The 144,179-nt window shown below is 37.9% G+C and overlaps 3 protein-coding genes and 1 pseudogene across 5 annotated transcripts; 3 read left to right on the top strand and 1 right to left on the bottom strand.

Moving 5' to 3' along the window:
- The first annotated feature begins 23,576 nt into the window (after nucleotides 1-23,576).
- C16H4orf17 (chromosome 16 C4orf17 homolog) lies at nucleotides 23,577-42,396 on the top strand. The gene is made up of 8 exons (XM_065907322.1): nucleotides 23,577-23,703; nucleotides 25,141-25,350; nucleotides 27,980-28,044; nucleotides 33,345-33,488; nucleotides 36,052-36,133; nucleotides 37,452-37,641; nucleotides 38,657-38,700; nucleotides 41,054-42,396. Exons 1-8 carry the CDS (start codon nucleotides 23,577-23,579, stop codon nucleotides 41,248-41,250), a joined length of 1,059 nt encoding a protein of 352 aa, XP_065763394.1. The 3' UTR covers nucleotides 41,251-42,396.
- Nucleotides 42,397-51,863: 9,467 nt separating this feature from the next.
- Nucleotides 51,864-75,201, bottom strand: TRMT10A (tRNA methyltransferase 10A). Its single transcript, XM_065907321.1, has 8 exons — nucleotides 75,035-75,201; nucleotides 69,348-69,544; nucleotides 64,970-65,132; nucleotides 60,518-60,589; nucleotides 59,353-59,427; nucleotides 56,956-57,105; nucleotides 54,742-54,847; nucleotides 51,864-53,573 (listed from the first exon to the last, which is right to left on the bottom strand). Exons 2-8 carry the CDS (start codon nucleotides 69,530-69,532, stop codon nucleotides 53,368-53,370), a joined length of 957 nt encoding a protein of 318 aa, XP_065763393.1. The 5' UTR covers nucleotides 69,533-69,544; nucleotides 75,035-75,201; the 3' UTR covers nucleotides 51,864-53,367.
- LOC136148172 (U4 spliceosomal RNA) lies at nucleotides 62,974-63,095 on the top strand (annotated as a pseudogene).
- A 169-nt stretch (nucleotides 75,202-75,370) lies between the features above and the next one.
- On the top strand, nucleotides 75,371-143,882 carry MTTP (microsomal triglyceride transfer protein). 3 transcript variants are annotated; one of them, XM_065907294.1, is made up of 19 exons: nucleotides 75,371-75,765; nucleotides 76,715-76,802; nucleotides 95,342-95,529; nucleotides 96,892-97,035; nucleotides 106,294-106,401; nucleotides 108,794-108,910; nucleotides 109,199-109,338; nucleotides 111,451-111,601; nucleotides 113,951-114,108; nucleotides 118,276-118,444; nucleotides 119,425-119,532; nucleotides 122,553-122,765; nucleotides 124,522-124,733; nucleotides 126,446-126,543; nucleotides 126,645-126,766; nucleotides 128,103-128,330; nucleotides 137,016-137,140; nucleotides 140,727-140,897; nucleotides 142,437-143,882. In XM_065907294.1, exons 2-19 carry the CDS (start codon nucleotides 76,763-76,765, stop codon nucleotides 142,606-142,608), a joined length of 2,664 nt encoding a protein of 887 aa, XP_065763366.1. In that variant the 5' UTR covers nucleotides 75,371-75,765; nucleotides 76,715-76,762; the 3' UTR covers nucleotides 142,609-143,882. The 3 variants fall into 3 exon arrangements, with proteins under 3 accessions (XP_065763366.1, XP_065763363.1, XP_065763364.1); XM_065907291.1 differs by having other exon boundaries at nucleotides 75,371-76,802; XM_065907292.1 differs by lacking the exons at nucleotides 75,371-75,765; nucleotides 76,715-76,802 and adding an exon at nucleotides 89,343-89,438.
- Nucleotides 143,883-144,179: the final 297 nt, after the last annotated feature.

The raw sequence follows: 144,179 nt of genomic DNA, 5'->3' as shown, positions 1-144,179 counted from the left end.
GGTTCTTCCATGAGGCTTTCTATCATAGCTAACAGAAACATGTGTATGAAGGAGGTTTGGCTGGACAGAAGCTTTGGTTTTAAACAACTGGGTTCTGGTCATGATTCTGTATTTCTGAGCTCTGTAGTGTATCCCAGACTTCTGTCTAAGCCTCAGTTCTTTGATCTGTGAAATAGGGATAATAGTTCCTATCTCATGGGATGGTTAGAATACATGTAGCTATTTGATTAATGTCAAGTGTTATATTACTATTATTATGCCAAAAATAAGAAAAGAATATCCAGCTGATCATGAATGAGCAGCTGAGCTGTCAAGTCTGCCTTTAATACTGTAACATTTCAGGCCAAGGTGGAGGTACTTAAAATCAGGACTTGTGTGAACCCAGTGTGAACGGGAAACAAGGTGGGTAGGTGCTGGAAGAACAGTCAGCATCCTCTGACTACAGAACAAGTCTTGCAGGAAGCCTGGCTCCACTTCTATTTTTTTTCTCCAACCCTGACTGTGCATCAACCTGCCAGGAAAGGTTTTTTAAAATAAACTGTAGGCCGTATTACAGAGTTTAGAATTTTCACAAAGCTACTCAAGTGCTTCTGATATTCAGCCTGGGCTATCAGCCTTAACCTAAGGGGCAAGGTATTACCCTGGGTAGAGGTCACCCTCTGCTGTACCCTTTGAACCTCCTCTGCTCCATAGCTACACAGGGACCAGTTGTATCAGTCTTCAAAGAAAGCAAACACTTAGACAATTTTAGGGCTAGGATGCTAGCATTTACCCTAGGATTACCAGCCATAGATTATAAGTGGGAGTTGTTTCTTCAACTCAGATATAGAATCCTAGTGCCAGATAATAATAAACTCAGTATTCTCTGGTGGGGGAGAGGGGAACCTCAGCCTACTGACTTCTTCTTTTGAATATGTTTTTTCAGTTAGGCCAAGATGTAGAAGGTCAGTTTAGCTAGTGGAAGCAATCTATTGCAGATGTTCCGATTTATCACGAGTATCTTATCAAAAGGACTATACGTAAGTCTTCACTGAGTTTTACCCTTCTAAAGGGTTTATTAGTTTGGGAAACAGAATGGCCACAGCAGTTGCTGCTTGTGAAGGCTTTCATTCGAGCTCTTCCTGCCCTAGCTGACCCGGGCATGGGCAGGTCTGTGGATAGCATGTTACCGCCACCTCGTGGCGAATGTGGCACTTTAATCTTGTGATGGGAATAAAAATCTCTTCAGAAGAGAATTGGGCTTCCCTGGTGGCTCAGCTGGTAAAGAATCCCCCTGCAATGTGGGAGACCTGGGTTTGATCCCTGGGTTGGGAAGATCCCCTGGAGCAGGGAAACGCTACCCACTCCAGTATTCCGGCCTGGAGAATTCCATGGACTGTATGGGGTCGCAAAGAGTTGGACACGACTGAATGACTTTCACTTCATTTCACTTCACTTTTTAGGAGAGAATTGGGAGAGCTGGATTAGCAACATCATTTCAAAAACAATGTTGAATCCCCTATTACCTTCCAATAAATAAATAAATAAAACCCACCCAATATATCCCTTTGACAAATTTGGATATTCTATAACTAGCTGTTTGTTTTTTTTTAAACAGCTATAATTATTTCCCCTCTTTTCTCTATTCATACACTATAGTAATTTTTCCTTAATGAAAAAAAATCAGAAATTAACTATCACCCTAACTTCTTAATATTTGTGAGATATCTAATGTGGATATACCAATGACAGACAATGCTCTTTCAACCTTTTTAATGAACCCTTAAATATCAAATGCATAGCACTTCTGATGAATGAAATGTCTCTTCTCAGAGCCAGGAAAGCAGTTGAGAAGCACTTGGTTTTGAGCCCTAACAGAGATGAATCTCACCTTTAGAGAGATCACTTGACAGGAATCGATAGTAATTAGATTTACAAGCTGGAAAAAGTCAATGTATCACCTCCTCTTTTCTGTTTTGTTGGTTGGTGATCTGATGTAAGCTCGTCCATCCTGAATTTCCCCAAGGAACTCAGAAAACATTTCTCATTTTGTATCTCTCTTACTCAGATGAGGGACTAAAAGTGTGAGAAAGAAATCGCTCATGCATTCAAGTCTGAGTTTTGTGATGCTGTCAGCATCCTCAGGCTGATGATGCCACTCTTCTCTCAGTTCTTCTCAACATGGTACCATTGTGCCCCCGGCTCTCTGTGTGATCCTGGGGAACTTTGCATGTCAGCTGCATTTCAGTGGACACCCTAGAAGAATTTTTTCCAGGTAATTATATTGGGGGTGAGATGGGAAGTCTGGAATCCAGAACAGACTCACTGTGAGATCCTTGGGCTGATTTTTTATTTTATTACTTATTTAAAAATTCATTTGCTTGCTTTATCTTCTAAATTCCACATATAAGTGCTAACATACAGTACTTTTCTTTCTCTGCCTATTTCACTTGGCATAATACCCTCCAGGTCCACCATGTCACTGCAGTATCTTTTGGCTGTTTGAAATGGATGGGCCCTAGGGGCAGGCTAGGGAACTGGATTGCAGGACTGGCGCTCAGCTCTCCTCTCCTAGCAGCGACCAGCACGTCCAGAGCCTGTGCAGGGTACTTTGCGCTTTGAGCAAAGTACTCTTCCGGGTTTACCAAAACAACAACAACAATTTTAGCATGTTCACCATGTTCCAGATGTTGTGCATGATCACATTCCATCCTAAAGATTTCTGAGGCTGAGCGTTTTATTGTGTACAATGAACAGATAACAAGACTGAAGCCTCGGCAGGGAAGTAAACTGACCCGGAATCACACAGGGAGTGTTGAAGCTGAAACATAAGCCTGTCTGCCTGACTCCAAAACTAGGCTCAAAATCATTTGGGTTTACAATCTCTCTGCTGCATAAATTAGCACCTAAGAAATCTTTTATAGAAAGCCACTTGCTTTTAAACCAAGAATGTGCTGTCCCTGTGTGCTATCTTATAAGAAACAAGTAACTTGGTGCAGAGGAGGTACGGTACACACCCAATAAATGTTTGTTGAGTTAATGAATAATTAGTTTATAATTGCATATCTTGCAGTGTGATATAGCTGAGAACTTCAGCTGCATATTAATAATTTTACATCTCCAGATTTTAGAATTCTTCCTTAATGACTATAAAGAACTCTACTCTTAAGACAGAGATCAGAAGCCATGTAGGAAATAAATTATAGACAGCCAAAGTGAATATGCTTAATCTGTGAGATACATTTCTTTTTTCCATCTTTCCTCTCTTCACAAATTTTCACTTTCATTGTCATTTTCTGAATGCTGAAAAGAAATGTGTAATGTCATTACAATTACAGATATTAATAGCATGATATAATTCAACAAATCATTTTATTTAGTGAATTAAATTAACATGTATTATTTTTCAGAGGCCAATACTAGCTAGAGATGTCATGCTGAGAAACAAATCTAGGGGTGACCAAGTTTGGAGAAATACTGCAGTCTGAAGCTACCAGCGATTGGAGAGAATTTCAGCACGCGGTAAACATGGCATGGAGGGATGTGGCTACACATGGGCTCAGATTAAGTAGAAAGTTTGTAAGGTCAGGATGCAGCTAGCAATCTAGGGGTGAGAGGTTGAGTTGTCTTGACTCCTACTGAGAATAGTTCAGATTTGGTTAAGTAGAGGAATAGGAAAGAAAATAATTGTAATTGGAAAACAAAGCCACAATGATTCAAAAATTCCAGATTTTTCCTTTTGCAAAAATTTTGATGATTTCATCTCACCACATGCTTTCTTTTCCCCAGAAAGGAACTCATGACATAATGGGACCATTATGGGCCTCCATTCGGGAAATTTAATGACATAGCAGGCATAAAGTTTATTATTTTTGGAACACTTTCTGTGTATACCACAATGAAAGCATTGTCTAGTCATTATTGTAAAACATCTTTTGATTGTGATAAAATACATATAACAAAATTTACTACCTTAACCACTTTGAAGTATTCAATTTAGTGGCATTAAGTAGTTCACATCATGCAACCATCACCATGATAGCTTATGGTGAAGGGTGTTGGATTCGTGATCTCCAAGAAAGAAGATTTAGCTTCAGGACCAGGGACCAGACTTGATCACTCAAGAGCTTTTGTGTAGCAGACTTTTATTAAAGTGAAAAAGGGACAGAGAAAGATTCTGACATAGACATCAGAAGGGGGATGGAGAGTGCCCTCCTTGCTAGTCTTTAGCAAGCTGTTTTATGTCTGTTAGAACGTTATTGATCAGATAAGAGAGACACCTCAAGGCTGAGGGAGTGTGTCCAGGCCCCTCTCCCAGAAAACCCATTTTTGAGATAGGATGGCAGGAGGTGTGTCATCCCCCAGCCATAAAACAGTTGATATGAATAACTGGTTTGTTGAGCTACTATCAGTCAAAAGTTAGTCTTAGGTGGAAGCATTTTGAAGAAAGGCAAGTTCCAAAGCAAAAACATAGTTTCATTAACATAGCTTAAGAAAAATATTTCCATAAGAAAAATCAATTGGTTAGCTCAAGGTTTGAGAAAATTTAAGTTCAGGTGGAACCAGATGTTGTCATGGCAACACAGAATTTTAAGAGAAAAAAATCTTACACTTGTAATTTGCTTCCTCCTGCTGCTTAGTTCAGTTCAGTAGTTCAGTCGTGTCTGACTCTTTGTGACCCCATGGACCGCAGCATGCCAGGCTTCCCTATCCATCACCAACTCCTGGAGTTTACTCAAACTCATGTCCATTGAGTCGGTGATGCCATCCAACCATCTCATCCTCTGTCGTCCCCTTCTCCTCCTGCCCCCAATCCCTCCCAGTAGCAGGGTCTTTCCAAATGAGTCAGTAGCCAAAGAATTGGATTTTCAACTTCAGCATCAGTCCTTCCAATGAATATTCAGTACTGATCTTTAGGATGGACTGGTTGGATCTCCTTGCAGTCCAAGGGACTCTCAAGAGTCTTCTACAACACCACAGGTCAAAAGCATCAATTCTTCAGTGCTCAGCTTTCTTTATACTCCAACTCTCATATCCATACATGACTACTAGAAAAACCATAGCCTTGACTAGACAGACCTTTGTTGGCAAAGTAATGTCTCTGTATTTAATATGCTGTCTAGATTGGTCATAGCTTTTCTTCCAAGGAGCAAGCGTCTTTTCATTTCATGGCTGCAATCACCATCTGCAGTGATTTTGGAGCCCCTCAAAATAGTCTGTCACTGTTTATACAGTTTCCCCATCTGTTTGCCATGAAGTAATGGGACCGGATGCCATGATCTTAGTTTTCTGAATGTTGAGTTTTAAGCCAACTTTTTCACTCTCCTCTTTCACTTTCATCAAGAGGCTTTTTAGTTCTTCTTCACTTTCTGCCATCAGGGTGGTGTCATCTGCATATCTGAGGTTATTGGTATTTCTCCTGGCAATCTTGATTCCAGCTTGTGCTTCATCCAGCCCAGCATTTTGCATGATGTACTCTGCATATAAGTTAAATAAACAGGGTGACAATATACAGCCTTGATGTTCTCCTTTTCCTATTTGGAACCAGTCTGTTGTTCCATGTCCAGTTCTAACTGTTGCTTCTTGACCTGCATATAGGTTTCTCAAGAGGCAGGTCAGGTGGCCTGATATTCCCATCTGTTGAAGAAGTTTCCACAGTTTATTGTGATGCACACAGTCAAAGACTTTGGCATAATCAATAAGCAGAAGTAGATGTTTTTCTGGAAATCTCTTGCTTTTTCGATGATCCAGTGGATGTTGGCAATTTGATCTCTGGTTCCTCTGCTTAAGGGAGAGATAAAAATAGCTGAGACTTGCAGCTATTTCCTCTGTTTGGAGACCCCTGGCCTTCCTGCCTGTTACCCTCTCAACACAAACCATATCCAGAACTCTTTTCAGCCAGATCTTTTTCTTGAAAGCCAGGCTTTTTGTCATCAGAGTTTTGAAAACAGAAATGCAGTTTTTACCACCATAATATAAAATTGGCGAGTTAGTACATAAGGCTTATGAAAAAATGTTTAATTAGTAGTGGCTTACAATGTGGGCGAAACAAGGTTATACTATGCTCTAAGCTTCTTTGTGGATGCTTTTAAAATAACTAGCTCCACAGCTAATCTCAGATAATGGCCTAATGCAGTAACTAGTGTTCTTCTAGTTTCACAGATGAGGACACTGAGGTTCAGGGCGATAAGAACATAACCCATAACACAGCAAATGATGAAGTTGGAATGTGAACCCAGGAGTTGAATCCAAGTTTTCTTGAACCCAGAGAGCTTCTCTTTTTCTCTGTACCATCCTATCAAGTACTTCCTTTGTTGTTGTTGTTCAGTCGCTCAGTTGTGTCTGACTTTTTGCGACCCCGTGGACTGCAGCACACCAGGATTCCTTGTCCTTCACTATCTCCCAGAGCTTGCTCAAACTCATGTCCATTGACTCAGTGATGCCATCCAACCATCATCCTCTGTCGTCCCCTTTTCCTACCTTCAATCTTTCCCAGCTTCAGGGTCTTTTCCAATGAGTTGGTGCTTCTCATCAGGTGGCCAGAGTATTGGAACTTCAGCTTCAGCATCAGTCCTTCCAATGAATATTAGGATTGATTTCCTTTAGGATGGACTGGTTGGATCTCCTTGCAGTCCAAGGGACTCTCAAGAGTCTTCTCTGACACCACAGTTCAAAAGCATCAATTCTTCACACTCAGTCTTCTTTATGATCCAGCTCTCACATCCATACAAGACTACTGGAAACATCATAACTTTGACTATACAGACCTTATTAAAATAATCTTTCAGATACTTATAAAGTCATAAGCCCCAACATTTACTGATCTTGATCACCTTATCTTTTCATAGCATTTTTAAAATTTTATATTTGTGTGTCTGTGGATCATATACACATACATATACCCATCTCCCAACACACATAATTGATCATTATTTATGCGTTGGAGCAGAACCTAAGGCAAATTCTGGCTTCTGTTATTTCCATGAGTCACTTCAATTTAGAGATGCAGTGGCCTGCTGTTTGGATGTGAGTACCTTGTAACTCTTGAGCTTTCACATTGAGAATGTATCCTGGATCTGCTTGTCTGCCTTCACTGCATGTGGACCTGTCCATGTACCTGCAGCCAGGTCAGAAAAAGCAGAAAATCTCAAGGTAGAAATAAATACGGATTTTCCATGTCTTACTTTATAATACTTTTCTTTAGCTGCTAATGGTCTACTGGTTTTCCCTACTTCTTTCAATTTCAGTCTGAATTTGGCACTAAGGAGTTCAAGATCTGAGCCACAGTCAGCTCCCAGTCTTGTTTTGCTGACTGTATAGAGCTTCTCCATCTTTGACTGCAAAGAATATAATCAACCTGATTTCTGTGTTGACCATCTGGTGATGTCCATGTGTACAGTCTTCTCTTGTGTTGTTGGAAGAGGGTGTTTTTTCTATAACCAGTGCACTCTCTTGGCAAAACTCTTATTAGCCTTTGCCCTGCTTCATTCCATACTCCAAGGCCAAATTTGCCTGTCACTCCAGGTGTTTCTTGACTTCGTACTTTTGCATTCCAGTCCCCTCTAATGAAAAGGATATCTTTTTTGGGTGTTAGTTCTAAAAGGTCTTGTGGGTCTTCATAGAACCGTTCAACTTCAGCTTCTTCATCATTACTGGTTGGGGCATAGGCTTGGATTGCCATGATTATTGAATGGTTTGCCTTGGAAACAAACAAGATCATTCTGTCGTTTTTGAGATTGCATCCAAGTACTGCATTTTGGACTCTTGTTGACCATGATGGCTACTCCATTTCTTCTAATGGATTCCTGCCCATGGTAGTAGATATAATGATCATCTGAGTTAAATTCACCCATTCCAGTCCATTTTAGTTCACTGATTCCTAGAATGTCGACGTTCACTCTTGCCATCTCCTGTCTGACCACTTCCAATTTGCCTTGATTTAAGGGACTAGATCTGATAGACAGAGTGCCTGATGAACTATGGATGGAGGTTTGTGACATTGTACAGGGGACAAGGATCAAGACCATTCCCACGGAAAAGAAATGCAAAAAAGCAAAATGGCTGTCTGAGGAGGCCTTACTAATAGCTGTGAAAAGAAGAGAAGTGAAAAGCAAAGGAGAAAAGGAAAGATATTCCCATTTGAATGCAGAGTTCCAAAGAATAGCCAGGAGAGATAAGAAAGCCTTCCTCAGTGATCAATGCAAAGAAATAGAGGAAAACAACAGAAAGGGAGAGACTAGAGATCTCTTCAAAAAAATTAAAGATACCAAGGGAACATTTCATAGAAAGATGGGCTCGATAAAGGACAGAAATGGTATGGATCTCACAGAAGCAGAAGATATTAAGAGGTGGCAAGAATACGCAGAAAAACTGTATAAAAAAGATCTTCATGACCCAGATAATCACGATGGTGTGATCACTCACCTAGAGCCAGACATCCTGGAATGTGAAGTCAGGTGGGCCTTACTATGAACAAAGCTAGTGGAGGTGATGGAATTCCAGTTGGGCTCTTTAAAATCCTGAAAGATGATGCTGTGAAGGTGCCAGCAATATGGAAATTGCCAGCAATATGCCAGCAAATCTGGAAAACTCAGTAGTGGCCACAGGACTGGAAAAGGTCAGTTTTCATTCCAATCCCAAAGAAAGGCAATGCCAAAAATGCTCACACTACCGCACAATTGCACTCATCTCACACACTAGTAAAGTAATGCTCAAAATTCTCCAAGCTAGGCTTCAGCAATATGTGAACCGTGAACTTCCAGATGTTCAAGCTGCTTTTAGAAAAGGCAGAGGAACAAGAGATCAAATTGCCAACATCCACTGGATCATCGATAAAGCAAGAAAGTTCCAGAAAAACATCTATGTCTGCTTTATTGACTATGCCAAAGGCTTTGACCATGTGGATCACAATAAACTGTGGAAAATTCTGAAAGAGATGGGCATACCAGACCACCTGACCTGCCTCTTGAGAAACCTGTATGCAGGTCAGGAAGCAACAGTTAGAACTGGACATGGAACAACAGACTGGTTCCAAATAAGAAAAGGAGTATGTCAAGGCTGTATATTGTCACCCTGCTTATTTAACTTATATGCAGAGTACATCATGTGAAATGCTGGGCTGGAAGAAGCACAAACTGGAATCAAGTTTGCCAGGAGAAATATCAATAACCTCAGATATGCAGATGACACCACCCTTATGACAGAAAGTAAGAAGGAACAAAAAAGCCTTTTGATGAAAGTGAAAGAGGAGAGTGAAAAAGTTGGCTTAAAACTCAACATTCAGAAAACTAAGATCATGGCATCTGGTCCCATCACTTCATGGCAAATAGATGGGAAAACAGTGTCAAACTTTTCTGGGGGGGCTCCAAAATCACTGCAGATGGTGATTGTAGCCATGAAATTAAAAGACGTTTACTGCTTGGAAGGAAAGTTATGACCAACCTAGAGAACATATTAAGAAGCAGAGACATTACTTTGCCAACAAAGTCTGTCTAGTCAAGGCTATGGTTTTTCTAGTGGTCATGTATGGATGTGAGTGTTGGACTGCGAAGAAAGCTGAGCACTAAAAATTTGATGCTTTTGAACTGTGGTGTTGGAGAAGACTCTTGAGAGTCCCTTGGACCGCAAGGAGATCCAATCAGTCCATCCTAAAGGAAATCAGTCCTGTGTATTCATTGGAAGGACTGATGCTGAAGCTGAAACTCCAATATTTTGGCCACCTCATGCGAAGAGTTGACTCACTGGGCAAGACCCTGATGCTGGGACAGATTGGGGGCAGGAGGAGAAGGGGATGACAGAGGATGAGATGGCTGGATGGTATCAGTGACTCGATGGACATGAGTTTGAGTAAACTACACGAGTTGGTGATGGACAGGGAGGCCTGGCGTGCTGAGATTCATGGGGTCGCGAAGAGTCGGACATGACTTATCGACTGAACTGAACTGGACTTGGCTGCTAAGATTCTTTGTGACCCTTGGACTGTAACCCGCCAGGCTCCTTTGTCCATGGGATTTCTCAGGCAAGAATATTGGAGTGGGTTGTCACTTCCTTCTCCAGGGGATCTTCCTGACCCAGAGATCAAACCAGGGTCTCCAACTTTTCAGCCAGATTCTTTACTGTCTGAGGCACTAGGGAAGCCCCAAGACTGTTATAGTAATTGCAAAACTAATAGTTCCTTCATTTAATAACTGAAATGGGTACTAACTCCTCTTCTTTGAACCCCCCCCTCTCCCAGCACTCATCATTCAAAAGAGCTTTGAAGGTGTTCTTACATGTCAGATCAGCTGTGGAAATTTTCAAAATGGGTACTTTTAAGTTTAAAAGCAGACTAAGAATCTTTGGAGCTAGTTCTGAAGATTTGCCTAGAAATGAGAACTTATCTGCATTCTAATTACCTTTTTTCTCTCTAGTTAAGAGAAATATGAAGGGAACATCTGAAGGCACCAAAGAAGTGAGTGATTGGAAGAGTACAATCACTGCTTATATAATTGTATGATGCATGTGGAGAATACATATATTCACCTGAAGATTTATTAGTCTGGACCCCCTCATTTGAACATTCTGTATCAGGAATACATAAATCTATAGGAAAGAAAAATGTTTTATTCTTGTGTAAAATGGGAATAAAACAAGCTATTTTGATAATTTAGAATAGAGATCATCTAAGAAAGTAACACTGATATATATTGTTACTTCAATTTTAGTTCTAACTGAAGCCCCCCTTTCTTTGTTGATAGAGAGCATTATATTAACACACAGCTCTTTCCTGAATGATGCAAGTCAATTCCTTCCTGAATTTGTTCTCTGTGCAACACATGAGTTATTAATGATCCATATTAATCATTTTTTGGCCATAAAATCAGACACAAATTTAAAGCCACTATCTTTGCTCCTGAAACAAGCAAAATCAAAACATGTGCCACAATATGCGACTTTTTGTTGGGTTACATTTTTACGTTACCAGGAAGACTAGTTACTAGCAAGGCTATTAATAAGATGTTTTTAATTTTATAAACACTTAAGTTAGAAAAATAATTTTAATTACATTTCTGCCTTTATTTTAAAGGTTTCTAGTGGCTCTCAGTTGTCACAAGGCATTAAAATCTCTTTGGGTTGGGGATCCTGCCTAAAATTCAAATATCTAAGTTCTCTTCCCAGGAATTTTGACTCAATAAGTCTAAGGGGTGGAACACAGGAAATTACATGCTTAAAAACTTTTAAAGGATGTGTAATATTCCATCAGCAAGGTGTCCACATCATTGGTGTGGAGCTCAATGAATTCTCACAAACTGAACCCACACATGTAACCAGCACCCAGTTCCAGAAACAGAATCTCCTGGCACCAGAGCCTTCTTGTGCTCTGTCCTCTCTCCTGTTAGAAGGATGACATCACACACACTAGCACTCCAGAGGTTAGTTTTGTCTATTTCTGGATTTCATGGAAACAGAAGATTGTACAGTTTATACTCTTTGATCCTGTCTTCTCTCGTTCAACATTATGTTTATGAGGTTCGTCAGTATTGTCGTGTGTAATCAGATCATTCATTCTCACTGCCATGTGGTATTACAATGTGTGACTACACCCCAATTTATGTATTCACTTGATTTTTGTTGGGCATTTGGGTCACTTCCCATTTGGGCTATTAAATTGGTCCTGCTGTAAACACTGCTGCCTGAACAACTAGTGAAAGGGGAGCCCTATAATCTAGGTTCATGAGAGAAAGTCACAGGACCTATAAGATTAGTGCCTTAAAGCTAAAGGGGAAAATAATAATGTCAGACTTGTTTTCTTAAAAAAAAGTGCTAAGAGCAAATAATAAGGCTTTTAATGTTTTAATGCTATGTCTTAAACAAGAATAGAGGGAGAGAACAGATAAAGAAAGCAGAATTACTTGACTCTTCTTATGTCTTTTCAATAAGGAAAACACTGGCAGGTAAACAATGGATAGAGTGTACACGGTTAAGACAGAACTGAATCGCAATATAGGCTAGAAGATGGTGAGTTAGTAAGTGGCAAAGTCAAATGCTAGCAAATACATTCCTTTTTAAAAATTTTTTTAAATTTTTTAATTGAAAGATAATTGCTTTACAGAATTTTGTTGTTTTCTTCCGAACATCAACATGAATCTGCCACAGATATACATATGTCCGCTCCCTCCTGAACCTCACCTCCCATCTCCCTCCCCATCCCACCCCTCTAGGTTGTTACAGAGCCCCTATTTGAGTTCCCATTGAGTTCCCATTGGCTATCTATTTTACATATGGTAATAGACGTTTTCATGTTATTCTCTCCATACATCTTACCTTCTCCTTCCTCCCTTGCCAGTCATGTCCATAAATCTGTTCTCTATCTCTGTGTCTCCACTGCTGCCCTGAAAATTTCATCAGTATCATCTGTATAGCTTCCATATATATGTGTTAGCATACAATATTTTTCTTTCCCTTTCTGACTTACTTCACTCTGTATAATAGGTTCCAGATTCATCCACCTCATTAAAACTGACTCAAATATGTTCCTTTTTATGGCTGAGTATTCCATTGTGTATATGAACCACAGCTTCTTTATCCATTCATCTGTCGATGGATATCTAGTTTGCTTCCATGTTCTAGCTATTGTAAATAGTGCTGCAATGAACACTGAGGTACATGTGTCTTTTTCAATTTTGGTTTCCTCAGGGTATATGCCTAGGAGTGGGATTGCTGGATCATATGGTGGTTTAATCCTAGTTTTTAAGGGAATCTCCATACTGTTTTCCATTGTAGCTGTATCAATTTACATTCCCACTAACTGTGCAAGAGGATTCCCTTTTCTCCACACCCTCTCCAGCATTTACTGTTTGTAGACTTTTTGATGATAACCTTTCTGACTGGTGTGGGATTATATCTCATTGTAGTTTCAATTTGCATTTCTCTAATAGTGAGCAATGTTGAGCATCTTTTCATGTTTGTTAGCCATCTGTATATTTTCTTTGGAGAATTGTCTGTTTGGGTCTTTTTCCCACTTCTGATTACATTGATTGTTTTTCTGGTGTTGAGTCATATGAACTGCTTGTAAGTTTTTGAAATGAATCCTGTTTCAGTTGTTTCACTTGCTATTATTTTCTCCAATTTGGAGGGTTGTCTTTTCACCTTATTTATGGTTTCCTTTGCTGTGCAAAACTTTTAAATTTTATTAGGTCCCACTTGTTTATTTTTGTTTTTATTTCCATTACTCTAGAAGGTGGGTCATAGAAGATCTTGTTTTGATTTATGTCATTGAGTATTCTGCCTATGTTTTCCTGTAACAGTTTTATAGTTTTATGTCTTACATGTAGGTCTTTAATCCATTTTGAGTTAATCTTTGTATATGGTGTTAGCAAGTGTTCTGATCACATTCTTTTACATGTAGCTGTCCAGTTTTCCCAGCACCACTTATTGAAGAGGCTATCTTTGCCCTGTTGTATATTCTTACCTCATTTGTCAAAAATAAGGTATCCATAGGTGCATGGGTTTATTTCTGGGCTTTCTACCTTGTTCCATTGGTCTATATTTCTGTTTTTGTGCCAGTACCATACTGTCTTGATGACTGTAGCTTTGTAGTATAGTTTGAAGTCAGGAAGGTTGATTCCTCCAGCTCCATTCTTCTTTCTCAAGACTGCTTTTGTTATTTGGGGTCTTTTGTGTTTTAGCAAATACATTCTTATCAAAAGGACTTGTACTAGTGATTCTTACAGCCTAAGCAGAGTTCAGACCCCTGGCCTGGCAGCAACTCAGTGTCCACTAGTCATGGGTAAAAGCCCTGGATTCAGGGTCTGACAGACATTGGTTTAACACCTTTGCTGTTACCTCACAGTGGGTGGGGAGTGTGGGCATAGCTTAACTTGAGCCGGATCTCCAGCCCAGGATCTCATAAGGCTGCAACCCAGGGGCCAGCTGGGACTGGGCTTTCATCGGTAGCTTGGGGTCCTCTTCAAGCTCTTGTGGTTGCTGGCTGACTTACTTTCTGGCAGCTGTAGACCTCATGACTGCTTGCTTCTTTAAGGCCAGCAACTGAGCCGTCTGTTCTTGCGTGTGCCTGCTTAGTCACTCAGTTGTGTCCAACTCTTTTTGACCCCATGGACTGCAGCCTGCCAGGCTCCTCTGTTCACAGGGATTCTCCAGGCAAGAATACCAGAGTGGGTTGCCATGTCGTCCTCCAGGGAATCTTCCTGACCTAGGAATCGAACCAGGGTCTCCTGCATTGCAGGCAGATTCTTTATCAGCTGAGCAACCTCAACCTAAATCTCTTTTAAAGGGCTCACCTGATTAGGTCAGAACCATCCCAAACAATCTCCTTTTGGTGAACAGACTTTGATAAACTCTAAGTAATTCTGATTTTAGATCTTAATTATATCTTCTAAATCTCTCTCTCTTGCTCATAGAATATAATCACAGGGGTGACCTTCATTCTATTCACAGGTGCTCCCACAGTCAAGAAAAGGAGATTCCACAGGGTGTGGACACCAGGGAGAGAAAATTTGAGGGACAATTTATAGACATTTGCATAAGTACTATTTTCTGGGATTGCAGATACTTGATGCAAATTTAGTGCTGAATCATGTGCTTTTAAAATGGACAGAACAAAGTACCGGATGGGTAAGGCACCAGATGAAATTTTTATTTTTGTATTGTTTTAAATTAGCATTTTTATCTCTCATAAATTATTTGCATTACCTTCTTATAAGTTAATCAGACACTAATGACATTTTTATAGTAAATGCAAAATGAGGATAAAAATGAATAGGCCTAATCCACTCATAGCTCCAAGATGCAACCACTTGCAGCTTGCACATGGAGAAAATTGACCTAAGAGTTACCTACATATTCACACCTGTGTGAATCTGCTAGGGCTGCTGTAACATAATGCCACTGACATTATGTGGCTTAAAAAACAGAATTTTATTTTTTCAGAGTTGTAGTGGCCGGAAGTCTAAGATTAGCTTGCTGGCTGGGTTGGTTCCTGGTTAAACCATTCTTCCTGATGAGTATATGGATGCCTCCTTGCCGTATCCTCACATGGCCTTTCTTCTGTATGTGCAGAGAGAAAAGGAGAGCAAGCTCTGGTGTTTCTTTCTTCTCTTCTAAGGATGCCAGTCCTAGCTGTTTAGGACCCACCCTTGTGACCTCATGTAACTTTACCTCCTCCTAGGTCCTGCCTCCACACACGGTCATGCTGGGGGTGAGTGCTTCAACACAGGAATTTGGGGGACACACTTCAGTCCACAGCAATACTCAAAAGTATCTGTGGACAATGAACATGTGGAGTTTCCTGCTGTTTATTACTGGTGTTTTAAAAATTACTAATCACCATTCATAGATTCACGCATATATCTCAAGAAATCTCTCCATCTGTCTTCTACCTGTGCAGAAAATAACAGTGTCTTGGACTGGTAGTCTGTTCCCAAGACAATAAGGACACACAAGCTGCCCTGAACAGAGCCTCAGAGCCATCTCAGTCCATGGTTCTGACGGAATTACTGCAAACTGTGCCCAACCCAATGAGTTGTATCACTTTTTCTGATAAAGGGAGAAGAAAGGTCCTCATAAAGGGAATATAACAAAATTATGGTTACATGCCAGAAGTATATCTCATTTTAATGGATGATACCTGTCTCTAAGGAAAGGTGTAAACCACAAGAATATGGACACCTTTCACACATGGGTTAGGTATGTCGGGCTCTGTGGTAGAGATCACTGCTTATAAACCTAAAGTATGTTTTCTAAGCCTCTGTTTTAGAAAGGGGTGGGAATGTACCCTGTGAGGAAGCTACATTTTCTGTGCCCCCCCTTCCTCACCCCCCCCCCCCACCTTCCAGCTACAAGTGATCAGTGCATCCAGATTATCGCCTGGGATTCACAGAAAGGCTCTTACAGGAGGGGCAAATGGCTAGCTAGTGCCCTGTCTGTCCTTACCCGCCCCCTGCCTTCCCTCTTGTTTTCTTCCTGGATTATTGATGTGATGCCTGGCAACAGAGTAGCCATCTGGATGATTAGAACTTCAGGCACCATCTGGGATAAGAGTTAAGCTCCAGAAGAGAAGCCGCACCTTAAGGAAGATGGACCTAAATGTGGAACAAGCCTAGGGCCATAATGACACCATGGAACTGTTGTATCAACCACGGAACTCTTTCATGTGAGGGAGAAATAATCTCTGCTACTAGCTGCATAAAGCCAATTCCTAACTGGTAGAAAGTATAGAAAGAAAATCTCAAAATGCAAAAATTACCTTGGAAAATCCTTTAAACCCTCCATAAATAATATGTAAGTCCTGAATGGGTTACAGGTGCAGAGAGATGCTGAGTCTTTAATTCTTGGGGCCAGTCAAGAAAACAAGATTGCATTAAATTCTGTCCTTGTATTGTAAATTAAGTGTTTGCCCTTCAGGAATTAGCTACATTGCTTTCAGAGACAGTAACTCAGCTATCAAAAGTCATGTGTGGTCCGAAAAGAAAAATACTGGAGAGCACCAGTATACATACTTCTGACAGTTGACAGCAACATATTGTACCTTTGTGTGTGTACATGGTAATTCCATCTTTAATTTTCATAGAGAACTTTATGACTTTAACTGTATTACTTAATATATCTTTATGATTTTTAATTAACATTTCAGTTCTTTTTCAAGGCTGTTGAACAGTCATCAGCATGGCCGGATTATTCTAGCAGGATGACTGGGATTCTTTAAAGTCATTCACACTTTCTCCCTACGTGTTTTTGATGAGCTAAGTTTGATTACATCTGCATGGTATGTGTTCTTTAAGCAACATTTTGCAGAGAATTATCTACATGGTTGAAATTCTTCCCCCTCCTCTGTTGTTCTTTCTCTTGCATTTGATTCAGCTCTATTTTACATTCAAAGATGAGAAAAGTCACTACTGCCAAGTGGCTCAGTCAAGCTGTGGGTAGGTAGAGCTCTAAGAAGAATGACAAGTGGAGAGGTTCTGGAACTCAGATTTCCCCGAGGAATGTTACCATGTTGCTAAGCTATATAGAGTATCTTAACAACCAGGGAACCACATAGGGCTCCTTGGAGCAAGAGCGGGAGAAACCAGAGGGAGACAGTTACATTCATTTGGAAGCCTTAGACATTAGGCTGTCTCTGCCAATTAAGGATTCCCAGCTCAAGTACAAAGATTTCAGAAAATCAATACCAACTCAAGATAGACCCATTACAAGGCTTGAAGGGTATCACAAGCCTTGAGTTCCTGTCAGCCAGATCACCTTCCTTTAAAATTGACCTCAGGTATAATTTTAAATTCATTTAAATTCATTAAAATAATTTTTTAAAGTTTTAGGTTTGATTTAGTTTATGGACCACAGTTGAGCTGACCTTTTTAAGACTACATAAAAGTCAATTAAGTCTGTTTTGAGGAAATGGGGCATTACCTTCTAAAATAAACCACCTATTTCTGAGAGAGCAACAAATAAAAAATGCTGAATTTGTGGGATAAGAACAATTTATCCTTTGAAAAGCTTTACTTAATAATATTTTTTGAGCATAAATATTTATTGAGCATAAACTATGTGACAGTTGGAAAATTGGACTAGACCACTGCCTGCTTGATACATCCTATTGAGGGAAGCAAAAACTAAACACAGAAATGTAAAAAAAAAAGTCAGTGACATACATTATGAGTTATGAGGACAGTTTAAAGAGGGTTGAGGGAAAAAGAATGGGATAATGGTGGAAACGACTTTGGAGAGGGGCAGGAAGCCTTTGGAGAAGGAAATGGCAACCCACTACAATATTCTGGCTTGGAAAATTCCATGGACAAAGGAGCCTGATGGGCTACAGTCCATGGGGTTGCAAAGAGTTGAACATCACTGAGCACACACACATACACAGGAAACCTTTTGGAGAAAGTCTTACCAGACAAAGTCATGAAAAACGTGAGGGAGGAAGCGATGGGAAGATCTGGGTGGCCAGGAGCTCTGCAAATATAAAATGGTTCTGCATTCATCACATAAATAACAGTCTTCATATCTCAAGGAATTCATAGCAACTTAGCTGCTCAATGATCAGCTATTGTTGTCTCCTTTTGTAAGCATACATTTTGCATATGTGCTATTTTGGACTAAATTAAATCTGTATTTAATACACATCTGCATGGTATTTTCCAAGTAAATGGTCAGGACTAGAATGATTAATAATGTTTTTAAAACTACCTATTTTGAGGATTTTGTGTCATGTGGTCTAGATAAAATTCAATAATTTAATAATATATAGGTAGATTTTAGAGGCTTTAGAAAAGGAAATATTTTTCCCAGTACTTAAGTCATTCCGAGTGGTGAATGGTAATCTTAATTAGATTTTCCCATAGAGTTACCCGTATACAGATTTTTCTTCTGTTCTTTAGGATGAAAGCACAGTTTTAGCATCACAATTAAAACAGAATTATAAACAGAACTTGGCTTCTTTGACCCAGCAAATCCTTTGGATGTATTCTCTTAAGACATTTCAGCCTAGGTTTTATAATAAGGCAGTCAGGCTAGTGGTGATAGAATTCCAGTGGAGGTGAAGGAAGTCCAGTTGAGCTGTTTCAAATCCTAAAAGATGATGCCGTGAAAGTGTTGCACTCAATATGCCAGCAAATTTGGGAAACTCAGCAGTGGCCAAAGGACTGGGAAAGGTCAGTTTTCATTCCAATCCCAGAGAAAGGCAATGCCAAAGAATGTTCAAACTACCGCACAATTGCACTCATCTCACATGCTAGTAAAGGGATGCTCAAAATTCTCCAAGCCAGGCTTCAACAGTATGTGAGCCATGAACTTCCAGATGTTCAAGCTGGATTTAGAAAAGGTAGAGGAACCAGAGATCAAATTGCCAACATCTGTTGGATCATCAAAAGAGCAAGAGAGTTCCAGAAAAACATCTGCTTTATTGACTATGCCAAAGCCTTTGACTGTGTGGATCACAACAAACTGGGAAATTCTTAAAGAGATGGGAATACCAGACCACCTTACCTGCCTCTTGAGAAATCTGTATGTAGGTCAAGAAGCAACAGTTAGAACTGGACATGGAACAAGAGACTGGTTCCAGATAGGAAAAGGAGTATGTCAAGGCTGTATATTGTCACCCTGTTTATTTAACTTACATACAGAGTACATCATATGAAATGCTGGGCTGGATGAAGCACAAGCTGGAATCAAGATTGCTGGGAGAAATATCAATAACCTCAGATATGCAGATGAGGCCACTCTGATGGCAGAAAGTGAAGAAGAACTAAAGAGCCTCTTGATGAAAGTGAAAGAGGAGAGTGAAAAAGTTGGCTTAAAACTCAACATTCAGAAAACTAAGATCATGGCATCTGGTCCCATCACGTCATGGCAAACAGATGGGGAAACTGTGGAAACAGTGACAGACTTTATTTTTTGGGGCTCCCAAATCACTGCAGATGGTGACTGCAGCCATGAAATTAAAAGACACTTGCTCTTTGGAAGAAAAGCTATGGCCAACCTAGACAGCATATTAAAAAGCAGAGACATTACTTTGCCAACAAAGGTCTGTCTTGTCAAAGCTATGGTTTTTCCGTAGTCATGTATGGGTATGCGAGTTGGATTGTAAAGAAAGCTGAGCGCCGAATAATTTATGCTTTTGAACTGTGGTGTTGGAGAAGATTCTTGAGAGTCCCTTGGACTGCAAGAAGATCCAACCAGTTCATCCTAAAGGAAATCTGTCCTGAATATTCATTGGAAGGACTGAAGCTGAAGCTGAAACTCCAGTATTTTGGCCACCTGATGTGAAGAACTGACCCATTTGAAAAGACCCTGATGCTAGGAAAGATTGAAGATGGGAGGAGAAGGGGACGACAGAGGATGAGATGGTTGGATGGTATCACCGACTCAATGGACATGAGTTTGAGTAAACTCCAGGAGTTGGTGATGGATAGGGAGGCCTGGTGTGCTGCAGTCCATGGGGTCACAAACAGTCAGACAACACTGAGTGACTGAACTGAACTGAGTCAGGCAAGACCCAAGATATTTACTAATAATAGTTAAAATGTTCACATTTGCAAATTGTTTAGTTTTTAAAGGGAATTAATATAAAGAAGGGTAAGTTTTCTAACACTATTGCTGGCATTTAGTTGCAATGTCCTGTTCTTACCTGACTGAAAAGCTTGGAGTTCAAGTCTATTTATACAGCTCTGCTGAGCAGCAGTTACTGACACCCACAGTTAGGTGATTAAAACACATTTTTAGTACTTTGTTTCCCACAATTTTGGGACGTGGTCTTTAAAATCTGAACATGTGATGGGAATGTGTCTTCCATGTGAACATTACTGTCACATGTAGCATGGTGGGGAAAATAGGCTGACAACTCCTACTATCTACTATATAGCAAATGCCTAAGAAGCTAGACTACTAGAAGGTGTGTTTTTCCCCCTTGTGTTGTTTTTCAAACATTTTTGGCTTTTAAAATGTGTCTACTATTTATCATATGACTGTATTTGAAAGCGAAAGTCACTCAGTTGTGTCTGACTCTTTGTGACCCCATGGTTATACAGTTCATGGAATTCTCCAGGCCAGAATACTGGAGTGGGTAGCCTTTCCCTTCTCCAGGGGATCTTCTCAACTCACGGATCGAACCCAGGTTTCCTGCATTCCAGATAGATTCTTTATCAGCTGAGCCACAAGGGAAGCCCAAGAATACTGGGGTGCGTAGTCTATCCCTTCTCCAGTGTATCTTCCCAACCCAGGAGTTTGGTCCCTAGTAAATAATCCATGGCAAATTTGTAGAAGTAACTATAGCTGATTTAGTCTACTGAATCCATCCATCATATATATGTGTTTTCCATTGATTGATTTCTAGAGAAATTAGAATACTGGTTTAGGAAAACTTTTAGTCACTTCATTACAGTGAGATTTCTGTTTCTCTAATACAGATAATATTTATGAGTAAGTTATGTATTTCCTGGTATCTACTTCTATTAATTCCTTACTTTAGTAATATGTTCTCATATTTCTCTTGTTTTGGGAGGAAAAAAATCCACCCTTTATGAGAATGAATGATCATTTCATTTCTTCTGGATTTATGTCTTAAAAAGTTACAGTCCAAAATCAATGCTTGTTATAAAGAGTAATCTCTAATAGATAAATATTATTCCAAGCCAACTAATGGGCTTGAAAGCTATCCATTAAAATCACTGAGCAATGAATTATCAGTCAATTAAAAAGTACTGAAATCAATATAGGCAATAGAAGGGAGAGTAAGATGTGGGCCATTATTAATACAACAAAATGTTGCTAGTTTGAGGTGGTGGTGGTTTAGTCACTCAGTTGTGTCTGACTGTGAGCGACCCTATGGACTGTAGCCTGCCAGGCTCCTCTGTCCATGGGAATCTCCAGGCAAGCGTACGAGAGTGGGTTGCCTTTTCCTTCTTCAGGGGACCTTCCTGACTCAGTGATTGAATATGCATCTCTTGGGTCTCCTGCACTGCAGGTAGATTCTTTACCGACTGATCTACCAGGGAAACTCTATCGAGGTAGTTGTTTTTCAATTGCTAATATTTTTAGAGCGGTTTTTAAGCTTATGGAAAAACTGAGCAGAAAGTACAGAAAGTTCCATATCCCTCTGCCCAGCTTCTCCTATTATTAATCTTGCAGTAGTGTGGTACACTTGTTACAACTGATGGACCAATACTATACATTATTAACTAAAGTCTATAGTTTACATTAGAGTTCACTCTCTGTTGTATAGTTCTATGGGTTTTGACAAAATGCATACCGTCATGTATCCATTGTCATGGTATTGAACAGTACAGAAGTTTCACCGCCCCCAAGTCCCCTATGCTCTACCTATTCATTCCTCCTCCTCTTCCCCTCTGGAACCCCTGGGAACTGCCGATCTTTTTATAGTCTTTAGCTGTCCTTTTTCTGGAATGTAACATATGTAAAATTACACAGTATGCAGCATTTTCAAGTTGGCCTCACTTAGTAATACGTGCTTGCTGTGCTGCGCTTAGTAGCTCAGTCGTGTCCAACTCTCTGAGGCTCCATGGACTGTAGTCCACCAGGCTCCTCTGCCCATGGGGGTTCTCCAGGAAAGAATACTGGAGTCGGTAGGCTATCCCTTCTCCAGGGGAACTTCCCAACCCAGAAACTGAACTAGGGTCTCCTGCATTGTAGGTAGATTCTTTACCAACTGAGCTACCTGGGAAGCCTGTTTAAGTTTCCTTAAACATGTCTTTTCAGGGCTTGAAAACTCATTTCTTTTTAGCACTGAACAGTATTCCAATATATGGAGGTACCACACTTTGTTTATCCATTCCTACTGAAGGTCACCTTGATTACTTCCAATTTTCAGCAATTATGAATAAACATTATTTGTAGGTTTCTGTGTGGATGTGTTTTCAACTCTCTTTGAATAAACATGGAATTCAATTGCTGGATCCTGTGGTAAGAGTATATTTAGCTCTGTAAGAAACTTCTAAACTATTGTCTAAAGTGGCTGTATCATTTTGCATTCCCATCAATGATGACTGGGCATTCCTGTTGCTCTACATCCTCACCAGCATTTGGTGGTGTCAATGTTTTGGATTCTAGCCATTTTTAATAGGTGTAGCAGTATCATATTGTTGTTTCAATTTGCAATTCTCTAATGACAAATGATGTTGAGTATCTCTTCATACGAATACTTATTTGCCATCTGATAATCTTCTTTGATGGGCTTCCCTGGTGGCTCAGATGGTAAAGAATCTGCCTGCAATGAAGGAGACCTAGGTTTGATCTCTGGGTCGGGAAGACCCTGAAGAAAGGAATGGCAACTCACTCCGGTATCCTTGCCTGGAGAATCCCATGGACAGAATCTTCTTTGATGAGGTGTTCAGATCTTTTGCCCAGTTTTTAATTGGGCTATTTATCTTTTACCTCTTAGGCCTACGACACTGGGTCTAATAAAGAACTGTTGAGTGGTTGAAGAAAAATCATTAAATATTACTGAATACTGCAAATAACAGCAAATAACACGCCCAAAGCTCTCCAATTTATTTTCTGTAGATGTAATATCATTCTTTTGCTACTGGGTTTTTTTCTCCTTCAAGTTTTACCATCCTCTCAGAAGATAAAAATTTAAGATGCTGGTTTTCTTAAGAGTACAATATGAAAAGTCCTCATTTACAGTAAACTGAATGTAAAGCACATTTGTGGGTGTTGTATTTTAAAGCTAACATTTTATTATATCAAAATTGATTGATAACCATGTCATATATTTTATGTTGGAAATGTTTTAAGTTTCTCATAAGTGCTTTGATTTTTCCAGGGAAAAATTTTTATCTGTTCTACTTGTGTCTATCTTGATTTTAGTGTTCACAAAAACTTGGTCTTAAAGTAAAATTAGCCTCACTTTAACAAATAACATTCTAATTATTTGTTGTCTCTCTTCCGACATAAGAGACAACTCAGGGCAAGCAAAGGTGATGGTGAAATGTTTGATGTGCAAGAAAATGTCTAGAACCCCTTGTCTGAACGACTGTCATGCTGTGATTTCAGGGTCTGAGCACTTCTGGAAGTGAGGTTAACAAGGTACACTCCAAGACCTTTTGTGGCAACAGCGGAGAGGAGGAAACCAACACTCCGTGAACATGAGCCTCAAATCCCCGATGTCTGCTCCTCAGTTTGAGAGCAAAGGCAGCCATATTTCAGCTAGAAATGGAAGCTGTTTTCTAGTCAGGCACACTCCTCATCCCAGAAGGGTCTGCCACATCAAAGGTGAGGTAATTCAGAGTCCTAGAATGTCTCTCTCTCCTCTATGTTCAGACTACTTGATGATTCTAGTGGGTAAACACGGGGTGTTATTCAAAATACTGAACCACTGGTGAGGCACAGGCGCGGAGTGTTGGGACCAGCTGCCAGCGCTGGAGCGAGGGCAGAAGAGGCCTGCAGACAACGCCTGTGCGGGCACTTACCCCTGGGTGACTTGGCTGATAGGAAAGGGGCCTGGAGAGGGGCCAAAGGGGCCACTCAGGAAGCTCAGGGCAGCAACTGACCCAATGGTATGAAAGTATCTCAATTTTTATCAACCTGTACAGTCGTGCTAACGTCTACCTGTTAAATACCAGCCTGGAGAACCATGATGTCACTCACTCATTCTCTCTCAATCCTTTCTCTTTTCTTCTCTCCCTCCCTTTCCTCCTTTCCTTCCTCTCTCACCTTTCCCTCTCTTTCTTCCTTTCTCATTTGAAAATTTAGTTTCAGTCACACCATGTACTCCTAAAATTTTTCCCCTATTCCTGTAGTTTCTTTCTTTCTTTCTTTTTTTTTTAATTCTGCAGTAAAAGTTGGAATCCCTTCACAGGTAAATCCTTGGCCATTTTCTCTTTTTAGTCTGTACCATAATCCTAGTCAAAGTTACTAATTCCCACTGCAAAACATTATCCAGAAGCTTCTTGTGCAATTTCTTGGGAAACAAAGCAGTCATCTATTACTGTCTCTCACAATTCACTTATTAACAGAGCTGTGTCCTGCACACATATGCTTCCTAAGCTGCCCAGTTTTATATAACACAGCATTGATACTAAGAGGAGGGCCTGGATATAATCCAATATTTGAGCGAAAAGCAAATAGCTATTATAGGAGAATGAACGAACCCAGAAGGCTCTGAGGAAGGAGGTTCCTTTTTACTAGGTTTCCATTCCTTCCTTCCCATACAACTTACCTTGTCCTGTCCCCTGTTCCTCACTCGAATGACTCTTTCTCTTCTGCCGGCACTGAAGAGTCAATGTATGTCTTTTACGGGGCCTTGTTGCATTGAGACATTCTGGATGCTTTCAAAAATCTAAATCTGATATTCCCGAAGAGTGCTAACATAGTCCCTCTTAGTCATTATTAAGACATGGGAAATGAGAGATCTGTCTGGGATTAGCAGCAAATCTACTCCACTTAACTCCTAGACCAAAGATCAAAGATGTGGGCCTTGGTTCTCAAAGCTAACAAGATGGCAGGACATTTTAAGAAGGGATGTTTTGCAAACATAATTTGCTACACTGACTTTTAAAGACTGCCCACCCAGCACTGGTTCATAAAATCTGAAGTCTGACATCTTTACATACATTTTATAATATCTGGCTGGAAAACTGCTGAGCATTCAAAGAAAACCTGCCAAAAACCTAATCTGGTGGTTTGTTCTTCTCATCCGTACTCACCTAGGTTTGAATAACATTCCAATCTGTAATGTGAATGATGATGAGAACTCATTCAGAACATTGTGGGGTGTTGGCCAGTCCCATCACTCACAGAAAGATGAGGTACCATATGCCAGATGCAGCTACCCACCCAGTGCTGTGGCCACGGAGAGCCCCGTCAGAGGAGTCTCGCCAGCCCTTAACGGGGTCAAAGTGCCCCCACGGCCTCATTCTGGTGAGTCCCTCTCAGTTCATGAAATCTTTCCTGAGGCTTCCTGCCAACTATCAGGAAGGAAAATATCTATATAATTGCTCACATAGCTGCAGTCATTTTTAAATAGTCATGAAATTTTCCCACTGTGAAATAGTTATTCATTATAAAAATTTCCACTCACCTCCTCTCAATTCAGTTCAATACTGTTAATAAATATGATTTAAAATTTTCATTATTGTTAATTGTGCCCAAGCCAAATTTGGCATGGTTCTAGTCTCTAAGCCCTACAATAGTAGCTAAGAGAGACCAAAAATGAATGTTAGCCAACATTGGTAGAGAAACTACTCCAGACCAAAGCTGAGTCAGGGAAATGCAGTAAGGATGGAATGTCATGTTTACATTTTCCTCACTGGACAGTCACCTCCTTAAAGTCACGGCCCAGTTTTACTGTTCTCCCAGGCCCTGGGACAGGACCTGATCTTTAGAAAACATTTAATTCAATTAATTAATGTTTATTAAGTTAAATTTAAAATGATTACTCAAAAGTACAGCATGATGACTGTAGTTAGTAACACTATATCATATATTTGAAAGTTAATAGTAGATTTTAAAATTTCTCATTACAAGAAAAAATATGCAACTATTGGTGATGGATGTCAACTAAAGTGATTGATAATCATTTTACAATATACATAGATCAAATCATTATGTCATACAAGGAGTTCTAGATAGTAGAAATTATATCCAGTACTTTTCCCTCTGCCCTTTATAATTACAAACTATTACTAACACTTTCAGGGCACATGAAAATTATTTTGGTATAATGTGGTAAAACACATATACCTTCTAAAAGATAACAGTAAGAGGAATAGATTCCATCCTAGAGTCTTCACATGAGTTAACTCATTTCATCCTTTTCACCACCAATGAAGAATTAAAACCCACTTATTCCACCGTCTTTCTAGTGTCCCTTCTTGTACTGTAGAACCTAGAAACCTACAGATTACTTTTGCAAGAGTCCGTTGATGAGTATGAGGAGTTGCCATCTGGCAAGACTTATACTGCAGACATAGGGCTAAAGTCACCTTTTTGGTTGCCATCTGCTACCAAGTGTGGCTGGAGACATGGGGTTTTCCTAAGACAGCATCTCAGTGTTCAGATACTGGATTTATGGGTGTTAAAAGGCAAAATTGGCAGATGTGGTAACCTTCTGATTGCAACAGTGATCCAGTGCCTAAGATTTAGCCTCATGGATATTGTGCCAGCAATTGACATACATGGCCATGGCCTCCTGAGTCTCCTTCCTCCAATTGTGATAAAGGCTGTGCCTGCCTTGGTGGGTCAGGTGCATGGTGTTGTTCTTGAAGTGATTTGTGAAGGTCAAGACAGAGGTCACTCTCACCTTGCCCTGCTGTGTCCATAAGTCTATTCTCTCCTAGCACTGACATATATACACGCATGTGTAAAATAGACAGTGAGAAGTTGCTATATAACACAAGGAACCTGGCCTGGTGCTTTGTGATGACCTAGAGGGGTGGGGCGTGGGGAGGGGAGGGAGGCTCAACAGGAAGGGGGTATACATATATATAATAATGTATATATATAATAATGTGTATATATAAATATGACGATTCATGCTGTTGTGACTATACAGGGGATGTATGTATTTATATAAAAGGGGCTATATACAATTTTTACATATGTAATAATTTATATATATGACAATTCACATGGTTGTGCAGCAGAAACCAACACAACGTTGTAAAGCAATTTTCCACCAATTAAGAAAAAATCTATATAAAAACTGTTCACTGCTCCAACTCTTCTAATGACATTACAAACAGCTAAATTCTATGTATTATTTACATTTTTGCTTAAAATAGATGAGAGGTTTCTGTTTCCCATGAGTGGACACTAAGCAGAATCACTAACCATAACTTCCTTCTCACTACTTGGAGAAAGGTAACTTTATACTTAAAAAAAAATCTTTCCTCAACTAGAGCTAATGAATTCAGTTACTACTGTGTATATGCACAAAATCTTTTCAGCTTTTAAAAAATTGTTTTGCTAACTATGGCTTTGGTGGGGGAAAAAAAAAACCAGCAACACACAAAATGTATCTTTAAATGAATGCAAAGGGAAATTAAGCAAATATTTAAGTGTAATTAAGGGTAATTTAATTAGATGGCTATGTGAAATTGGCAGGGTTGCAAGACAGATGAAGTACTAGAATAAAGAGTGTAATTATAACTCAACACACATCTCTTTCTGTCTACAGGGCAAAGAATACACATGTGATCTCTTTAGTTAGAGAAAGTGACAGTCATATGGACAGAAAACAAAGAAACCATGTCTTATACTGAAATACATACTTTTAAAGAACCAGTTTACCCGGATCAAGGAAGTTCTTGTAGTATTTCTTTATCGCGTCTTCTTGGGCATAGAGTTAGCTTTATAAATACGCTTTTATTATGCTGTTAAAGTACAATTCTACCTGCAGGTTTTCTAGTATTTATAAACAGATCCCTGAGTTGACTTTAACTGAAATTCAAATGTACTCTCATCCATTTCAACAAGTGATGTATGTATCATGTGGTAGCAATTATTTTTCAGTTTGATCTAAATAAATATATTTTTCCTGTCATTTCAGAGCCCTGTCGAAAAGTCAAGGAGTGCTTCAAAACTTCCAGTGATAATCCCTTAGTAATTAAAAAGGTAAAGAAGCAACTATTTATAGATACCTATTTGGTTTTTTTTTTTTCCATTTATTAGTTGGAGGCTAATTACTTTACAATATTGTAGTGGTTTTTGCCCCTATTTGGTTTTGACTTCTATCATTTCCTCTCCTTTTCTTCACATTTTCCAGAAATATCTTCACAAAGATATTTCTGGAAAAGTTTTTCACAATATTTTTTTCTACAGCTTTTAAGTATAATTAACATGATATAAAATGCACATTTTTAAAGAGTTCAGTTTGATGAATTTTGACATATATATTCACAGACTGAAATCAAGAGAGTAAAAACTCCCCAAAGTTTTCTCATGACCCTGGCCCTCCCACAGGCAAACATTTATCTGCTGTCACTAAAGATTACCATGCATTTTTTAGGATTTTAGGTAAATGAAATTTACAGTGATCTTTTAAAAAATCTGGTTTAACTCAGCATGTTTAAGACCCATTCATCTTGTTATGTGTATCATTCCTTTTTTTTATTGCTGAGTAGTGTTCAATTATATTGGTATCTCACAATTTGTTTTATATGTTCACCTGTTGATGGACTTACATTGTTTCAAGTTTTTAACAAAGCGAATATGTTGCTGTCCTTTAATGGACCAGGACCTGGTGGTCAGGAGTCCACCATAAGAAAGTGAAAGAGAGAGGCGGAGAGAGGGAGAAAGAGAGAGAGAGAAAGACAGACACAGGGACCCAAGCTCTGATGGAGCAAGGGTGCTTTATTAGCAGAAATGCAGGCTTACATATCTTTAGTAAGATGATTACTCAGCTATTACACAGGATGAAATTTTATCAATAGTCACAATATGGATAGTCTAATACATACAAGGTTGCAGAAAAGAGTCACTGAAGGGAGTTACTGAAAGGAATCCAAGCAGATACCATTTCTCATGATCTCAGTCCTGGGAGCTGCATGCAGCTCTACTCATTCCCAGAATAGGAACTGATAAGGAACAGAGGATTCATGAGAAATAGAAAACAGCATGCAGGAATCCTCCTGTTAAATGTTCCCTGACACTGATATGAACGTGTGTGTAGAAATCTTTATATGGATATATATTTTCTTTTCTCTTGGGTACATAAGTAGGAGTGGAATGACTGGGTCTTACAGTAGTGTGTGTGTTAGTCACTCGGTCATGTCTGACTCTTTGCAACACTATGGACTGTAGTCCGCCAGGCTCCTCTGTCCACAGGATTCTCCAGGCAAGAATACTGGAGTGGATTGCCATTTCCTCCTCCAGGGGATCTTCCCAACCCAGGGATCAAACCTGGGTCTCCTGCATTGCAGGCAGGTTCTTTACTGTCTGAACCCACCAGGGAGGCCGGGTCTTATTGCAAATGTATGTTTAAATTTTTAAGAAACTGCCGAAGTTTCCAAAGTGGTTGTAGGATTTTATATTCTCACCAGTTATATATATGGTTTCCTTTCCTGCAAATCCTGTTAAAACTTAATATGACCAATATTTTTAATTTTGGCCAATCTAGTAGGTGTGCAATGGTATCTCACTGTGGTATTACTTAGCAATTGTCCAATGACATGTTTTCATGTTCTTACTTGCTATCCATATATTCTTTTATGTAAAGTATATGTTCAAATATTTTGTCAGTTTTTTCAATTGGGGTGTTGGTCTCTTTATCATGAAGTTTTAAACATTTGTTATATATTCTAGATACAATTCTTTTGTCACACATACATCTTGCAAATGTTTTCTTCCAATTGAGGCTTACTATTTTGGTGGGGTGGGGTTTGATAGTGTCTTTTGAAGAGTCAAAATGTACAATTTTTATAAATCCCAAATTAAAATTTTTTCTCCTATAGTTTCAAATTCACATGCTGTTTATCTCTTTCTTGTGCCTTACTGCAATGGCTAACCTCTAGTACAATGTTGAATTAAAGTGAGGACGGCAGACATTCTTGCCTTGTACCTAATCACAGGGGGAAAACATTCAGACTTTTACCATTGTGCTATTAGTTTACTTTATCCAGAGGTGCCCTTTACATGGCTGAAGAAGTTTCTATTTCTAGTGTTCTGAGAGCTTTTATCAGAAATGGGGGTAGGATTTTGCCAAATGCTTTTTTGGCATCTATTTGAAACGATCATGTGATTTTTCTTTTTTAGTCTGTTAATAATGGTGAATTGCATTGGTTAACCAAATGTCAAACTAGACTGCACTGCTGGGAGAAAACTCTACTTGATTATGATGTATTATTTTTATATATTTAATTTCATAAAGCAGTGTTTAGCATTTTTGTGTCTATGTTCATAAGGGATATTTGTAGTTTACTGGTAATGAATGTCTTTCCTGGTTTTGGTAAATGGCTTCATAAAATCAACTGGAAACTCCTTTTCAATAATCTAGGAAATTTTATGTATAATTAGTATAATTTTTTATTTAAAAGTTTAGTAGAATTCTTCAGTGAAGCCATCTGAACCTGAGGTTTTCTTTAAATCAAAGTTTTGGTTATGTTTTTCAAAAAATTTGTCCATTTCATCTAATGTTGTTGAATTTACTGATAAGAAGTCATTCATAAAACACCCTTTAAATTATTATATAACCTGCAGATGTTCTGTCTCTCATTCTTGATATCGGTACATAACTTGTGTCTTTTTTTCCCTGATGTTTCTAGTTAAAGGTTTCTTGATTCATGGACTTTGGTTCATGTCTTTATATAAGATGAAAACTTATGTGTTGAATTGAGACATTTTCCCTTTCTAATATAGGCATATATTACTATAATTTTTCTACAAACTGCTTTGGCTGCATCCTCCAAATTTTACTTGCTGAGTTTTCCTTTTCATTCTGTTCAACATACTACCTAATTTCTTTTAAACCTCTTGACTCATAGGTTACTTAAAATTACGTTAATTTCCAAATATTTGGGGATTTTAAAGTTATCTTTATGTGACTGATTTCCAATTTAACTCCATCATGGCCAGAGAACATCCTTTACTTTGAAACTTTTTATTTATTGAGATGTTATATGGTCCAGAATATGCCCAACCTTGATAAATTTTCCATACCTCTATAAAAAGAATGTTCACTCTGTTGGTTCTTGGGAGAGTGCTATATAGATATCAATTAGGTCAAGTTGGTTAATAATGTTACTCAAGTCTTCGATAACCTTACGGATTTGCTTTTTTCCATCATGTTATGGTTTTTATTTTTTAAATTTACTTTTTAATTGCAGTATAATTCCTTTAAAATGTTGTTAGTTTCTGCTGTAAAACAACATGAATCAGCTGTAAGTATAATATCCTCACCCTCTTAACCTTCCCTCCCATCGAGCCCCGCCCCCCCTCCCCCGCCCCAATCCCACCCTTCTAGGTTATCTCCTTTTTCTATCAGCTTTTTTCCCTGGATCCTGGTGCACACTAGACCTTGTATGCACCCTCCAAGAGTAGATTTTCTGTTTCCCCCAGTCCTGTCAAATTTTTGCAATCAAATACCACTGGCCTTCCAAGCCAGATTCTCTAGAACCTTCTCCTCCTGTTGCCAGATCCCCAGGCTGGGAAGCCTGACGTGGGGCTCAGGACTTTCACTCCTGTGGGAGAACTTCTGTGGTATAATTATTTTCCAGTTTGTGGATCATCCACCTTGTGGATAGGAGATTTGATTTTATCACATGTGTCTGTCTTGTTGTGGTTTCTTCTTTGTCTGCATATAGGGTATCTTTTTTGGTACACTCTACATTTTTTTGTTTTTTCTTTTTTGATGGTTGTTCAGCAGTTAGTTGTGATTCTGGTGTTTTTGTAAGAAGGAGCCATCTTGATGACAAGTCCTTTTTCTAATTCACATTATAATTTCTTCTATGACTCATGATTTAATTGCTAGACATTACGTATGAAAATTCATTTGTAGGAATCTGAAGATCATGATAACTGCACTTTCTTCCAGAGAATTGGTGTTTGCTTCTGTAGGAACCCTGGGGCCCTACCAGCCTCAACCAATTTACCCAAGTTCAAGCCTTGATCTAAGGCTATATTTCTTCAAGGACTTTGCATTTCTAGGTCACCTTGACCTAGACAATGATCTCAGGGAAAAAATGGCTACTGTACACCCTACACCTCAAGTGTCTCATTTCTATTTTATTTTTTGACCCATTAATTCCTAAGTTATTCATGCCTTGACAGTTTAAACTTAAAAAATATTTTAATCTACCATTTTAGCTGTATTCAGTGGTATGGTTGAACATAAATATATACATGCACACACACATATATATACATTATGTAAATGTGTGTGTGTATATATACATATATATATATGTTGCTACTCCCCTAAACAAGAAGTCTGCATAATAAACCTTAACAGAAGAGTGCATATACAATATGTATATACAATACAGCTTTACTTTCTCTTGTGTTGTTGTTTACTTGCTCAATCATGTCCAACTCTTTTGTGACCCCATGGACTGTAGCCCACCAGGTTCCTCTGTCCATGGGATTCTCCAGGCAAGAATACTAGAATGGGTTGCCATTTCCTTCTCCAGGGGATCTTCCCAACTTAGGGATCAAACCCATGTCTCCTGCTCTGCAGACGGATTCTTTACCAGTGAGCCACCTGGGAAGCCCTTATTTTCATTAAACATCAACAACTGAATACTGTTCTACAGATTGTAATCATTGCAGTCCCTGGCTGACACATTCAGCTACCAGCTTCTGTGTACCTTTATGTGTCGCTCACTTCTGAAGATTAAAAAGCCTTTCTTGGAATAGACAATACAGTTTAAAAAAAAACAAAACTGTAAACAGTATATTCACCTCCCAGAACAAAAAAATAGCCTTTCTATGTCCTTTTCCAACTAACCAAGGGAAGTAACTGAGTTTACTCCTCTAATTCGTTAGCTCTCAACTGTCATTTAGCAGAGCCAGGAAGCAGTGGTTCATACCATGTAGTTTCTTCACAGATAGCATAAAAACTCTTGGCTGACTCTCTCCAGTCATAAAAGAAAAATCTCAAGAGAAAATCTCATGTGTCAAGAGTTGGCTGTTACCAGAAGCAGCAAGATAAATGATGGTTTCACATTAAACATTACAGAATCATCTTTTAAACCAAAAGTTTAAAATTGTTTTATAAAAAGTAAATAACATATCACTGATTTGTCCATCTTCAAATGTAAATATTTGATAATGAGCTTTTTAAGGGAGGATTAAAACTAACCTCTTACTTTCATGTATGTGTCTCAGTTACAACATTTCTCATTCATTTTACATTCAATTTTCATAGAAAATATAAGTGGATGCAAATGCATATTGATTATATTATATCTATGATTTAGGATGAAACGAAGGTAAAAAATCCACAGTTGACTCCAAAGGCATGCTCTACTGCTAGTTGTTCTTCTTCAGAAGTGACGAATACTAAGACTGCCATCAAAGAGAACACCATCTGCATACCAAACTATCTGGATCAGGAAATCAAAGTAAGAGGCAGGTTTATTAAATCCATAACATGGGAACAGCATGAATATACAAAAAAATGACATCATTAGCATCCTTAAAACTTTAATGGTTCCCATTGACAACTGAATTGAGTTAAAACTACTCAGCCTGAAATCCAAGGCCTGCTCTTGTTTTTTACTTGCAGATTTCTTCCTGGGACACATTCCTAAATCCCAGCACAGAGAAGTGGAGGCCAAAAAGGGAGTAAGAGCTTCACTAGGTAGAGAAAAGAGAGTTTAGAGTTTGGGGATGCTGAAGTGGCTGGAATTTGCAAATTAAGATACTGAAGAAGTACTTATGCAGAGAATGAGCTTCAGAAATCTGTACAAGATTGCCTGAGTCTTTAGCCCAATACAGACTGCACCTGCATAGGATGAGAGATTGAGACCTGGCAGAAGAGAGCTAACGGGAGGGAGCATGCTGCTTAAAGTTACTGGAGTTGTGATCTGCTAGAGTGGAGAGCGGAGAAGGCACTGGCGACCCACTCCAGTACTCTCGCCTGGAAAATCCCATGGATGGAGGGGCCTGGTGGACTGCAGTCCACGGGGTCGCTAAGTCAGATACAACTGAGTGCCTTTACTTTCACTTTTCACTTTCATGCATTGGAGAAGGAAATGGCAACCCACTCCAGTGTTCTTACCTGGAGAATCCCAGGGACAGGGGAGTCTGGTGGGCTGCCGTCTATGGGGTCGCACAGAGTCGGACACGACTGATGTGACTTAGACACCTTGCTGAACACACCAAGGATACAGCTGAGACACCAGAAAGGTCACACCTTAGAAAAAGAATAGGGGGCTCTGGTCCACAGTTGCAGCTACTCTAGATCTACACTCTTAAATCCTAAAATCAAATTTCAGTAGATCAAACTTGCCCACTTTATTTATCACCACTTATTGTAACTGCTTTCCAGAATAAAAATGAAGAGAAAGCAGGGTTCAGAGGAAGACATCTTCTATTTCCTTTCACTGAAATGATTAATTACATTCTTTCAGAGCTGATCACTAAATGTCCTATAAGTTAGAAGAAGTCAGGGGTGACGTGCAATCACTATATTGATGACAAAACCGTAAGAGGCAGAGTGGCCTGGAGAATACCACAGGCCTACTCTTCTCCTTTTTCCATTTCCATTGATTTGCATGAAATTAAAAAAAATTTAACTTGTTTTCTTCTAGGATAAGGCATCAAGGACAGGAATCTTAATAAACAAAGCTGAATACAGGACAGCGGATTTTTCTGCCCTTTAAATTCTGTATCTCCAGCACCTAAATCAATGACAGACACAAATATTGATATCTGTTGAATTAATAGTATTTTAATAAAAGTTTTCAGGCAGAAAGTCTAGGAAAAAATATGCTCAAGCAAGAATTGATGATGGTTTACACTGTGTCAAGCAAGGTTATGGGGATAAAGAGAAATGGAGATTTGAGACATATTTACAAGAAAGAATTTACTGACCTTGTTTGGCAGTATGACATAGAAAAGGACAAGGGAGTCATCTAGGGTGAATCCCAGGGTCTTGCTTGGACAAACATTCAACATATGCAGGTGCTGTCCACTGAGATGGGGAACCAGAATGGACAGCAAGTTTGGAGCAGGTTTTATAAAGAAAAAGATGGGTGCAGTTTTAGGTATTTGGGTTCAAATTACCTATTGTATGTCTATGGTCACAGATGGACTAAGTTCAGGAGACAGGTTTAAATTTCAGGTATGTCTAAATTCCTAAAGCAGATACAATTTGGGGTAAATCTGGAAACATTACATGTGCTTAATATTTTGAACTTTTAATATTTATTATAGCCCATTTTTATTAATTTATTTCCTCTATCACCAACACAGCAGTTAGCTTCCAAATGAAAAAGAAGTCAATGAAGGATTCTGATTGACTAAAGAGAATCATATTCCTACCCGACTGGGCCAATTACTGTGTTCTGGGGCCTGAGGAACAATGATGAATCCAGCTAGGTTCACTCACTACAGAGAGGAGCAAAACGGATGGGACAGTTCTGTGACCAGAGAATCCCATGGTGCAGTAGGAAAGGATCAGTTCCCAAAGAGAAGTGAATTGCTCCTCCATAAGATGTTGGTACTGAACAGACAAAACAAGAGAAAACTGCATGCATGGCTTAAGCTAAACTATTGCAGTTGACCCTTGAACAGTATGAGTTTGAACTGCATGGGTCCACTTATATATGGATTTTTTTCAGTAGTAAATACAACAGTGCTTCATGATCCATGGTTGGTTGCATCCACGGATGTGGAATTTAGAATATGGAGGAGCCACCTATACAGAGGGCTGACTCTAAGTTATAGTTGGATTTTCAACTGCCTAGAGGGTTGGCAGTAGACTAACCTTGCCTTGCTCAGGAGTCAACTACATTTGTACTGAAGATGTTTTTTTCCTATTTGAAATCTGGCTTCCAAGTTAAAATCCCAGTTGTCTTGAACACTGTGTACAGAGTGACATTTGGGAAGACAAGACGGTGGAGAGAGTAAAGGAAACCTTATAAACTTTGCTCACTATGTAACCCTAATATTCTCTGTCAGATTCTGGAAAAGCTCTGTAACATTTTACGCACTGATTCTCTGGCAGAAGTTCTACAGTGGCTGCTTCATGCAAGTTCAAAAGGTGAGATTGCGTATTTGTGAACACTGAGCTCAGTTTATGGCCAGAAACTAGGAAATGTGCCAATGTCTGAAGTTTTCTACCTTGGATTTGCAGAGACAATGCTGCAATTTTATTTCCCTAGTGTTCAGTATCAGAGTCCTGTATATCCAACGGCACACAAGCTGGTCATGCCCCAAACTGAACTTCTGTGGGTGATGTGAAACACTTGTGTCCAGAGCTGGTTTGTGCTTCTCCTCCCGAGCCCACGCACCCAGGCTCTCCCCGAGCATATCTCTGGCCTGCTGCGAGCCCTCAATGCAGACTGTCTCCCCTCTTCGATGTGGATGGCAAGAGCACCGCCTTCCAAGTTCCAGATTCTAACACCTCTGCCAGTTCCTCACCAAAACCATCCAGTCAGTCATCTCCCAGCCTCCTTTAGGCTCTTTCTGGTCTGTTCCATGAAAAATATATGCCAGTCTCCAAGTGGGATAACCATAAACAACACAGAGCAGCTATCCTCAAACCTAGCTGATCATCTGACTGACTGAGGCAAAACTTCTGAGGTGGGTGGGGCCTGAGAATAGGGGTTTCTACCAAGTTCCCAGGTGATGCTGATAAGCCTGGTCTGGGGAGCACCCTTTGAAAATCACTGTAGTAACCAGAGCTAGGAGATACCCATGTGTTAGGGATAGATTAATAATTTTAAATGGGGAGCATTTGGAATACTTTACCTCAGGAATTCAAGATTACTTGGCAGGCAACTGAGAAGTATTTGGGGTAAGGAGTTTTTACTTTTTTTTTCCTTTTGAAGAATATAACTTTTAAAAATTTACACAAATAATGAGTGCTTACTGTTGGGCAAAAAAAAGAAAAAGGTGAGTCAGACCAAAAAAGAGAAAAATAAAATTATCACAGACACCACTTTAGTGATGCTTTGATATGTATCTTTTCAGAGATGCTTATAACTATTATTTAAATATTAGTTTTAATTTTCATGAGCTCATACTGTACTTAGTATTTTTTATAGGTATCTTTGTTTTTATTTGGTAGTGGCCTGTAAGGCTGGATTTTGTACTCAATATTTAAAATCTATTCCACTGCCACTCAGGGACAAGTACCCCCGTGAGTTAACTATTCTAAGTAGTCTGCAATATCACAGGGGGAGAGAAACTAGGTTGATGTGAACCACCTTTTCTATACAAACCTTAACTCACACAAAGGTGCCTACCCAGAAAACAGGTTACCTTTCACACTGGAGTGCTGGGTAAAAGAACTAATCCTGTGTTTCTAGCCAACGTGATAAGTACAACCTTCATGACCCCTCTCTTTTTTAAATCAGAAAAGGAGTGGGTCTCAGCTTTGATTCATGCTGAACTGGCTGAGATAAACTTGCTAACTCACCTCAGAAGAAACACCTCAGCTGAACCAGCAGCAGAGACTGGGAAGCCACCCAAAGTTAAGTCACCCTCAAATTCATCAGCAAAATCAAAGGTGCCAACAAGTTCTAGAGAAGGACATCAACAGAGGAGGTAATCAGGCCCAATGGCCAGTTACGGGGCATGTGGTTCATAAAGACTTTGAATTCCCTTTTGGTTATCTTTCAAAACACTAAAATTGCTGAAGTTTTAAGTATCCTCCTTATTCAGTAAATGACAACAATGTACTTGTTTTCTCATATTACACTTATGAAAATGAAAGAAATCATTCTAAATTCTACTATTTAGAGCATGTTGGCAGAGGCCATGTCTTCCTTACCCAGCAACCTATGTTTTTGAGAAAAGTTCCCTTTCCACTCAGAGGAACCACCCAGAGATCTAAGAAAATGTAGTGGTTCTCAGTTTACTGAAAAACAGAAGCAATAAAGAAAACCAAACTTCATTGTTATTGTATACTTTGCAAGAATGCATATTATATAGGTATCACTTTTTCTTTCTGTCTAGAACAATGCAAGATTAAAACAAATTGCTTAACCTAATTTTCCCTGACATATGCCTGGGGGCTACCAGAAGGAAAAACAATTATTAAGGGAATTAGGAATTATTTCAGCAGAAACTTTTCTCAAGACTTTTAATTTTAATGACAAGAACATACATATTTATGTATAACATCATAGTGAAAGAATGTGGTAAGATGTTATTTAAGCTGGGAGAGAGAATCATTTTGTTTTAAAATTAGCAAAAGTTGGGTAAATCTTAAATTTGGAGAAAATAAATATTCAAAACAAGTAATATGTCACTTTAAAAAGCATTCAGATGGAGGAGAATTTTACATTGCAAACGGTTGCCACCTTGAAGTTTCCATACAATTGGAGACTGGGAGATAGGGTCTGTTTCTCTACCCTAGTGAGTAATATCTGATGTACTGTTCATATGTTTACTCCAAGTCAGAAGAATTTTTCATCAGAGAGTACGTTTAATGCTATCTGCATCAAAAAACAGAGATGTTTATTTAAGAAACATACATTTCTTAACTTGTTGATGATGGTTCAGTCTATAGAAAATATTTGTATCTGTGAATTTCATTTTGTTTCTCCAATTGATTTAGAGTGTCAAGTCAAGGATCTGAAGAAAATAAGGAAGTACTGAAAGGTTAAGTACAGTTTGTGATAATTACTGAATTGATATAAGGAAACCAGTAAGTATCTAACTAGTTGGAGACACAGGTATTACGAATCTATGGTTTTAAAGGGAGTATAATGCAATAGTGATTTACAGCTATTCTTAAGGGACAGCATCTGCTGAATTTCTCCTGTATTTGACTTTGTTTTGAAAGGCAAAGTGCCTCATCACACTACTTGAGAAGCAAGACCGCAGGAACTCTAGTTTTGGTCATTTCAATCCAGTGACTGGAGACCTGCACTGACCTAACAAAAAAAAAACCAAAGAACGGTGATATCAGTTTGGGTTTTTTACAGCTTAACTGTCATTGAACTAAACGATTTTCACTTGAAACAAAGTCAGCCCGAGAAAACAGTAACATTTTAGCAATCAGCCACAACATATGCCTGAGACACAGCTTGAATCAGTAGCAGTAGAGCAGCAGCTTTGTGTCCCTGTCAGAAGTCCAGCCCCAGCCTGCAATCGGGACCAAGACATATTAAGAATTGTGGAAAGCCCTAGTTTGGTCCAAAACAGCCCAATCCAAATATCCCTGTGGGTTCGGCCAACTCCTAGCTTTAAAACAAACATAGCAACAATGACTACAGAGCAGCCACTATGAAGCATGTCTACAAGCCTCGAATTGTCTCACAAGGCCCTCTTACACCAGGAATGATACAGCAATCAATTAAGAGATCCATGAGGTCACTCTAGACCCCAGCAGTTTCTGCTGGGGTTAATCAAGCCCCAAAGAAGTGTTATTTGCTAATATGAGGCAATAATAAGTATAGTTTAGAAATTAGAAAACATTCACTTACTCTGACACTCCAAGGATGGTCTATTTTATCTGACTCCTAACAAATTCTTTACCCTAGGACCATAAAATCCTGACAGTGATTCAATTTTATGTCTTATCTGCAGGTCTCAAATATATTTTACCGTGTCTAGATACTTATATACAAACCCCCAAATCATACCCCTTAGTCTTTGGTGTAGGTATTCAGTTCACTCAGTCGTGTCCGACTCTTTGTGTCCTTGTGACCCCATGAGCTGCAGCACGCCAGGCGTCCCTGTCCATCACCAACTCCCGGAATTTACCCAAACTCGTGTCCTTTGAGTTGGTGATGCCATCCAACCATCTCATCCTCTGTCGTCCCCTTCTCCTCCCGCCTTCAATCTTTCCCAGCATCATGGTCTTTTCAAATGAGTCAGTTCTTCACATCAGGTGGCCAAAGTATTGGAGTTTCAGCTTCAGTACTTCCAATGAATATTCAGAAGTGATTTCCTCTAGGATGGGCTGGTTGGATCTCCTTGCTGTCTAAGGGACTCTCAAGAGTCTTCTCCAACACCACAGTTCAAAAGCATAAATTATTCGGCACTCAGCTTTCTTTACAATCCAACTCGCACACCTATACATGACTACAGAAAAACCATGGCTTTGACGAGACAGACCTTTGTTGGCAAAGTAATGTCTCTGCTTTTTAATATGCTGTCTAGGTTGGCCATAGCTTTTCTTCCAAGGAGCAAGTGTCTCTTAATTTCATGGCTGCAATCACCATCTGCAATGATTTTGGAGCCCAAAAAAATAAAGTCACTGTTTCCACTGTTTCCCCATCTATTTGCCATGAAGTGATGGGACCAGATGCCATCTTAGTTTTCTGAATGTTGAGTTTTAAGCCAACTTTTTCATTCTCCTCTTTCACTTTCATCAAGAGGCTCTTTAATTCTTCTTCGCTGCCTGCCATAAGGGTGGTGTCATCTGAATATCTGAGGTGATTGATATTTCTCCCAGCAATCTTGATTCCAGTTGTGCTTCATCCAGTCCAGCATTTCTCATGATGTACTCTGCATAGAAGTTAAATAAGCAGGGTGACAATATACAGCCTTGACGTCCTCCTTTCCCGATCTGGCATTCAGCGTCTCCGCAGACTCTCCTTTCTGCTTGGGTGGAGCTAGTGTAGGCCTTGGGAAGGTCTTATCAGTGCAGTTGTTTTGACCTGCTTGTCTGCTTTGTTTTTTTGTCTGTCAGGACTGTAGATCCTTCACCTCTCTCTCACTGGTCCCATCCTTTGCCCATCACCAGCTCTAAATGGTCCTACCAAAATAATGTTTGATTCTAAGACTGAAAGAACATATCCTGCATGTTGTAGTACAAATTAGCTTATTAAAGATGAGCAGGTGGTAATAAAGATGAGAATAAATAATTTTATGAATTTTGGGTGTATCTGAATCACCCAAACTTCACACAGTTTTTTTTTGTATGTCATTTGCTACTAAGACATGGCAGAAGCTACTATATTTGGATGTCTCAATTATGGTCTTATTGAGACTTTTTCTATTTCAGAGGGCAAGCCTCCATTGTTTATAAGAAGAAATCAGATGAAAATACCTGTTGCAGAATATTTCAGCAAGCCAAAATCTCTTCCCATGCCTAAAACTCAGAAAATCACATCAACAAAGCCAGTGTCAGCAAGGAGTACACAACAAGGATATAATCTCTCTGCCCAAAGAGCATTTTATCCTGTAACATACCAAAGGTAGAAATGGTATGCTGGGCTAAACCTTTCAGAAACACAAGTTTCACTTTGTTATGACATCAATTATGAAAAACACATTTTGGTATGGAGGAATCAACAGCTCCTCTATATGGTTGTACATGTAAATCTCAAAGCAACTGTATATAAAGCTACTAAATAAATATTAATGGAAATATTTCTATTTGTAGTTAATTAGTACCTACCTTGTGTAAAAGAAATGTTTGTTTATATACTACATTTCTAGTCTGGGGCTACTATTAATATTAGTACATAAGCATTGGACTCTGATACTAGAAAACCCATCCATAATAAAAATTTAGGCAATTTCAATTCAACACTACTCCAAACTCTGATAGAAAATCAACAATAATAAACAAATTTTAACATCTGAGCTACTTCTCGCAATGTATTGTGTTCAATAATGTAGGACTATTGAAAAAACCATTTGTTAAACAGTTGTAACAAATGTCATAAGTTAGGAATAATTTTTCTTTTTGTGAGGAGGTGAGCATTTTTCTAATAGTCCAACTTATGAGTCAGAAAAGAGCTACTGCTGCTAGTTCCTTTCTATTCACTGCTAATTGTGAATGATATTAACATATTTCCTAATATTGAACTTTTGGTATTTTTAAAATAAACCACTCTAGGGCCATGCTGACCTGCCTCTTGAGAAATCTATATGCAGGTCAGGAAGCAACAGTTAGAACTAGACATGGAACAACAGACTGGTTCCAAATAGGAAAAGGAGTACGTCAAGGCTGTATATTGTCACCCTGCTCGTATATGCATGAGTACATATATATGCAGAGTACATCATGAAAAATGCTGGGTTGGAGGAAGCACAAAATGGAATCAAGATCAGTGGGAGAAATATCAGTAACCTCAGATATGCATGTGACACCACCCATAAGGCAGAAAGTGAAGAATAACTAAAGAGCCTCTTAATGAAACTAAAAGAGGAGAGTGAAAAAGCTGGCTTAAAGCTCAACATTCAAAAAACTAATATCATGGCATCTGGTCCCATCACTTCATAGCAAATAGATGGGGCAACAGTGGAAAGAGTGGCTGACTTTATTTTTTTGGGCTCCAAAATCACTGCAGATGGTGATTGGAGCCATGAAATTAAAAGACACTTACTCCTTAGAAGGAAAGTTATAACCAACCTAGACAGCATATTAAAAGCAGAGACATTACTTTGCCAACAAAGGTCTGTCTAGTCAAGATTATGGTTTTTCCAGTAATCACATACGGATGTGAGAGTTGGACTATAAAGAAATCTGAGCACCAAAGAATTGATGCTTTTGAACTGTGGTGTTGGAGAAGACTCTTGAGAGTCCCTGGGACTGCAAGGAGATCCAACCAGTCCATCCTACAGGAGAGCAGTCCTGGGTGATCATTGGAAGGAATGATGCTGAAGCTGAAACTCCAATACTTTGGCCACCTCACACGAAGAGTTGACTCATTGGAAAAGACCCTGATGCTGGGAAAGATTGAGGGCAGGAGGAGAAGGGGATGACAGAGGATGAGATGGTTGGATGGAATCACTGACTCAATGGACATGAATTTGGGTGAACTCTGGGAGTTGGTGATGGACAGGGTGGCCTGGCATGCTGCAGTTCATGGGCTCGCAAAGAGTCAGACACAACTGAGTGACTGAACTGAGGGCCATGCTATATTCTTCTTTCAGTGTATTGCTGAATTCTACCAAGCAATCAGCCAGTCCTTTGTTTAGAATGTTTGCTGTGATATTAAAAAATATATATATTCTTATAAATTTTGTGTGTGTGTGAGTGCATGCACACAATCTTAATACTGACACATACCACACTTACTGTGTGTCAGGAATCATTCTAAATAGTTATAGTAACTTATTTAATTTTCACAGTAACTATTTGAGGTAGCTATTATTGATATCCTCCTTTTGAGAGTTGTACTCACTGGAATGAGACAGAACAGTTGTAACAAATGTCATCATTCAAATACAACAGAGTTTTTTTCCACACCTAAGTGTCTGAGGTGTGTGTTTTCAACTAATAGATGACTTCACTTTACTTGATGATTCACAGGCCCTTGATCCTTCTATCCTGTGGCTCTACCATCATTGAGGTTTCACTGTTAACTTCACCTTCCTGGCAAGAGAGGAAAAAGTAAAAGTGGAAGGAAGTATTAACTTCCGATAGCTGCTATAGTAAATTACCACAAACTTGACTGGTTTAAGCCAACACATATTTAAATTCTTAAAATTCCAGGGTTGAGATCCAAAATAGATCTCCTTGGGTTAAAACCAAGGTGTTGGCAGGGCTTCACTTCTTTTGGAGGCTTTAGGGGGGAATCTGTTTCCTTGCTTTTTCCAACCTCTAGTGGGTACCCACACTCCTTGGCTCATGACTCCCTCTGTCTTTAAAGTCAGCAGGGGCTGGTTGAGTCTTTCTTGTAACACATCACTGATACTGACTCTTCAGCGTACCCCTCTTCCACTGTTAAGGATCCTATCGTTACACAGAGCCTGTCTGCTATCCAGGTTATCCAAAATAATTTTAAGGTCAAATGATTAGCAATTTAATTCCCCTTTACCATGTAACACCATAGATTCCAGGAATTAAGATCTTTGGGGGAACATTATTCTGCTTCCACAGGGAGGGGACATCTGCTTCAAGTCTTGGTCTTGAAATGGGAATTGTCACTTCTAGTCACCTTCAATGGTTGAGAATTAGTCTAGCTGAAAGGAAGCTGAGAAAATTATTAAGCAGGAATCATATTTCCAACTACAACTACATTCTGTGCTGGACAGCTAACTCTGACACAAAAGTGACTGGTTTAAAGTGTAGCTGAAATCTATTTGCTTAACCACTAGGCACTACTAATATGTATGAAGACTATACTATGCTCCTTCATTAAATGCATATCCAAGCTTGCTCTCTCTTTTTCCTTTCAGGGAGAGGTTGCAATAGCATTGTAGATTCCTTTTCCTTGCAAACTTAAGTAAAATTCAGGCTTCCCTGGTGGCTCAGGGAGTGAAGAATCTGCCTGTAATGTAGGAGATGTGGGTTTGATCCCTCGGTCAGGAAGACCCTCTGGAAGAGGAAATGGCAACCCAGTACAGTATTCTTGCCTGGAGAATTCCATGGACAGAACAGCCTGGTGGGCTATAGCCCATGGGGTCACGAAGAGTCAGACACAACTTAGTGAGTAATACTTTCACACTTCAGTAAAATTCACCTATCAGACCATGTAGGTTTGGTGTCTTAGGAGTGGTAGTCTTTTGATAATTTTATTTCTTCTGTGATAACTGGTCAGTTTATATTTTCTGTACTTTGGAGAATCAGTGTAATACAGCACATTAACAAAATCAAGGACAAAAATCACACCATTATTTCAATCAATGCAGAAAAATCTAACAAAATTCAGCACCTTTTCATGATCAAAACAGTCAACAAGCAAGGAATTCAAGGAAAGCTACCTCAACATAACAGAAGCCATATGTGAAAAGCCCATAGCTAACATGGAATTCAACAAAGGGAAAGGGTGACAGCTTTTCCTTGAAGATCAGGACAAAGGCAAAGATGTCCCTTCTCACTACTTCTATTCAACAGCCCTGGAAATTTAACCAGAGCAAACCAGACAAGAAATAAAAGGTATACAAATTGGAAAAGAATAAGGGGAAGAATATAATTAAAATGATTTATTTGCAGGTGATATGATCTTATATGTAAAAAACCTTAAAGATTCCACATACAAAAAAAATCCCCTTTAGAACTAACAAATTCAGCAAAGTTGAAGATTGAAAATCAACACTTAGGAATCAGTTGCATTCTGATATACTACAATGACCAAATCAAAAAGAAAATTAAGGGAAAAAAATCCCACATCCTATAGCATTAGAAAGGATAAAATACTTAAAAAAAAAATTAACCAAGGAGGTGAAAGACTTACACACTGAAAGCTAAAAGACAATGGTAGGAGAGATTAAAGAAGAAAGGAAAAAAATGGAAAGACATTCCACATGCATTGACTGAAAGACAATCATGTTAAACTGTCCGTACTACTCAAAGAGATCAACAGATTCAGTGCAATCTCTATCAAACTCTCAATGACACTTCTTACAGAAGAAAAATTGTAAAATTCATATGGAATTTTAAAGGACCCTGAATAACCAGAACAATCTTTAAAAAAAAAGGCAGCAAGCCTCACACTCTTCAATTTCAAAACATATTACAAAGCAAGAGTAGTTAAGACAGAGCAATACTGGCATAAAGATAGGCATACAGACCAACAGAAAAGAATAGAGGGCCCAGAAATAAATGCTTGCATACATGGCCAAATGATTTTCAACAAAGGTGCTAAGACTATACAATGGAGAGAGGGCAGTCTCTTCAACAAATGACGCAGGGAAAACCAGATACCATAGGCAAAGATATAAAGTTACCTTATACTTTATAAAAAATTAACTTATTTGATTAAAGACCTAAATGTATGACCTAAAACTATTAAGCTCCTAGAAGAAAACAGGGGGAAAACTTTAGGACATTCGATTCAGCAGTGATTTCTTGGATATGATACCTAAAACACAGGCAATAAAATTAAAGATAAATGGGACTCCATCAAATTTTAGAACTCCATGGCACAAGAAACAACATAGTGAATGGGCAACCTATGGGATGGGAGAAAATATTTCCAAATCATATATTTGATAAGGGATTAATATCTAGAAAATGTAAGGAAAGTTTATAACTCAATGATAGAAAAGAAACCAATTTTAAAATAAGCAAAGGACTTGATTAGACAGTTCTCCAAATCAGATTTTACAAATGGCCAGTAAGTATGTGAATAAATGTTCAACATCACTAATCATTAGAGATGATCACAATGAGATATCCCTTCATACCCATCAGGATGGCCACTATCAGAAGAACAGAAAATAAGTTTTGGTGAGATACAGAGAAGTTGGAATGCTTATACGTTGTTGATGGGAATGTAAAATGGTATCATGGAAAACAGTATAGATTCCTCGAAAAATGGAATTAACATAACAATTCACTAATCCCATTTGTAGGCATATATGGAAAAGAAATGAAATCAGGATTCAGAGAGACAGATGTACACTCATGTTCATCACAGCATTATTCAAAATAGCCAAGAGGTGGAAGCAATCCAAATATTCACAAACAGATGAATGATAAAGAAAATGTAGTACAATGGAATACTGTGCAGCCTAAGAAAGAAATTCTGTCATGTACTATAACTTGCATGAACCTTGAGGACATTATGCTAAGTGAAGTAACCAGTCATAAAAGGACAGTATTGTATGACTCTACCATATGAAGTATCTAGAGTAGTCAAAATGATAGAAAGATAGCTACCAAGGACTGGTGGGAAGGAGGAAGGGAAATTTATGTTTAATGAGTATAGAGTTTCAGTGTTGCGTGATGAATATGTTCTAGAAAGCTGTTCCCCAACAATGTGACTGTACTGGGTTGGCCGAAAAGCTCACTAGGGTTTTTCTATATAATCTCACTAAACCGTACACTTAAAAATAATTCAGAAGGTAAATTCAATGTTATGTGTATATCATAACAAAGACCTAAAGTGGAAAATATATGACCTGAACAGCATAGTTAACAAACTTCATAAAATGAGTTTTCCCTCATTTTTAGTTCTCTACAAAGAATCTGTATAAAATATGTATTTGCTTTTGGTATGTCTCACAGATATGCCCATAAACCATTTGGTCCTAGATTTTAAAATACTAAATCAAATTACTTAGAATTATAAAATTCTTTGGGGAACTAAATATTTTTTGGTGATTTTAACTTTTTTTGTTATTTCACATAAACTTTCATATGTACTGACACAAAGTAATTTATAATTCCCATTTGTTTACAATTTAATATCTCCATCATTTCTATATTGTCTTGTCTCCTTAAAGTTTTCTTCTTTAAAAGTCTATTATTTTTTTCAAAGAATTGTTGCCTTCAGCCTCTTAACTGTATGTTTACTTTGCTTTTAATGCTGAATTTATCTTGTTTCCCTCTTTCAACTTTGAATTTTATTCTGTTCTTCTTTAACTTGTTAAATTAAATGCATGGCTCAATAATGCTAGTCCTTCTTTTTCTAACTTAATGGGCTATAAATTTTCCTCTAAACTGTTTTACTACACTCCACAAGTTTAAACACACATTGTTTCATTAAATTTGCGTCTAAATATTTTCTAATTTTTTCTTCTGAAACCCATAAGCTGTTTTGATAAGCCTTTTCAAAAAAAAAATTTCCCAAGCATACGCTTTTTAAACTTGTTGTATTTTTTAAAATGATTTCTAATTTAACTGCATTGTGATCAAATAATAAGATAGGCAAAAATGATCCACAATAATTTTCTTGTGGGTAGCTTTGAGGGTTAGCATATGGTCGATTTTATAAATGTTTCTTTCATATGACTTGAAAATAATGTGAATTTTCAAGTTGTTAGACACACAGGTATATCTATTAAACCAAGCTTGTTAATTGTGCTGTTCAAATCTTACATATCCCATCTAATTTTTCTCTTCATGCTTATTTTCTAACTATTATGGTAGATAATGTAGTTCTGTGGTCTTTGTAATTTTGTTCACTGTGATTCATGTATTTTGAAATGATGTGTAAATGTAGTTTAGAATTTTATAATTAAGTTATAAGAAACTATCTCCAATATTGTTTTTCATGGTTCTAGGTTGCAAGCCTTTCCTCTTGTCCTAGAAGTTTATTTTCTACTTTTATTGTTATTAGAGAAGTTGCCTATATTATTTCTACTTTTGAAATTACTTTACTTTGTGATTTAACAGATACTTTTATGGATGTCCCTTATGCACTGGAAAACTTTTTTTCACCTATAGAACTGGATATATATAAATTATATCTCTTATTAATTCTAGCATTTACATCTTCCATAAATGTATCCTTTGTCCACCTGAGCTATCATGTATTGAAAGAATGAATTAAATTCTCCATATAGTACCGCATTTCTTAATATTTCATATAATTCTCAGTTTTCTTTCAATGAATTTGAATATCATGCTACCTGGTGCACAGATATTCATAACTATGATATGTTCACTAAGGATTACATTCTTGAACACTACAACATGCCTTTCTTTTCCTTGTTTCACTGTAAAGTGTTGTTAAAACTGTGACTTCTGCCTTCCTTTTTATTATTAGCCTGATACGCTTCTATTTTATTTTTAACATTGCTGAGTAAACTTAAATACAGCATAAGTTTGGGTTTTGAGTTTTAAAAATCTAACCTGAGTGACTTTACTGGTGATAGGACAGACATATTTTCTTGCATCGTCACTGTTTTATGTTAGTGCTGTTTTTTCAATGTTTCCTAAAGGAGCTCTGATTTCTGTACTTTGATAAATGTTCATTCTAATAATTTAGAAAGTCTGAATGTTTAGAATCTTATCTAATTCACAATCCTTAAAGCAAAGCCTAAAACAAAGGGTTATACATTATTCCTTTTGGGGGGCAGGCAATGTCAAAAAGGAAGAGTGAGAAATGGAGAAAATGAGACAAGGAAGGAAGGAATGTCAATATGAGAAAGCATTATCCAGTTTGCTGCTGTTTGGTTTCAAATCAAGCTGACTGCACAACCCTAAGGGATAGGCTAAATGGGATAACATTTCCATTTTACAAATGAGGACTCCTGAGACCTAAAAAGGTTGAATAACTTGCCTATAGTCACACAACTATCACAAGGCAGCGGGGAGATTTAAACCAACTCTCTCCACTAACGGTATTATCTCTCTTTTTTTTTTAATTTAAATTATTTATTTATTTTACTTCACAACATTGTATTGGTTTTGCCATACATTTCCTTGTATTATCTCTTGATTCTGTCACTGGTTCTCCCCTTCCGATTTAAGTGCCTACTACATGTGTCTAGCAAGAAGCCAAGAAACCAGAGATAAACATCTCTATGCTAACTGCAAGAAAATTCAATGAGTGTTCTAGAACACTGCTGTCATTAATTCTAATCCCTGCCATTCTTTTTTCTTATTTATTCACTTTTTACAACAGTTGTCTGTACTATTCTTGGCACTCTATGGACAATTCTTGCCTTCTATCTGTATCATCTCAGTGACCTTTCCCACCTATAAGGTGAAATAATACATCATTTTACCTTCGGATTATAATTGGTGGGTTTCATAATTGCTCATTCACCTCCTAAAGTATTCCTAAGAGGAATCTTTAGAATTGCTTCCTTTTGGCATTTCCAAGTATTTTAACATTCTCCACAGTACAAACACTCTGATCTCTGGAGAAACAGTCTCAACAATGTCCTTTCCCTTAAAAAGGAACTTGCTTTATAAAGACCATGTGTTTTTAAAGAAATGAAATGAGAAAGCAGCCAAGATGGCGGAGTACAAAGACCTTGAGTTCACCTCTTTTTAGGAGCACACCAAAATCACATCTGCAGAACAATCACTGATGAAAAAGACTGGAAACATCAAGAAGGAACCACAAGAGGGGCAGGAGCGGCAGACTCCCAGTACAACCAAATCCCATACTCCCAGGTGGGTGACCCACAAACTGGAGAATAATTAGGCTGCAGAGGTTCTTACACAGCAGAGTATATATATATATACACACACACACACAATGGAATGTTAAAGGATGAAATAATGTCATTTGTAGGAACACTGATGGACCCAGAGATTATCATAGTAAGTCAAGTAAATCAGATAAATACAAACATCACATCACTTATATGTGAAATCTAAAAAAACTTTTACAAATGAATTTATTTACAAAACAGACACACAGACACAAAGAGCAAACTTCAGTTACCAAAGGGCAAAGTGGGGGATGAGCTACATTAGGAATTTGAGATTGACAGACACACACTACTCCATACAAAATAAACACGCAAGGACTTACTAGGTAGCACAGGGAACAATATTCAATATCTTCTAACCAGCTATAATGGAAAAGAACCTGAAAAAGAATAAATATGTATTTTATAAATATAGTGTGTATGCATAACCATATCACTTTGTGATATACCCAAAATCTTGTAAATCAACTAAACTTCAATAAAAATAAACTTCCAAAAATTAAAAAAAAAAAGAATGAGAGAAAATCCTATTATTTCAGCAGACATATCTCCTTTTGATTCATTTAAGTACTAACCTAATTCCCCACCTTTACTATGTTCCAACACAAGTGACTTTAATATTACTTAAGTTTTTACATAAAGTACCTCAGATAAACCGAAACAATTTTGAAAACACAGTAAAATAAGAAAAAAATACAATTATTTAAAGAAAAACAAAATTTTAAATACCTCAGAAATTAGTCATTTCTAATTGTCATCTTCGCCTTCTTGTCATCAGCAATCCAAATTAGATATGGACTTGGAGTGAACAGAATTGTATCCACCCAAAAGATATGTTCAAGTCCTAATATGTGGTACCTGTGGATGTCAACTTATTTGAAAACAGTTTTTGTAGATAAAATCAAGGGAAAATGAAGTCACAGTGGATAATGGTGAACCCTAATCCAATCATCAGTATACTTAAAAAGATACAATACAAGCACAAAAGACAGAAGGCAGAAGTCCATGTGATGACAAAGATTAAAGTGATGCAGTTTCAAGCCAAGGAACGCCAAGGATTGCTGGCAACCACCGACAGCTAGAAGCAGCCAGGAGGGAATCTTCACTAGCCTTCTGAGGCAGTATGAGCCATCCAACACCTTGAGTCTGGACTATCAGTCTCCAGAACTATAAGAGGACATTTCTGTTGTTTTGAGAATAAATTTCTGTTGTTTTAAATAAACTACTGTTGTTTTTGAATAAACTACTGCTGTTTGCAGTATTTTGTTACAGCAGCCCTGGAAACAAATATAGGGCTTATATAATTAGTGAAAATTAAACTACATGGTGCTTGTAATGACCTTTCCCCACTTTTCAATATTAAACTGAGCCTTTTTCCATATGGAAAACCATATGGAAACATTCCATGCTACTAACTACACTTAGAAAAATCTGTAACTTTGAAAAATACAACTTAAGACATAAACCCTGTTCTACAACTGTGGGGGCTTTTCTTTATTTACATACATTGCTCACAGACCTTTAAATGGATAACTGTAATAGCTTACTAAGAATAAAGCAACAAGAGAGACAATATTAAATTCAGTGAATTTTTGATCAAATATGTATATAATCTGAGATGCCAATAAGGAAAAAAACCAGAAACTTAATTTATCCAAACTTAGTAACTAAGGCTTCTGAAATGTTACTTTAGCTGTGACAAAGAATAATCACGTTAAATATAACTGCTCTACATTTACTGGCAGGAACTAAAACATCTACTAGCTCTACCATCTCTTGCCAATGCCCTCATATAAATGTTTAGTTATAGATTTTTACATTTTATGAAATTTAAATTCCTTAATGTTTTTCAGCACATTCACATAAATAATATAGATATGGCAACTCAATCCTACTATCATCAATAACAGAATTATACATGATGTGGACAGACAGATGTATATACAATTATATGCATATTTTCATACATGCTTATTTACAGAAACATATTTACATTAGCTTAAATATTATTATATGATAGACAGATGCACATATAAAGTTAACTTTATTTGCTTAAGAACCAACATTATTTTAAAGAAGTACATAAGGAGAAAAAGGATAGCTGCTAAGGGCTACTTTTTTAAGAGCTGTTTCTTTTTAAATGTGGGTAATGACATAAATGGATCCATCGATGCCTTTTATTATATTTGATTGGGCTGGGTCTTCATTGCTGCATGCGGGCTTTCTCTAGCTGCTGTGCATGGGTTTTTCATGCAGTGGCTTCTCTTGTGGAGCACAGGCTCTAGAGCACGTGGGCTTCAGGAGTTGCAGCGTGAGGGCTCTGGAGCACAGGCACAGCAGTTAAAGTGCATGTGCTTAGTTACCCCATGGCATGTGGAATTTTCTCAGACCAGGGATCGAACCCGTGTCCCCTACACTGGAAGGTGGATTCTTAAACACTGGATCACCAGGGAAATCCCTCAACAGCTTTTTAAATTAATCTAGCTTGAAAAATGGACCTCCCTGGTAGCTGAAAAATTAATTTTGTAATCAAAATAATTTACCATCATTATTTAAATTAGGAAAATATATTAAAGTATTAAGTCCTCAGTGCATGCCTTAGAACCACAAAAGCATCACACACACACAAAAGGATAGAGGTGGGTCCATAGTCCAACAGACATCAATTTTTGAATTTATCAATTCAATCCAAGAATACTGGAATGGGTTGCCTTTTCCTTCTCCAGGGTATCTTCCTGACCCAGGGATTGAACTCATGTCTTCTGCATTGGCAGATGGATTCTTTACCACTGAGCCACCACAGAAGCCCCTCATCAATCCAATACTACTTTGTTCCTAAAATCACTATATTCCTTTGAAATAATTAAACTGAATATAAAAGCTGCAAATAAAGGTAACCTCCCATTCAGAAAATTTTGTTAGACTTAAAGGAGATTTAGGATACCTGCCTCCACAAATAAACAGGCAATAAATCAGAAAGACACTGATATAAACATATAGTAATAAAACTGAAAGGTCAGAAGGCACATTCTAAAGAACACAATCTTGTAAATAAAAGAATACAGATTTACTGCTGCTACTGCTGCTGCTAAGTCACTTCAGTTGTGTCCAACTCTGCGTCCCCATAGACAGCAGCCTGCCAAGGCTCCCTGGTCCCTGGGATTCTCCAGGAAGAACACTGGAGTGGGTGGCCATTTCCTTCTCCAACAGATTTACTAATAAGGTGATATTCTCAAGTAATGGTTATTTGAGGTTTAGAAAATTATTTTTTACTTTACATGTTTAACTCTTATACAAGAACAAAAAAATGCTTTCTTATGAGTACCTTTTTATCACTTAGTTCAAAAAGAAAGTTTAAAAAAATTCACAACAGAAATAAAAGAAAATGAAATTTCCTTCCAATTCAAATATTCTATGAAACACCTTTCTCCTGATTTTTCCTTAAACTTAAGAAAAAAAAAAAGATGATACTAGTAGGGTACAGAGTTCACTGTAGATTCAGTGCTACTTTCTTTATCCTGCTTTTCTTCCTCATTGTGGTGAATCCAGCTCATGCCTATTTTCCTCTTCACTGGAATCACTGTTTAATCCACCTTCAACTCTGGCGAATTTCTTGTCACATGAACAACTTTCACAGGCTCGGTCTGTGGGAACAGCTCCTTTCCTTTGGGGTAAAATAGTGAAAAATGCTTCTTGCCAGTCTCTTGTCTCCAGGTATTCCAGAATAATCTCAAACACTGCAACAAAGACAAACTCTGTATGTTTCTTACCCTAGTTCATCACAATGCTGTATACTTTAAAATACATTGCTTTTGTGTTAAGAGTGCTAATATGTCCTAATAACTACTTTGTTCTTATTACTTCCTTCTCCCGTATTAGCTGTCAGAGCTAATATGTACCAAGGCTCTCAAAGATGCTACTCTGTAGCTTTTCCTCATATCCTTTCTTAAGCACTCAGAGGTTTACCATTATCCGTTGTCAATTATAACTAATAGAGGACACCTCTTTTTTTTTCCTTCTTATTCTTTATTCCTGCCACATCTTTATCCTTTATATGCTAATAAAAAACCAAAAAGAAAAAAAAAGGGGTGGGGGGAGAAGCTACCATTAATCTAAATTTCTTCTAGCTTTCCACTCGCTCTGTGAAGTGTCTTGCCTCCTTTTTTTTTTAAATACTGTCCCGCCAAGTTCCTCTCACTTTAACACATTGATGAAAGGGTAAATTTGGATTACTTTATGATAGAAAAGGAATACATTATATATCAAAAGTCTTGGAAGAGGTTCATTCCTTGAATCAATAAATTCATTTCTATAACTCCCTAGAGCTTGCTACAGAGAAATTTAAAAAACCCAAATAGTAGTTGTGTACTAACAAAATTCTCTACTAAAAAAAAATTCAAAAAGCAAAACTCCAGGCAAAGACTTAAGTCTGAGGATATCTATTATAATATTTACAATAGTAAAAAGAAAAACATATCAATAGAAGAATGGTTGTATTATTGTATTGATATATTCAGATGAATAAAAGTTACACAGCCATTAACAATGACTCAATAAATATAAATGGAGGGAAAACACCCCACATTTATAACATTTTATGTAATAGAGTAAGAATCCAATTATATAATAAAGGATATTATGCATAGGAAAAGAACTTGGAGAAACACCAAAAAGTTACTATCAAGTATTTCTGGGTAGTGAAATAACACCTACTTATTTTTCTTTACACTTTTTTATACCTTCAAAACTTTCTAAAATATGCATGTATCAGTCAAACAAATCATAAATGGCTACATTTTAATTTTCCAAAGGTATACATTTTCTACTTTTCCAAAATGTAAATAGAAGGTTATTTTTCACAGTGTTCACATAGGTAAATTTTTAGCTTATAAGTTTATAGCTTACCATGATTAACTGCCAAAACTTTTCTACTATTCATCTTCACAAAATTCCCAAGGGGAAGCTGTGCATGATCAATTCCATGATCTGATGCTTGTTTATATGTGAGTCCCTAAAACAAGGACATCATCACCTGGACTAGAACATTACATTATTTAAACTTAAAAGTCTAAGATAGAATAAATAATTTTTAGGAAAGACTTTAGTTCAGAGAATATAATCTGAATTTGAGTGTGGATATTTAACAGCTAATTTGAAAATATTCTCTTGATAATAAATATAGTCAGAATGTTGCTGGTATTTATTTTAACCAAATGAGGAAACCAGAGACATTATGCTCTCTATCCTGTCACAAAGTTCGTCAGTAGCAGAACCAAAGGAAAAACTGGCTCATGCCTCCTGACTCAAGCAGCTTCTCAACACTCCACACTGCCTTTTTCTGAGTTTAAAGTATTCAAACTGAATTCTTATAGAAACATCATCACCCTTCTCATGAATCTGAAAGATAGAACTGTTTCAATTATATAGCACTAAGAGGCACAAGTGGCAAAAACTAATGAAATAAAAACCTGAATGAAAAAAATTTCCTATGGTCCATAAATTTTATTTTTCCATTTCTGTCAATTAAAAGCATGCTGAATTATGAAAACAAACAAACAAACCCCAAACCCAACCTTAGCATGGTAGAATAAAAAGCTTTAGAAAGGAAGTCAACTTAAATCCTGTCTTAGGACTTTGTTTTAATGAAATGTAAACACTTTAGAAATTCTATTAATGTTACACTTAATTTATGTGTGAGAAACACAAAAAATACACAAATAATACAAATTTCAGTGGAATAATACTTATTGGATGCATGAATTTCAACTTATAAAAAAAAAAGAATGCTGAATATGAATTTTCTTCTCAAAATTAAAATCCTTAAAGCCTGGGTCTAACCAGGACTGAAAGAGCCCAAAGACATAACACAGGAGGAAAAAGAGCTAAATTTCTCAACTAATAGTCTGCATTTTCAAAAAATAATTATTCCTTTATTGGCCACTCCATGCTGCACAGCTTCTGGGATCTTATAGCTCCCCAAACACAGATTAAACCCAGGCCCTCGGCAGCAAGAGCACAGAGTCCTAACCACAGGAGTGCCAGAGGAACTGCCAATAGTCTGCATATTTTAGAGGCCAATATTTGATAATAGGTCAAGTCAGATCTTTTTGAAAACAAAATCGTTTTAGTTCAGAGAAACAAACAACATGAAAGAAAAAAACTAGTTCTACAGAAATAAGAAAACAGAATTTTTCTACTAAGAAAAAAATAAAAAGGCTAAAGATCATCCTGATAAAATTCCCTATGACGCTATAGAGCTGTACTGTCCAACTGTAGCCACAATTGACTACCTAAACTTCTTATAATTTTTAAAAACTCAATTTCTCAATCATACTATGCACAACTCATGTGCTCAACAGCCAATGGGTTACCACACTGAACACGATGATATAAATACTTCCAACAATGCATAAATTCTCCTGCACAGTGGTGCTAGATGAGAATAATGAATTACTGTGTATTATTCTGCTGACAACATTTCAACAGATACTTAACTAAATAAATTGAGCTTATTTAGCACAATGCAATATAGCTGGCAAAACACAAAATAATGTTTTCTTTTAGAAAGTGTATTTCTGTAATTTTTCATTTGAATGAGGGTAAGGAGGTGGGACGAGACAGAAGTACAAATTAAAGAGGACAGAAAGCACATCCCATATAATCACATATTTGAAAATGGGCATAAGTTTACCAGTTTGGATATAAATTTTTATATAAATTAATATAAATTTTACCAGCAGGCTAGAAATTGATTAGCAGAAGCAGCATTTATCAATACAGAAAATCATTTAAGCACATGGGCTCCAGACCAATCTGGAGTTTCAAGTGTCTACTACCTATTTTTATTAATTTTAGATTTAATTTTTATGTGCCTCTGGCTCCTCATCTGTAAACTGTGCGTACTAACAGCACTGACTTCACTGGGCTGCAGTAAGGATAAAGCAAACTAACATATGTGAAATGCTTCGCTTAGCTAGAAAGGTGACTGAAATATCGCGGTACTCAGTAAACACAAGGTCTCAGTATTTACTTTTAAGAAAATTCACATTACTATCAAGAACACTGGTACAGCAATTTTAAGTATGAGCAAAAGCAAAATAAAAACTTAATAGTATGTACCTTGTGATGGTTGTGATCTACTAATCCTCCAATCACATAGGCCTTTGATTCATCTAATTCCTTTAATACATTAGGTGAATCTGATGTAAGATAAATCAGGTCTTCTTTCTGTATGAATTCACTATAGTGCTCTGGTTTGATGTGGATATCCTTCAAAACACAAGGAGAAAGATGCTATTAATTAACAGGATTTTGTGAAAATTGGCTAAAAACGATTATTTTCTTTTCCCTAGCCAAACTTACCGAAAAAATATTTGACAGGAAGTTTGAAAGAATATTAAAACAATGTATTACTTAGAACCTATCACTCCAACATCTTTTCACCTCACATCTCAATTATTTAAGTAGCCTTCTGATGCCACTCCACCTCTAGCCTCAGATCCCTCCAATTTACTTCCTCACATGGCTGGGGGACTCATTTTCTGAAAACACTACTCTCAATGTTTCATATTGATCTATAGGTTAAAATTCAAGCTCCTTAACTTAGTAACTCTCGCCTTAATACAGCACCAATCTATCTTTCTAACTTTCTGTTCCAACAAAACAAATGCATTTTTGTTATATATTTGCTCACAGTGTTCTCCGGCCAAAGAATGCCTTCTCCAATTACTTCCTTCTCCATTTAATATGAATCACCAAAAAGAAAGGGCTTACAGATTTAATAATTTTCATGTATCTACTTCCACAAAAATAGACATCTGAAATCTTCTTTACCAAAACTGTCAGGTCAGAAGTACTGAAGGCTGAACAACAGTAGGCAGAATTTTGCAAATTGCACCGAAAGAAAAAAAGGAAGATACATCACAAGGTTTAGATGGCACTTCTCAATAATTTTTGTGGAAACAAAAAAATGAAGCAGGAGACCTCTCACCTAAGTGTATATAGCCTATTGAATAATAAGCAGCCATTTTTCTGGAAAATGATATACAATAAATATGATTCCTATACTTAATAAAGGCCCCAAGAGGAACGTGCATAACTAGAAACTAGTGAACTCATTATGTCTCTGGGAAACTGGTGGTATAAAATAATAAATTTTACAAGCCATAAAATAACTGAGAGTATGCCTACTCTAACTCATCATAGTATTTCTTAGGAAAACAGGTATGAACGTAAAACTTGGTAAGTAATAAATCATACTTTAAAGCTTAAAAAAGACTTTTGAAAATGTTTTATGCTATAGACTATTAATAAAATAAAAAACGCAGTCATTATAGGATTAATGAGTGAGACAGGGAAAGTCTGTCACAGTGAGAACTGGCTTGGAGAAAGGGAAAAGGTATAAGAATAACCCACCACTTCTCTGAGTAGGATGATTAAGGTTCCTTAGGGATTGGTACTAAAGTCAATCTATTAGTTATCTTTGCAAATAACAGAGTAGTTCAGTTCAACAGAAAAAAAAAAAATGTGAGCCACATATGTAATTTGAATCCTCCTAGTAGCCACATTAAAAAAAAAAATGACAAGGGGCTTCCCTGGTGGTCCCATGGTTAAGAATCCACCTTGCAATGCAGGGTACATAAATTAACCCCTAATCTGGGAAGATCCCACATGATGTGGAACAACTAAGCCCATGGGCCATGACTACTGAGCCCCAAGGCTGCAACTACTGAAGCCCTAGCGCCTAGAGCCTGTGCTCTGCAACAGGAGAAGCCACTGTAATGAGAAGCCTGCACACGGCAACTAGAGAGCAGCCCCGCTCACCACAGCTAGAGAAAGCCCGGGCACAGCAACGAAGACCCAGCACAGCCAAAAATACATAAATAAATAATTTTTAAAAAGTGACAAGAAATAGATGAAATTCATTTTAACAATACATTGTATTCAACACAATATACCTTAAATGTTATCATTTCAACTTATAATAACTGTGTTTTTTTTCATTTTAAGCAGATATTTTACATTCTTTCTCCTTTTCGTACTATCTTTGAAATCCAATGTTTATTTGACATTTATAGCACATCTCAAATCAGACCAGTCACACTTCAAGAGTTCAATAGCCATGTGTGGATAGTGGACACCAGAGGGTATAGAACAGATTGAGAAGAAAACAAGTATATTTCCAAATTTTAGAGTGACTTCACGTTTATAAATAACATATAGCCAGTTTGCTGGGTTGAGATTGCATATAGAGCTTTAAATTCTTTCCTTTTTTAAAAAATATGTTTTAAAGTTGGCAGTAAAATAGCAAGTGAGATTTCATGAAAGAAGGTACAAACTATATCTCAGGTCCCTTAGCTTCTCTACTTGGTAAACTTAGACTTAGGAACAGTGATACATAGGGTTTGGAGCTGCTGACTCATATTTGTTAGCACTATGTAGAACTCAGGTAAAAAATGCAGACCTTTAAGCCTAAAAATACTTTGTATTATATGAGACTTAATCAATTTTAGTTACCTTCCAGTTGACCCATCCTTTGTCATTTTCATCCATGTTCTTTTTCAGCTGGCCTCCATGGCTTGTCAAATAAAACTGATAAAGAGATTGGCAGGCACAGAAAGAGAGACTGAAAGACTATTAAAGCCAATATTTTATTTCCTCACACACTAATGTGACTATCAATGAAACACAAAATATTTTCATTCTGGAAAAAAATTAATTTATGACATGCTTTAAACATGAAAAGACTTATCTTTGGTAGAAATGTGTATTTTTGTGCATCTCCTAACTTCTGTATTCCACCTACATTTTCATTCCATTTTCTAAGCAGTTATAATCTGCCTCTTGCTTAGTGATCATTTACTTTTCTATAATATTCCTGCTTCCATGTCAAGTTTCCCTTCCCCTTCTTTTGCCACTACTGTTATTTTTTACTAGTCCAAAGTCTTCATAATTTTGCTTTGACTTTAAACCCTGAAACATATTTGAAATCTAATCAAGGGTGAAAACAACATAAAATGTAAAAATATAATATTACTATCACTCAATAAAAAGAAAATATCTAACCAAAATTTTAACATTTTCTAGTTTTTAACATCAGTGAGCCAGAGTTAATTTTTAGCTCACTTAGAATTAAAACAATAAGGAAAATGACCCTACTCTTAAGAGCAGTCAACTAGTCTCACAAATCACTCCCTCAATCCTTCAAAATTATCAGTGACTCAAAATCCTTTAAGTAGAGAAAATCTGGCCAACAGGCACAATGGCACATATCAGCGTGGGGCAGTTCCGCTACTCCCCAGAAAGGAGTGAGAGCTGAGAAACTGGTATGAATGTGTATGTCCTTTAATGTGTATGTCCTTTAATGTGTATGTCCTTTAATGACTATGTGTATGTGTATGTCCTTTAATGAATATGTTCAACTACATAACAATGAATAGGTCAATGTGTATAGGACTGATGATGACTGGGTACAGTGTATCTGAGAATAATGTATGAAAAATGTTTAAAATATTCTATTTTTGCAGAAAAATAGAACATTTTCCCAAAGAGACATTTTTAGCTCATTAAGAAAGATTACCTGTAAGACTCATTCTTGTACAGGCAATCAGGATTATCTATGCCTTTTCTGAAGGAAGATATAAAAGGAAACTGGAAGTTTGTTTTAATTTCTCAAACATACCTGCACAGGATGCAGTGCTCGTCGATTTTCTGCATAACATCGTTGAATCTGCTTGTGAAGTTTCTTAATGTCCTATAAGAGAGTGCAATTTTTAAAGCAATATTTTAAAAATTACCTGTGGCCATTTCATAATCCGAGTGGAACAGAATAAGCAGGAAGGATAACTAGATAGGTACATTTTTTCTTTAGAAATACAAGTCCTTTCTGATGAATGTCCATTCAATTTCCTTACATACTATTTAAATAATTACTATAAGTCAATATTCTGTAAGTGACCCATAATTTCACATTTTGTATCCACTTAAAATATAAATTCAAGAAAACTTTCACTCTTCTTAGGAGACAACAAAAGAAAAAAAATAAAACTCTTAGAGTCATAGATATTAAAATTTTCACAACTTACAAAAGTTTAGAAACTAATTAAAACATAGTAGCATTGTTTAAACAACCAAGTATCTTAAACTATTAAATAATCCTTTTAAGCCAATCATATTTTCCCCCCTCCTTTCAGTTAGGGTTAATAACAAAATCCCCCACAGCTCTTTACGATTAATATGCAGTTACTGAGTTTCATAACCTATTACAGTACTTGTCTTTCCCTCTGTCTGTACATATAGATATAGCTTCCCTGGTGTTAGATGGTAAAGCGTCTGCCTGCAATGTGGGAGACCTGGGTTCAGTCCCTGGGTCAGGAAGATCCCTTGGAGAAGGAAATGGCAACCCACTCCAGTATTCTTGCCTGGAGAATCCCATGGAGAGAGGAGCCTAATGGGCTACAGTAGTCCATGGGGTCTCAGAGTCGGACACAACTGAGCTACTTCATACATATAGATATAAATAAAAGCAACCTACTAGCTATTTAATACTTTAATTTAGGGCCACAGATTTTGAAAAGCTTAAGATATATTTTTTTCAGGAAAAATTTTTTTTAATTTTTAAAAAAATCTAAAATTTATTATTTTTTCCTGACCACTCTGTGCAGTATGTGGGATCTTAGCTACCCGAGCAGGGACCAAACCTATGCCCTCTGCATTGGAAGTGAGGAGTTTTAACCACTGGACCACCAGGGAAGTCCCAACCTAGGATACACTAAAGCTGATTTGGTGGTGCTGACTTCTCTTAGCTTTTGCTTGTCTGTAAAGCTTTTGATTTCTCTGCTGAATCTGAATGAGAGCCTTACTGGGTAGAATACACATTCCTATACTCTAACAACAGAAGATGAGAAAGAGAAATCAAGGAAACAGTCCCATTTACCATCTCATCAAAAAGAATAAAATACCAGGAATAAACCTACCCAAGGAGGCAAAAGACCTGGATGCAGAAAATAAGAAGATACTAATGACAGAAATCAAAGATGTGTGACACAAACAGATATAGAGATAATATACCATGTTTTTTGATTGGAAGAATCCATACTATGAAAATGACTACACTCCCCAAAGTAATCTACAAATTCAATGCAATCCATATCAGATTATCAATGGCATTTTTCACAGAACTAGAACCAAAAAATTTTACAATTTGTATGGAAAAACAAAAGATCCTGGAGAGCCAAAACAATCTTGAGAAGGAAAAACAGAGCTGGTGGAATCAGGTTCCCTGACTTCAGATGATACCACAAAGCTACAGTCATCAAAACAGTATGACACTGGCACAAAGACAGACATAGTGATCAATGGGACAGGACAGAAAGCCTGGAAATAAACCCATGCACCTATCATCAATTCATCTATGACAAAGGAAGCAAGAGTGAATGATGGGGGAAAGACAGTTCCTTCAGTATGTGGTGCTGGGAAAACTGAACAGCTACAAGAAAAAGAATGAAATAGAACACTTCCTAAAAACATACACAAAAATAAACTCAAAATGGAATAAAGAGCTAAATTTAAGTCCAGGTAGCATAAAACTCCTAGAGGAAAATATTGGCAGAACACTCTTTGACATAAATCAGAGCAAGATCTTCTCCAATCCACCTCCTAGAGTAATGAAAAGAGAAACAAAAACAAAACAGGACCTAATTAAGTTTAAACGTTTTTGCACAGCAAAGGAAACCATAAACAAAAAAGGCAACCCTCAGAATGGGAGAAAATATTTGCAAAAGAAGCAATTGACAAGTGATTAATCTCCAAAAAAAATAGAACAGCTCTTGCAGCTCAACATCAAAACAACTCAAAAGATGGGCAGAAGATCTAAACAGACATTTCTCCAAAGAAGACATACAGATAGCTAAAAAGCACATGAAAAGATGCTCAACATCACTAATTATTAGAGAAATGCAAATCAAAACTACAATGAGGTATCATCTCACACCTGTCAGAATGGTCATCATCAAAAAATGTACAAACGATAAACGCTGGAGGGGATGTAGAGAAAAAGAAATGCTCCTACACTGTTGATGGGAACGTAAACTGGAATAGCTACTATGGAGAATAGTATGGAGGTTCCTTAAAAAAAATAGCTTTGTGCAGTGGCAGTATCGTAGCCAATGAGGTTTATCCAAGGCACGATTATTGCTAATTAAAAGAAAAAAAAAACTAAAAATAGAATTACCATATGATTCAGCAGTCCCATTCCTGGGCATACATTCAGAGAAAACCATAATTCAAAAATATACATGCATCCCAATGTTCACTGCATCACTATTTACAATTTACAATAGGACATGCAAGCAATGTAAATATCCATCAACAGACGAATGGATAAAGAAGACGTGGTACATACATACAGTGGAATGTTACTCAGCGATAAAAGGAAAGAAATTGGGTCACTTGTAACGACATGGATGAACCTAGAGTCTGTCATACAGAGTGAAATAAGAGAAAGAGAAAAACAAATATTGTATATTAATGCATATATATGGAATCTAGAAGAAGGGCACTGATGAGCCTATCTGCAGGCCAGGAGTAGAAGACACAGATATTAAAAATGGGCTTGTGGACACAGCGGGAAGGAGAGGGTGGGACAGACCGAGAGAGTAGCACTGACACATGTACACTACCACGTGTAAAACGGACCCCTAGTGGGAAGCTGCTGTGTAACACAAGGAGCTCAGCCCCGTGTTCTGCGACGACCTAGACAGGTGGGATGGACGAGCCAAGAGGGAGGGATACACATACACATATCGCTGATTCCACTGTTGTAGAGTAGAAACTAAGAGAACATTTTAAAGCAATTATACGCCAGTTAAGAAAAAAAAGAAGACATGGTATATTTATATAATGGAATACTACTCAGCCATAAAAAAGAAACAACACTATTTACAGTAGCATGGATGGACTTAAGAGATTATCATAGTAAGTGAGTCACACAGAAAGACAAATGTGCATCACTTACATGTGAATCTAAAAATATGACATAAGTGGACTTATCCACAAAACAGAAACAGACTGACAGAACAGACTTGTGGCTGCCAAGGGGTGAGAGAGATAACTGGGAACCCGGGCTTTATCAGATGCAAACTACTGCACATGGGATGGGTAACAACAAGGTACAACTGTACAGCACAGGTAACTATATTCAGTATCTTGTAATAAACCATAATGGAAAAGAATATGAAAAGGGATAAATGTGTGTGTATATACATATACATATAAATGCATAACTGAGTCACCTTACTGCACAATAGAAGCTAACACAACATTGTAAATCAAGTGCTTCAATAAAATAGTTTAAAAACACACACACACAAGAAACCAAAATAGTCTAGAGAGGGAAGCAACATAAATGTCCACTGACAACAGATGAAAGAATAAACAAAAAGTGGTCTATATATACACTGAAATAGCATTCAACCTTAAAACATAAGGGAATTCTGACACACACCACAATGCAGGGGCTTCCTAAGTGGTGCAGTGGTAAAGAATCCGCCACTCAATGTGGGAGACATGGGTCCCATCCTTGGGTCAGGAAGATCCCCTGGAGTAAGAAAGGGCCACCCACTCCGTTATTCTTGCCTGGGAAATCCCATGGACAGAGGAGCCTGGTGGGCTGCAGTCCACGGGGTGACAGAGAGTTAGACGTGACTAACAACTGAGCACAGCACAGTGAAGACATGATGCTCAGTGAAAAACACCTGTCACAAAAGTAGGATTCCACTCATATAAGACACACAGAGTAGTCACATTCATAGAGACAGAAAGTAGAACGCCAATGCCAAGGGCTGGGGGAGGGGGAATGGAAATGGTTGTTCAGTGGGTATAAAATTTTAGTTTTGCAAGATGAAAAAGAGTTCTGGAGATTGGCTGCACAACATAAGTGTACTTAGCACTACTGAACTGTACACTTAAAAATGGTTAAGATAGTAAACTTTGTTATGTACATTAAAACCACAATTAAAAAGAAAAGAAGATGCATTTTAGTACATAAATTATATCAAACTAATATTACATATTAAAGCAAGAATTATTCAACCTAGTTCAGCTACAGGATTTTTCCGACAATGATTCATGATACCTTTAATACCATCAAGCTGTCAAAACTGCAGTCGATGATAAGGCGGAGTGGGCTGTGAACAACGTCTCTTCGAATACGTTTTCTGTCACTTCCATCTGAATTTGACTCAGGTTGACACTGTCGCTCTAATTGCTTTCTTTTGCGTTTTTCCTTCCGCTTTTGTCTAAAATTAGTAATTGAAAACAACTTTTTGTTATTTGGATATTTATAAAACTTTTCTAAAGAAAGAAAAAATTATTTTAAAATCAGTAGGCTAAATCATAAAAAACTGCCACTTCTGTGGATCAAATATTGTCAAATATCAGCAATTTCAGATAGCCTAAAAGCTTTACTCATTTGCAAATGAGTTTGCAAAAGCAAAATATTTTTTACACAGATCTGAACTGTAAGTTCATTTATTATTGGTAGCACGTTATATGGGGCTTCCCTGGTAACTCAGCTTAAAGAACCCACCTGCAATGTGGGAGACCCTGGTTCACTGCCTGGGTCAGAAAAATCCCCTAGAGACGGGATAGGCTACCCAGTCCAGTATTCATGGGCTTCCCTGGTGGTTCAGATGGTAAATAATCTGCCTGCAATGTGGGAGACCTGGGTTCAAGGTTCGATCCCTGGACTGGGAAGACCCCCTGAAGGAGGGCATAGCAACCCACTCTAGTATTCTTGTCTGGAAAATTCCAATGTCAGAGGAGCCTGGTGGGCTACAGTTCATGGGGTCACAAAGAGTCAGACACAGCTGATTGATTCAGTACAGCACAGCACACAGCCCATTATATGTACTTAGAAAACTTTTAAAATACTGAGTTTGAGTTATAAAAAATTTTACTTTTATCATTCCCCTACATGATTTTCAAGCAACAATTATAACCATATATTAAAAAAAGTAAAATTGTTATTCAACACAGATTCGGACATCCTAGCCACAGCAGGCAGAAAGAGAAAGAAATAAAATGAATCCAAGTTGGAAAAGAAGTAAACTGTCATTGTTTGCAGATAACACAATGTTGCATACAAAAAAGCCTAAGGATGCAGAAGAAAATTACTAGAGCTCAACAATGAATTTGGTAAAGTTGTAGGATACAAAATTAATACACAGAAATCTATTGCATTTCTACACACAACAAAATATCAAAAACAGAAACTAAGGAAACAGTCCCATTTACCATCTCATCAAAAAGAATAAAATGTCAGGAATAAACCAACCTAAGGAGACAAAAGACCTATACTCTGAAAACTATAAAACACTGATGAAAGAAATTGAAGATTACACAAATGGATGCAAAGATATACCGTGTTCTTGGAACAGAAGAATACTGTGAAAATGACCATATTATGCAAGCAATCTACAGATTTGGTGCAATTCCTATTAAAATATCAATGGCAGTTTTCATAGAACTAGAACAAAACTTTTTGAAGCTTGTATGGAAACACAGAAGACCCTGAATAGACAAAATAATCCTGAGAGAAAAGGATGAAGGTGGAGGAATCATCTTCTCTGACTTCAGACTATACTACAAAGCTATAGTCATCAAAACAGTATCACACTGGCACAAACACAGAGGCACATACATCAATGAAAGGGATAGGAAGCCCAGAAACGTATCAATTAATTAATATCAATTCATCTATGACAAAGGAAAAAAAGAGTACAGGAAAGAGGAAAGATAGTCTCTTCAGTAAGTGGTCTTGGGAAAACACTGAAAAAACTGAAAAAAAATGAAACTAGAACACTCCCTAACACCATACACAAAAATAAACTTAAAGTGGATTGAAGACCTAAATGTAAGGCCAGATACTATAAAACTCTTAGAAAAATATAGGCAGAATACTCTGACATACATCACAGCAAGATCTTTTCTGATCCACCTCCTAGAGTAACAAAAGTAAAAACAAAAATAAAAGCTTTTGCACAGAAAAAGAAACCATCAACAAAATTAAAATACAACATATGGACAGGCAGTAAGTATTTGCAAATGATGTAACTAACAAGGATTTGCTTCCAAAATAAACAAAAAGCTCATGTAGCTTAATATTAAAACAAAACAAAACTGAACAACCCAAACGAAAATTGAGCAGAAGACCTAAACAGACATTTCTCTCCAAGAAGACATACAGATGGCCAAAAGGCACATGAAGAGGAGCTCAATGTTGCTTTGGAGAAATGCAAATCAAAACTACAATGAACTGTCATATCACCTCACACCAGTCAATATGGCCATCATCAAAATGTCTATGAATAACAACTGCTGGAGAGGATGAAGAGAAAAGGGAGCCCTCCTACATTGCTGGTGAGAATGTGAATTTGTGCAGCCACTATAGAAAACAGTATAGAGATTCCTTAAAAAACTGAAAATAGAGTTACCATATGGCCCAGCAATCCCACTCCTGGGCATATAGCCAGAGAAAACTCTAATTAAAAAAGACACATACACCCCCAACATTTACAGAAGCACTGTTTACAAAAACCAAGACACAGAAGCACCTAAATGTTCACTGACAAATGAATGGAGAAAGAAGATGTGATATATATATAGAATGCAAAATTACTCAGCTACAAGCAAGAATGAAATAATGCCATTTGCAGCAGCATGGATGGATCTAGAGATTATCACAGTAAGTGAAGTAACTCAGACAAATATGATCTCACTTGCATGTGGAATCTAAAAAAAGTGATATAAATAAAGTTATTTAGAAAACAGCAGTAGACACACAGAACAGAAAAGAAACGTATGGTTATAAGAGTGGACAGTTAAGGGAGTGGGAAGGTAAGTTGGAGTTTGGGATTAACATACACATTCTGTGCTCAGGCACTTCAGTTGTGTCCAACTCATTGCAACCCTAAGGACTGTAGCCTGCCAGGCTCCTCTGTCCATAGGATTCTCCAGGCAAGAATACTGGAGTGGGTTGCCATGCCTTACTCCAGGGGATCTTCCCTACCCAGGTATCAAACCCATGTCTTTTACATGTTCTGCAATGGCAGGTGGATTCTTTACCGCTAGCGCCACCAACAAGGACCTACTGTATCACACAGGGAACTATATTCAATGTTTTGTAATCATCTATAATGGAAAATAATCTGAGAAAGTATGTATGTATATATGGGGCTTCCCTAGTGGCTCAGATGGTAAAGAATCTGCCTGCAATACAGGAGACCCAGGTTTGATCCCTGGGTCGGGAAGATCCCCTGGAAAAGGAAATGGCAACTCACTCCAGTACCCTTGCCTGGAGAATTCCATGAACAGAGGAGCCTGGAGGACTATAGTCCATGGAATCGCAGAGTTGGATACAACTGAGCAACTGACATTTTTACTTTCACATATACATATATATATATGAGTGAATCATTTTCCAGTACACCTAAAACTAACACAACATTGTGAATTAACTATGAAAAATAAAGTGTTAGTTGCTCAGTCGTGTCTAACTCTTTGTGACCCCATGGACTAGTGCGCCAGACTCCTCTGTCCATGGAATTCCTCCAGTCAAGAATACTAGAGTGGGTAGCCATTCCCTTCTCCAGAGGATCTTCCTAACACAGGGATCAAACCCAGGTCTCCTGCATTGCAGGTAGATTCTTTACTCTCTGAGCTACCAGGGAAGCCCATAAAAATAAAATGAAGAGAAAAGTGTTAGTCACTCAGTAGTGTCTGACTTTTTGCAACCCCATGGACTGCAGCCCACCAGGCGCCTCCCTCCATGGAATTCTCTAGGCAAGAACACTGGAGTGGGTAGCCATTCCCTTCTCCAGGGAATCTTCCCAACCCAGGGATCAAACCCAGGTCTCCATATTGCAGGCAGATTCTTTATCATCTGAGCCACCCCAGGGAAGCGCTTTAATAAAAGTTATTTTTTAAGAAAAAAGCTGCTCCCACTTTTTTAAAAGTAAAATTATGAAAAAAAAAAAACCACCTCAGGTGTTTCTTTCATCTACATCAACAATTAATTTTCTAATAAATTTTGTCTTTCTATCATAACAGCTTAAGCCTAACTGCTCTTACCAAAACCTGTAATAGTTCTAGCAAAATCAATGTTAGGCCCAAATTTGACCTTTCTGAGATGATTATTTTTGTTCCATATCTAGGACATAGATGCTAACTATATCCTTTTTATAAATTGGTTAGTTTAGAAATTGAGGTGCTACTCACAATAGGTGTGGGTGACAAAAGTGTACTGTGTAAATTCAGCAACACTGCTAAAAAAAAAAAAACAACTTAAAACAGTTTTAGTAGCCAACTGACAAAGTGAGCTAACAATATGTACAGTCCCAATTTAATTAACATAATTACTATTGCATAATTATGTAATTGCATAATTACTATACAGAAGGTCCAACATTCCATATCTCTAAATAGGGATAGAATATATGCATTTTGATACATACTTGCGGAGTTCTCGTTGTTCTTCCCATTGTTTCTGTTTCATTAGCTTCTTCATTTGCCGTTTAGATATTGGTTGAAACCTTTCACTTAATCCTGACTTCTGATTTTCCTCTCCGTCTTCACTTAAGTCTTGCTGTCTTTCAACATTACAAGTCTCACTAAATGCTGGCAACATTTCAGATGACATTATTTGATGCCTCTGAAAAATTGAAAAGCAACTCTGACATGAACAGATGATTTACAACCAAAAATAAATAAAAGTAAAAAAAATGACCAAAGGATGTGATTAAAATGAAACCATATTAGTAATGAAAAAGGTGCAAATTTAGGCAATCAATCGTCATTTACTGGCAAAGATCATTTGATGAAATGGGATGTTTTTACACACTTTTGGCAGCATAGCACAATTTTCCCAGAAGGCTACTCAGACCTATATGTTTGAAGAGATTTAAAATGTTGATACTCTTTCTTACAATAATTTATTTCCTTAGAATTCCTGTAAATTAATTGGAAATATAAACAAAATTAATGGAAAAGAATACATGTATTACTGCTATTTTTAACAATAAAAAATTAGAATGTCAGCAAATGGGGACTAAATATAAATTACAGTTCACCTATAACATTGGATTGGAATACTAAGCAGCCAAGAAAAATGTTATTCAATATTATTTAGTGATAAAGGGAAATAATTATGTTAAATAAGAAAATCAAAACAAAAAAGTTCAATTTTGTTTTAAAATACATATATATATATACACACACATATATACACATTTTAATTCTGACCCACCCATGGCCTTCTGCATTTTCCAAATTTTATACAGTGAAAATACAGTTTTAGAAAAGAAAAACATATAATTTTTTTTAAGAGTTGGAAAGCACCTTTCTGTACTTGTCTTTAATACTGTCATACAGGAAAAATGCTAATTTCACTATCTCGGTAGACACTCAACAATTGGTTTTTCATAAAAGGTATGCTATACATTTCTATGTTTTGGGCAGTACAGAGAACAAATTGAGTTGCTCCCAACATATTCCATTATAAATATGTAATTATAAATTTTTCACTTTAGTCACAGCTGAAAAACAAAATATGTAAACTGACTCTGTAATCAGTTGTGGAATACTCAGGGCCACCTAAAACATCTTATTTAGATTTAACCACCAACATCTTTAAGGGTCTTCTCTGGTAGCTCAGTTGGTAAAGAATCCACCTGCAGTGCAGGAGACCCAGGATTGATGTGTGTGTCGGGAAGAGCCCTTGGAGAAGGAAATGGCAACCCAGTGTATTCTTGCCTGGAAAGTCCCATGGACAGAGGATTCTGGCGGGCCACAGTCCATGGGGTCGCAAGAGTCAGACACGACTTAGCAACTAAACCACAACCCACATCTTTATATCCACTGTCTAGAGCTAAACTTGCCTTTAGAGCAGGGAAAAGGATAGAAATACTGAGACATCTTTTCTCTTTAATTATTAACACCATAGCTTAAGAATGTGTGTTCTTTATCCCTATCAAAAACTAAGCATGAAGTCTGCAAATATCTATCGGTCTTACACAAAAATATGTAATTCTTCCCTTTTACAGAGATAGCTAACAAGTCTGTGCAGAGAAGCCAACATCTAAAAGGAAAAAGAACAATTCCCACAATTCAGAGAATGGAAAGAAATAAAGTTCACAGAACATAGTTTGAGCAGCGGTTTTATTATATGGTTCCTGCCTTCTTTAAACATGCAATGATGTAATAGGACATATAGGGTACCTAAGAAAACTTACAAAGTTTACCAAATTTTGACTGCAAGACAAGAAATTTTAAGATGCATGATTTAGGGGCTAGAGCAAAGCCCTGACATTTTACTACACTGCAAAATTACTAAGAGGGGAAAGAATCATCTAGTAATACAAGTAAGAGTTCACAAGTTTTCTTTATGCCACCAATCAAACTTCTTTTAAGGGAGATCATCTCCTAGAAATGACAACTCAACTTTGACTCTCCTCTGGAAACCCCACTGGGCAGCGCTAACATCTGCTTTTTCCCAACATTACACTGGCAACACTAGCACAGTGCCGAGCACTTAGATGCTTGTTATATACTGGCAGAACAAACAAATGAGTGACTATGATATTATAAAGAACTTCTAAAAGTAATGAAAATTATAACATCAAACACTTATTAATTCTTACTATACTTAAGTTATTATCTAGTTTACTCTCTTAAAAAAAAACCCTAAGGGGTAGTCACATATGCCTACTTTGCAAAGGAAGAGGTACCAAGATTACTTGCCCAAAGGTACAAAGCTATTATATGATTCCTAAGAAACAAGGCACTTAGAGCAAATGTTGCACAAAATAGGTCCTCAAAATACTTGTTGAATGAAGTGATGGAGCAAAGATTCAAGCTCGCATCCAACTCTACTGTCTTCTAGAAGTCCAAAGTCTTATTTAGAAAATGGGAATTTCCAAACAATCTTAAAGAGCTGTGCTGCTTTCACCCACCTGCTGTTGAAAGGCTCAGAGAAGACCTGTGTCACCAAAAGATAACAGAGGGGAAAAAACCCTTTGGTTCTACTTGTCTGCCAATGCACCAAAAAAAAAAAAAAAAAAAAAAAGGAACAATTGGGAAACTTCCTAGAGATCACTGCCAAAAGTTTATATCTGTAACATCCTGCCTTCCAAGCTCACAACACCTGACAATGGCAGATAAAATATTAAAAGGGGAAACAAAACAAGTATAGCCTTTCAAAATCAAAATTAAGAACAGGGTCTACAGTGTAAAGACAGCTAAGAGGTTTCCTATCTTTAAAGAGAAAAATAATAATACAAGACAGAGGACGGGAGACAGATGGGAGGAAGTTTAAGATGAACCCTTAAACTGGTGTTAGGGGTGAGGCTCCTCTTTCCAAGAAAAAAGCCTAACAACAGGTAAAATTAAAGATAGCTTATACAAAGCTGACTACTTGAGGGGAACAGATACCAGCCTCTTGGCTACAACCTGGGCCCAGCTATGAGGTGATGTATGAACGTACAATAATATGACTGAAATTCTCAGCCCCATATATAGGCTCTGCTATTGGTCTGAAGAACTGAAAAGGGTCACAGGTGGATGAAACCAGAAAATCAGTAGTAGATAGACATAGTTTGGAAAGGAAAGCTATAATTCCATTCCAGATGAGTCTGCAAAGCAAAATTATTAAAACGACGGAAGTTGGGGGGAAAAAAAGAGTTAATGAAGAGCAGTAACCATAAAAACAAAAATTGGGAAATTGGTACACAAAAACAGGCATAAAAATATCAAAACAAGAATTCACTAAAAAAACAAAAAAGAACCAATTTGGAAAGCAGGAAGTGAAGTCATAAAAATTTCAAGTAATCTGGAGATTACTTGGATTCCAAGAGGTAGTTGATGAATTAGAAGACAATCTCACAATCTGATTCAGAGTCCAGACAGAAAAATAAAACGAAAAAATCGTATGTCTGAGCATTTAAAAAATGTGAGTAACAGCTTGAGAGAAACATAGGCCAGAAAGGTAACTGGAGGTAAATGTAGAACCTTGAGTGCATTCATTACTTTTTTTTAATCTAGAAAATAAGGTCACTATTCAATTTAAGAAACAGGAGACAGAGGAAACATAGTAAGCCTGAAAAGGTAAGAAAAGTTTTAAACATATATTGTGATTCCTAGGATCACTTTTATTTCCTTTCCATAAATAAACACATGAATAAAAATTAGCAATGAATATATCCAAAACAAAACAGAAAACATAAGCTAAACCTGCCCATTAAGCAGGCTTCCCAGGTGGCGCTAGTGGTAAAACAAACCAAGCAACCAACCAACCCTGCCTGCCAATGCACGTGGGTTCCATCCCTGGGTCAGGAAGATTCCATGGAGGAGCGCGTGGCAACCCCCTCCACTATCTTTGCCTGGAGAATCCTCGCACAGAGGAACCTGGGCTACAGTTCACAGGGTCGCAAATTGTCGGACACAACTGAAGCGACTTGGCGTGCAGGAACGCAAGTCAAGCGTGCAGACTCTAAGGCACAATTAAAAATCAGAGGAAACAAACTGCTCTCTTTATGAAATTGCTTAATATTCTAAGAGAATATTTCTATCATCATTGGCATCGTTTTTCATAGTTTCCTACGAAAGTCAAAAGAGCAAGAGTTGATTGGCTCTAGACTGTGAAAATTTTAATATAATAAAGTACAGCAAAAGTTTACAACTCATGCACACCAGGGGGAGCTTTCGCCTTTCCCAAGAAGTCCAAGTTAAATTTAATTTGCTTATTAATGCATACTAATATTTTTAAAAAGCCTATCAAATAGAAAGAAAGGTCATGAGCTTGTCAATATTATTATCACTGCTATTTTAAAAGTTATTTCCAATTAAGAAAAAGGAATGTAGTAAAAGAAATTTTTTTAAAGCTTTGAATAAGCTAGATACATTGCAGGAAATGATGCAATGATCAAGCATCAAATGATGCTAGACTGAGATCCTTTCATTATTGCTTTCAACACACTTTACAAAGACATGTACCAATTCCTAATGCCTGTAACATACAGTGAGCATTTAACTATGCACTAGTTTGTTCAGATTAACCTGTTAAGTAAAATATAAACACCATGGCAGTCTGCATTCGTCCCTCACATGCAGTGCTATTCACAGCACATTTTAATTCATTCACCAGGTTCGACCAACTTTGTAGCAATTACAGAAATAACTGCGCCAAATTTAGTTTACTTAAGCACTGAATTTTTTTAAATGGTTCCTTTAGTTAGATATAGATCATCTGGTGGTTTTATGAAACTAATTATGAATAAAGATGACTAATGCAATCTGGTGTGGGACAGAAAAATTAAAAAATTGTATCTCCATTATCCTTGTATTTCCACTTCTTAGCAAAACTCCTGGCAGGGAGAACACACATCATGAGTGTGACTGACCGAAAGTTTGAAAAAAAAAAAAAAAAAAAATTCATGGCTTTACTGATTGGGCTAAAGTCTCAGTAATTTATAACACAGCCTCCCTTCCAGAAACATCCAAAGGAATGTCGAAATAACCGCAGAACGGAATTAAATGACATAATGGTGGTAAAGAAGGAATACCCTTTTTTAAAACGTGCTTTAACAGCACCTGCAGCAACTTCCCCCTGGGCCTCTCCCCACATTTCACAGCGCTCAGAGACATCAGCCCTGGTAGGAAAAATGAGGTTTAAACACGAAAAGCGACTTGCCCACGGTCTCTTGCCAACAAGGGGCACAACCACAACTCATTTTCCGGCCCTTCAGAGTCCAGATTTCCCTCTCCCTTCATTCTTGGGAAGCGAACACAGTTCACATACTAGGACCCGTATGTCGACCCCCAAACAAAAGTCTACAGCAAGAGGACCTATACTAGTGGGCGGAGCCGAACCCGACTCTAGCCTCCAGGTCACCCAAGCGCGGTCGCATTACAGAGGCGGGGTTAATTTGCAGCCGACGAATCAGAAAGCTGTTTGGCGAGGCGAAGGGGCGCGCTCTCATACGTCACTTCCTTCCGGAGCTGCGTTTTTGCTACCATTTTCCATTATCCCACTTCCCTCTCCCCCGGAAGCCCTATTGCTAGTGGAAGGCGGGACCGGCACGCGCTTCTTTTGCTCTCGGATTATATCAGAGTAGAGGAGCGCTAGCCTCCGCGCCAAGAGACTTACCGAACAGAGGAGTTGTCGGGGAATCTGATTATCTCTCAGAAAGCTTTTTGTAGTGGTCTTTACCACTCGAGAAGGTCCTCTTTTGGAAACTTCAACTCCCAGAGGCAGAGCCGGGAGCTGCACGTAGGAGGCTACGGAGGTTACGTCTTTCGTCAGCCCACTGCGCCAACTCCGGACCCGCAGTGGGAGAAAGGGGCGGGGTTTGTGTGGGGCGGGGTCTGGGGTTAGGGTTTCTGGAGTGGGAGGTGTTTGAGTAATACCTGTTTTTCCAATTCAAGGCAGCCGTACACCTGCAGGCATTTAGGCATATATCCTCGTGGGGATGGCGAGGGATGTTAAGACATTCCTGCTCTTAAAAATGACCAACACTAATAAAGGGCTTGTAATTCTTCCGTGTTTGAGATGAGAGGAAAGCATCTGTTGCCTAAATTATTTGTATTTATAATACAGGAGGCTTTCAGTATCACATAATTTTACACAACTGAAGTGGAAAATTAGATTTTAAAAGTGAATCAAGCGCCCAATAAGATGTAATTAAATCTAGACTGTTTACGCCTTTTCTTTCTTACAACCATAAGTCTTACTCTCCATTGATTCTTTGAGCTGTTTTTCATATACTGTTTTGTAAGACATTGGGTGACGTTTCATTGTTTATAATGCCTGACTTTACTATGTAACCTTTTTGCTATATATAGATTAAGTCACCTGAGGAAGACCTGTAACATAATCCGGTTGGTGGTCATTTTCTATTTAGTTTTTAATTTGGGCCTACTTCTAATAAGTGATTATTGCAGAATTCGAAGATAAGAATGATGTTTGAATCAAAGAATAGAAGACTGCCCTCTAAGTATGGAAAGAACTCTGGAGTGATTTATACTTGATATTTGAAAACATTCTAGCATGTTTAAAGGTTTCTGTGAATAGGAAATTAAATTCCAGATTTGACTTTTCTGAATTGTAAATTCTGTAAATTTAGTTACAAAACTGAAGTCACTCTTGCTTTAAATCGTCGAATTTTACATGAAACACTGTCACTACAACATGGTTGTAGGCCACACTGTCTGTTTCCTCATTATGTCAAGTCCAAAAGATCTTTTAACTAAGAATTGGCAAAGAAGTCTGGATCCATTTCTGATCTGTTAGTAGGGCATCTTTTTTCAGCTACCTCCATATCAGGCCAAAGAGTAGCTGAGGGAGGATTAGTAATTGGATATTTAGCCCTTCACATGTAGGTCATTGAGCTCAGGCTGGCATAGTGATGCGCCAAAACTTTCAACAGCTGTTCAGTTGCCCCTCAGGGATCTGTTTTATGAATAATTATATATTTTTCAGTGCTAGTACCTGATACCCTTATTAAAACAAAAATTTTAAGTTACTTAAAACACCCTCATGTGTTTTCTTTTGACATAGCCATTTAACTTTACAGTCATAGGGTGTGAAATTTAAAATGATTCTAGTATCATCCAAAGCTGCACTAGTAAAAAATGGACAGTTTAATCAAAGATACAGAAAGCATATAGAAAATGCAGGAAGGCAAAAACCATAATATGAAACAGTATTATTTTCATTAATTTGTAAAACTCATGTATTTATTTATTTGACATACTTATTGAGTCCCATGTTTTTTTGTCTTAGTATTGTTGATACAAAGATAACTAAATCATGATTTTTGTTCTTGAGGAATCCTTAGAGCTGGTGTTAAATATCATACAACATAATGTACTTGAGATGCCTGTATGTGAAAAGGAGCAACTAAACGTTCCTGGAGGTGAGTGACATAGTTTCAGAAATTGAATAATTTGTTCTATCTTGGAAAGGAAATAGAAGTTCTCCAGATATCAAGAAGGAAAAGTATTTTAAGTATTGGGAACAGTGAAAGCAAAGGCATGTCATAGTTTGGTACATGACTGATAAGCTGTGGGTAGGATGAGAAAGGAGGAGGAAAGACAGACCCTAAAATCTGGACAACTGTGTTAGCCCCTCAGTCATGTCTGACTATCTGTGACCCCAGGGACTGCAGCCTGCCAGGATCCTCTGCCCTTGGGATTTTCCAGGAAGGATACTGGTGGGTTGCCATTTCCTTTTCCAGGGGATCTTCCCAGTGCATGGATTGAACCTGGGTCTCCTGCATTGCAGGCAGATTCTTTAACATCTGAGTTCTAATTTGGACAACTGTAGGAATGTAATTCTGTCACTGGATCATTTGGCAAATAGTAGAAGAAAATTAGGTTTTGAAAAAAATTGGTTTTGAATATATAGGTTCTGGGGAGTCTGCAGAACATCTAAGTAGAAACAGAAATTATCAACACATATTTGGTATTTTAAGCCAACATCAGAGGTTGAAATCAGAGATGCTAGACCATAGGTTACAAACCTGTAATGTCTATTATGACTAGAAGGTAAATGGCACAAGCTATCTAGAAGAGAAGTGCCACAAACCTGAGAGCATATTCTATGTTTAATCAGGGAGAAAGTTCCAAGTAGTGGGCCTAATGCCATCAGAGCTCAATTTTTTAAGAGCAGCCAGAGGTTTGGTTTTCTATGTGAAATCTGATTTTTAAGTGTTGGCAACTATTTTGTTTGTTTTTAAGTACTAAGCAAAGCATGTCTTGGACCACATTTAGACAGCAGCCAGTTTGTTAAATTGGACTATAGCTCATGGGTCCCCAACCCTCAGGGCCATGGACTGGTTAGGAAACAGGCCACGCAGCAGGACGTGAATGGTGGTAGCAAGCAAAGCTTCATGAATGGTGCCCAATGCCTCACATTACCACCTGAACCAATTCCCCCTTGGCCCCCCTCCCACCACCACCATCCATGGAAAAATAGGTTGGAGACTGCTGCTATGGATTATTGAGAAGAGGGCTACAGGTAAAATCAGAATGTTAGGACACAAATATGGTAATAAAGTCATGAGCTCCTCCAAGATGCTAGCCTGAAAACATGGGACAGTCATTACAAATTATTTTAAGCCTAGTTATGATATTTTATAAGTATGAAAGTACTCTTCAGCAGGTTGGGAGGTATGGGAATAGAGTTACACTTGTAGGTATCCAAAGCCTTTGACTGTGTGGATCACAATAAATTGTGGAAAATTCTAAAAGAAATGGGAATACCAGACCACCTGACCTGCCTCTCAAGAAATCTATACGCAGGTCAGGAAGCAACAGTTAGAACTGGACATTGAACAACAGACTGGTTCCAAATAGGAAAAAGAGTACATCAAGGCTGTATATTGTCACAGTGCTTGTTTAACTTCTATTCAGAGTACATCATGAGAAATGCTGGGCTGGAAGAAGCACAAGCTGGAATCAGGATTGCCAGGAGAAATATCAATAACCTCAGATATGCAGATGACACCACCCTTATGACAGAAAGTGGAGAAGAACTAAAGAGCCTCTTGATGAAAGTGAAAGAGGAGAGTGAAAAAGTTGGCTTAAAGCTTAGCATTCAGAAAACTAAGATCATGGCATCTGGTCCCATCACTTCATGGCAAATAGATGTGGAAATGGTGGAAACAGTGGCTTACTCTATTTTTCTCGGCACCAAAATCATGGTGACTGCAGCCATGAAATTAAAGACGCTTGCTCCTTGGAAGGAAAGTTATGACCAACCATGATAGCATATTAAAAAGCAGAGACATTACTTTGCCAACAAAGCTCCATCTAGTCAATGCTATGGTTTTTCCAGTAGTCATATATGGATGTAAGAGTTGGACTGTAAAGAAAGCTGAGTGCTAAAGAATTGATGCTTTTGAACTGTAGTGTTGAAGAAGACTCTTGAGAGTCTCTTGGACTGCAAGAAGATCCAACCAGTCCATCCTAAAGGAAATCAGTCCTGAGTGTTTGTTGAAGGGACTGATGTTGAAGCTGAAACTCCAATACTTTCGCTACCTGATGTGGAGACTTGACTTATTTGAAAAGACTCTGATGCTGGGAAAGATTGAGGGCAGGAGGAGAAGGGGATGACAGAGGATGAGATGGTTGGATGGCATCGCCAACACAATGGACATGGGTTTGGGTGGACTCCAGGAGTTGGTGATGGACAGGGAGGTCTGGTGTACTGCGGTTCATGGGGTTGCAAAAGTCGGACACAACTGAGCTACTGAACTGAACTGAAGCAAAAAAAAAAAAAGCGTAATTTATTTTAAATGACATGAAAGATATCTAAAAGGCAAAATCAACCTATCATCTGTAATCATTTCAACTTGCATTTGGATTGCCTTCAAAAATATAGAAAAAGCTTGTAAAAATGTTTTTAAAAATACACTATCCCCCACCATTCTGAGTAATATGTGATTATTGAAGACTCTAAGAAGATGACTGGAGACAGTGCAGTCTGAATCTCCTCATAAAACAGATAGAGCATCTAGGATAGCAAAATGACAGTAATTACAAGAACAAATCATGACTACAACAAGAAAGAATCCTTTTAAAGTTCAAAATGTGAACAGGTGGGAGCAAACCTCCAACTTAATATCAGAATCTGCATAAGAGGAAATAGTGGGAAGACAACAGAACAGCTAAAGGCCATGAGAACCTCTGACTGCCAACAGGTATTCACTGAAAAGCAAGGGAGATCAATATGAAATTAGCAGCAAAACTGACAGACTCTAATTTCAGAGTGAATACAGGTGGATGAGCAGGAAGGTCTGAAGGTGCTCATAGGGTGTGGAGGGTCTATGAATTCTCAAAACTTAATAAACCTGAGCTCCCTTCTTGGAAAAGAGCCCAACACTAAGAGGAAACTTCTGGGAGTAGAATTCCATATTAGACAGATTAGAGACAATCAGTTCAGTTCCGTTGCTCAGTCATGTCTGACTCTTTGCGACCCCCTGAATCGCAGCACGCCAGGCCTCCCTGTCCATCACCAACTCCCAGAGTCCACCCAAACCCATGTCCATTGAGTCAGTGATGCCATCCAGCCATCTCATCCTCTGTCACCCCCTTCTCCTCCTGCCCCCAATTCCTCCCAGCATCAGGGTCTTTTCCAATGAGTCAACTCTTCACATGAGGTAGCCAAAGTATTGGAGTTTCAGCTTCAACATCAGTCCTTCCAATGAACACCCAGGACTGATCTCCTTTAGGATGGACTGGTTGGATCTCCTTGCAGTCCAAGGGACTCTCAAGAGTCTTCTCCAACACCACAGTTCAAAAGCATAAATTTTACAGCGCTCTGCTTTCTTCACAGTCCAACTCTCACATCCATACGTGACCACTGGAAAAACCATACATAGCCTTGACCAGACAGACCTTTGTTGGCAAAGTAATGTCTCTGCTTTTTAATATGCTATCTAGATTGGTCATAACTTTCCTTCCAAGGAGTAAGCGTCTTTTAATTTCATGGCTGCAGTCACTATCTGCAGTGATATTGGAGCCCCCAAAAATAAAGTCTGACACTGTTTCCACTGTTCCCCCATCTATGCCATGAAGTGATGGAACCAGATGCCATGATCTTAGTTTTCTGAATGTTGAACTTTAAGCAACTTTTTCACTCTCCTCTTTCACTTTCATCAAGAGACTCTTTAGTTCCTCTTCACTTTCTGCCATAAGGGTGGTATCATCTACATATCTGAGGTTATTGATATTTCTCCTGGCAATCCTGATTCCAGCTTGTGCTTCTTCCAGCCCAGCGTTTCTCATGATGTACTCTGCATAGAAGTTAAGTTAGCAGGGTGGCAATATACAGCCTTGACGTACTCCTTTCCCTATTTGGAACCAGTCTGTTGTTTAATGTCCATTTCTAACTGTTGCTTCCTGACCTGCGTATAGATTTCTCGAGAGGCAGGTCAGGTGGTCTGGTATTCCTATTTCTTTCAGAATTTTCCACAATTTATTGTGATCCACACAGTCAAAGGCTTTGGCATAGTCAGTAAAGCAAAAATAGATGTTTTTCTGGAACTCTCTTGCTTTATCAATGATTCAGTGGATGTTGGCATTTTGATCTCTGGTTCCTCTGCCTTTTCTAAAAACAGCTTGAACATCTGGAAGTTCACGGTTCATGTATTGCTGAAGCCTGGCTTGGAGAATTTTGAGCATTACTTTTCTAGTGTGTGAGATGAGTGCAATTGTGGAGTAGTTTGAGCATTCTTTGGGATTGCCTTTCTTTGGGATTGGAATGAAAATGGACCTTTTCCAGTTCTGTGGCCATTGCTGAGTTTTCCAAATTTGCTGGCATATTGAGTGTAGCACTTTCATAGCATCATCTTTCAGGATTTGAAATAGCTCAAGTGGAATTCCATCACCTCTGCTAGCTTTGTTTGTAGTGATGCTTTCTAAAGCCCACTTGACTTCACATTCCAGGATGTCTGGCCCTAGGTGAGTGATCACACCATCGTGATTATCTAGGTCATGACGATCTTTTTTATACAGTTCTGTGTATTCTTGACACCTCTTCTTAATATCTTCTGCTTCTGTTAGGTCCATACCATTTCTGTCCTTTATTGAGCCCATCTTTGCATGAAATGTTTCCTTGGTATCTCTAATTTTCTTGAAGAGATCTCTAGTCTTTCCCATTCTATTGTTTTCCTCTATTTCTTTTCATTGATCACTGAGGAAGGCTTTCTTATCTCTCCGTGCTATTCTTTGGAACTCTGCATTCAAATGGGAATATCTTTCCTTTTCTCCTTTGCTTTTCACTGCTCTTCTCTCCACAGCTATTTGTAAGGCCTCCTCAGACAGCCATTTTGCCTTTTTGCATTTCTTTTCCATGGGGATAGTCTTGGTCCCTATCTCCTGTACAGTGTCACAAACCTCCATGCATAGTTCATCAGGCTCTCTGTCTATCAGATCTAGTCCCTTAAATCTATTTCTCACTTCCACTGTATAGTCATAAGGGATTTGATTTAGGTCATACCTGAATGGTCTAGTGGTTTTCCCTACTTTCTTCAATTTAAGTCTGAATTTGGCAATAAGAAGTTCATGATCTGTGCCACAGTCAGCTCCCAGTCTTGTTTTTGCGGACTGTATAGAGCTTCTCCATTTTTGGCTGCAAAGGATATAATCAATCTCATTTTGATGTTGACCATCTGGTGATGTGCATGTGTAGAGTCTTCTCTTGTGTTGTTGGAAGAGGGTGTTTGCTATGACCAGTGCATTCTCTTGGCAAAACTCTATTATCCTTTGCCCTGCTTTATTCTGTACTCCAAGGCCAAATTTGCCTGTTACTCCAGGTATCTCTTGACTTCCTACTTTTGCATTCCAGTTCCCTCTAATGAAAAGGACATCTTTTTTGGGTGTTAGTTCTCAAAGGTCTTGTAAGTCTTCATAGAACCATTCAACTTCAGCTTCTTCAGTGTTACTGGTTGGGGCATAGGCTTGGATTACCGTGATATTGATTGACTTGCCTTGGAAACGAACAGAGGTCATTTTATCATTTTTGAGATTGCATCCAAGTACTGCATTTCGGACTCTTTTGTTGACCATGATGGCTACTCCATTTCTTCTAAGGGATTCCTGCCCACAGTAGTAGATATAATGGTCATCTGAGTGAAATTCACCCATTCCTGTCCATTTTAGTTTGCTGATTCCTAAAATGTCAACATTCACTCTTGCCATCTCCTGTTTGATCACTTCCAATTTGTCTTGATTCATGGACCTAACATTCCAGGTTCCTATGCAATATTGCTTTTTACAGCATCGGACCTTGCTTCTATCACCAGTCACATGCACAAATGGGTATTGTTTTTGCTTTGGCTCCATCCCTTCATTCTTTCTGGAGGTATTTCTCCACTGATGTCCAGTAGCATATTGGGCACATACCGATCTGGGGCATTCCTCTTTCAGTATCCTATCATTTTGCCTTTTCATACTGTTCATGGGGTTCTCAAGGCAAGAATAGTGAAGTGGTTTGCCATTCCCTTCTCCAGTGGACCACATTCTGTCAGACTTCTCCACCATGACCAGACCGTCTTGGGTGGCCCCACACGGCATGGCTTAGTTTCATTGAGTTAGACAAGACTGTGGTCCCATGTCCAAGGTAAGGAGCTGCGGCTGCACTTTGCTGAAGTAGCCGTAAAGAGATACCCCACTTCCAAGGTAAGAGAAACCCAAGTAAGATGGTAGGTGTTGCGAGAGGGCATCAGAGGGCAGACACACTAAAACCATAATCACAGAAAACTAGCCTACTTGATCACACAGACCACAGTCTTGTCTAACTCAATGAAACTTAGAGACAATAGAAGCAGAGAAAAAAAGTCCAGATGAAAGTGGGAGAAGAGAAGACAGAGCTAAGAAATGACCAGGATATAAAAGCATCATTTTATGAAAACATCAGAAAAGGAAGCTCTGGAAGCTATTAATTCTATTCTACACATGTCTGTCTCTTAGAAGTATAGAATAGCTTATTTAAACTAAAAATGTGCCAATAAAAGAATTATAATTGAATTCTATGTAAAGCAGTTATAATAAAAATTTGAAACAGCAAAAAAGGTGAAAACTGTAACCCAATATTTCAAAACAAGGGAAATTTTTTAAATGATAGAAGATAGAACAGCATAAACCAGAAAAACTCAGAAATAATGTGATTGGAGAAAAGATTTGAAGAGGAGTAACAGAACTCAGAAAATATAAAATATAAAAAGTACATAACATACTAAAAGTGCAAGCAAATATAATAAGAAGAAATAGAAATAAAACTGTTCTCAGGTGACATGATTGTCTATGAAAAACATCCCAAGAAACCAAAAACTACTCATGGAATTAATAATTGATTATAGCAAGGTCACAAATGATGAGGTTAATTTAGGAAAGTTCCTGTCTACCAGTGATGAACAGTTGGAACTTAAAGAAAACATTAGCACCAATAACAAATGTATGCATCTAACAAAATATACAGGATCTATATGAGTGAAACTACAGAACTCTGATGAAAGAAAGATCTAAATAAATATAAGATTTCGAGTACATGGATTAAAAGACAATATTGTAGGGACAAGCTCAGGTCTTGCTTTCCCATACCATTTTTCATTGAAAGGGACCAGAGCTCCTTGGAGCAAGGGTTGACTCTAGGATTGGGGTAAAAACATACAAGATGAGCCTGGAGAATTTTGTAGGACCAGAAATGAAGGACATGCTTGAACACACACACATATACAAAGATAGGATATGTCAAAGGAACATAGGAGCCAACTGAATGAGCTCCCAATGAACAACTGTAGAAATAAATTTAAAAGTCATATTGGATTATAACCCCAAATATAAAGTAAATGGTTGTGCTTATGCTGTTATAAATCATAAATAAATAGGGAAGAAGAGATAAATCTCTCATGCAGAGAAACTCCAAATTATATAGATCCTCCATCCACAAAGAGGAGGAATATAACTCCTTAGTCTTTAGGTATGAGCTGCCCACAGCACTTCTTCCAGAGAGTACAGTATGGAAGAGAAGGTTTAAAGAAGATAACTTTACAGTGGAGAAGTCTGACAAGGTTTGTCAGCCAGGTGATCAAGGTCAACATCAACAGTGATAAATCACACCTTTGATATAGTGTGATGAAAATGGCACCTCTGTGGTTTTCCTCCAAACCTACAAGCCCACTCATCATAAGAGAAAATATTACATAAAACTAATAAAGGAGCATTTTATAAAACACCTGGCCTGATCCTGCAAAACACATCAAAGTTGTCAATGCCATCAAAAATGGGGAAAATCATTATATGTGGAATCTAAAAAAGGAAGGGGGCAAAGGAACCTACCTATAAAATAGAAATAGAGTTACAGATATAGAAAACAAATGTATGGTTATTAGGGGGTGAGGGGGACAGGGATAAACTGGAGGATTGGGATTGACATACACACTGCTATATATAAAGTAGATAACTAACAAGGACCAGCTGTGTAGCACAAGGAACTCAACTCAGTCCTCTGTAATGGTCTATTTGGGAAGAGAATCTGAAAAAGAGTGGATATATGTGTAACAGACTCACTTTGCTATGCACTGGAAACTAACACAACATTGTAAGCACTATAGTCCAATAATTTTTTTTAACTGAAGAAAATTAGAGAAACCCATACCTAAGAAACGCCTAAATGTACATGACAACTAATTTTAATGTAACCTGGATAGAATCTTGGAATAGAAAAAAGCATTAGATTAAGGAAATCTAAATAGAGTATGGATTTTAGTTACTATGTCAATTATTAATAAATATACCACATTAGTATAAGATATTAATAATGATAACTGGGTACAGTGTATATGGGAAATCTCTGGAATGTCTTTGTAAATAAAATGATTCTGATCAAAATTTAAGCTTTGTTTTCTTTATAATAGTTCATTGAAAGAAAGCTATCAGTTTTCTTCCTAAATGCTAGAGATTTGGTTTTGTGTCACCAAAAATAAAATTAGACTCCTCTTAGGGTGAGTATTATCGACCCACAAGGAGTTTTTGGTTGTTGTCAAATACACGTGTGTGGAGGTGTGGGAGGTGGAGGTAAAGTTTGGTTAATGACTCCATTATGCGAAAATGATTATCCTTTTTGGCAAGTCTTAGAGTCCATAAATTTCAAACCTAAGTCTCATTTATTCTTTTTAAGGAAAAGCATTTTCCTTAGTGCATTTTTCTTTTATCAAGGAGAATTCTTAAACAATACCTTTAAAAATAGTATATGTATTCTCATATAATTTTTGCTTAGTATAAAAGAGAGCATCACTTTATAAGAATACAGTCCCTAAATTAGGACTGGAATTGACATATACACATTACTATATATAAAATAGTTAGCTAATAAGGACCTACTGTATAGAACAGAGAATTCTACTCAATAATCTGTAATGGTCTATATGGGAGAAAGATCTAAAAAAGAGTAGATATGTGTTTATGTGTAACTGATTCACTTTAATGTACATCTGAAATTAACACAACATTGTAAATCAACTTTACTCCAATAAAAAATTAAAAACAGACAAACTGAGAAAGTGTAAACTGACAAAAGGCAAAGACAAAAACTACAGTCCTCTCTCAGTATCTGTGTGGGATTGGTTCTAGGATCCCCATGGTCTTCCTTACCTACCAAAAATATTTTTTGCAGGATTCCTTGAGAATGCTAATTCACTCATCAAATTGAAAATATAGTAGAATTTATTATGACCACTTAGGGATAACTTGAAGAGTCCCTCTAAAAAGTTTTTTTCATTGGTGTCTTGCTTCTTTCTAAGACAGAGTAAAGTGTTCTGATGTCATAATGCCTTTCTTCCCTCCATAGATAGCTGTCATACATTCTGACTTAACTGTATCTGGAAGAGTAATACATTTCCTTCCAGCCTTTAGTGGGGTGAAGTTCATTCATCTTCTAATCTAGGAAATGAGTTAACTGCTAGCAACCTCTGATATGTAACAGAAACACAGCTGTACTTTGGAATTAGTTAGCCATCTTTATTTCATAGTCTCTTATTATCACTGCCAAATAGAATAGCAGATATTCCACAGTGCCATGTACTTACCAATGGATTTCATTGCAATAGCATTGTTTTAAAATCTATTACTTGATTGTGACCTGACTAGCACAGATCAGTTTTTTCCCTGGGACAATCTGTTCAGCCTGGAACATCTAACCACAGCAATTAAGCTACCTGTTAGCCTTCACACAAAAGTGTGATGAACTTATTTAAAAGACAGTCCGAATTGATAATTCTATGTCATACCTAAAAAATCAAATTTTTCCACCTCTTATCTCTAATATTGTTTAAGTAAAGGAGAATATTGGATCTAGGTTTCAATGTTTGTTTTTCTAGAATCCTTAAATCATTTTACTACATTAATCTGAATGTCATTTTGCTAACATGTGAAATAATAGTTGTTAGGCTATACTAGAAAATGTTCAGTGCTTAGCATAGTGTATTAACCTAGTAATTGTACCATAGATGGCAAGCTCTTATTTTTGTATCGTGCTGTGCTTCTGTATTGCTTCACATGCTGTGTAAATAGCTGATTTACACATGATAAGATTTGTAGATATCGCCCACATTATTGTAAAATGTCACTTTGCTTGGTCAACAGAGTAACCAAGGAGAATGCCTCTCTTTGGTACACAGAATTCACTGGATATGAAAAGGCTTTGGCATCCTTATTTCATCTCTGAAACTATCTTAAGAAGTATTTCAAATATCTTTGTAAAAAGTTAAGGATGATGGTTTTTATTACCGATAGAAATAGCCTTATTTGAACATCCTATATTTAAATGACTACTTAATACAGTGACTCATAGGTGCTTTCTAGTGGAAGGCAAATGCTCAAATGAAACAGATTTTGTTAGGCAATAGTGATATGCTTTTTATTGGTTCGACTCTAGTAAACACCTGACAACGAATAGTACTTTAACCGAATAGACACGTATCATGCACCACATCGTCGAACCACAAGCATGGAGCTGTAAACCTCAAATGAAAACAAAAGGCAGATCTCATAAAATTTAAATTTAGTACTTAATCTAAACAAAAAAGTGTATAAAGTTTAAGTGACTATAGTGGCTTCATATCACTATGTATGCAATGCAGAAATTGTGGGACTACATTGAAATCTATTCAAATATAAAGCAATAAAGCACTTTCATGTTATCTTGTATTTATAATACCTACCATTCATAAAAACTTATATTTCTTCACCAGTTATTTTTCTAAGAGGACAACTTATTATTTATAACTTTAAAATGAAAGTAATAACCAAATATTTTATTTTTGTATAGATACTTTAGCCATGATTTATATATAAAACATAATAGCAAATGAAGTTCTAATCTCAATAGATGATAAAGACAAGCAATTTTCACATTTCAGTTCTTTATAAAAATAAACATATTTCAAAAGGAAGTATGCTTAACTTTGAGACTTTATATTTTAGATTTGATCTTGTGGCCCTGTCTATCAAGTTGACTGTCTTTTACCTGTGTTGTCTAGAAGATTTAAGCTTAAGGTTAGGATTCTAGAAAAGGGTTTGGAGAGAGATGAGGTTAGATTTAAGAACCCGTTATGCTTAAACATGGCCATACTGTTGCAGTTAGTTGCTAAGTCATGTCTGATTCTGTGACCCTATAGACTGTAGCCCATCAGGCTCCTCTATCCATGGAATTTCCCAGGCAAGAAGACTGGGATGGGTTGCCATTTCCTTCTCCAGGGGATCTTTCTGATCCAGGGATCGAACCCAGGTCTCCGGCTTGGCCAAGGGGTGAATTCTTAACCATTGAGCCTGCAGGGAAGCCCCAAACATGGCCATAAGTATTTTCAATTTTATTTGAAAAATCCCTTCACCAACACATTATTCCTTCCTTTGCCAAAGCATCCCCACATGGTTTGCAAATCACCTCATTTCAGTAGGTTTTATTCATAGCAAGTTTCTCTTGCAGAAGTTTACAAGGGCAGAGCTGGTTTAGTTAGTGTGGTCTTAGCCATTCTAGGGTATTCACTTTAATTCTAGAGAAGTGTCCTAATTAATTTTCTGTTGCAAAAGTGCTAAGGACTGGAATCGCCTTTCTGAATTTCTGCCTAGAACTGGGATTCGGAAAGCACAGGGAACTATAGCCAGCCAATCTGAGGATCCAGACAATTGTTTATTGTCATAGCTATAGCTAGGGGTCTACTATGATAAACTCAGTCATAAACTCAGTTTATCATAGTTTGCTATGTTTGCGTAGTTTGCTATCATATTTTGCTATCACATACCTGCTAGTGTGGTAATGGTAGACAATTCTGTTATTCACACATAGGAAGAATCATCTAGTTTTCGGAAATGAATGTTGTATTTATTCTAACATTATTTTGAAGTCACTGGTGGTGGTTCAGGTTAAAATTCTAAAATTCAAATTCTAAAATTCAGAGTGATTTTTTAATAATAGCATACACATGGTATAAAAAATTTCAGATGAGCATACAAGAGAATAAAATTCCATCGAGTTTACCTGAGTTTGCAAATCCTCACCACCTTCCCACATCGAGTGGTAAATGTGAAGACAGGCATTTAATGTTATAGGAATGTTGATGATTATGTGCTGAGCAGAAAAGTATCATCCCCAGTTTTCCTTGATTGCCCCTCCGTACTTCTGAATTTACAGGATGGTAACTGGTTTAGTTTAGCTCTCAAAAGTGAAAACTTTCTTGATTTTTCTTATTGAGTAAAAAAGGTAAGAGTGAGAGATTGAAAACTATAGCCCACCTAAGTTTAATTATTAATAGTGAGCCCTTCTGTGAACTTATGTCCTGATTTTGGAGTTTGGAATCTGACCTTTCTCCCAAAGATAAACATTGTTGCAGGTTCTGAGAAGGGTCACTCCCTTGCTGCCACTGAAAGAGTCCACTTCTCAGTGACTTCTAGCTGGGAACTGCATGCATTAGAGGGTAGCTTAATCAATATGATTCTTCTGGCTGTGCTTTTTCTCTGCTTCATTTCCTCATATTCAGCTTCTGTTAAAGGTAAGTTTGTGTTGCCTTCTGATAAACTTTAATTTTAATTGTTGAGGGGGAAAAAGTGTGTGTGTATGTGTAATGAAAGAATTCTTAACTAAGTGTTCTTCAAATCCATGTAACTTTAGAATGCTGGTGAAGGCATGACTGGGTTGAAATGAAAACTAAATTTGAATTCTTACATACATTAAGAAAACAGAGGTTTCTTTTAGTTTCAATCCTTCAGACTAGCATGCTTCTTGCTTCATTCTCATTCATGGTTTATTTTTAAAAGGGAGAAAAAAGATGCCAGCTATTGTTACCTGCTGCTGCTGGTCACTCAATGAATGCAGCTCCTTGATTTGAATTGTAAAAGTAGATTAAAAAAAAAACAGTTCTTAAATTTTCTTCTAGTTGCCTAGCAATGTGACATCAAAAAGAATTAGACTCAATGAAAAAGGCATTTGACTCAAAGGATTATGAATGAAATGGTAAAGCCTGTGTTTAATTCTATCACCATTCAAAAAAGATAAGATTATCATAGTTGGTGGATTATAGAAAATAAAACTACATTACATAGATTTAAGAGATAACATTTATCTTTGGAAAAATAGTGTTGCTCATTATAGTTTCTATTTTAAGATAATATCGATTTAAAAACATACGAATTTGGAACTTTCAGAGCAAACAAACTTTTGCGTAATAATTTCAAAAAGTTGTATGAAATATATTAATATGTAATCTTGTTTTAAATCAGCTAATTTATGCATGCCTTGAATTTCTACATATTGCACCTGTAAAATGATCACTTTTTAGAATCTCTTAAGAGAACTTGCCGTCAAAATCAGTTGACCTAATATAAAACTTAGCTTGATAGGGTCCAATTTTAATAACTGTGTACTCTAAGCAATTGATATAAAACAATTCACTTGTAAGCTTCTAAACTCCTCTTTGGATAACTGTGACTTTTTTTAATAAGGTAAAGTTTGTCTCAAAATTTTTTGCATGGAAAATTTCCACATGAGGAAAAGAGACAATTTTTGCTATTGGAACAATAAATGGGGGTGGGGGGGGACTAAATTATTTCACCTAAGCAAATCACACTTCAAATTCTTGAACTAAAGATTATACATATATTTATATGCATATATATATGTGTGTATATATATATATATGTATATGTGTGTGTGTGTGTGTGTGTGTATATTACCATTTTCTAAAATGTTTGGTAAAGATACAGTCCTTACTTGGATGAAAGAAAATTTTAATGAGAAAAAATAAAGGTTTGTAAATTATATCTGACAGAGAATTGTGAAACAGTTTGCATTTTATGTCAAATACTGCTAAATATTCATAATATGACCGATTTATACACCATGAGATCAAACCTAATACCATGATTATTTTGAGAAAAATAATTGAGATAGTGTGGGCTTCTCTTTTTTCCCCTTTCCTGCATAGAATATTGGATAACTTGATGTTTTCAAATAAATGCATTTGTAAAGATTTAAATACACATATATACACACAGAGAAATGACATACAGGGAAATACGACTGAGAACATAATAGATAGCTACAGTTTGTTGTAAGTTCAGTGACAAATCCAGAATTTTAGAAACTGAAGCTTATACAATTTAGGCTCCATATTTGAGAAAAAAAATCTACATTTTCACAAAAAAAAAAATCCTACTTTTGCAAATATTACTGAAAAAAGATATGGTATGTATGCATAACACCAGGGTCCCCTTCTAAGATCTTGGAAAAGGCCTGGGCAAGTGAGGGCTTCAATGCTTAAGTGTTATTCGTGTTGAGATATAAGCTTCTTGTGCCAAATATCATGAATAAAAAATATAGGATTTGACAACTTTCTCTTACTTGGATGGGGTAACTTCTTATATTATGGTGCTTTGTTTACTCTGTTGTGTCCGATTCTTTGCAACCCCATAGACTGTAGCCCACCAGGCACCTCTGACGGTGGGATTTCCCAGGCAAGGATACTGGAGTGGGGTGGCATTACCTTTTCCAGGGGATCTTCCCGACCTAGGAATTGAACTCTAGTCTCTTGGGTCTCTTTCACTGGCAGGTGGATTTTTTACCACTAGCACCACCTGGGAAGCCGTGTATCATGGTTTAATCATAGATTCCTTGTCCTTTGACATGATTGACATTTAATAAGCGAACTAGTTGTGAAGAGTTTACTTTAAAATCAGGCCATTATAAATTTGGGATGTTATGCATCACTTCAAAACTCATCTCAAAGTTAATTATCAATGCAATTATTTAGCAAATCTCCAGATCTGGGTGGATATTGAGAGCAGATTAGATTGTAAATTGAATGAAGAAGGAGTTAGTATAGAGAAGAGACATGCTGACTCAATATTGGGGAGCTTTGTGTTTCCTCTGCTTTTTCTAAATCATATTTTGTAATGGTGGGTCTATTCTCTGCCTTTTTGGGGTTTTCTTCATAATGCTTTTCCTGTTGATAATCCACCCATACGTACACTTTCTACTTAATCTTGTTACCTCTAAGCCTGAACTGTTCCTTCACACCAGTCTTTCTTTCATTTCCTGGCTTGACTATACTTTTCAGTCTGTTCACAACAAGATCTTCCATATTTTCCCCTCCCTTATCGTTCATCCTACTCTTTTCCTTCCGGCCTTCTGGGTTTCTATTGGATTCCTAAGTCCCTTTATCTTTCATCCTTATCATCACTGCAGGTCTCTTCAAGCCTCACCTTTACTAGCTTATTTCTATTTTGCCTTTTTGCTTAAGTCAATTAACTATTACACTGATCTGAGTTTAATAAAAGAATATTTTAAGATTTTTTTTAAAAGTTCAAAATTAAAAGTTTTTTTCCTTTTGTGTTAGTAAAAAATTTCCCTCAGAGGAACACATTGAAAAGATACAGACTCCTTTGGGGGCTAAAATTGATTTGCTCGTTTAATCTGCCATCAATTCCTGTTGCCCTGCTGCATACTCTACAGAGCAACACCCGAAGACAGAAATTTAGTCAAGATATATAAATGGAACATGCCCCCACTTGCCAGTATTGCTGAATCTCTGAGTAACATAAATAGAGAAACACTTATCAAAGAGGAAAGGACAGCAGGGACAACACTTCAGCACCATCCACTTATTTAAAGGATGTATCTTTAAATCCTTTTTAGGATGTATCTCCTATTGAAAGAGGTAGGAAAAGCTGTAGAAGAAAGCCATTCTTTCCTCTATCAATTCCAAGTCATCGTCAGAAACTGAAATATATTGTCCCCTTTCACATTCTTTTGACCAGTCAAGTAAAAACAAACAAACAAACAAACAAACAAACAACAAAAAAACCCAGCATGATAGTTTGGAAGGCTTTGGCATTAAAGAGAAACTTTTCATAATTATTTTATTTTATTATTTTTTTTCATAATTATTTTAAACAGAAGCCACTTTCAGGTTGTCCACAAAACTTGAATTTTAGTATATTCCAACATCAAATTCAGCATTGTATCTGCTACGTTGAATTAAATGTGGAGTCAGCTTTTCTCAACTGCCCTATACTGCTTACCTATCAGAATTGCTGTGAGGGTTAGATAAGGCAACAAGTATTTCCTTTTTGCCCTTTGTGGAATTTGATAGGTGTCATAAAAAGGAAGGCCTCTTTGACCAAAATATCTTTCCGGTCAGAAAGCTGGTGTCTGAACCTGCAGCAGTATCCCCAGTTTGGGGAGGCTAGAGGGAGTCACAGACTTTGTCTCCTTCAGGGTTTTTTCTGCCTTTGTCTGCCTTCCTTATGTCATACCTGAGGTTCTGCCTGACTTGGTGCTTGGACACAGCCTGTTTTCATGTACACATTTGGGTACCCACTCTATTACTTCCTTCTGGCTTTTCTATTAAAAATTTCCTGTTAAAATCCTCATCCCCTTTCACTGAAGTTTTGTCAGATCATGTAACTTCACCACCCAAAACTTTTCAATAGTTTTTCATCTCACTCAGTCAAATTCTAAGTCTATGCAAAGACCTTCCCTCCTCACCCACCATCTCCCAGCCACTCATGGGTGCCTATTTGACCTCATCTTTTTCAGCTTTGTCTTTTACCCAATCCCAGAGTCTTTGGCCTCTCTGTTGTTCCTCCATTTCCCCTCTGGAAACTCTCCTCAGGGTCTTTGAACTTTTTCTCCCTTCTGTGGAGGAATGGAGGGGGGTGTGGTGGTGAGAAATGGGAGGAAGGAGGGGTGGGGAGTGCCCTCTCCGCAGATATCCAAGTGACTAGCCTAAAGTCCTTGCCCAAAATATTACCTTCTCAATAAAGATTTTTCCCCTCAGCATCCCCATTTCCTTTCCTATTTCATTTTTCTTCTTTAGCACTTCTAATATTCTTGTAATTTACTTATATACTTGATTTTTTTATTGCCCACCCCCCTCATTTAAATGTAAATGCCACAGAGGTAGACATGTTGTCTGGTTGTTAACTGGTATAGCCCCAGAACCTAGACAAGTGCTGACTACCCAGTAGTTGCTCAGTACATCCTTGTTGAATGAATGAATGAATTCCTAGCGCAGTCCCCAGGAATGGAAGAGGTCAGCCTAAAGGTTTATATGTGTATAGTGTAGGTAAGAACATGGTCTCTGGATCCAGACAGGGTGTTAGAGGCTTCACCGCTAATTTCCTGAGTGATCTTGGGAAATTATATAATCTCTGTGTCTCTTGATTTCCTCAACTATAAAATCAGGCTAATAATAGTACCTACCCCATTAGATTTTTGTGAGGATTAATTGTTAATATGTAGGAAAGACTTAGAACAGACAGTAAGGAGGTTTTCTTAATTTTTGACTTTTCAAGTAATTTTACTTCCTTTCTCAGCTGCCTCACATCTTGCCTAGTCATCTCAGCCTCCTTTTCTGTCCCTCCCCCATATGCATATTTCCTGCGGGGGGGGGAAAAGAGACATGGTTGCCTGTTATAGTTAACTAGTCAATTCTGCCCTGTTAGCCCTGAGGACAAATGCATACTGAAATCTTTTTTTTACTCTCTCCTGAGAGCTATGACTAGAAGATATTTCAAAAGACTTTGTATGACTTCAGTTCATCTTTGGGAAAGACTGGATGCTACTGTTTTATGTTTTCTTTGGGTTAAGATATACTGACTGGAAAGTGTATGAACTCCTCCATGTATCTTTTTTTTTTTTTTTTTGGTTATGATGCCGACTTATATACTATTTGACATTAAACATTAAATTGTCCCTTCCAAATTAAAACCTGTGCTGGATTTTATGTAGGAAAACATCATTTTATTCAGGAACAGCTAATTTAAATTTACATATGTGTTGCCTTGAAATGTACTTTCACACTGGAAGTTTGCTAATTTAATTAATAGGATAAATTACCTTGAAGGGATATTGTTTAAATGTTCAAAATATCTAATGTAAGGGACCACCATCTAACTGCTAAAATTTCTTTGGCTTTGACCTGTTGTATTTTAAATATGTTAATTGCAAATTACCACGCAACCTCTGGCTGAACTTCTACTTGAAATCAAATTTTAATATTTGATTTAAAGAAAGCTGGGCAGAGAGAGGGGAAGAAATAATATGCATATAAGTCAAAGCAATACAATGATATTTATTTAAAAATATTCTATAGTTCAACCAAGGCAATATTTAAATAATTGGATTATTATTTAAAGATACAAACTAAGTTTTCTGAAATGGGAGCTTATTTCTTTGTTAATTGTTGTTTTTGTTGTTGTTCAACCAATAATTTCAGCAGATGAAGAAGTAGAACCATGTTTCACTTAGCAAAGATTTACTCCCGTTAACAAATATAAGCTCCCACTGGGTACTAATGTACTGAAGAAGGAATGCATTGATGGCAAGATAGCATAGTCCCTGGCCTGCTGGGTGCCTTACAACTTAGACTTGACTTGTATTGCTGTCTTTTTACAGGTCACACAACTGGTCTCTCATTAAATAATGACCGACTATACAAACTCACATACTCCACTGAAGTTTTTCTCGATCGGGGCAAAGGAAACCTCCAAGACAGTGTGGGCTACCGAATTTCATCCAATGTGGATGTCGTCTTACTGTGGAGGAGTCCTGATGGTGATGATAACCAACTGATCCAAATTACGGTGGGTATTTTCTACCAGAGAGATGCAAAGATTAGATGTTAGCAAAGTCTTTGAGAAGTGTACCATTCAATAGCACTTGTTTGTGCTGTTGGTCATATGTTCGTTGAATGTTATCCATCACTTAAATAAGTAGATATACAGTTTTGAAGTTTTTGCTAATCAAAAATTATCTGATCTTTCCAAATTATTGAAGCAGGCAAATGAAGGTGTCTACTGGTAACTAAAGTATTATGTTCAGTTCTAGATGTCATATTTTGTTGTTGTTCAGTAGCTTAGTTGTGTCCAATTGTGATCCCATGGACTGCAGCATGCCAGGCTATTAATATGCCTTAATAGGTACAATAAACCAGAATCCATTTGAAATGTTCTGCATGTAAGGAGCGTAGAATCCATGTCATATGAAAAACAATTGAGACCACTCTAAGTAAAGAAGGAGATGAATTGTGACCTTCTAGCTTTCCTGAGTTCCTTGATCTGACAGGTAGAATCACCAATGAGGGAGTAACCTATTCTGCATTCTTCCTGAGGACAGAACCAGGTGCTTCCCTGAATGGCAATGATAGGTCAGTTATGATGCTTTAGATTTATGTGTTGGCAAAGGTCAAATTAGGTGGCCTTTGGGGCCTCTTCCAACTTTAATGTATGATTCCACATTTGCTTTTCAAGGATCTAAAAGCAATAGATTTCTTTAGTAAAGTCAGTTCCCCTACATGTCAGTGTGAAACAGGTACCAGGACCAAGATTTTCCTCATTGTAACTGGTAAGTAGCCGGTAATATACTTTATCATGAGGTGTCATTGCAATATGTTTATCAACTGATCTTTACTTCTTTGGTTGTCTCTAATAGCTGTGTGTGTTTTCTAAGTTGGATCAAAACTTTATCATCCACCTCCCCATTTCTCAGTAGAACAGTATTCTGCAGAAAACATTCTGTACCTCTTTGTTCAGTGATCAGATTGTTAATCCTTAATTTTGCATGTGTAGATGAGGCACAATGGGGCAGGATACCTTTCAAACAAATGGTACAGAAAGTGAAGAGAGCAGGCAGACAGCAGCAGTTCAAAACAACATTAAACGAGAGTAAAAACGACATTAAAGAGCCATATTCCAGCCACAGTCACTATAAACCTGAAGTCACAGATTCCTTTAATGTCAGTATTTTTGCCTAATTAAAAAAATCTAATTTTTTAATACCTTCTCCTTTCTTTTAAAGATGATGGTTAGGTACCATGAATCATGTATTGAATGACAGAAGAAATTATGGCCAACCCTGTTTATTGCTTTACCATTTTATTTTCTAGGAAACTCTGATGGAAACAGGTATAGGAAGTTTTTCTAATAGGTTTCTTTCCATGATTCCAGATGAAAGATGTAAATGTTGAAAATGTGAATCAACGGAGAGGAGAGAAGAGCATTTTCAAAGGAAAAAAGTCATCTCAAATCATAAGAAAGGAAAACTTGGAAGCAATGCAAAGACCTGTGCTCCTTCATCTAATTCATGGAAAGGTAAAAGAGATTTTTGGAGTTCCATGTCTTTTTTCCCCCAACTTCATATTTTTCTTCCTTAGGTAGATATTAATATTATTTTAGGTGATCATGGTGTCACTAATTTTGTGAAAAATGGAGTTTTTTTTTTAAAGAACTAATAAATAGAAGTCACAAATTTAATGTTTCAGAAGTAAATCAAGGCATTGGATTCACTTATATTACCTAGCCATTTTTGTTCCCTATTTTTATGAAAAATCTTTATAGTAGAATCAAATATTTGTTTATTGATGACAGGCAGTATTAAAAGGTACATTCCTTATTAAATTTGAAAGGATTAAAAAGCTAGTGTAACACAATAGGTCATCATAGATGAATGGATAAATTCAGGAAAGTAGACAAATTATAAGAATGAAATTATCTAAATTAGGTAAGTGATATAAATTTTTCATAAGGGTATCAATAACTGGCTCAAGTACAAAACTGAAGTTTTTGAAGGGACATGGCATTTCTAAGATAGAGTTTATTTTAAAAAAAAATTAGAGATTATTTCAAAGTTATGACTTTGAAAAGCATTTTATATACTAAAGTAATGAATGAGCACTGTGTGTTGGAAATTTGCTCTGAAAATTCTGTAAATGTGATTACTTATAATTTGAGTCTCATCTCTTAAAATGGTCTTAGTATGTTTGGAATTGAAACACAGTTGTGATCTGTGAATTTTAAGGCATTAAATATATGGGTTTATGAAGAGTATAGATGTTATATTGACATGTAAAAACATACTATATTAGTAAAGATGAAAACTTACTCTCAGGAATTAATGTAGAAAAAAAGAAAGGGATCATTAAAACTTCAAATCTCTAAAATTTCTCTTGATCAAAAATTTCCAGATTCAAACTAAAAATGAAAACAAATACTTTAAAATATAAATTTAAGACATGTAATATGTTGCTATTCCTGATGCTTATTTTTAGTAAAGTACTAAAAAGGGATTCTCAAGAAGGATTATTGTATCATCACTCTCTTACAACCAAATATGAATCACCATTTCAGGAATGCTTCTCTCTCTTCTCTACTTGTGAAAATATTAATACTTACTATGCTTCAAGTTTTGCTTACAGGCTTTTTTTTTTTTTTTTTTTGTAAAGTTCACACCCTTTTAACCAGCTGGAAATAACTACCCCTCTTTAGAACCTTCTTAGCACATTACAGCTCACTCATAGCCCTTATCACTTTCCTTTCGGTCATTTGTGTTCATTGCTAGATGATGGGTTTTGGTGAAGAAAATTGTTCTTCCTCTTTATATTCTAGCCCTTCTACTCTTCCTGTGCAAAGCAGTTAGAACCAAGTCTTGCACTGACTGATTTGGTGTTCTGGAAGCCTTTCCCAAACGTCATGCTCCTCTGAGCCTACCCAGGTATTGCTAGTGGTAAAGAACCTGCCTGTCAATGCAGGAGACATGAGAGACGTGGGTTCGATCCCTGTGTCGGGAAGATCCCCTGGAGGACAGCATGGCAACCCACTCCAGTATTCTTGCCTGGATAATTTCATGGACAGAGGAGCCTGACAGGCTACATACAGTCACAAAAGAGTCAGATACAATTTAGCTAAAACATACTTAATGCTTAATACCTGCACCGTCTGAAGGTATTACATGAATTCTCTCTTTTTCTCCATAACAGCCCTGGGGAGCAAGTGCTGCTTTTTCATCCTCTTGTAATAGATGAGGAAATCAAAGTTAAGAGAAGCAAAGAAACTTGCCTAGGGTCACACAATTAGCAAGTGGTGGAGTTGGGATTTAAAAGAGAGGGTCTGTGTGGAAACTTCTATGTTTTTACTGTCTTTTCTAGCTGGAAAGTATTTGGGGGGAAAAACCATGTCTCTGGTTGCTTTGTAGTCTTCTTGTCATTCTTCACTGTATCTATTAACTCAGTTGATTTTCATATGGCCCAAAATTGGAAGCAACAGGAAATACTGTTATTTTTTCCTTTGGCATTCCATTGTGGCAACATGCTTGAGCCATAACATATGAATTGCATTTATATTCTAAGTGTGAAATGTTAGTCACTCTGTGTCCGATTCTCTGCGACCCCATGGACTGTAGCCCGCCAGGCTCCTCTGTCAATGGAATTCTCCAGGCAAGAATCCTGGAGTGGGTAGCCACTCCCTCCTCAAGGGGTTCTTCTCAGCCCAGGGATCAAACCCAAGTCTCCCACTTTGCATGTGATTCTTTACCATCTCAGTCACCAGGGAAGCCCAAACCAGTCAGTACTAAAGGAAATCAACCTTTCCTTTCAATGAAAGGAAATCCTTCCATTGAAAGGAAATCCTTCCATTGAAAGGATGCTGAAGCTGAAGCTCCAATACTTTGGCTAAACTGCAGCCAATCATTTTATAGCCCTGTGGGTGCAGTTGAGTACAAAGTCTTCGGTTACACGTACAAAAGGACTCAGTGCCCTCCCTGTACAAAGGCTGGGACGGAGCTGCCACATCATTATTTCAGTGGCCCCAGCGTGTCATTTCTGCAGGAGCTGTTTCTTGTGATGATTTACTGTAGTCACAAGTTAAAGTACGTTGTGGTATCTTTCATTTATATGATAAAGTACTTGTTGGAAAAAAAACCATGACCCTGGAGATAAAGAAGCCACGTGGAATTTTAGCCACTTCACTGTCAGAAATATCATTATTTTAACTATCACATCATCTTACTATGGGATAAATTATGAAAGGAAAGTCTGTACTGCTGATTGGCAGTTTTCTCAGTTGTTGATTGGAGTATTTTCTATCCCAGACTCAAATTAAGTTTTACTCCCTTGAAATTTCTGTGACCTCAAGGTTTCTCACCAGCATGTATTTTTGTCTTCTCGAGTCCAAACTTACATTATAAAAGATATCCCATTAAAATACATAGATGCATGTTTATTGCACATATGTTTTTTTCATCTCCCCCTACTTAAATGTTTGGGTATGATTAATTTATTTACAAATTAAGTTGGAAACATGATAGTTTTCTACTTAAGACTGATATGCAAAAGATGCCTCATTACCACATGGATTCTTTTTTGGCCTGAAATGCTAATCCAATTAACTGGAATATTACCAGATTTCTATTTCTGGTTTTCACTCAGTATTGATTGAATTAATCATGTGGGTGCTGAGTCTGCCCTTTAATTTTGTTGTCCCTAGGCATTGATTTTGGAGAAGGGAATGGCACCCCGCTCTAGGACTCTTGCCTGGAAAATCCCATGGACAGAGGAGCCTGGTAGGCTGCAGTCCATGAGGTCGCTAAGAGTCAGACACGACTGAGTGACTTCACTTTCACTTTCACTTTCATGCATTGGAAAAGGAAATGGCAACCCACTCCAGTGTTCTTGCCTGGAGAATCCCAGGGATGGGGGAGCCTGGTGGGCTGCCGTCTATGGGTTCACACAGAGTCGGACACGACTGAAGCGACTTAGCAGCAGCAGGCATTAATTTGCTCTCTGAATCTGGCAGCGTGGCTCCTGTACCCACACCCAACCTCAGAAAGAAAAGTGACGCCTTGAAAGCCTCCTAATTCTTTGTGTGTTTCTTCACTTGTCTGTTTTACAAGGTACCGTTTCCTAGCTATGCTCTTTCTTAGGTACATATGAAAGAGACATACCCAGCTTCAGCTAAGTAGACCAAAGAAAGTGACTAATCTCCGTTTGCTGTGATCCTTTTTGTTTAGTTTTGCTCTTTGGCCAGTTAATGAAATTTTGCTTTCTCTTTTCCGTAATGAATGTGTAAGTTAAAGGAATGTATAGAGGCATTTTTTTCTTTAAAAAATATGAATAATCTCTACTGATTTCTAGGGGAAGTTTGCCCTCAAAATTTGGCCAGAAGAAGCACTGCATCTCCTTCGCCACAACCCACCCTTATCCCTCTGAGTTGAGTTTCCTTGGGTTGACGGCTTACTTTGTGACAAGGCTATGCTGCTCTTTGGAAGCTTCAGGGACTGTGCATTTAGATAAATGTCCTGTGCTCTTGGATATTCAGAACTCATTTCAGAACTGAATGAAGTAATCAGATTTATGGCCTGAATATAATAAAACTTATTCAGTTCCTGTTGTGAAATAACGAATTTAAGATTGTGTCAGCCACGTGGATTAAACTTCAAAGTTCTGACTTTGTTGTTTTCTTAATTACCAAAAGTCCACTTTATTCTAACAGTTTTGACATCTAGCTAGTATGGACACAAATGCTGTCTTCTCTCTGGGTCTCTGTGGTCTGCAACTAAAGGGAGGGAATTTAGGCCCCCAAGGTCAGCAGGCATACAAAAGGAAAAAGAGACTTGTCCACTTTTCCAGTTCTATGGAGACAATAAAAACTAGTAGGAGGAATGAAAAGAATTTTCTGTCTCAGAGTTTGTGTTGTTCAGCCTGCCAGGAAAAAGTCTGTCACACCATTTTTCCTAGGGATATAGCAGTCAAAATCAGAAGAAGGAGTAAGAGGAGAGTATTTGACGTTATATATGAAGATTAAATATGCCAACTGGGTTTCTGAAATTTTAGGTAAAACTTTATAAGCAATTCAGGCATATTTTATAGCTTGGAAGCAAAGTGAGGGTACTGATCTGATGGTAGTACAAGTATTTTTCCTTCTTAATGGATCCTCTCACTTTCTGAGGTATTTAAGGCTCAGGCCAAAAATGTCCCAGACCGTAGGCATGTGCATATAGCTACCAGTGAGCCTTCTGGCTGTGTATGGTCTCAAGAAATCCAGTTAGGTTCCTTTAATTGTCCTGATATTTGGAGATTAAGTTCTCCCAAATATTTGCAAGGAAAGTTACACTCTAATTCCTCAAAGGTAAGAAGACCTAGTTTACAAAATAGAACATCAGAAACTCAACCTTGGTTCTGAGAAATTGTCAGTGATTTGTTTGAGAATATGATACCATGGATTTCCAGACGTTGAGGTCACTGTTCCAGTTCCCTTTTAACCTGGACAAACACAATCCCAACATTTATAGGTTCATCCAATGTAATGACTAAAATTGATTGCCGGATAGAGTACCCGATAAATCCGTCCCTAGGCAGAATATATGTAGAAAATAAAAATAGAAAATTTGAGGCACTTGTTTGAATTATCAGGCAAAGTATTTTCATCTAAGGTATGAGGGAGTTTTCATGTACACTAAATTGTTCAGATTGGTATTAATTGAATTTATTGCATAATGACTGAGGTTTCAGTTTTACTTGAGAAGTCATAGTTGGTTTTAATGAGAAATAGGAAGGCATTCAGGATATTTCTGGTAGACATGCATCTATAATTACCATAAACCTTGGGAATTTTTATAGGGAAGCTATATCCATCCTCTCCATTTCTAAATCATGTGATGTCTTTGAAGTCAATACAGGGTAAAAAATGACAGCCTGCTTTCCAGAAAATTCTTTGTATTTTTATCCTTGTTTCTTAAACATGAGCTAAATAGTCAAAATGGTATAAGACATAGTTTTCGTCTCTGTGCCTGTAATTGTCAAGGATGAAATAAAGCTAAGATAAGCCGTTTACTGTTGCAGCCAAATCACAGTCCCCTTCTTCATTCTAGCCTTTTTCCTGCTTTCTGAAGAGAAACTCAAAGCAGTCCCTGTGGCAGGCCATGCACTGTTAGCACCCTAAACCTCAATTCTTCCAACCTTCTGTGTCTCCTCATACCGAAGGCCAACAGGAATGCTCTGGAGGGCCGAAGAACATCAGTCATGTGGAATTTTCTCCATGGGCATTTTGGTCATGTGTGGGCCCTTATCATAGCCCTTAGAGGCCGTGCATCTCAGGATTCTCAAGCATGGTGATTGCCATTCTCTACAAGAATCTATATCTGTGATATTACTTTGAAACTTGATTCAGTTCAGTTCAGTCGCTCAGTTGTGTCCTACTCTTTGCAACCCCATGAACCGCAGTATGCCAGGCCTCCCTGTCCATCATCAACTCCCGGAGCCCACCTAAACCCATGTCCCTTGTGTTGGTGATGCCATCCAACCATCTCATCCTCTGTCATCCCCTTCTTCTCCCACCTTCAATCTTTCCCAGCATCAGGGTCTTTTCAAATGAGTCAGTCCTTTGCATCAGGTGGCCAAAGTATTGGAGTTTCAGCATCAGCATCAGTCCTTCCAATGAACACCCAGGACTGATTTTCTTTAGGATGGACTGGTTGGATCTCCTTGCAGTCCAACGGACTCTCAAGAGTCTTCTCCAACACCACAGTTTAAAAGCATCAATTCTTTGGCACTCAACTTTCTTTATAGTCCAACTCTCACATCTGTACATGACTACTGGAAAAACTATAGCCTTGACTAGATGGACCTCTGTTGGCAAAGTAATGTCTCTGCTTTTTAATATCTTATCATGGTTGGTCATAACTTTCCTTCCAAGGAGTAAGAGTCTTTTAATTTCGTGGCTGCAATCACCATCTGCAGTGATTTTGGAGCCCAGAAAAATAAAGTCAGCCACTGTTTCTGCTGTTTCCACATCTATTTGCCATGAAGTGATGGACCAGATGCCATGATCTTAGTTTTCTGAATGTTGAGCTTTAAACCAATTTTTTCACTCTCCTCTTTCACTTTCATCAAGAGGCTCTTTAGTTCTTCACTTTCTGCCATAAGGGTGGTGTCATCTGCATATCTGAGGTTATTGATATTTCTCCTGGCAATCTTTTTTTTTAAGCAGGATTTTCTTTTTTTTTTTTTTTTCTCATTTATTTTTATTAGTTGGAGGCTAATTACTTTACAATATTGTAGTGGTTTTTGTCATACATTGACATGAATCAGCCATGGATTTACATGTATTCCCCATCCTGATCCCCCCTCCTACCTTCCTCTCTAACCTGATCCCTCTGGGTCTTCCCCTCCTGGCAATCTTGATTCCAGCTTGTGCTTCATCCACCCCAGCGTTTCTCATGATGTACTCTGCATATAAGCTAAATAAGCAGGGTGACAATATACAGCCTTGAAATTCTCCTTTTCCTATTTGGAACCAGTCTGTTCCATGTCCTGTTCTAACTGCTGCTTCCTGACCTATATACAGGTTTCTCAAGAGACAGGTCAGGTGGTCTGGTATTCCCATCTCCTTCAGAATTTTCCACAGTTTACTGTGATCCACACAAAGGCTTTGGCATAGTCAATAAAGCAGAAATAGATATTTTTCTGGAACTCTCTTGCTTTTTTGATGATCCAGCGGATGTTGGCATTTTGATCTCTGGTTCCTCTGCCTTTTCTAAAACCAGCTTGATCACAGTTCACATATTGTTAAATTTTGAGCGTTACTTTACTAGTGTGTGAGATGAGTGCAATTGTGCGGTAGTTTGAGCATCCTTTGGCATTACCTTTCTTTGGGATTGGAATGAAAACTGACCTTTTCCAGTCCTGTGGCCACTGCTGAGTTGTCCAAATTTGCTGACATATTGAGTGCAGCACTTTCACAGCATCATCTTTCAGGGTTTGAAATAGCTCAACTGGAATTCCATCGCCTCCACTAGCTTTGTTCATAGTGATGCTTCCTAAGGCCCACTTGACTGCACATTCCAGGATGTCCAGCTCTAGCTGAGTGGGAGTGATCACACCTTCATGATTATCTGGGTCGTGAAGACCTTTTTTGTACAGTTCTTCTGTGTATTCTTGCCACCTCTTCTTAATATCTTCTGTTTCTGTTAGGTCCATACCACTTCTGTCCTTTATTGAGCCCATCTTTGCATGAAATATTACTTTGGTATCTCTAATTTTCTTGAAGAGATCTCTAGTGTTTCCAATTCTATTGTTTTCCTCTATTTCGTCACATTGATCACTGAGGAAGGCTTTCTTATCTCTCCTTGCTATTCTTTGGAACACTGCATTCAAGTGGGTATTTCTTTCCTGTTCTCCTTTGCTTTTTGCTTCTCTTCTTTTCACAGCTATTTGTAAGCCCTCCTCAGACAGCCATTTTGCTTTTTTGCATTTCTTTTTCTTGGGAACGATCTTGACCCCTGTCTCCTGTACAATGTCACGAACCTCCATCCATAGTTCATCAGGCACTCTGTCCATCAGATCTAGTCCCTTAAATCTATTTCTCACTCCCACTGTATAGTCATAAAGGATTTGATTTAGGTCATACCTGAATGATCTAGTGTTTTTCCCCACTTTCTTCAATTTAAGTCTCAATTTGGCATTAAGGAGTTTATGATCTGAGCCACAGTATGCTCCCGGTCTTGTTTTTGCTGACTGTATAGAGCTTCTCCATCTTTGGCTGCAAAGGATATACTCAATCTGATTTTGGTGTTGACTATCTGGTGATGTCCATGTGTAGACTCTTCTCCTGCGTTGGTGGAAGGGGGTGTTTGCTATGACCAGTGCATTCTCTTGGCAGAACTCTGTTAGCCTTTGTCCTGTTTCATTCTGTACTCCAAGGCCAAATTTGCCTGTTACTCCAGGTATTTCTTGACTTCCTAGTTTTGCATTCCAGTCCCCTATAATGAAAAGGACATCTTTTTTGGGTATTAGTTCTAGCAGTTCTTGTAGGTCTTCATAGAACCGTTCAACTTCAGCTTCTTCAGCATTACTGGTTGGGACATAGACTTGGATTACTGTGATATTGAATGGTTTGTATTTTTGACGCTGATGAAGACTTGATTTTTGTCTTCGCTGCTGTGAGCAGGAATTCTCTAGTTGCAGGGGCTACTCTTCCTTTAGGTGCAGGTTCCTCACTGTGGTGGCTTCTCTTGTTGTGGAGCACAGGATTTATGTGCACAGGTTTCAATAGTTGTAGCACGTGAACTCAATATTTGTGGCACTCCAGCTTAGTTATTTTGCAGCATGTTGGATCTTCCTGGACCAGGAATCAAACCTATGTCCCCTGCTTTGGCAGGCAGGTTCTTAACCACTGGACCACTGGGGAAGTCCAAATGCTGGTTAATTTTTGTTTCAAGCAGAATTACAGGTAGGGAATATGCTGACAACATGCTTGAAGAGAGTGTTCCTGATTTCTCTTTCTTGGGCAATCCTTGTTTTCACAGAAACCCTATCCTGTATCAGTGCTCTTTTTCCTTTCCCATCATACCCAAAGCCTTCATTATCAGCCTCCATAAATGTCATATTTTGGTGGTCTAGCTTTTTGAAATGTAAATGGCTTCTTTTCACAAAAAAAGAAGTCTCAGCTTTGAACTAACAGATCTCTTTCTCCCAGGATTGATAGGGGTGAGAATCTAATCTTTCCTGATATTTATTTAACTAAGTCTTGTAAATGATCCATTTCTGCTCTATTTATGTTTTTTCTTTTCTCACCTAGATCAAAGAGTTCTACTCATATCAAAATGAACCAGCAGCCATAGAAAACCTCAAGAGAGGCCTGGCTAGCCTATTTCAGATGCAGTTAAGCTCTGGAACTACCAATGAGGTACTTAGTAATATTATTAAGCATCTAGAATATTTATTTGTTAATATAGTTACTAAAATTGTTTATATGGGTTTCTATTTGGAGAGATTCAGTGAAAAAAAAATTACTCCTATGGTAATGATTAGAAAAGGTGAGATGGGTAGTTGTCTCATTTAGTTGTCTCATTTGTTTCTCATATGAAACAAATTGTCATTTACCCCAATTTGTATTTGAATACAGGGGAAAGGAAATTAGAATCAGTTATACTAAGGAGACCTATAGAATGACTGAATGATCAGTTCAGTTCAGTTCAGTCACTCAGTCGTGCCTGACTCTTTATGACTCCATGGACCGCAGCACACCAGGCTTCCCTGTCCATCACCAACTCCTGTAGCTTACTCAAACTCATGTCCATTGAGTCGGTGATGCCATCCAACCATCTCATCCTCTGTCGTCCCCTTCTCCTCCTGCCTTCAATCTTTCCCAGCATCAGGGTCTTTTCAAATGAGTCAGTCCTTCGCATCAGATGGCCAAAGTATTGCAGTTTCAGCATCAGCATCAGTCCTTCCAATGAATATTCAGGACTGATTTCCTTAAGGATAGACTGGTTGGATCTCCTTGCAGTCCAAGGGACTCTCAAGAGTCTTCTCCAACACTACAGTTCAAAACCATCAATTCTTCGGCACTCAGTTTTCTTTATAGTCCAACTCTCACATCCATACTTGACTACTAGAAAAAACCTTAGCTTTGAGTAGACAGACCTTTGTTGGCAAAGTAATGTCTCTGCTTTTTAATATATGTCTAGATTTTAATATATGTCATAGCTTTTCTTCCAAGGACCAAGTGTCTTTTAATTTCATGGCTGAATGATAGAGACCCAAAAATCCTTGGAGAACATTCCACTGACCTCACTGTCCATCCCTATGCCATAGGGAGGTTATAAAAAAAAGATTCCCTGGATTCACTGCAGAGATTCTGGTTCAGTAGATTAGCATCTGTATTTTAATAGTCTTCTCAGCTAATGTATGTGTGGTCAGTTTGATTTATATGAACCCTTCCATTTAATAGATGAAAACAAAGGTTAAACAACAGAAGTTTAGTGGCTCCCCAAGTATTATAACTAAAGCAAAGCTGAGTCCAAGTTTTCTTGTCTGAATTCAGCCAGTTCATGAGCTGGTAAGAAAATCTGATGGCAAGGCTGGGCCAAGAGAATGCTGGTTAGCTTCCTGGAAAGACTGAGGGTAGAAAGACTGGCTTGTAGAAGCCAAAGGGACGCCTCAGAGAAGCTATACAGAGTCAGTATTGAGATATATTTGCTTACATTCAAATTATTGATGTGCCTTATGGTGAGCTGAATTAATGCTGTAGGTTTTAAAGGACTTAGCTCATCAAAGCATGTGTGTGTTTTCACATACACACACACACACACACACAGAGCCTACACATAGTATTAAAAGTCAACTCCCCTCACCCCATAATTACCCATTTGAGAGATTTTGATTATGACTACATCATTTTTTGGGGTTCCAAAATCACTGCAGATGGTGACTGCAGCCATGAAATTAAAAGACGCTTGCTCCTTGGAAGAAAAGTTATGACCAACCTTGACAGCATATTAAAAAGCAGAGATATTACTTTGCCAACAAGGTCTGTCTAGTCAAAGCTATGATTCTTCCAGTATTCATGTATGGATATAAGAGTTGGGCTATAAAGAAAACTGAGAGTCAAAGAATTGATGCTTTTGAACTGTGGTGTTGGAGAAGACGCTTGAGAGTCTCTTGGACTGCAAGGAGATCCAACCAGTCCATCCTAAAGGAAATCAGTCCTGAATATTCATTGGAAGGACTGATGCTGATGCTGAAACTGCAATACTTTGGTCACCTGATGTGAAGAGCTGACTCATTTGAAAAGACCCCGTTATTGGGAAAGATTGAGGGCAGGAGGAGAAGGGGACGACAGAGGATGAGATGGTTGGATGGCATCACCAACTCAATGGGCACGAGTCTGAGTAAGCTACAGAAGTTGGTGATGGACAGGGAAGCCTGGCATGCTGCAGTCCATGGGGTTGCAAAGAGTCTAACATGACTGAGTGACTAAACTGAACTGAACTGAACTAAACTGAATTGAACTGAACTGAGGCCATTTGTCCAATTCCTATTAGACATTAGAGAGAAGTAGGAAATCATTTATTATTCCTGGGGCAATAAGAATTTGCTCATAAGACTCAAAGAGGATGGAAAGGAATCCACATGCTTCAGGAAACACTAAATTCTTCTGTTTTCCTATCTTGTCAGAGAAAGGAGTCCTGCGTGATATATTAGAACCCCAATTTTTTAAGTTACTTGCCACTGGAATTCAAATGGTTCATGTGAGAATCCCATCTGAAACATTGTATTTTGGCTTTTCTTTTTAGGTAGACATCTCTGGAGATTGTAAAGTGACCTACCAGGCTCAGCAAGACAAAGTGACCAAAATTAAGGCTTTGGATTCATGCAAACTAGAGAGGGCTGGATTTACAACCCCACATCAGGTATGCTAGATATCACTTTCTGAAGCAATCAAGTTCCTTTTGTAGAGACGATTCAAAAATAATAGGTGAATAAAGTAGCAATATAATTTGGGAACACTTGCAATTTTTAGTTTAGGGTATAGTATTACATAATATCAAATGAATGGATTTATTTTAATGTATTGTAGGTTTGTGTGTTGAACAAATATGAAAGGGGCATTCTTGTGAAGATGAGAAGATAATTTGCTATTTGGCTTGATTCAAAGATAGAAAGCTGATTGCTTGTTACAACCACATTTATTTATTTAGGTCTTGGGTGTCACTTCAAAAGCCACATCTGTCACTACCTATAAGATAGAAGACAGCTTTGTTGTAGCTGTGCTCTCAGAAGAGATACATGCCTTGAGGCTGAATTTTCTACAATCAATAGCAGGCAAAATAGTATCAAGGTAAGATAATGCTTAAATTTTCCTTACTGTTCTTTAGTATATTATTAAAATTAAAAAATATGTATGCACATATATACATGCACATGAATTAATATATTTATTGCTTCCTCATTTTGACTGTGAGCTCCTTTAGAACAATAATTATGTCTTGTTCATCTTTATTTTTCATATTATCTATAATAGTATGTGGCATGAAATAAATACTTAATGTTTTAAAATAGGACTTCATTAAAAACAAATTGTCTATTGAATAGAATTTAAATTTTAAAAAGGCAAACAACTTGATTTATTCTTATTTATTTTCTGATTTCTCTATCAAATGCTTTTAATGTTAAGATAAAAAAGTGGCATTTGTGTGTTCTCTCCTCAAGATTATTTTTTTGTCATTGTGATATTGTCACACATTGTGTTATTGTCATTGTGTTATTTGTCATTGTGTGTTATTAAACACAAAAATGTTCCATAGTAAAGTGATATGACAGAATTTTTGCTGTGATTTATAGTACTTACATATTCAAGACTGTTATTTCAATTTGAGAAAATTTCTCTGGTCAGAACAGTTCTCACAGGCTATAGGACTAGAATTTAAAATCTAAGAGTATGTCTTATTTTCAGATTTTAATTTAGAGTAACACATCCTAGCATTAAATGTAAGTTATATCTTCTGCTATTATTTCTCAAATATTTCTTCTGAAGTAACTCTAATGTCAGAGGTAAATGGTTGCAAATTCTTGGTAGAAACTCCTCAAACCATAAATGCTTGAAATTTTGTTGAAGTCTCCTCTGGATTAGAACCTTGCGTTCTACTTTGTACCACATCTGTCTTGATTTCATATAAAATTAATATTTTAAATTTAGGTTTATCAGGATTCCATTGTTCTATAACACACCACTCCAAACTTAGTAGTATGAAAAGCAGCAATCACTTTATTATTTTCCCTCATAATCATGACACTTGATCCTGCTAGGCACGCCTTGCTTGCTGTGTGTTGTGCAGTTGCAGAGCTGGTTCACAGGTTGCTCCCTCACCTATCTAGTGTTTGGGCTGCAGATTCACACTACTTGGGCTCCTCATGCATCTCTCTTTATCTCCATGTGGCCTCTCAACATGGTAGCTTCAGTAGCCAGACTTCTTACATGGTAGCTCAAGTCTCTCAAGGTATGTGCTGCTAGCTTGCCAGATGAAAGCTGAATTCCCTTTTGTGACTTGTTGTTGTTCAGTCACCCAGTCATGTCCGACTCTTTGCGACCCCATAGACTGCAGCCCGCCAGGCCTCTCTGCCCCTCACCATCTCCCGAAGTTTGCCCAAATTCATGTCCATTGCATCAGTGATGCCATCCAGCCGTCTCATCCTCTGACACCCTCTTCTCCTTCTGCCCTCAATCTTTTGCAGCATCAGGGACTTTAGTGATGAGTCAGCTGTTCACATCAGATGACCAAAATACTGAAGTTTCAGCTTCAGCATCTGTCTTTCCAATGAGTATTCAGGGTTGATTTCCCTTAAGATTGACTGTTTGATCTTGCAATCCAAGGAACTCTCAGGAGTCTTCTCCAACATAAAAGGACTTAGCCTTACAAACCATATATTGAAACTTCTGCTGTGCTCTACAAGTCCTGGCAGTCACAGAGTCCTGCCCAGGCTTAAGGAGAGGGATGTAGACTCCACCTTTTGAAGGGAGAGAAGCAAGCTACTGAAAGAGCATATCAGACTCGTGAGGCCATATTTGGAAAACAAGATTTTCTAACTGTTTTAGTAAGTGACATGTGGTTGTCCTGAAGATATTTTTCAGAGAGCTGGGCTAAAGCCCAAAGAGGTGACATCATATATCTTACTCAGCATCCAGGCAAGTTTTCTTTACTGTAATCTCTTGTCATAATATTTTGAAATCCCAGGCTTAAACTTTCAAACCTTTGAATAAAATTGTTGCTCCAGAAAATTTTCATAATGATCTAGAGGTTTCTGTTACTGCTGGAGATCTCTCAGTTCGAAAGACATGGCCTTACAGAATTTGAATACATTAGTTTCTTGTTTGCCAAAAGAGTGACAATTAATAGCTTGTTCACTCAAAAGAAGGCCGCTGATGTGGTATTCCTCTTCCTTGGTTATGCAGGCAGAAACTGGAGCTGAAAACCACAGAAGCAGGTCTGCGACTGAAGCCGGGAAAGCAGGTTGCAGCCATCATTAAAGCAGTCGACTCGAAGTACACGGCCATTCCCATTGTGGGCCAGGTCTTCCAGAGCAAGTGCAGAGGATGCCCTTCTGTGAGTGTGAGCCACCGCATTGTGTGGCCCAGTCATGGAATAATCATGACCTACCATTCTGTTTTCCTTTTGTCTCCAATGGAAGCTTCAGTTAATTTATGAGGAAAGTTTACAAAGAACTTCCAGCCACCACTGAGTTATAATGCCAGCAGCCTAACAATATGCTATAATAATTAACAAATGACTACCACATCCACTTCTTTCAAATAAAAATGTCATGTCTTGGAGGCAGCTTCCTCAAAGCAGACCTCAGAATGCAGTGGGGATAAGGGCCTGATGAAGTTAGGGGAAGCATACAGCCTTGAGAGCATGGACAGTGGCCTGAATCCTGAAAGTTCTGCCTCTCGGGAGTAATATGTCCAGACTTCCCAGGTGGCTCAGTGGGTAAAGAATCCACCTGCACTACAGAAGATGCAAGAGATATGAGTTGGATCATTGGGTTGGGAAGATCCCCTGGAGGAAGACATGGCAACCCACTCTAGTATTCATGCCTGGGAAATCCCATGGACAGAGAAGCCTGGTGAGCTACAGTCCATGGGGTTGCAAAGAGTAGGACCCAACTGAAACAGCTGAGCACACACACAGTAAAATGTCCACAGGAGAAATGTTTTACTGAGCTCAGTGTTCTGAGAGCTGCTAGGAGGACTACAAATGGATACCAAGCTCTTCACCTAAATCAGGAACACTTACTTACCACACCCCAACCTCCCCACTGTTATAGCCAGAAATGAGCATACCCCCAAGGTTAAGTGTGTGAGTGTGTGTGTGCATGTGTGAGTGTATCTGTATGTATTTGTGAGTGTGTAATATTTTTAATCTAATAAAGAATAATTTCTTTTGTTGCATAAATCAGTTGTGATGTATGACCACAGATATGACTCTGGGTTCCAGCGTTTCCTAATACTTAACCCTTGGCTTCAGTCTCTGTTTGTAGCTACCAGAAGATGCCCTTCCCTTGGCCATTATTAGTGCTCAGAAGAGTGGAATCATCAAGAGCTAATACCAGAATTTGCTTAAAGTGCAAGGCACTAATTCCTTATTAGTTTTTCAAATATATCAAAATTGAGTGAAGGGTAAAACAAAATGAGACAAAAATAATTGTTTTCAAACCTTGTTTCTTCTTCTTTTCCCCATAAATTATCTAATGTTCCAGTGTTATTTTCTAATGCCATATGAGATGGAAATTATTTAGAAAGGTGACTAATGAAACCAATGATCTTTTCTTATTCTGTTAATTTCTCTTCTCCTAGTTATCAAATATTATGAGCCATCTAAGATTTCTCAAAACTATTTCTTCATTATTATAGAAAAGGTTTATGTCTTTGGAATTTGCTTATTCAATGTCAGTATAATGTCACCATTGCAACTCTTTAAAGAAAAAAATTCTAACTTAACACTGATATGGTCTCTGCCCTCAGAAATGACCCAGTAAATCTTTAGCTAAGTACAACTGGAATATTGTTTTGGACTACCCTCTTAAGATTAGATAACCAAAATGGATTTGAAGAAGAGCAAAATATGTATCTGTTGTTATTGGAAGGAATGAATATTTTAAAAACTGGTAGCATGCAGATTATGCAGAGTTGAGAGAGAGGTCACTTATGGGATTTAACACATTTTTTTACAACTAAGGGAGAAGTGATAAACTATGAAAAATAAGGTTTTGAACTTTTTCCTAAGCCAAAAGATGTTATTGATTAGAACTACTTACTATTTTTAAAACCACAGCAGCATAACAGTAGTGTATACAAGGATTACCTTTATCTAAATGCCACTCTACTTAACACGGATATATGAAATGAACAGTTCAGACCTCATCAAGGTGTTTTACTATTACTTGTATTTCATACAAACAGTAAAATAAAGAGAATAGGGAGATCAAATTATTATAAAAATTGGTTTTCAATAAGGTTTCAGTTCATAAGAAACATGACACAATTCTTCAGCAGTTCAGATGATTTTCCCCCTCCAAAATATCCTGTTGTTGATGAAAATTCGACATAATTTCACTATGGTAGTCAAAGCCTGACCTCAGATCTAATTCCCTTGTGTAACCATGGAATGACCTACATGCCCAGAATCTTGAGGTCATTTGAGCTAAGTACTAATCGACAAATACTGTCCTCTCGAAGAGGACTTGTGCACTGGTCAGCAGGCCTCTGTATTTGCCTCTGAGAGTCACAGGAATGTGATGGGGGCAGGGGCAATCAGATATATTGAGGTAAGATACAAAGAGCTTCTTTTGCTTGTCAGATACAAGGAAAAATGTATTTCTGGAGAGAACATTCTTTGTAAACATGGATGTTCAGAATTATGAGTGTGATCTGGGCCTGCGGCCGTGTTTTGCAGCTCTCAGAGCACTGGCAGTCCATCAGAAAACACCTGCAGCCTGACAACCTCTCCAAGGCTGAGGCTGTCAGAAGCTTCCTGGCCTTCGTCAAGCACCTCAGGACGGCAAAGAAAGAAGAGATCCTCCAAATTCTAAAGGCAGAAAACAAGGAAGTACTGTAAGTTCCCTGAACATTTCCTGGGGTTGTCTATAAGAAAGTGTTTCTGGGATGCTGTTTATTAAGCAGATAAGATCCCTTTTTAATCAACTGCCTCACCTTCAAATCAATCGTTTGCTATTTCACATTTGCATTGAACACTTATACCTCAGTGCAGTAACTCAATGGTTAATTGGCCAGAAATTCAAGTTTTCAGCAGTGACTCAGAGTGAACATTTTATTTTGAACATTTTGTTCATGAGTGTAAATCAAGTCTAGATTGGTACATAGATAGGGGGAGGGTAGGACTTCGATGTGATGCCACAGTGCAGGCGCTGCCACACTCTGGTGAAATTGTGTTCCCAGAGCTATTAATTTATACTCAAAAAGAGTTCAGACCTGATTATAAAAAAACAAAAAAGTATGAATTTTTCTATTGAAAATGAGCTTTCATTAAAGATACAGTGATGATCCTCATCGAAGCCTTGTTTTGAAAAGAAAATTGAGAACTGAGATAAACAGCCAAAAGAATCCAGAGAGAAGAAATACGTACATCATTTGAGTATTCAGTGGAAGAGTGTGTTATTTTACATCCACAATAAAGAGAGTTGACAGTTCTCAAACTTACTTTGTAAATACCAATACAAATACACTTTCTAAATAGAAGTGTTTTGGTCTGTAAAACAAAATTTATCTGCAACTACAAATTTAACTGTTTAACACTAATTATGCTAATTGATGATATAGAACATGACTCAATTAGTTTGACAAACAGTGGAAATTAGCCATTAAGATAGTCAAAAGTATAAAATGGCCAAGTTACACCCCTTCCCACACACACACAACACACACAGCAACAGTGGTCACTGAGTTCTAAGGACTTGATTACTCAAGAATAAGAGAATTTAGTTTTTTTCCTGAGAAGATTGTTTATCCTTGATTGTACTGTTATTGACTTGACTTAGGGCATTAAAAAATTGACATGAATTCCATATGACTAACTACAAGTTAGTTGGATACTGTCTTCAAAATAAAAATTTAAACAGTCAAATGTATGCAAAATTATAAATTCTTAGACTCTGTTTTGATCATAGAATTTAAGGATATATTTTAGAGTTACTTATCTTTTTGTAAAAAAAAAATTACTGACAAAAACAGTGCAAAATTTGGCTGTTAACTTAGAACAGAGATTACACTAAACCTTAGCCTTATTTGTATCCTAAAAATCTTGTGGTGGCAATAATTTGTATGATTGCATGATGTATTTTCTAAATCAGGTTATTTACCTGATATTTTCAATATTGCATCATATCATAGGAAATAGACATATAGTATAGTAGAAAAGATATTAAGATGAACTAAAATCAGAAGTCCTAGTTTTAAATTCTGACCTCCAACATCATATAACCTTTAAGTAAGTCATTTACATTTAGTTTCCCTGAGCCTCATTTTCAACATTCATAAAATACAGAGAATTCCTTCTGTTTATTGTAGTATAGTGAAATTCAGGATGGTGGAATATAACATTTCCCAATTTTATTATGTGTATCCTATGACTTTGAGGTTATTAACAATTATGCCAAGAGGAAAGGCTCCTGTGAGCAATTGAGTTTGAAAAACACTGGGAAAAACCAAGTCAAATAGCTCTCTTTATTATGGAAATATCTGGCATCTTTAATCTGATAATATTACATATAAGTTTCCTTAAATATATTCCAAACTTACATGACCTTGAAAATCCCTCTTCTTAAAGCATTTTGTAGGGTTAGTATTATATGAAAACCCTTTAGAAAATACTGTAATTAAGACCCGTGTATTCCAGAGTCAGAAAAAACTGAGTTCCAATCCTAGCTCTATTTTTATCAGCTATAGGACCTTGAACAAATGATTGGATATTTCTGAGTCTGTTTCCTTATGTATAGGGAGAATATTAGTATTAAACTGACAGAGATGTTCAGTGAACTGATGGTATTAATAACAGCATGTATTTATTGAGCATTTACAATGTGCCAAACACTATTCTTAGTGTTTTACATAGATCATGTGATTTAATCCTCCTGACAACCCTAAAATAACTGCTCTTTATAGCCCTACATTACAGATGAAGAAGTTAAAGCAGAAAGAGGTTCAGTTCAATTCAGTCGCTCAGTCGTGTCTGACTCTTTTCAACCTCATGGACTGCTGCATGCCAGGCTTCCCTGTCCTTCGCCAACTACCCGAGCTTGCTCAAACTCATGTCCATTGAGTTGGTGATGCCATCCGCCATCCAACCATTTCATTCTCTGTCATCCCCGTCTCTTCCTGCCTTCAATTTTTCCCAGTGTCAGGGTCTTTTCCAGTGAGTCAGTTCTTTGCATCAGGTGGTCAAAGTATTGGAGTTTCAGCTTCAGCATCAGTCCTTCCAAAGAATATTCAGGAGTTATTTCCTTTAGGATAGACTGGTTGGATCTCCTTGCAGTCCAAGGGACTCTCAAGAGTCTTCTCCAACACCACAGTTCAAAAGCATCAATTCTTCAGCACTCAACTTTCTTTATGGTCCCACTCTCACATCCTTACATGACTACTAGAAAAGCCATAGTTTTGACTAGATGGACCTTTGTTGGCAAAGGAATGTCTCTGCTTTTTAATATAGGTTGGTCATAACTTTTTTCCCAAGGAGCAAGCATCTTTTAATTTCATGGCTGTAGTCACCATCTGCAATGATTTTGGAGCCCAAGAAAATAAAGTCTGTCACTGTTTCCACAGTTTCCCCATCTGTTTGCCATGAAGTGATGGGACCAGATGCTATGATCTCAGTTTTTTTGAATGTCGAGTTTTAAGCCAACTTTTTCACTCTCCTCTTTCACTTTCATCAAGAGGTTCTTAAGTTCTTCTTCACTTTCTGCCATAAGGGTGGTGTCATCTGCATATCTGAGGTTATTGATATTTCTCCCAGCAATCTTGATTCCAGCTTGTGCTTCCTCCAGCCCAGCGTTTCTCATGATGTACTCTGCATATAAGTTAAATAAGCAGGGTGACAATATACAGCCTTGATGTACTCCTTTCCCGATTTGGAAAAGAGGTTGCATACCTAAAATTTCTAGTGCAGTGTTTGCAGTAATAACACTTAATAAGTATTATCTCTCTCTCAGCCTGCTTCATTCCATGAGGTTTTGTTAAGACCAAAATGGTGTAGTACAAGAATATCTTTTTTAAAATATGTATATATATGTATATATAATGCATTAAATACATGCATGGTATGTTATGTAGATGTGGAAAGAAATATATACAGACATCTTATGTTCATTAGTATGGCAACTAGTTTCAGAAATATTATCATTGCAAGACTCAACCAGAGATTCTTGATGAGTAGAATATGTAACTAGCACTTTCCTGCAAGAGTTTCACTCTGCTCACAACAAATTGTTGTGATTGAACTTGAAATATGCTTGTGTGAATGCTCAGTCACTTGTTGTGTCTGACACTTTGTGATGCTGTGGACTGTAGCCCACCGGGCTCCTCTGTCCATGGGATTCTCCAGGCAGGAATACTGGGGTGTGTTGCCAAGCCCTGCTCTAGGGAATCTTCCTGACCCAAGGGTTGAACCCGCCCCTCTTACCTCTCCTGCATTGGCAGGCAGCTTCTTTACCACTAGCACCACCTGGGAAGTCCGAACTTGAACTGTACCATGGTGTGTTTATTTAAAAAAAAAATGAGCTGAAATTTCTTTCTTGGATATAAATGAAACTTAAAAGAATGTCCCATCTTTCCACTGAATGATACTACCTTAGTTATGCATTTAAGAAATGTATATAGTTGCAAAGCTAATTAGAAAAAGAATTGATTTGGGAGACCATAGCTTTTGTATATTACTTGTGGAGGAAAGAATTTGAACCTAATTTGTAATATTATTTATATAATTTTATTTACAAACCTCCAAGTTACATTTGGCTTAGGGTAATACAGTAAAATTAATCTGTATATTCTGAGGGTACATTGAGTGAGAAAGAAGGGATTTAATAGAGAGGCTCAAAATAAAATGGGGTAGTGTCTTTCAGAGAAAGCCATCACTTTTCTTTTGTTTAAATAAAAAATTTTCACTTCTCTAGGAAACTCAAGCCAATGGGGTCTATGAATGGTAGAAATTCAAAATAATTTATTAAGCACCCTAAACAGTGATGTCTATGACTGTGTTTTCTGTTGTAGACCCCAGCTAGTGGATGCTGTCACCTCTGCTCAGACACCAGACTCATTAGATGCCATTTTGGACTTTCTGGATTTCAAAAGCACCGAGAGCGTTATCCTCCAGGAAAGGTTTCTCTATGCCTGTGCATTTGCCTCACATCCCGATGAAGAACTCCTGAGAGCCCTCATTGTAAGTCAGATGGACCCTCCCAAAATTAAAGCTCTCAGCTGATCTTCGGAATCTAAGCAGTAATTAAAAGTTGCCAGCATCAGAATAAAGGCTGAAACTAGAGCCTTCTGATTATTCATATTCAAATTCTGTTAGACTGTTTTCTTTCCATTAATCATTAATTGTACAGCAGATTATTTCACAAAGTAAGATATTTCACATAGTGTCTTCTTTGCAATTCCTCTAGATAACTTAAGCTATGTTTTATGGAAATTTAAAGATTATATTCACCTATCATGTAATGTGACATAGGACAGAATTTTAATTTCAATCTTGGTTATGCTTCACAATTTGACTTTAAAAGATTTATTTTGACTTCAAAAATCTTCGTGCTATTTAATGTACAGTACATTGTATAACATATAATCATTATATGTTATGCATTGGGTTGACCAAAAAGTTCCTTTGGGATTTTCAATACATTATTCCTGAAAAACCCTAATGAACCGTTTCACCAACCCAATACATATAATTCTTCTGATGCTGAAAAATTATATTGGAAGCAAAAGCTACAGTTCTCTTGGACCCAAGGTTTAAAAACAGAAAGTGCACTTATTCACTTGTGATTTAGGGGAATAACTCATAATCTTTTTGGAAAATGGGCTTGTTTGAAAATTTAATAGCATCAGTGAAGCCCCTCATTACCCACACATACGATTTTACAGACCATTTTTTGGATTCACTGATGCAGTGAATATAATCCATAAACCTCTCAGGAATTCACAGATCTATGTTAAAAATACCTAGAAAGACTCTACCAACTCTTCAGTTCAAAGCTAGATAGTGAATTTATGTGTCCCCAAAGCCAAATTCAGAGTTTGCAATCTAGAAATATGGAAACCGTGTCTTTAGGCTTTGGCTACTTTGTTTCTTACTGAAAAATATTCCATGGAAATGTTTAAATGTTTTGGTAACCTATTTTATCCCTGTTTGGCTAATAGAGTAAGTTCAAAGGTTCCTTTGGAAGCAATGACATCAGAGAATCTGTTATGATCATCATCGGGGCCCTTGTCAGGAAGCTGTGTCAGAAGGAAGGCTGCAAGCTGAAAGTAAGTGCAAATCCAATCTCAGCCACGACATATATAGCTCCAAACCACCCTGCTTAACACTCACGTGCTGTCCCCAGCTGGCGTTCCTAACTCCCCTCACCCGACTCTATTTTCACTGCTTGCATGGCAATTCTTGCTGTTGAACATACTTTATAATTCAGTTATTTATTACATGGGTTATTTATTCTGTCTCCCACTGAAATATAAGTTCACTGCAGAAATGGATCTCTGTTTATGCCACATCAATTGCTTAAAATGGTGCCTGGTACATAGGTAATGTTCAATAAATGCTTGCTGAAAGTGAATAGTCCAAGAATCCCCCATCAAGATATATTTATTGAGTACCCACTATGTACTGTACTCAACTTTGAATGATGTATATATGTATCTATGGTAAAGTTCTTGTTCTTTGATATTAGATTCTAGGGCTACCTCCTAGAGCAGACTATTATCTATAGTAAGTATGGTTTGCAGTTTTGAGTTTTTATGGTAGAAATTTAATTACTTTTAACTACTTTAGAACTTTATATTTTATTTTTAATTTCATTTCCTCAAAGCTTCTCCACTTGCCTGAGTAGACTATCAATTTTAACATCTTTCTCATTAAACTATGACAAAACACTCACTTTTAAGCACAACTAAATATGGAAAATCTAAATGAATTAATATCCAACACAACTCATCTTTCTGTAAGGCAAATAGGTTAAAGATGTTAAACATATACAAATATAGTCTTTTTTCCATCCATGTTTATTATATAACCAGCTTTCAGTCAGCATTTTACTTCTATTTCTGTTTCCCACTAATATTTGTTTTTGCTTACATTTTTATCTCACTGCATCCTAATTTTTTTTCTCCACCAAATTTATATTTGGAAAAAAATTCAGACCTATGGAAAAGTTGTGAGAATAGCACAATTCCATGAATATTTGTATACCTGATTCATCTAGATTTGACCGTTGTTAATATATTGTCCTATTTGCATTATCTTATTTCATTTTATATTATGTTGGTTGAACCCTTTGAGAGTAAGATGCATGCATCTGACATTTTACCCCTAAAGACTTTTACTTCTCATAACTTGAAGGCCATTGCATCTAGGCTCTTACAATGGACAAGATACATGTATTTATATTTATTAAATTATGAGTTCATACTGCTACCTCTAATTCTAACCCAGTTCTACAGGGTTCTTTCTCTCCTTCCATTAATCCATAATTATATCTTCCTTCTCCCACAGTGAGAACCTTGGTTCTCAAGAACATCGATACTATAACTCATTTGCTCAATCCTAAAACCTGCACTTGTACAATAGCTTTGGAATTGTTCCATGAATATCACTACAAAAAACAAACTATCTTAAGTACAGTTCAAGACTTTACAATCTTTTTGTCTTTAGAATATATTACACTAAAGGCATACAATCAGAGTACTATACTCAAACATTACTTGGATTAATTCTTTTTTATTCTCTTTTGTTTAGTTATGTTATTAATCTGATATTTATTCATGTTCATTAGATTTTGTTTGAATTCAATTTTAGCATCCTTTCATCCTTGTTGACTTCATTTTATTTCTTGAATATATGAAATAGGAACATGATTTGAAAGTCAAAACTTGATTTTAAAAATATTCTCAAAGAGGTCTCATTCCCTTTCCTGCTCTTGCACCCATTCTTACCTACTTTTTCTATGTAAGCAGTATCATTAGTTTTGGGTTCTCTTTCCTGTTTCTTTTCGAAACAGTAAGTAGGTGTACACACACATTGTTATTCCTTTTTTCTTACACAAACTATAAACTTCTATATACATTCTCTTGTATCTTTATTTTCTCCACTTAACATATTCTGGAAATCAGCCCACACTGGTTCACAGAGATCTTTCTCCTTCATTTTACAGCTGCCTAGTACTCCATTGTGTGTTAAACTGAGGCACCAGTTTATTCTCCCATGTAAGGTCATTAGGTGATGTCCACTGTTTTTACTCTTACAAACAAGATTTAAATGGATAATCTTGGGCACATTTTCTCTTATTTTTGGAACTATAGCTTCAGGGCTAGGGTACTGGATCAAAATGCCTATCTGTTAGCTTTTGCCAAATTATCTTCCATGGGAATTGTAACATTTTAGGCTCCCACTAGGATGCCTATTTACCAGTAGGCTCAATAACAATGTATGTTATCAAACTTTTGGGTTTTTAGAGATCAGTCTGATAGTTGAGAAATAGCACTTCTTTATTACATTTGAACTTTAGCATCTTCATTCTATTTGAGGGTCTTTTGTGTCTTCACTACCTCCCATCTCTCCCAATGTGTGTGTGTGTGTGTGTGTGTGTGTGTGTGTGTGTGTATACCTGAAGCCTACAGATGACACCGAAGCCCCTAAAACACACCTAGTAACAAAGGTAAATTAGAGCCTATTTCTAATTTACTTTTCCATTAAACTATTAACTAGGCCAGAAAACAAAAGGCCTTGCCTGATTAAAGAATATGTTTGCAAAGTACCTGCTACTCAGAAGGCTTTCAAGAAAGGTTTTTTGAACAGTATGTCGGCATTAATGAAATTTGGAATTGAGTGGAAATGAGCACTCTTTAAACATTTAGAACAAGACCTTACAGTTGAGTCCTAAGTGCTTTCACCATAGTTATTACAAAAGAAAAGGTGAGTGCCACCAGTTAGGCAACTTCTAACCATTATTTTAGAATTTCAATGAATGAGTAATTCTAGGAATAATCGACCACAAGGGAATTTTAAAAATGACTTTATACATTCAGGGTGTGTTCAAAAGTAAATATGCCCATTGTTAATTATACTCATTGCTTCTTGCAGATATGTTAATGTATGTATTTAAAAAATAACAATACCTTTATCAAGCTTTACGTCTTCATTTTCATTGCATGCCTCAGTCAAGCAACCAGAGCAAAATGTTGTAAAACTTTAGCCTGTTGTCTTGGACACAAGAGTGAAGCTGATCTTACCCAAGCTTTGTTTCATGTGTCTGATGTAGAATGTGTTCTTTTAGGGAGTGATAGAAGCCAAGAAGTTAATTTTGGGAGGACTTGAAAAAGCAGAGAAAAAAGAGGACATCATGATGTACCTGCTGGCTCTGAAGAATGCCCGGCTTCCAGAAGGCATCCCGCTCCTTCTGAAGTACGCAGAGACCAGAGAAGGGCCCATCAGCCACCTCGCCGCCACCACACTCCAGAGATATGATGTCCCTTTCATAACTGATGAGGTAAGTTCTCCAAGAATATCTGCAACCTTCATAAAAGGAAAAAGAAAAAAAGCATGCATAATCACAAGTCAAATGCAAACTTCTCTGAAGTCACCCTATTTTCCCTCCCAAACTAAGACTCTCTTTTTTCCTGTTTAGAAATAGCTTCAATTGGGTTTAAGGCTGTTCTGAAGTAGCCTCACATTTTGAGTAGATAATGTCCTATATCCTGAAGCATAAATATTGAAGTACCTTCTCTTACTTTAAGAAACAAATTCTTCTCCAAAATATCTTTGTTTCCCTAGTGGCTCAGACGGTAAAGAATCTGCCTGCAATGCAGGAGACCCAGGTTCAGTCCCTGCGTAGGGAAGATCCCCCTGGAGAAGGAAATGGCTACCCACTCCAGTATTCTTGGCTGGGAAATCTCGCAGACAGAGGAACCTGATGGACTACCATCCATGGGATCGCAGAATCAGATATGACTGAGCAATTAACACAGACACACACACACACAGACCCACACAGACACACACAGACACACACACACCACAAGTTTTAAGATGCTCTTAAATTGTTTGACATGGGAATTACCTGACTTAAGTGTGACCATTCAGGAAGCCATCCAAATTAAAATTTTTTTAGGACAGAGAATGTTTACAAAGTATAAGATAAACTGCCTGCTGAAACTGATGTTCTGTTTGCAGCTACATTTTCTATCAAAGTTGATAGACTGTGAAGTGTGATAATTAGGGTCACGAGTTTTTGAGACAGACAGACTTAGAGACAGATTCTTTAGATGCTGGTGCAGTCTCTTCTTAGTTGTTTTTGTTTTGATGAGTTTCTTAACTCCTATAGACCTGAGAACAAGGTCAACATTTGAGAGAGAGAACAAGGTAGAGGGGAATAGAATTGAAAGAAATATTTATAAATACCTAGTATAGAACCCCAAACATCACCTATTATTAGGTGATGCTAGTGACTAATAAATTAGTTGTTGCCACAGAATGTAATTATTTTGATGAATTTTCTTCAGCATTAATATTTTGTAAAAAAAAAAAAAAAAAGAAAAAAGAAAATCCTCTAATATAACCTATGGACTTTGGGTGATAATGATGTATCAGTATAGGTTCATCAAGTGTAATACACGTACCACTGAGATGCAGGATGTTGATAGAGGGGAGGTTGTGTGGGAGGGGGAGTGGGAAGGGATAGAGATCAGGAGGTATATAGGAACGCTATACTTGCAGCTCAATTTTTCTGTGAACCTAAGATTTCTCTAAAAAATAGTCTATTAATTTTAAAAGGATAGAAAATTCTGAGGCACTTCATTGTAAGGAATATAAGTTCATATAGCCATCTCTCTATAGAGGCCCTTTGCTGTGTAGCAGTAGTACCTTTGAAAAATCTGTGTTTGTTAGGTAATACTATGATATGCTGCATAACAATCAAGACTCAAAAATCTGTTTCTCACATCTCAGCTTCTCATCCATGCTATGGCTAATCCACGCTAAGGGAAAATGTGGCCATGAACTCACTATAGTAGTAGATGAAAGAGAGGGATAAGATATATCAGCTCTTAACTGCCTCAGCCCAGAAGTCACCCGCAGAATTTCTGTTTATGATCTGTTAGCCAGAACGAGGGCCCCACCCTAAGTGCAAAGAAACGTGGGAAATATAGAGGCATGTGTCTATTTTTATGAGCATGAACTCTTCCTTCCATGGTATCAATTCATGAAACGAGATGTGCGCTAACCAAGCTTGAACATCTTGTGTACAGGTAAAGAAGACTATGAACAGGATATACCACCAGAATCGTAAAATACATGAAAAAACTGTGCGCACTACTGCAGCTGCCATCATTTTAAAAAACAATCCATCCTACATGGAAGTAAAAAACATCCTGCTCTCTATTGGGGAACTTCCCAAAGAAATGAATAAGTACATGCTCTCCATTGTCCAAGACATCCTACGTTTTGAAATGCCTGCAAGGTAGGGAACAGTGCCCCTCTCTCTGCTTCTCTGAGCTTGTTTGTATAATGATGTGATACACATGTGGCTAATAATAATGTGGTTTTTATGATGGGTTATGTTGTTGCGTAAAACCATAGGGTTTGCCAAATTTCCCGTAAGAGAAGTATTTAGCAGGCCAGATTATGATTTGGAACTCTGGATATTGGTTTTTTTTTTTCACTCTAGGTTTCCTGTTTGGTCTGATAATATCATATTGCCAAATGTTAGTAATGTTTTAAAATCCAACTACATTTTCAGTAGGACTGAACTCTTCTCTCGACCTGACTTCATCCTTGGAGCAAAGCAGAAGAGAGCTAATCACTCACTCACATGCAGTCCCTGTGAATATTTGAGAACTGCTCTTTACCTTTTCTTCTCCAGGCTAAAATCATATCACCTAGTGATACTGGGGTGAACCCTGTAAGGCAACATTCTTCTTCTTCCTCTCAATAATGTTCTACATCAGACCTCGGTACAGATTTCTTTGGTGGATTATCTTAATTTCTTTTTTTGCTGTGCTGTTTAAATATTATTATTACTGATGCAAGTAATGTTAAGTAGTCAGGAATATTTCAACTCTAATTAGATAAGTAAATAAGATAGAGAAAAACAACCAAATGTGAAAGTCTCCTAGTTGTGTCCAACTCTTTGGGACCCCATGTACTATACAGTCCATGGAATTCTCCAGGTCAGAATACTGGGGTGGGTAGCCTTTCCCTTCGTCAAGGGATCTTCCCAACCCAGGGATCGAACCCAGGTCTCCCACATTGCAGGCAGATTTTTTACCAGCTGAGCTCCAGGGAAGCCCAAGAATACTGAAGTCCATAGCCTATCCCTTAGAGGGGTAAGACTTACTTAGAAAGAGGCTCTCAGGCTTCCCAGGGGGCGCTAGTGGTAAAGAACCTGCCTGCCAATGCAGGAGATGAAAGAGACGTGGTTTCAATCCCTGGATTGGGAAAATTCCCTGGAGAAGGGCATGGCAACCCACTCCGGTGTTCTTGCCTGGAGAATTCCATGGATAGAGGAGCCCGGTGTGCTATAGTCCATAGGGTTTCAAAGAGTCAGACACGACTGAAGTAACTTAGCACACACATTGAGTTTTACTGAGATGTTTCTTTTTTTTTTTTTCCCCCCCTTTTCTATGGCCATGCTGAGTGGTTTGTGAGATCTTAGTTTCCTGACCAGGGATCAAACCTGTGTCCCTTATGGTGGAAGCTCGTGAAGTCCTAACTGTGGCACCACCAAAGAAGTCCCTTGTGAAGTGTCCCTTTAATTGAACATTAGACAACACTAGGGGGTATAGGAAAACGTTTAAAGAAAGATTAGGCAGCCTCCCCAGTTTGGTACAATTTTCCTTAGAAGTATATACTATTTGACACTAGAACCACGATGATTCAAAGAACGTGTTGTTTTCCACTTCTGACTCATGTCCATCACTCAGCTTCAACCATCTAGTATCTGGGTGTCCTCACCTTGCTGTCTAAACTTGCAGACTAAACTTCAGATATCTGAGGAATGAAGGGGAAAACCCTCATCCTGGTGCTGGCACTCCAGCTGGCACCTCCCTAGTCTTGGAGTGGCGTGAGGAAAATTTGGCCCCTTCTTTTTTCCACTGAGGATTTGGGTTCCTTCCAAATCTGACTTGGGAAACAGCCATCACAATGCAGCTTTTTCCTTTTTTTGTGTTACAGCAAAATGGTCCGTCGAGTTCTGAAGGAAATGGTCGCTCATAACTATGATCGTTTCTCCAAGAGTGGCTCCTCCTCTGCATATACTGGCTACGTAGAACGTACGTAACCCAGAAAGGGGCTCTCCCTCCCTGCCCCATGCGCTGCTCGGTGCTGCTGTGACTGTTGTTAAATTCGGGGATTTTTTTGTTGGTGTCATTAGGGACTTCCCATTCGGCATCTACCTACAGCCTTGACATTCTTTACTCTGGTTCTGGCATTCTAAGGAGAAGTAACCTGAACATCTTTCAGTACATTGAGAAAACTCCTCTTCATGGTATCCAGGTATCTCATTTTTCATTAATTTTGCTTATTTGACTATGTAAGCAGTTAGTGTGAAGTAGGATAAAATATATACTAATGACAACACTATAGAATGTGTAAATTAATCATGGATCTCTCATGTCACCCTGATTCCATCATCTGCAAGAGGCTGTGTGATTTATGGTCCCAAAGAGTTTCAAATATGCAAGCATCCATATTTTTTCAAAGGTACACATGTTCACAAAATTGAAGTCATGCCAGTATTTCTCACATATGTTTTGTAAAAATATTTTATTTTTACTCATAAATGTATTCCTTGGAGCTCCAGATATTTAATTCTAGAATGTATTTCCTTCTCTTGGTGTTTCTATGGAGAGATTGATTCTAATAGAATCAATCTAATAATAGAATATGGTTCTCCAAAGAGTCAATCTAATTTTTCCAATACTTCTAAGACAGAAAAGAATAAAGTGTAGTCATTTGACAACTGGCTGACTTCCATCCCTTTAGTTTTACCCCAAATTTGGCGACAATCTTTAAAGGCTTCCTAATTTCAAAGTATACTCTCTTTTTAGTTTTTATGCATATCAAAACTATAACCTTCTAAATAAGCTCATTTTATCTTTAGAAATTATCCAGTGTTCCATAAACTTGAGTTCTTATCAATATTGTATTACTACACCGTTTGACAGGACTCTAGTCAGAAGCCATGCCTCTGTCCTGAGGAATCACCATCTGTTTTCTGATATGCGCTCTGAAATGCCAGACGCCCTTGGCTAGGGCCCTGGGTGTGGAGTACCGAGAATATGTAGGATTCCTGTGTGTGGTAGAGCTCAGGATGTGAGCCTGCTCTCGATGCTCAACATCTCTTCTTTTACTGGAAAAGGTTTTACGTGGAAGGGTGTGAGTCATGGCTTAGAGAGTTGCAACCCTCTCATAGCACAGACTTGGGCCAACTGTGCCAGCATCTCTCCACCTCATTTTTAGAGGCTCCCCAAGACAGGCAATCCACTATGTACGACAATTCTGCAGAGGCTGTGTCTCTAGGATGATGCCATTAAATGGAAAGTTCATGGTCTTTGCAGTCAGACAGAAGAAGTTTGAGACCGATCTCTACCATCTGAGTTTCTTTTCAGGCTCATCAACAAAATGGATACAATCACATGTACCTCCAAGTGTGGCTGTGAGAATCAAATGAAGAAAACAAACTCATATTCAGGCACAGAGCTATTTTTGTTTTATTTTTTGCAGCTGCAGGCAACTTTTGGAACCCCAGGAAAGTTGTAGATGTAGCTCATCCTCTCATACAGAACAGGCAGGGAACTAATGTCATAAACGCTATATCTGTTTTCCCTAGGTGGTCATTGAAGCCCAAGGACTGGAGGCATTAATTGCAGCCACTCCTGATGAGGGGGAAGAGAACCTTGACTCCTATGCTGGCTTGTCAGCTCTCCTCTTTGATGTTCAGCTCAGACCTGTCACTTTTTTCAACGGATATAGTGATTTGATGTCTAAAATGCTGTCAGCCTCTAGCGACCCTATGAGTGTGGTGAAAGGACTTCTTCTGCTAATAGATCATTCCCAGGTAATTCAGTCTGCACATGAATATTGAATTTTATACATATTTTATACACTTTATACACATGGAGGATACAAGATAAAGTTCCACTCATCTTGGGGCTCACATTCTAAGCATTCGACCCTCTTGGCATTATTACCCTTTCTCCTTCCCTACAGGAAAATGGGTTTTATTTTGCCTATGTTATCTGATTAAGACGTCTTCTCACTGTTGAGGCAAAAGAGGAACTACTCAACATGAGTATAATATAATGTTATTTATATCTCAGTAAAACTAAAAGTGGGGGAAGGAAACTGATGTGACCAGAAAAAAGAAACTATGGAGAAAATAACTTAGGATTCAACAGAGGAGTGATGGCCTTATTTCTTTCATTTGGCTTTCTTGGGTACTTAGATGATATTTTTTTCTGAACACAAGCTCTGAACTGCAAGGCTTCATAAGTTACTGATGACATTTAACATGACGACAGTGGTAAAGATTCAAGTAGTGCATCATCCCTGCCATATCAGTAGAGGCACAAGCAATCACTGACACCAACCACATGTTTAATGGACACTCTTTGCCCCACATTCTCATGTTCACAGAACATTACAAAGGTCCATTCATTGTTAAAGAATAAGAGAACTTTCATTCACTTGACCTGCATTCTTCAGAATAGCTTTCAATTTTCTTCACTCCTAAATCTTACATTACTGTACTAAGATATGACAATAGTATATTCTGTGTGGTAAGATTTAGGTGACCAGGATACTGTAGAGTGTGAGTGACCTGCCTCATGGAATTTTCTCAGAAACAGAAGAGGGTTAATCTGAATAACCTTTGAGTTTGAGTGTGTTTGATGCTTAATTTTTTTTTTCTTTAATGACTTGACATTTCCTGCCTTACTAAGCATAGCAATATAAAAGTGGAATATTTGCTAAAAAAGAGGATCTTATGAAAAATCCTTAAAGTGATTATTTGCACTCTAGCTTGTATTTTTGATGTTGAAGATGTATGAGGAGATTGGATTAAAATGTACAGACTATAGGACTTTCTGGGGAAGTTTGCTTTTGTGGTTTATTCAGAAGTAATAGCCTAGGTTTGACTTTTGCCTCCACTAGTTACCTTCTGGTATGGGCAAATTTAACTCAGATAACCATTATATCTACTACTGTGGGCAAGAATCCCTTAGAAGATATGGAGTAGCCATCATAGTCAACAAAAGAGTCCGAAATGCAGTACTTGGATGCAGTCTCAGAAACAACAGAATGATCTCTGTTCGTTTCCAAGGCAAACTATTCAATATCACAGTAATCCAAGTCTATGCCCCAACCAGTAATGCTGAAGAAGCTGAAGTTGAATGGTTCTATGAAGACCTACAAGACCTTTTACAACTAACACCCAAAAAAGAGGTCCTTTTCATTATAGGGGACTGGAATGCAAAACTAGGAAGTCAAGAAATACCTGAAGTAACAGGCAAATTTGGACTTGGAGTGCAGAAAGAAGCAGGGCAAAGGCTAATAGCGTTTTGCCAAGAGAACGCACTGGTCATAGCAAACACCCTCTTCTAATGAGACAAGAGAAGACTACATATGGACATCACCAGATGGTCAACACTGAAATCACACTGATTATATTCTTTGCAGCCAAAGATGGAGAAGCTCTATACAGTCAGCAAAAACAAGACTGGGAGTGGACTGTGGCTCAGAGCATGAACTCCTTATTGCCAAATTCAGACTTAAATTGAAGAAAATAGGGAAAACCACTAGATCATTCAGGTATGACCTAAATCAAATCCCTTATGATTATAGAGTGGTAGTGAGAAATAGATTCAAGGGATTAGATCTGATAGAGTACCTGAAGAATATGGACAGAGGTTTGTGAAGTTGTATAGAAAGCAGTGATCAAGACCATCCTCAAGAAAAAGAAATGCAAAAAGGCCAAATGGTTGTCTGAGGAGGCCTTATAAATAGCTGTGAAAGAAGAGAAGTGAAAGGCAAAGGAGAAAAGGAAAGATATTCCCATCTGAATGCAAAGTTCCAAAGAACAGCAAGGAGAGATAAGAAAGACTTCCTCAGCAATCAATGCAAAGAAATAGAAGAAAACAATAGAAAGGGAAAGACTAGAGATCTCTTCAAGAAAATTAGAGATACCAAGGGAATATTTCATGTGAAGATGGGCACAATAAAGGACAGAAATGGTATGGACCTAACAGAAGCAGAAGATATTGAGAAGAAGTGGCAAGAATAAACAGAAGAACTATACAAAAAAGATCTTCATGACCTAGATAATCACGATGGTGTGATCACTCACCTACAGCCAGGCATCCTGGAATGTGAAGTCAAGTGGGCCTTCGGAAGCATCACTACGAACAAGGCTAATAGAGGTGATGGAATTCCAGTTGAGCTCTTTAAAACTGTAAAAGATGATGCTGTGAAAGTGCTGCACTCAATATGCTGGCAAATTTGGAAAACTCAGCAGTGGCCACAGGACTGGAAAAGTTCAGTTTTCATTCCAATCCCAAAGAAAGGCAATGCCAAAGAATGCTCAAACTACTGCACAATTGCACTCCTCTCACATGCTAGCAAAGTAATGCTCAAAATTCTTCAAGCCAGGCTTCAACAGTATGTGAACTATGAACTTCCAGATGTTCATGCTGGTTTTAAAAAAGGCAGAGGAACCAGAGATCAAATTGCCACCATCCGCTGGATCATCAAAAAAGCAAGAGAGTTCCAAAAAAACATCTACTTCTGCATTATTGACTATGCCAAAGCCTTTGACTGTGTGGATCACAATAAACTGTGGAAAATTCTTAAAGAGATGGGAATACCAGACCACCTGACCTGCCTCATGAGAAATCTGTGTGCAGGTCAAGAAGCAACAGTTAGAACTGGACTTGGAAAAACAGACTGATTCTATATAGGGAAAGGAGTATGTCAAGGTTGTATATTGTCACCCTGCTCATTTAACTTATATGCAAGTACATCATGAGAAACGTTGGGCTGGAGGAAGCACAAGCTGGAATCAAGATTGCCAGGAGAAATATCAATTACCTCAGATATGCAGATGACGCCACCCTTATGGCAGACAGCGAAGAAGAACTAAAGAGTCTCTTGATGAAAGTGAAAGAGGAGAGTGAAAAAGATGGCTTAAAACTCAACATTCAAAAAACTAAGATCATGGCATCTGGTTCCATCACTTCATGGCAAATAGAAGGGGAAATAGTGCAAACAGTGACAGACTTTAATTTTGGGGGGCAAAATAAAGTCACTGCAAAATAATGTCAAAATCACTGCAGATGGTGACTACAGCCATGAAATTAAAAGATGCTTACTCCTTGGAAGGAAAGTTATGACCAACCTAGACAGCATATTAAAAAGCAGAGACATTACTTTGCCAACAAGGGTCCGTGTAGTCAAAGCTATGGTTTTTCCAGTAGTCATGTATGGGGGTGAGAGTTGGACTATAAAGAAAGCTGAGCACCAGAGAATTGATGCTTTTGAATTGTGGTGTTGGAGAAGACTCTTGAGAGTCCCTTGGACTGCAAGGAGATCCAACCAGTCCATCCTAAAGGATATCAGTCCTGAATATTCATTGGAAGGATTAATGCTAAAGCTGAAACTCCAATTCTTTGGCCACCTGATGTGAAGAACTGACTCAGTTGAAAAGACCCTGATGCTGGGAAAGTTTGAAGGCAGGAGGAGGGGTGATGACAGAGGATGAGATGGTTGGATGGCATCACTGACCCGATAGACATGAGTTTGAGTAAATTCTGGGAGTTGGAGATGGAGAGGGAAGCCTGGTGTGCTGCACTCCATGGGGTCGCAAAGAGTTGGACACGACTGAGCGACTGAACTGAACTGAATTGAACTGAATTAAGTCCTGTGTACTCTTGGGCAGTTACTTCATAGCTTTATACCAGGAATTCCTATACATAAAGTGAGGTATTTGGAACAGATGATTCGAAGTTTTTATTAGTTTTGTTCTTTGCTGGATAACTTGAGGATTTTGATCTGTTGGGTTTTGCTTATGAAATCAAAGATTTTAAGATCTGTAAGTGACCTGAAGTATCAGATTTACTAAAAATCCACCCAATCATCATTGGTTGCAACTAGAAATTAATTCCCTTTCTTTATTATTCTTGATAACAGTTCAGGATAGCTATGTATAACAACAACAACAAAAACTTAATTTAGGGTAGCTTGACCAAATAATTTGATTTTTATCATGTAAAAGATATATAGAAGTAGATAGTCCAGGGCTGATATGGCAACCCTACGTATTATTATGATGCAGGCTCTTTTTCCATATTTACTTGTGGCTTCTAACCTCATTTTGCCACCTCATGATTCTCAGATGGCTGTTGTACTTCCAGAACTAATTTCTCATTCCAGGAAGGAAGAGGGAAGGGTAAGGGGCATCAGAGTTTGACTCTTTTCAAGAACCATCCTACAAGCCCTATCTATTTCTAAAAAAGAAAAGCATCTGCAAATGGAAGTCCTTTGTTGTGACCAAAACTGTGTCATATGGCTCTCTCTAGCTGCAAGAGAAGCTGGTAAATGTAGTTTTTTGGTGGTTGTACTGACACTCTGAACAAAACTTTGTTTCTGTTACTATGAATGAAAAGAAGGAAACCAGCAATGCCTCTAATACCCATTAATTCTCAGAATCACACATGAAAAATTGTTCTCAAATTAATCAGAGAACTGCACATCATTACACTGCACATTTTCACTAAAGTGTTACCTGTGGGAGATGCATCTTTTTTTTCAGTCGGGGGGCTGTGGTGGGTCTTCGTTGCTGCACATGGGCTTTCTCTAGGTGTGCGGGCCTCTCACTGTGGTGGCTTCTCTTGTTGCGGAGTGCAGAAGACTAGGCACACAGACTTCAGCAGTGGCAGCACGTGAGCTCAGTAGTTGGGGCTCATGGGCTTAGTTGCTCCACAGTGTGTGGGATTTTCCCAGACCAGAGATCAAACCGGTGTCCCCAGCATTACAAGGTGGGTTCTTAACCACTGGACCACCAGGGAAGTGCTGGGGAAATGCATCCTTAATGAATGCCTTCTCCATCTCCACTAAGGACTGAAGAAGTCCTAAGCATGCTGAGAAAGTAGTCCACAATTTAAGATGCAGGAATAATAACAGTTCAATATCATCTATATGTACTCACCTTCCCATCATCAGTGCTTAATGTCTGAATCAGATATTAAACTTGATGCAAACATAAATACTAATCTAGACCAGGGTTGGGAAACAATTTATGTAAAGGGCAAGAAGTAAATAGTTCAGGCTCTGTGAGACATATGGTGTCTGCCATTGTAGAGTGACAATAGCTATAAATGATATATTAACATAGGAGTGCGGCAGTGTTCCAATAAAATTTTATTTACAAAAGTAGTCAGTGGGCCAGGTCTGCCTGCAGTCCATAGTTTGCCAACCCCTGATCTAGATTATCTTTATGGTTTTTCTTTTTTTTCTTTTTATTTTTTTGGTTTTTCTTTTTTTTTAAACATTTTTTTATTGAAGCATGGTTGATTTAAAATGTTGTGTAAGTGTCTACCATACAGCAAAGTGATTAAGTTATTGTATTTTTTTTAATTAATTAAGTTAGGGCACCACAGACATATTTCTAAGAGAAAGATCTTCACTTAGCTATGAAACATAGCCCAGTGGCAGTGTATTTTAAATTGAAGTATTTGGCAGATCTCAATTTATTATAGAAATGAGCTGTTTGAGTCTCCCTGGCTCTGCAGAGCACTCCAGTAATGCAATTCCAGCTTGAGAGGCACATACCACTCTAGGTCAAGTGCTGACATTGAAGGAAATTTTGGCAGTTGAGGGACTGTCACAGCCACCAGGGCAGATGGAATTACCCTGTACTCTCTCTCTCTGTCTCTTTTTTGGCTAATTGAATTACTCCTCAGAGAAGGATGTTTGATAAAGTCAGATTAATAGGGGGATCCTCTTTAGCCAGCAAAGAACAAACTTTCCTGAATGGAAGCAATGGGATGAGTTGTCAAAATATGGGTGTCTGAGCTATAAGGGACACCTTTAGGACCAAAAGTAAAAGACCAAAGGGGTCCCATTAGCTACAAATACAAAGTTCCAGTATCTTGTTCTTCTAGTTCATGGACAAGAGTTAAATATGCACTCTGAGTCACACAAGAGATAAACCTATTGCTGTTTTAGTCACTAAATTGTGTCCGATTCTTTTGTGATGCCATGGTCTGTAGCCCACCAGGCTCCACAGTCCATTGGGTTTCCCAGGCAAGAATACTGGAGTAGTTCACCATTGCCTACTCCAAAGGGTCTTCCTGACCCAGAGATTGAGCCCAAGTCTCCTGCCTTGGCAGGCGGGTGCTTTACTGCTGAGCCACCAGGGAAACCCATAAGCCTGTACTTCATCTTTTTTTGCAGTATTTCTTAGAACAGGCCTCCTTGCACAGTAGGAGACGAGTGAGAGTTATGATTTTGTGATAGTCATGTATGGTAGTAGAAAAGTCTCTCCACTAGAGACCATCTGGATATTCAGTCTAGCTGCACAGGTAGCCTCCAAGCCTCATTTTTCTTGTCAATCTTCTGATATAATGCCAACCATGGAAGATTTGAATGGAAATTAAATGAGATACAAAATACAGAGCTTCAAGGGGCACAATAGATATTAAAAAACCATTTGTTCTGTTTATTTTACATCCCTCAAAAATTAGAACCACTGTGCTGTGTGATTTAGTCCCTTTCATGAAGGAAAGAGTGGTTTGTCCTACTGGGGTCAGTGGTCTATCCTGAACATATTCCTCTGTGATTATACGTAAGAATTCTTCTTTGATCCCTTTGCGTGAGAGATGGAATCTTCCTAGAAAGCCAAGGCTCTCCTCAAAACCCACACTGCAGTAGAATTGCTCTCTCCCCACAAAAGGCACATTGTCTGATAGCCATGAAATGTTCTTTCCCATGGTGCTTGGTGTGTTTTGACACCCACGTAATGTATGGTCAGTGGGAAAACCAAAGTCTACTTCATAGACCTCTGCTGAGTTGGGTGGACTAACAAGATTATAGCTTTCAAATTGGGAACATAGAATATGATCCAAAGAAAGAAATACTTCTGAGGCAGGGCACACAGTAGGGCCTATTTGGAAGCAGTCACCATCATGGTACAAATGCAGAATTTATATCTTGGTTCTGCAGTTCACAGGCATGGGTTACAATTTGAACATGATTATTTGTTTTTTTTTTCAGAATAATTTGTGTTCCTTCATACTAGTTGGATGCCCGAGACAGCCCCTGCATCCTCCCACAACCACATTTTGTTCTAGACTTAATGTAGCAGTAGGTATCCTTAGGGCTGTCTCCTAATGTGTCCTGAGCTCTACGTCAAGAATCTCATGTTTTCATCTGAATGTCTTTCAGACCGAAGGTAGTTTCATGCCACCATCAGACTTTTTTAGTAAACCAGGTTCTGTGACTGAGATTCTTGCCCCTCTTTTTGGAAAGTTGGAGAAAATCCAGGGAGATCAATGACCAACACAGTCCTCTCTAGAAATTAAGATTGCAGTGTTAATGGTTGATGAAAGCATGGTTTGTTTGGTCTGAGTAGGGCAGTCACATAAAAAAATTAGTCATGCTGCAAGTTGCCATGAACCTAAGATCTTTGGAGGAATATAAAAATTAAGGGTACTGAGCCTTTCTCGCAGAACTGTTGCATTTCCAACATTGTCCCTGGGCAATCTGATTCCAACCCTGCTGAAGAAGTTTTCAGCCAACATCACCCCATCTAGTGTACACAGAAATTGCAAGACTTAAAAGGTATATGTTGGCAATCAGTATAAAACAATGGGGTTCAGACAACTACAAAGTTGCTGAGGATGGACTATGTTTGTACATGATTACTATCGCTCTGGAATATGCTGTGGGGTTCATGTTGATCGTTTTTGTTATATTGATGTCATTCCAAACGTCAAACAATAGGGTATTAAAGCTTAGTTAAGTTACCCTGCCTTTCTTTCCCAGCTTTCCTTTCCTAGGCAATTTGTAGAATTTGTATACGGCACCAGCAGTTTTTATCTTTCCTTACATTTGCCAGCAAGCTGCAGTTTACTTTATTTGACACAGCACATAACTATAGAAGGGCTAAAGGACTTCTGGAAATCATTTATCCCAGCCCTCATCCCCACCCCAAAGCCAATGCTGGATTTCTGATGGAGATGTCTTCATTTTTCCTAGTCTGTTGGCTCTCAAATTTGGGTGCATCAAAATCACATGAGGGCTTGTTAAAACACAGATCCCTGGGCACCACCCTCAGAGTTTCTAATTCAGTAGATAGGGAGCTTGCATTCCTAACACGTTCCATGGATGCTCCTGTTACTCATCAGAGAACCACACTTTGAGAATGATATTCCTCCCAAAGTGAAGCAAAGATTGAGAGAAAGCAACCTTCTCAACTGACACTTTACTTCTTCAGTATTTTCATTGATTAAATAATGTAGCATATCAGTAATCTACTTCCAGTGATCAAGATTAGAATGTGTTTCCCAGCCTAGAGGAGGACTTCATCATTAGCAAAACTCCAGTGGTATCATAGGAGGAGAGTGCTGTTAGAAAGTGGTTGGCTAAATTGTGCTGCTGTTTCTCCTCCCTCTCTCCCTTCACCTTCCCCTTTCCCCTCTTCTTCCTTCCCTTTCTCCTTCTAACTGTTATTACATACTTTTGTTTCTAGGAGCTTCAGCTGCAATCTGGACTTAAGGCCAATATGGATGTCCAGGGTGGTCTAGCTATTGATATCACAGGTGCCATGGAGTTTAGTCTATGGTATCGTGAATCTAAAACCCGAGTGAAAAATCGGTAAGCATATATATAGTACTCTATGAGAAGAACTACAGAGGTTTCTTTTCTAATTTTATTGAAGTATAGTTGATTTACAATGTTAATTTCTGCTGTACAGCAAAATTATTTGGTTTTATTGATACCTATATATGTTCCTTTTCATATTCTTTTCCATTATGGTTTATCATAGAAAATTGAATATAGTTCCCTGTGCTATACAGTAGGACCTTGTTATTTATCCATTCTATATATAATAGTTTACAACTTCTAATAGCAAACTTTCAATCTTTCCCTTCCCCACCCCACTCCCTCTTGGCTGTTCTCTATATGCAGAAATATGTTTTTGGAATTCTTTAACCTTGTAACACCTCAAATTCTATGCTTTCTATTTGTAATCATTAAATCATAGAGTGGGGAGTAACCTTAGGAAGTCATTCTTACCATAGATCCTTATGAGCAGGTAGGTATCTAATACAACTTAGAGAAGGATCTTTTTGCTTTTAAAGACATCCATAGACAGCTTGCCCAGTGGGTGAGACATCCATCTTCTCTTGGTATTTCACTTTCAGTTCAGTTTAGTCGCTCAGAAATGTCTGACTCTTTGAGATCCCATGGACTGCGGGACACCAGACTTCCCTGTCCATCACCAACTCCTGGAGCTTGCTCAAACTCACGTCCATCGAGTCAGTGTTGCCATCCAACTATCTCATCCTCTGTCATCCCCTTCTCCTCCTGCCTTCAGTCTATCCCAGAATTGGGGTCTTTTCCAAGGAGTCAGTTCTTCACAAAAGAGGGATGAAGTATTGGAGCTTCTGCATCAGTCCTTCCAATGAATATTCAGGACTGATTTCCTTTAGGATTGACTGGTTTGATCTCCTTGCAGTCCAAGGGACTCTCAAGAGTCTCCTCCAATACCACAGTTTAAAAGCATCAATTCTTCAGTGCTCAGCTTTCTTTATGGTCCAACTCACATCCATACGTGACTACTGGGAAAACCATAGCTTTCACTAGACAGACCTTTATTTTGCTTTTTAATATGCTGTCTAGGTTGGTCATAGCATTTTTTCCAAGGAGCAAGTGTCTTTTAATTTCATGGCTACAGTCATGAAACAAGCAGGGTGATGAAATATTCCACTTTAGTAGTTGAGAATGCTGTCATAAAACTTTACTTTTAAGCAAATTATTTTAGCTTATCCCTCTTGTTGAGATTTAAAATCTTTTTTGTTTTGCTGTCTTCAGTGGAGAAAAAAAGATGATCACTTTTGTGCAGAATCTAAGTCTTAAATATTGAGTCCTTTAAGTGTATTTATCAGTGTTCATTTTTCTAAACAGAATTTTCTCAGGTCCTTTAGCTTTTTAAATTTACCCATTAGATCAAATGAAAGCATTTTATTTTGACCTTAAAGCATCTTTGAACCAGCATTATAATCAAAAGGATTATTCTTCTGTTTGTTATAGTATTGAAGAAAATAAAATGAAAATTAAATTTATTTTTACATTTTTGGATATTTAAAAATACAGTGGGTAAAAATAATTTGGAAAAAAATGAAAATACAGTTGGACAGAAGTGATATAGGAGTGCTAAAATTAGATTTTTTAAATTTATTTTGAATAATGGATGAAAGAATTGAGAAAAATCAAAAGGTAGCAGCACACTTAATATGAAAAAAACTCTCAGGGTTGCTAAAAGAAACCAAAGAATGAGAAATGGGAGAAGCTTTCAGAAGGATAAGCAATACAATTTAGGGCTTCCCCCCAAATCAGTCATTTTTCACTTCTTTCGATGTATTTTCTGGATAGAAGTTTTCCCAAATTAAACTGAATTGAATTAGTTGCAGAAGGAAGTCAACAACAGCAATGCCAAAAAAAAAAAAAAAAGAAAAAATCTGGCTTTTTGAAAGGGACACAGTATCACTAAGTGTCTACCAGTGTCCACATTATAGCCAATTCATCTTCAATTTTCCATTTGCTCATTTAAAGATGATCTAAGCCTTTGTTGAGTGTAAGATGTGAGAAGCTATGGTAAAGGATTCAGGGATTTATTTTTTAAACTTATTTTAATTGGAGGCTAATTACTTTACAATATTGTAGTAGTTTTTGCCATACATTGACATGAATCAGCCATGGGTGTACATGTGTTCCCCATCCTGACCCCCCTCCCACCTCCTTCCCCATCCCATCCCTCAGGGTCATCCCAGTGCACCAGCCCTGAGCACCCTGTCTCATGCATAGAACCTGGACTGGCGATCTGTTTCACATATGATAATATACATGTTTCAATGCTATTCTCTCAGATCATCCCACCCTTGCCTTCTCCCACAGAGTCCAAAAGACTGTTCAATACATCTGTGTCTCTTTTGCTGTCTTGCATATAGGGTTATCGGTACCATCTTTCTAAATTCCATATATATGCGTTAGTATACTGTATTGGTGTTTTTCTTTCTGACTTACTTCACTCTGTATAATAGGCTCCAGTTTCATCCACCTCATTAGAACTGATTCAAATGTGTTCTTTTTAATGGCTGAATAATATTCCATTGCGTATATGTACTACAGTTTTCGTATCCTTTCATCTGCCGATAGACATCTAGGTTGCTTCCATGTCCTGGCTATTATAAACAGTGCTGCAGTGAACGTTGGGGTACACATGTCTCTTTCAATTCTGATTTCCTCAGTGTGTATGCCCAGCAGTGGGATTGCTGGGTCATATGGCAGTTCTATTTCCAGTTTTTTGAGGAATCTCCACACTGTTCTCCATAGTGGCTGTACTAGTTTGCATTCCCACCAACAGTGTAAGAGGGTTCCCTTTTGGATTCAGGGATTTAAATGATACCACCTCTGACTTACTTTTCACTGGCAATGGCAGCAAGTATGCTGTGAGTAGAACAGCAAACATTAGTAGGTCTATCAAAAGAGCTTAACGTACAACTCAGATTTCATCTGAAGTCTGCGATTAAATTAGAGTGGTCCTAGAGGTAAGCCTTCTACTAGAATTACTTATCCTCTTCATTTTCCTCCAAGCCTTTATCCTCTCAGTCCAGTCTGTAATCGTTGGAGAACCAATGATATCTGTCCTTTCTGAGGCATGCAATGTACATGCTGTAGGAATTTTTCTTCATGATACTGTATTTTTTTTTTAATATCTTGGCAACCATAGGCTTCTGTCACCAAAGACCTTTTAGAGAAAGTAATAAAATGAATTAAAATATCTACATAGAAGCCAAAAGAGAGATCGTTACCAAGAAAATTGTTGTAAACATTAGCTGTCTTCTGGGTGAGCTTAGATTTTAAGATAAACAGGTATTTCTGACTTTCTGAAAGGACCAGATCCCAGGCATCTTTTCCTCTTGGCTCCTGGTATGCCCATATCAAACATTAATGCCAGATAGACATTCATTCCCACATTTAGAACTGAATCCTGGGAGAGGACTGAGAGGTAAGGCAAATTTTCACTGCCCAATTCCTAGAACTATCCAGAATTCTAAGCAAATTTAGGTCACCTCTTAGTCCCTTTCCAGTTATCAATGTCAGAAATTCAGAATCCATGGTCTGTTAGTTCAGCTCAATTAAATGTGATTCATGGATTATTTTGCTCAATTTTTAGGGTAAGTGTGTTAATAACTGGTGACATCACGGTGGACTCCTCTTTCGTGAAAGCTGGCTTGGAAATTGGTGCAGAAACAGAAGCAGGCTTGGAATTTATCTCCACGGTGCAGTTTTCTCAGTACCCATTTTTAGTTTGTCTGCAGATGGACAAGGAAGATGTTCCATACAGGTAAGAAACAGGACTTATGGAATGTTCCAGGGCCATCTAGAGTTCATCAGGAGCTTGCACCCAATTTTGAGCATTTCACAGAAATTAAAGGAAAATAGTAAAACCCAGTGAGACATGAATTTTCTTTAAATGAGTAAAGAATAATCGATAAGAGTAAAAAAATAATATCAGTTTCTAGCATTCCAAGAAACTATAATGACAAGTTCATTTGATTCTGGAGATAATATCATATTCTAGCTCAGAAATAATTTATCAAGGCAACAAAGAGATTTGATTTAGTGTAAGTTTCCACATAGTTTCAGCAAAAACACAAGATGCATATTTACTATCAGCTGTTTTCACAGTTTCCTCTTGGATAGAAAGCTCAAAACAGAACATCTAACAATCATTTACCATGGCTTAAAAGCCCAAATGAATTCACAAGTTTTATGTAATCCATATAACAGCAACTTGACCTGGTTTAAGTTTTGGCCCAAGCGTAAGCGTTGGGGATTTTGAATTTAAAAAAACATGCTTTTATTAGAGTACTTGTGTGTGCATGCTCAGTCTCTCAGTTGTGTTAAACTCTTTGTGACCCCATGAACTATAGCCTGCCAGGCTCCCCTGTCCGTGGAATTCTCTAGGCAAGAACTGGAATGGGTTGACATCGCCTTCTCCTGGGGATCTTCCCAACCCAGGGATCAAACCCAGGTCTTTTGCAATACAGGCAGATTCTTTACTATCTGAACCACCAGGGAAGCTTCTCTGAAGCTATTAAGCAGTTGCTAATTTATATTAACTTATGTCTAGAATGGACTTCCCTGGTGGCTCAGACGATAAAGAATCCTCCTGCCAATGCAGTAGACCTGGGTTCAATCCCCGGGTCAGGAAGATCCCCTGGAGAAGGGAAAGGCTACCCTCTCTAGTATTCTTGCCTGGAAAATCCAATGGACAGAGGGGCCTGGCGGGCTACAGTCCATGGGATCACAAAGAGTTGGACATGAATGAGCGACGAACACACACAGACATCTAGAATAAACCTCCATTAACACATTAAAAAGAAAATCAACCTTCCAGTGGTCAAAATGCAATGGCCAGCAGCCCAGGCACAAGGCTAACTGATCTGGTTCCACAGTTCACTTGGCCCAGAGCTCTGGGGGTGTTTTCCTGACAGCATTGTTGGCTTAAACCCAGATGGATTTGCTCCTTACTGAAAGGGGAGTACCCCAAATGCAGGGCTCCTGGAATGAGGGATGGGGGACATAGCAAAGCCTAGAAAGCCTAGCAGCATCTCCAAAAATCTGAGAGGCATTTGGTCTTTCATTCCAGAAAAATGAGTGGCAGGACTGTCATATCCCAGGCCTGTGAAGTGTATCTGTTAGTGGGAAAAGAAATGGGAAGAAAAAAATCACCCCACTCGTGGGAATGAAAGCTTTGGTACTAACATCCTTTCTCAAATGGCTTTGACTCAGAAGCTTAAAGTGTTCATTCAATAACTGGGCTCTGATGGGTGTGGTGTGACTTTAATATGTGTGTGATTTTGTTATTGTTGTCATGCAGGCAATTTGAGACAAAATATGAGAGGCTGTCTACAGGCAGAGGTTATGTTTCTCGGAAGAGAAAAGAAAGCCTGATAGGAGGATGTGAATTCCCACTGCACCAAGAGAACTCTGACATGTGCAAGGTGGTGTTTGCTCCTCAACCAAAGAGTAGTTCCAGTGGTTGGTTTTGAAACTGATGGGGGCTGTTTCACTAGACTCCATCTCGCCGGAAGGGATACGATGTGACACGCCTAAGTATTGCTCTCTGAGAGCACAGTGTTTACATATTTACCTGTATTTAAGAGTTTTGTAAAACGTGATGAAAAACCTCACATAATTAAGTTTGGGCCTGAATCATTCGATACTGCCCACAGTGTCATTCTGAGCCAAACTATGTGATCCTTTTAGTAGCATTCTTGGTTTTCCTGCATCTCTCTCAAATCACATTTACTACTGTGAAACCAGTTCTGCCCTAACAAGAAACTATTGCTTAAAAAAAAAAGACATACACACACTCGGGGGAGCATAATTTTGTTTCAAAAATGTCAATCACTGTATGAAGTCCTTGGTAAAAATCTTACATGGCTTGTCTCTACCAAACATGCCCAATCAGGAAAGTAGACCTTTTTGTTGCTGTTTTTAGGGGGCATGAGGGAAAAGGGACATGACTTTTAAAGGCTTCTGTCAACTATGTTCAAGAATTAATATTTATCTCTTCTGTTGTTAGTTTTATTGAGCACTGAGGTAGAAAGCACACAGAATTGACACGTACCATCTCGTCTCTCTGCTGGCCACATAGATTGCTAGAAGAAAGCCTGTCAGTCCTCTGCCTTCTGCCTTACAAAAATGTCAGACTGAGCTTATCAGAATTAGAAATACTAACTTCAGGAACTCTATTTGACTTTTCTTGTGCTGTGTCTCTTTGAGACTTCAGTGTGGTCCACTGTCCTTTATAAGGTAGATCCGCAAATATTCATCATTTTTTATCTTTCAATCAATTGTTTTGTGGTGGAAGTTCCAGTCTGTTGGACTACAATCTGCAAAGGCTGGGAGAACTTAATAATACTTTAAGGAACTGGTGGATTTGGATTCTAAAATATGAAATCAAGAAAAGAATGTCTCTATTTGTACAAATTAAAAGAGACATCTCTTACATCTCCTATATTGGCAGGCGGGTTCTCTATTACTAGCGATCAGTACTTTACTGTTTTTTACGGTTGAATAATATCCCATTATATAAATATGCCATTTAACAGTTGATGAACATTTGGATAGTTTTCACCTTTTCATATGTTAACCATTTTCAGGTATTTACTAATAAAACAGACACATGTGTTAATAGTGACAGGCCCCAAACAGATAACAGGTGCTCACTTATCCATGAAACACGCACACACACACATATACAATGAAAGTTTAAGTAGCCTACCATTAATTGTAAATTTAAGATGATATGTGATGAAATAAATATGTGGAATTCCTACTGAATTGCTTTTGTCTTCTATTACTTGGTTGTTGTCACTCAGTCACTAAGTCACGTCGAACTCTTTGCAACCCCATGGACTGCAGCACGCCAGGCTTCCCTGTCTTTACTATCTCCAGGAGTTTGTTCAGACTGGTGTCCACTGAGTCAGCGATGCATCCAGCCATTCATTACTTTGAGCACCGTATTTGTCTGTTACCCTCACTTTCTGAGCACAGACACATATACAACTGAGGCTCTACAGCTCTACAGAACAGGCTAGGTGCTCTAATGAGTGGT

The sequence above is a fragment of the Muntiacus reevesi genome, chromosome 16 (assembly GCF_963930625.1).
Source record: "Muntiacus reevesi chromosome 16, mMunRee1.1, whole genome shotgun sequence".
Classification (NCBI taxonomy): Eukaryota; Metazoa; Chordata; class Mammalia; order Artiodactyla; family Cervidae; genus Muntiacus; species Muntiacus reevesi.
This window is presented reverse-complemented; position numbering and strand designations above follow the sequence as displayed.

What these genes read in the sequence shown, in the direction of transcription:
- C16H4orf17 (XM_065907322.1), top strand. Translation starts at nt 23,577, where the DNA reads ATGAGCCTCAAATCCCCGATGTCTGCTCCTCAGTTTGAGAGCAAAGGC. An exon ending in AAGGGTCTGCCACATCAAAG is followed by an intron (nt 23,704 to 25,140) that starts GTGAGGTAATTC and finishes GTACTCACCTAG; the next exon opens with GTTTGAATAACATTCCAATC. An exon ending in GCCCCCACGGCCTCATTCTG is followed by an intron (nt 25,351 to 27,979) that starts GTGAGTCCCTCT and finishes CTGTCATTTCAG; the next exon opens with AGCCCTGTCGAAAAGTCAAG.
- TRMT10A (XM_065907321.1), bottom strand. Translation starts at nt 69,532, where the DNA reads ATGTCATCTGAAATGTTGCCAGCATTTAGTGAGACTTGTAATGTTGAA. An exon ending in GAGCACTGCATCCTGTGCAG is followed by an intron (nt 59,428 to 60,517) that starts GTATGTTTGAGA and finishes TCTCTTTATCAG; the next exon opens with TTTTATTTGACAAGCCATGG. An exon ending in TAGATCACAACCATCACAAG is followed by an intron (nt 54,848 to 56,955) that starts GTACATACTATT and finishes TCCTTGTTTTAG; the next exon opens with GGACTCACATATAAACAAGC.
- MTTP (XM_065907291.1), top strand. Translation starts at nt 76,697, where the DNA reads ATGATTTTTGTTCTTGAGGAATCCTTAGAGCTGGTGTTAAATATCATA. An exon ending in AGTGCAGAGGATGCCCTTCT is followed by an intron (nt 111,602 to 113,950) that starts GTGAGTGTGAGC and finishes CGTGTTTTGCAG; the next exon opens with CTCTCAGAGCACTGGCAGTC. An exon ending in AACTCCTGAGAGCCCTCATT is followed by an intron (nt 118,445 to 119,424) that starts GTAAGTCAGATG and finishes TTTGGCTAATAG; the next exon opens with AGTAAGTTCAAAGGTTCCTT.